At 35.4% G+C, this 144,179-nt stretch overlaps 1 protein-coding gene and 4 pseudogenes across 5 annotated transcripts in view; 1 reads left to right on the top strand and 4 right to left on the bottom strand.

The window, feature by feature from the left end:
* Positions 1–24,149: 24,149 nt before the first annotated feature.
* On the bottom strand, positions 24,150–108,961 carry Hycc1 (hyccin PI4KA lipid kinase complex subunit 1). Of its 4 annotated transcripts, XM_087206674.1 has the most exons (13): positions 108,736–108,961; positions 101,720–101,821; positions 74,242–74,320; positions 68,661–68,762; positions 62,227–62,406; positions 61,232–61,312; positions 60,614–60,729; positions 60,173–60,268; positions 51,442–51,558; positions 48,565–48,652; positions 47,347–47,506; positions 29,933–30,228; positions 24,150–29,146 (listed from the first exon to the last, which is right to left on the bottom strand). In XM_087206674.1, exons 3-12 carry the CDS (start codon positions 74,290–74,292, stop codon positions 29,960–29,962), a joined length of 1,260 nt encoding a protein of 419 aa, XP_087062800.1. In that variant the 5' UTR covers positions 74,293–74,320; positions 101,720–101,821; positions 108,736–108,961; the 3' UTR covers positions 24,150–29,146; positions 29,933–29,959. The 4 variants fall into 4 exon arrangements, with proteins under 4 accessions (XP_087062800.1, XP_004839623.1, XP_087062799.1 ...); XM_004839566.3 differs by lacking the exon at positions 101,720–101,821; XM_087206673.1 differs by lacking the exon at positions 29,933–30,228 and having other exon boundaries at positions 108,736–108,960.
* On the bottom strand, positions 51,568–55,444 carry LOC147829241 (protein SGT1 homolog pseudogene; annotated as a pseudogene).
* Positions 108,962–111,722: 2,761 nt separating the features above from the next.
* LOC101701570 (small ribosomal subunit protein eS21 pseudogene) lies at positions 111,723–113,588 on the bottom strand (annotated as a pseudogene).
* Positions 113,589–123,827: 10,239 nt separating this feature from the next.
* Positions 123,828–124,264, top strand: LOC101698800 (acyl-CoA-binding protein pseudogene; annotated as a pseudogene).
* A 17,177-nt stretch (positions 124,265–141,441) lies between these two features.
* LOC110347565 (PHD finger protein 20-like) overlaps positions 141,442–144,179 on the bottom strand; it is a 4,537-nt pseudogene continuing 1,799 nt past the window's right edge. Inside the window, exon 2 of the transcript XR_015449352.1 lies at positions 141,442–144,179. This exon is cut by the window's right edge and continues 643 nt beyond it. The product of XR_015449352.1 is annotated as a PHD finger protein 20-like (transcript).

Raw genomic sequence — 144,179 nt, 5'->3', positions numbered from 1 at the left:
GTGTGAGAAACTGAAAGTGTAAATAAGGACTAAATGTATAATAGGTAATGTGAAATAGGAAGAAAGGGGGCAAAGGGGAAGGAAGTGGGAGGGCTAGAGGAAAGGATAGAAGGGAATGGGATTAATATGAGAAAATGGAAAAATAGGAACAAAATCTTTGTAAATAGGGAGGAATGGAGGGGTTGAAGGGAAGGCTGGTCAAGGGTGAAAAATAAGAACCAAGAGAGACCATGTAAAGTAGCAAATTTCCAATGATGAATGTCATTATATTGTATACCTAAAATGTACCAATGATTAGAATGAATAATCGATAATGTAAATTAGGAAGAAAAGGTCCAAAGGGGTAGGGGTAGTGGGAGGGGCAGGGGAAAGGAAAGAAGGGAAAGGAAAAATGATGAGAAATGGAAAAAATGGAAATAATGTCTTTGTAAATAGGGAAGGGTGGAGGGCATGAAGGGAGGGCTAGGAATGGGGAAAAAATAAGAACCAAGATGCATTATGTAAAGCTACAATTCCCAATGAGAAATGTAATTGTGTTGTATACCTACAATGTACCAATAAAGAATTTAATAAAAAAAAAAATCAAAATAGTCAAGATCCCAGAAACGCAACAGAACAAAATTCTACAGGCAGGAACAAATCACATACAAAGGAAAGTCCATCAGAATCGCGGCAGATTTGTCCACACAAACCCTCAAATCAAGGAGAGCCTGGAGTGAAGTATTTCAAGCCCTAAAAGAAAATAACTTCCAACCTAGACTGTTGTATCCTGCAAATTATCTTTCAAAATCGATGGGGAAATTACATATTTCCATGACAAAGAACACCTGAGAAATTTCATAAACACCAAACCAGCACTCCAAACAATTCTAAGCAATATCCTAGAAAAAGACAATGAAGGTCACAACTCCATGAGGCCCAACAGAGGGAAGCCACCAGGCAAGGTAAGAAACTAAAGAGAAAGGGGGGGAAATAACAATTAGAAGAGCCAACAGCAGTAAAACATCATGACAAGGATGAGTCACTATCAATTATAACTATCAATGTTAATGGCCTCAATTCACCAATCAAAAGAAATAGACTGACAGATGGATTAAGCAGCAAAATCCAACAATATGCTGTATACAAGAAACACACCTAACTCAAAAGGAAATTCAGAGACTGAAAATAAATGGATGGAAAACAGTTCTCCACACAACAGGAACCCAGAAAAAAGCATGAGTAGCAATCTTATTTGCAGATAAAGTAGATTTCAAACCAAAACTAATTAAGAGAGACAAAGATGGTCACTACATCCTTGTGAAGGGAACAATCCAAGAGGAAGAGATGACAATCCTAAATATATATGCACCAAACACCAGTGCCCCCAACTATACAAAACAAATATTAATGGACATGAAAAACCAAATAAGCACTAATACAATTGTAGTGGTGGAACTCAACACCCCTCTATCACAAATAGACAGATCATCTAGAAAAAAATTAACAATTAAATTCTAGACCTGAACCAAGCTATTGAACAAATGGGCTTAATAGATGTTTACAGAGTGTTCCACCCCACAAAATCAGAATATACATTCTTTTCAGCTGCACACAGGTCATTCTCCAAAATAGATCTCATGCTAGCTGATAGGACATGTCTAACTGAATGTAAAAGAATTGAAGCTATCTCCTCTATATTATCAGACCATAGTGCAATAAAATTGGAGGTCAATAACATAACAAACAGCAAAACTCCCACAAACACATGGAAATTGAATAACACCCTCCTGAACAACCAATTGGTGACAGAGGAAATTAAAGAAGAAATTAGACAGTTTCTACAAATAAATGATAATGCCAGTACAACATACAGGAATCTATGGGACACAATGAAAGAAGTTCTATGTGGGAGATTCATAGCAGTGAATGCCCATATTAGGACAACAGAGAGAACTCAGTTAAATAACCTAATGCAGAACCTCAAGCTCCTAGAAAAAGAAGAGCATAACAAACCCAAAGCTCGTACACGAGGGAATTATAAAGATCCAAGCAGAAATCAATGCAATGGAGACTAAGAGAACGATACAGAAAATTAATGAATCAAAGAGTTGGTTTTTTGAAAGAATAAATAAAATTGATAAACCTTTAGCCAATCTTATCAAAAAAAAAGGAAAGAAAAGGCTCAAATCCATGCAATTAAGAATGAAAAAGGTAAAGCCACAACAGATCCAGCAGAAATCCAGAGGCTCATCAATACCTACTTCGAGAATCTGTACTCTAATAAAATGGAAAACAGAAGAAATGGACAGATTCCTAGATACATACAAATTGCCAAAGTTAAATGAAGAAGATATAGAAATTCTAAACACCCCAATAACAATGAGTGAAATTGAAAATTTAATAAAAAATTTACCAACAAAGAAAAGCCCAGGTCCTGATGGCTTCACTGCTGAATTCTACAAGACATTTAAAGAAGAACTATTGCCTTTACTTTTTAAACTCATCAAGGAAACTGAAAGAGAAACAAGGCTTCCAAATTCATTCCTGGAAGCAAGTGTTACTTTGATTCCAAAACCAGGGAAAGAGACAACCCAAAAAGAGAACTACAGACCAATCTCCCTAATGAACATAGATGCAAAAATCCTCAACAAGATACTGGGAAACAGAATACAGAGGGTCATCAAGAAGATCATACACCCTGACCAAGTCGGATTTATCCCAGGGATGCAAGGATGGTTCAACATCCATAAATCAATAAATGTAATACACTATATTAACAGAGTCAAGGACAAAAACTATATGATCATCTCAATAGATGCAGAAAAGGCATTTGACAAAAATCCAACACCCATTCATGATAAAAACCCTACAGAAAATTGGAATAGAAGGTCTTTATCTCCACCTGATTAAGGCTATCTATGAAAAACCAACAGCCAAAATCATATTAAATGGTCAAAAACTGAAAACTTTCATGCTAAAATCAGGAACAAGACAAGGATGCCCATTATCACCACTCCTGTTCAATATTGTTCTGGAAACATTAGCCACAGTAATTAGAAAAGAGAAAGAAATAAAAGGAATAAAGATAGGAAGGAAGAAGTGAAACTGTCATTATTTGCTGATGATATGATACTTTACATAGAAGACCCAAAAAACTCAGTCAAAAGTCTTCTAGACCTAATTGACAGATTCAGTAGAGTAGCTGCATATAAGGTCAACACTCAAAAAACAATAGCCTTCTTATATGCAAATAGCAGACTCATTGAGAGAGAAATTCGGGAAATAATTCCTTTTACAATAGCATCTAAAAAAAGGAAATATCTAGGAATCAACCTAACAAAGGAAGCAAAAGACCTCTACACTGAAAACTACAGCACTCTGAAAAAGGAGATTGAGGAGAATATAAGAAAATGGAAAGATATCTCTTGTTCCTGGGTAGGAAGAACCAATATAGTGAAAATGGCCATACTTCCAAAACTACTATATAGATTTAATGTAATGTCAATTGAAATTCCATCAATATACTTCACAGAACTAGAGAAAACAATCCAAAAATTCATTTGGAAGTAGAAGAAACCTAGAATAGCAAAAGCAACTCTAGGCAACAGAGACATGGCAGGGGGTATCACAATCCCCAACTTGAAACTATACTACAAAGCTACTGTGATAAAAACAGCATGGTACTGGCAAAGAAACAGACCCAAGGATCAGTGGAATAGATTAGCAGATGAAGAAACAACTCCAGACATACTGAGCCACCTCATCCTTGACAAAGGAGCCAACCACCCTCATTGGAGGAAAGATAGCCTCTTTAATAAATGGTGTTGGAAAAACTGGATTTCAACCTGCCAAAGATTAAAACTAGACCCATACCTATCACCGTGCACTAAACTAAGATCAAAGTGGATTAAAGATCTAAATATTAAGACAGAAACATTAAACTTGCTGGAAGATATGTTAGGTAGATCTCTTGAAGACATTGGCATAGGAAAAGACTTTATGAACAAATCTTCAGTAGCACAAGAGCTAGCACAAAGAATCAACAACTGGGATCTTATCATATTAAAAAGCTTCTGCACTGCAAGAGAAACCACCAACAGAGTTAACAGACAACCTGCAATGTGGCAAGAAATTTTTTGCAGCTGTACCTCAGACAAAGGTCTACTATCCAGACTATATAAAGAATTGAAAAAAATCAGATCCCCCAAATTCAAAGACCCAATTCAAAAATGGGCATCTGAAATGAACAGACATTTCTCAGACAAAGAAGTAAAAGCAACAAATAAGCATATGAAAAAATGTTCAATATCACTGGTCATTTGAGAGATGCAGATGAAAACAACACTGAGATTCCCCCTCGCCCCAGAACAATTGGTTGCTGTCAAACAATCAACCAATAACAAATGGTGGCAGGGTTGTGGGGAGAAAGGAACCCTTCTCCGTTGTTGGTGTGAGTGCAGACTGGTGCAACCACTATGGAAGTCAGTATGGAGATACCTCAAAGAACTAGGACTAGAGGTCCCATTTGACCCAGCTATTCCCCTGCTGGGTATCTTCCCAAAAGAGTTAAAAGAATCATACCACAGCGATGTTTATAGTGGCATAGTTCGTAATAGCTAAAGCTTGGAAACTGCCCAAGTGCCCATCAACTGGAAACTGGATAAAGAAAATGTGGGTTTTTAAAAAATAAAATGGAATACTACTTAACCATAAAGAATGAGAAACTAGAGACATTTATAGCTAAACGGATGCACATTGAGGTGATACTCTTAAGTGAAATAAATAGGACACACGTGTAAATACCGAATAGTTTCTCTAGTGTGAGAAACTGAAAGTGGAAATAACATTTTAATTAGAATGAATAATTGATAATTTGAAATAGGAAAAGGTCCAAAGGTATAGTGGTGTGAGGGGAAGGGGAAAGGGAAGAAGGGAAAGGAAAAATTATGAGAAAAGAAAAAAAAAATGGAAACAAAATCTATGTAAATAGGGAAGGGTGGAGGGGGTGAAGGGTGCACAGGTAATGGGGGGAAAAATAAGAACTAAGATACAACATGTTCAGGTACAAACACCCAATGATAAATGTAAACGTATTGTATACCTAAAATGTACCAATAAAAGAATTTTTTTAATAAAGAAATCAAAACAAGTTAGTATTGGCAAAAGATAGATATATGGACCAACAGAACAGAATAGAGTCCAGAAGTAACTTAATTTTTTGTGTGTAGGCCAGGGATTTAGCTCAGTGGTTCCGCCGCCTGTCTCAAAAGCACCAAGGACCCGAGTTCGATCCCCGGTTCCAAAAAAAAAAAAAATTTTGTGTGTAACTTGAAGAAAAAGTCAGTGACAATATATACCCAATTAATATTTTTAACATTCTCTTTTTTTTTTTGGTACAGGGGATCGAACTCGGATCCTTGTGCTTGCGAGGCAGGCGGTGGAACCACTGAGCTAAATCCCCAGCCCCTCAATTAATATTTTAAAGTAACAAAGTAGTTCCATAAGAGGAGGAGAATCTATGCTGGGGATTTAGCCCAGTGGCACTGCGCCTGCCTCACAAGTACAAGGTCCTGAGTTCGATCCCCAGTACCACAAAAAAAAAAAAGAAGAAAATCTTTTCAATAAATGGTGCTGGAACTACCGATTATAGGGAGGAAAAATGAACACTGACTCTTTTTTCAAATCACAATCAAAAGTTAAGCCTATCTGTAAAACCTGAAACTATAAAACCTAGACAAAACAGAAAATCCTTATGACCTTGGAGTAAACAAAATTTCTTAAATAAGAACACTAAAACATAGACTATGGGAAAAAAGGGATAAATTGGATTTTAATAGCCAGAGAAAATATATAAACAGCTGATAAGCATATAAAAAGATATTCAGTATCAGTCATTAGGGAAGTACAATTCAAAAATCTCAGTAAGATATCATTTCAAATACTAGGACAGCTAGAATTTTAAAAAGACATTGTTAGCAGGCAGGTTCAGGAATTGCAATTCTTCACTATATTCCTGGAGGAGTGTAAAATGATGCAGGTACTGTGGAAGTCACTTCAGTGATTCCTCAAAAGGTTCAACACAGTTACCATATAACGGAGCAATTCACTCCTACGCCTCTGCTGAAGATAAACAAAAGCATATGTCCACGTAAAAACTTGTACATAAAATGTTCATAGCAGCTTCATTTTTAATTATCAAAAACTGGAAACGACTCAAAATTAACAAACTTCTGGTAGGGGTGATCAGGAAAAAAAGTGAGAGAACCCAAATATTCTATGTGTAGAATAAAAAAGAGACAGGGATTATAGCTACACATACAACAGAAATTAAAGGGATTGGAAAATATTATAAAATACTTCATACCAACAAATTTGACAACTTAGGTAAAAGGAACAAGTTCCTAGAAATGTAAAACTTACCAAAAATGACTCAGGAAGAAACGAAATCTGAGAAGTTGTATATCTGTTGAAGGAATTGAATTTGTTAGCAACAAACTTCTCATAAAATTCAGGCCACCTGGTTTCACTGGTGAATTTTTTCAAACAAAATGGAAGAAATAATATTGATCTCATGCACAACTAAAAAAAGAAAACAAGCAGGAATAAACGCTAACCATTCATGTTATGACCACCATAACTTTAATATGAAACTCGCACAAACACATTACCAAAAAACCCCATACATAACAATATCCCCCATGAACAGTAGTTCCTGATTTTGTTTTCTCAGGGACTATCTGGCAACATAGAGACATTTTTTCATATTATTACTTTGGTGAAGGAAAGTCACTGGATAAAGTAACAAGCACTGGGAATCAACATTTCAGTAATGTTTGAAAATTTTTATTATAAGATACTGAAGGAAAAGTGAGGGTATTATAATTTTCTTATATTATAATAAATTTTATTTCTACCCAGAAGTAGACAGCTATAAAAATACTACAAACACAATATTAAAGTTGATAAAACAAAAGAAAATAGATAACATGGTAAGACCAATAATTTAGATAATATAAAGAAAACAATAATTAAAACCTTAAAAAATTTGTCTTTGGGGCCCCATAGAGGTTATTTCTGGAAAGCACAGTAGAAAGCATGATTTACCACACTTTTAAGAGAAAATGGTAAAAGTCACATCTTACAAGAAAGTATTTTCTGAAAGTCACCATCTTTTTAAGAATTTAATAATATAATTAAAGAAAATTTTCTAGAAAGAAAAAAAGTATTTCATTTCATGTTTTTATTTTTGTATAATTCTTTTCAACCTTTCCTGAGATGCAAACATATGCTTACACAGTATTAGGCATTCTGGTTTTTCATACAGGATATCAAATGTTTAATAAAAATAAAACATTACTTATAGAGGATTTCTTTAACAAGATTAATAATTTCACAGAAGGTATTTATTTATAAGAAAATATAAAACTCTAATAGAGAGGGGAAATAAACTTATTAAAACATATGCCTTGTTCTTGTGTAAGAAAACTAAATAAAATATCAAAATATTTGCTAAGTTAGAATACACTAAATACCAGTTGCATTCTCTGGGTCACTCTCTTGACGACTTTATAGTGCAATTTATCAGGAAATATCGGTAAGCAAGAACCACATACAGTATCATCATTGATGACAATGACGATGACAATGATGATGATGAGTAACAGTAGTACTAACAGCGCTGTCATCATCATTTTACAGCTGACCCCCTTCTCCCCCAGAATGGCCTTAATAATACCTCACATCAATTAATATTTCCACCACACTGACTCCTTATCTAAGAAGAAGAAAATTCATACACTGATGAAAACAAAGAAGTAATGTGAGGCAGGAACAATTCAAGAGGATAGATGAGAAATACTTCAGTATATCAAAATCTGATGGATTAAATCTGAAAGTAATTCCAAATAGGTAGCATTAAATATTAAAACATAAAAATGAACTGGTATATATTTATGACAAAATGGAGGCAATTTTCAGATATACATAAGATACAGTATTAAATATTCAGAGCAACCAAAGGGATAGAAATAGGTAATAAACTATTGATAAAAGAAGAATTTCAAATATATAAGGTCAATACCTGGTTCAGTTCAATTCATAGGCAATGTGGGCCAACTATACATGTAAGACTTAGAAATATCAAACTGACAAAATGAAAAATTGACAACTTTTTGGGTTTCTCTAATAAATGTACAATCTAAGAGAGCAATTATAAACCTATTAAAATTTGAAAATGAATTGAGGCTCAAGATTGGAAACACTAGTTGGTGGAAGTTGAAATTAGAGAGTGGAGAAAGTAACAGATGTTTACAGCAGTAAAAATGTATTTTACTTTTAGAAAATATATCTAGCAATGAAATATATAAGAACAAATGTCCTTTAATTTGATAATTGCATTTAGGGGATTCTGTTTTTTGAGGCAGAGTCTCATTATGTAGCTCAGGCTGGCCTTAAACTCACTATGTAGCCCAGGCTGGCCTCAAACTCATGGTAATCCTCTTGCCTCAGCCTCCCAAGTGCTGGCATTGCAGACATGAAGCACCACGCCCAACCTGCTCTTAGGGGATTTTACAAGTAGTATGTGAACCAATATGTCCAAAGTATTCATACAACCCCAGACAAGTTATTTAACTTCTCTTCGTTTTGCTGCTCCAACCTTACATGATAAGTTGGTCTAAAGGAGTGATGGAAAACCTTTTAGAGGCTTCACAGATACAAACAGCCCACTGCACATAGGTTTGCCACCCCTGGTCTAAAGCAATGATTCTCCTATTTAGTGTGCAAGTCAAACACCTGGCCCAGGCTAGTCTAGGATCCCACCAATGGGGTTATCTGGGAGAGGTATGGGAACTTCCCTTTTCTCCTTAGTGCAGGTAAGATACCTGGGTTTTAAAAAAATAACCATATTAAAAAACAATGGTAAAAATAAAGCAGAGAAAGTATTGGTACCTGGTAACATCTAGCCAGAGGCCAGTTGAGGTTGGCATATTGCCTTAGTTTCTCCAGGTGGCCTCAGTACAGAATTCCTCAGCTCCTCCACCTAGACCCTTGAATCTTGGAGAGCTGTAAGAACCGGAGAGTCAACAACTATTCAAAAACATTTATTGAGAGCCTTCTAGATGTCAGACATTTCACTGAACCAAATGTTTTCTTGGGACTGATAGGAAGAAATTACCATAAAGAAATAATCACAACTGTACAAAATGTTTTGAAGGAATGGTAGGTAGATCCTGACTTGCTTATTAAAATGAAGATCACTGGGCTCCACTTCCCTCTTCCTCCAATCTGCAAAACCACAATTTCTGTTCATGGGACTGAGAAATCTGCCCAGAAAGTTCTTATGCAGTCAGTCTGAGGGCTACTCTTACACAAAGAATGTATTTAAAGGAGCTGTAAGATCTCTCTTACCTCCAAATTTTCTGAGCAGATAATTTTCTTTCCAATAGCTTAACTCAGAAATAGCTTGTGTGATGAAAAACAGGGAAATACATAAAGCATAGTTCCAATGGAGTGGTAGAAGGTCAACTGGGCAAAGCCCTTTTGGAAAACGTCAATGCTCTTCTATTTTATTAGGTAATAAGAGTCCTGAAGCCCAGGGTTCCCTCTTTGCTGTCACTTCTGTTATTCACTCAATTTAAATTTTCATTGCTAAAAAATAAAAAAATAAATTTTCATCGCTTAGACTTTCTGCCACGGCACTGTTGTGAAACACTCACCCTAGCATTCCAGGACACAGAGACAATTTGGCTCTTCTTTTGCTTATGATTTGGGGTTTATTGTACCTCCATTCCACTCTTCCTGGCTCTCTGTGGTGGGAAATAATGACGAAGACCACATTCCTCAAATAGGGCTGTTAATTCCATGCATGTCTTTGATATATAATTTTTCTTGATAGCATTTACTCCTCTTCCATTTGTCATTCCATCACTGATTCCCTTCTGGCCTTGACCACTTTCCAAGCCTCTAACACACTGCACTCTTGTATAGGAAGACCTAATCTTAATCAGATAGGTCTGACCTTTGCCTTCAGCTCCTGGAAGATGCCTGTGGAATATCTTGGCCAATAACATGATTTATAGTAGGGGCTTCACCATGCAGTATCAGTTTAACCTCCAGAGGAGCTAAAACTCAACCATGTGGGCATTAGCCAAATCTTACATGACTGACCTAAAAAACTCTGTGCACTAAGGTTTAAGTCAACTTCTCTGGTTGACAGTAGTCCATGCATATTTTTTTCACGATTGCTGAAAGTCAGCACTGTCCATGGCTCCAGTGAGAGAGGACAAGTGGAAACTTCCCACGTGAATTCCACTTGGATTCTGTTCCATGCAGCTCTGCCATTGGCTTATTTTGATGTGTATCCTTTTGTTGTAATAAACCATAACTATGAGTAGAAGAGCTTCCAGTGAGTTCTGCTGAGTCCTAGTGAATTACTGAATTTGAAGATAGTCTTAGGGATTCCCTAACTTTACATATGTATAATTCTCTGAACACACAAAAGTCTTTCCTTCTGTAGTTCCCCTGCCTTAATATTCCTTTCTCCATGATCCTGCACTCCTCTATTCCCCTGGAAAATTCCTATTCTTATATTTAGGATTATTTCACAGCACCTCTTTTTTGAGTTTTCATCACATCTCTCTTTCAGACAAAATTCATCAACTCCATCTCCATCCTGTCGTGGTTCCATAGTTCTTTAAGGACCTAGCATAAATGAGTATATTCTTCTCATCTTTACATTCTCTGAATCCAGCTGAGGGCTTCCTACAGAGTAGGTTTTTAGTTCATGTGTATGAATTACATATGGATGTGAATATTTGAAATAAAGAGAGAAAAACCAGACCAGACAATAAGCACAAATGAAATACAACTTAGCGACAAATGTATAAGCATCAGCAAGGAATGGCAAACCAATACCTATCTAACATTTAATATTAATTATCTTTTTAAACCTGAAAAGGGTAGCTTTCTTTTAATATGAAAAATGAGAAGAGACAGCTACAATAAAAATTATTTACCAAAGAACCATATATATATATACAAATTTGTGTGTATATATATATATATATATATATACAAATTTGTATATATATATATACACACAAATATATAGTTGGAAAGTTAGGAATACTAAAAAACAATGTATAAAATATTACTAAAAAGGGTAAATTTTCATATTTTAACTCATAAGCAGATTTATTTTTAGCAATCCAATTACTTTTGATAATAAAATATATCATTATATTTTCTCTCTTTTTTCAGGCCAACTTTAACTTACAGTGAATTCATATAAGAAAATATTTCAATAATATGCTTACTTTTCTGAAGTATGTTCACTCAAAAAAAGAACATAGAAATCCATAGAAATTATGTTGCTGTCATTATTTCATGTTAATGTTTATGTTTTATTATGCTAAAGTGGCTGCTTATAAAGACTTATCTTTTTGAACTTCTACATCTTGCATTCTTGGGCTTTTGTCTAAATGAAGCCTGCAGCTGGTAACATTTCACAACAAGGCTAAAGTAGTAACCATATAAAGTGCTCATTTACAAGGGTTTTGGCTTCAGGAACAGAGAGGAAGACTTCCACTACCTTTTCCTTTTGCATGGCAGCATTGGGAAACAATGCTGAAATTGGATCCTAGTGACTGCCATCAACTGGTGGCTGCTCAGAGGTTCTTATCTTTAAAACGTATCAAGGAAACAAATTTGTCTCTCAAATCTTTCAGTTGAGTGGCAAGCAGTATGAACTTTAAAATCCAGTAACATGTAGCAGCTGAGTTGACTACCTGCTTTACACCTTCCAGCTTAGCTTGACAGAAGTCTACTCTAGGTGGATACAGCCATGAAGATAAAGCTTCCTCTCCCTTTAATATTTCTCATCCATCCCCTTCCAACTTTCCCCAAAGTAACTGACTTTATTTGAAAGTTTGGAAAGTTCAAGCCTAAGGATGCTCTTTTAAAAAATAGCTCCTCTTGGGCTGGGGATTTAGCTCAGTGGTTTTGCTGCCTGCTGTGCAAGCTCAAGGACCCAAGTTTGAACCCTGGTACCAAAAAAAAAAAAAAAAAAAAAAAAAAAATAGCTCCTCTTAATTAAGAGCAACAGCTAAACCATAGGCCAGATAGTTCACCAAAGAGAACCAAGGAACTTACGAAGTGCCCTCCTGCAGTCAGAACCAACTTCAAAGACTGGCCTCAAAACCTACTCTGGTGGAATATAATTGGATCAGAATGCAGAGCAATTTATGCCCCCAGGGGTTTGAGAACTGAGGAATCACCTGGTAATTTGGGGGAATCTAACAGTTGCATGCGATACCAAATGAGGCAGATAGTTAAATACATTCCCACTGGCTCGAACCAGTAGTGGAACAGGCATTACTTCCCCATGTGGCGGCTTGTTTCACTGGTGGAACAAATGGATCTAATCACTTTCATCAGTCTTTTTACTAATAAATTTAATAAAAAGTCTAAATGGGCCAATCTAATTAGTTGCTTGAATTTGAATACTATCCAAATATAAATATTAATTAATACTATTCCTACCTATTTAAATTATTACAATTAAAAATTCATTTCATTAAGTTAAAAGAAATTCATTTATATTCATGAATTTCTTTAAAACAGTTCATGCACAAAGGTAGCCGATTTTTGCAGTGTATAAAATGTCATAATGTGCTTGGCTTTTCTGTGGCCACAACACCACCTATTTTTTTAGACAATTTTTGATAACATTCTCTCCATCGCTTGCATGTGTTTCTTGCCATTTCTAAATAAGCTTCTACAAAGTGATTTTTTTTGGAGCAATTTGCACCTGTGGCATCAAAGGTGCAAAAGACTGCCACTTTTTCCAGCACAGACATGTAAATCACAGGTGTAACCACTAGACAAACATAATTTATACAATTTTATTTTGTATCTGTGCTGTTTTCCTTTGACGTATTGGGGAAAACACAAATGTCCTTGCCATAAAATCATATTTTCTTCTATTACTACATTTTTCCAGGTTTTACTGCATTCTTGAACGTGTTAATAATTTCTTCCATGATTTTTCTAAATTTATTCAAAGGATCCTCAGTTCTTCATGTGGTATTGTCAGAGAAATGTAAACAGTTCAAAATGGCCAAAAGAGAATCACATTGTATGGCGTTCTTTATATGCCCAATGACATACATATTATTTTCAAATCAATACAGTCTAATATCTGGTAATGGTACTATCCCCATAATTAATATACCTAAAATTTTTCATCTCCCATGGGGGAGGGGAAGGGAAAGAAGGGAAAAGGGATTTAAGGAAAAAAAGAGTTGAAGTAAAAAATGAAAATAGAACTTTTGTAAATAGGGAAAGAAGGATTGGGGGAGGGGCCAAAAAGTTAATATGTGTGATGTACATGTACAAATCCTCCATGATGAAAGTGGTCATTATGTATGAAAACATGTACTAATAAAAATAAATAAATGGAGATTGGCATAACCAAAAAAATTTTTTTCATCTTGTTAATTATAACAGATTCCCAGCACTGCTGATGTTTTCTTCTTTTTTTGCCACACTCTATGGCATATCTGTTTGTTTCTTCAACTATAATTTTAAGTATATTATCAGATACAAATAATTTAGGCAGTATAAAAGAATCAATGCAATTAATATTTCTTATCAGAAATTCTACATTTCAGTTTCATGTGCTCATGCTCTATCATGTTTCTATTATCAGCTGCCATTCTTCCTCTTGGTATTTTACATTCATATGCAAATCTGCACTATGTTCATATTGGCCACAATATTACATTTGTCTAACTCTAATGCAACTTCATCTGAAAAGCAATAGATAGATCATGACTTTTTCCTCTGAGATATAATTACAGACTCATCTGGTGAATCATCCATTTTCTTTGTTTGATACTCTCATGGGAAAAATTTTACAAAATTGAAATAATCTTAAAATTGAAAAAATGAATATGTGTGTATATTGTATACAAAATTATATATTACATGTGTACAAAAATTATATATGACTTATAAATGAAAATGAGAAAAACCACCAAAGAACAACAAAGGAATAAAAAAAGAAAAAAATTTACCACTGAGCTTGATAATAAGCAAGCCATGAAATAACAATGATTCTTTGTGTTTTAGCATCTTATACTATTAACCAAAGCTAATACAGGTTAGTTATTCAGCATCAGACAATCAAATTCAAATCAGAGCCACCCAGCAGTGAGACATATGAATTAAATCAGAGCCACCCAACAGCAAAACATATGAATTACAACCCCATTATTGAACATATAAACAGACAGAGATTAGGGGGAAAGACAGCCAAAGAAAACACTGCCAAAATCTCAAAAAAGCCCTGCTATCATCTCAATGTGACTGCATCCAATCCCAAGGTAGTGACATTCAAGGAACCACAACCCATATAGTGGTAGAAAAAAGAAAAAATAGGCTTTCTTAAAACAGTGTTTAGGGAAAAAACAAAGCAAATAACAAAAACAGGAGGAAGAAAGAAATCTGTACCCATAGTCACAACAATACATTGTCCAATTTTCAACAAAAATTACGTAATGCAAAGAAACAGGGAAGTATAAGCCATTTATGGGAACAAAATAAAGTACACGTGAGAGGGACCAGATTTTATGTTTAACAAATAATTCAAAGTAGTCATTATTTATATGTACAAAGAAAAGTTATAATAACAATGTCCCATCAAATAGAGAAAATAAACAGAGACTATAAAAAATGAATCAAATGGAAATTCTGAAGCTGAAAAAATAGAATAAATAAAATGAAAATTCACTAGACAGTCTTACTAAAGAGATCTGAAGTGGCAAAAGCAAAAATTTAGCAAATCTGAAGACAGAGAGAGAGAGAGAGAGAAATAGAATGAAGAAAAATGTAGAGTTTCAGAGAACTATGGAACATCTTCACGTGTACTAACACATAATGAGAGAGAGAAAGAGAAAGTTTAAAGAAATAATAGCATAATCTCAGATATGTTGAGAAAACACTAATCTACACATCCAAAAAGCTGAACAAACTCCAAGTAGGTTAGATGCAAACTGAGACATGTGATGGTAAAAATGTTGAAAGACAAGGGCTAGGCATGGTGGCACACACCTGTAATCCCAGCACTCAGAAGGTTGAGGCAGGAGGATCACCATGAGTTCAACGCCAGCCTGGGGTACATAGTGAGTTTAAGACCATCCTGAATTAGAGTGAGGAGACCCTGTCTCCAAACAAACAAACAAACAAACAAATAATGTTGAAAGACAAAGATAAAAAGAAGAAAATCTTCAAAGCAATCAGAGAAGGACATCTTGTCACAATCAAGAGATTCCTCAGTAAGATTAATAGTTGACTCCTCAGCCAAAACAATGAAGGCCAGAGGCAATGGGATGACATAGTAAAAATGCTGAAAGAAACTTAGCCAAGACCCTTATTTCAAAAGTTAAGGTGAAATAAAGACATTCCCAGGTAAACAAAGATTGAAAGAATTTATTGCTTGCAGAGACAACTTACAAAAAATACCAAAGGGAGTCAAGCATGGTGGAGCTCACTTGTAGACCTAGGTACTTGGGGAAACTGAAAGAGAAGGGTCACCAGAAGCATTTGAGGCCAACCTGGGCAACACAGTAAGACCCCTGTTTCTTAAAAAGAATAAAGAAAGGAAAAAGAAATACTAAAGGAGGCTCTTCAGACTAAAAGAAAATAAACTCAAATGGAAGACTGAATCCACATAAAAATATAAAAACTATGGAATAAGAGCCGGGGATTTAGCGCAGTGGTTTTGGTGCCTGCCTCGAAAGTGCAAGGTCACAAGTTCAATCCCCAGTACCAAAAAAACAAAAAACTATGGAGTAAAATAGAAATACATTACAGTATAAATGCATATTTTTCTTCTTTGTTTTTTTAGCTGATTTGCCAAGCAAATATATAAAACTATATATGTATATAGGTAGGCATTGTTGGGCCTATACCATATAGAAATGTAATAAGCTTGGCAATAACAGTACAAAGGAGGTAGCATGGAGCAAACTGTGAGAATAAGGACTTGACACCAGATGGCAATTCAAACCCACAAAAACAAATGAAAAATACCCAAATGGTTAATAAGCTACATGTAACAAACACAATCTTATTTTCCTTATCTTTCATCTTTAATAGAGAAAATTCCATAAATAACAATGTTTTTTTGGTTTGTAAAATATAAAAATTTAGAACAAAAATAGCACCAAAAAAACGGGAAAGAGGGAATGTAGTAACAGTTTTATTTTTCAATGGAATTAAATTAGCGTAAATCTAAAACTGAGAATGGGGATGGGGACCAAAATGGTACAGTAGCAATCAGTAGAAAAATTAAGCATCTCTGACACCCAGAATCCAGACACCTGGAAAATAACAACTTGGCAAAGAGAAAAAAAAATATCTCCAGATCAGGAAGGAATTGACAGAAAGATTAGAAGCTACAGAGAAGATGGAGAAAAGGACCAAACTGCATAGAAAAGAATGAAGCAGTCTAGAACCTCACTTTGGCTCCTAGGAGGGAAACATGTCTCCACAGATGCAAGGTAAGCCTCCAGGGTCAGGGCTCCAGGGAGAAACAGCAGACAGGAAGAGTACTGCTGGCCTCAAGAGGAACCCACAGCTATTGTGAACTGCAAAAGCTGTGTGGGGTTTTGCTCCAGGGTGACAACAACAGCTGGAGAGGGAATCCAGTGCAGCACCTACCATATAAACAGAATGTTTAATTGGGCCATTTCAAGAAGGGGTTAAGACCGAGACTCAATAACTAAAAAACAACTGCATGCCAGAATTCTGTGTTACCTTCCCACAGTGGCTGGGTGAGAGACAGCCATGCGAAACAGTCATAGACAATTATGAGCTTGATATAGACCCCCTGACAAGTTTAAGGTCAGGTCAAGAAGGACATGGGGCCCTGGACCCCATTATGAGAAGCCAGGATCAAGTGGTGGTGTAGTAAAAAACGGCTAGGCCTGAACATGCTGGCATTAACATGCTGCACTAACAGATTGCTTAAACCCTTTCTCTGCTGACAAATGCAGCACAGATCAGAAGTTTGATTGCTTTCCCTATCTACCATGAGCAAGAACATGCCTCAGCTTGGAGGGGAACTTCAGTAGCCCACTGTCACAAATAAATGAACTAGATCATCCCTCTAAAAAATATCAACAAATAAATGTCAGAGTTAACCAAAACTTTGAATGAATGGACTTAATGATATCTATAGATTGCTCCACCCAACAACAGAATATACATTCTTAGCAGCATGTGGGACTTTCTCCAAAATAGACAACTAGTACAACCATTATAAAAATCAGTATGGAGATTCTTCAAAAGACTAAAATGTAAATTCCATTTGGTCCAGCTATTCCGCTTCTAGGTATCTTCCCAAAAGAGTTAAAGTCATCATATTACAGTGACATGCACACTCATGTTTAGAGCAGCACAACTCATAATAGTGGAATCTTGGAAGTAGCCTATATGTCTATTAATGATGAATGAATAAAGAAAATGTGATATTTATATACAATGGAGCACTACTCTACCATAAAGAGAAATTTGAGTCATTTTTAGGAAAATAGATGCACCTTGAGATCATAATGTTAAATAAATCAGACACAGAAGCTTAAATATCACATGGTTTATCTTACATGAGTAGATATATATGTATATGTATATATGAGGGAGAAGAGCAAAATAGATAGATAACAGGAAAGATAAATAGATGATAGGAAATAGAAGTTCAAATAAATCCCTAAATTATCTAGAGTGGTGGTAATAGTGGACCTCTTTGAATTGTTCCTGATTTTAGAGGGAAAGTTTTCAGTTTCTCCCCATTTAAGGTGATGTTGGTAGTAGGGTAGTTGTATTAATTTACATTCCTATCAACAATGTAGCATTTGTTATTATTTGATTTCTTTTCTTTTTTTTTTTGGTACTGGAGATCAAACTCGGGAACTTGCTCTTGCGAGGCAGGTGGCAGGACCACTGAGCTAAATCCCCAGCCCATTATTTGATTTCTTGATGATAGTCATTCTTTCTTGGGTACAATGAAATCTCAGTGTTGTTTTAATTTGCATTTCTCTAGTGGCTAGAGATGATAAACATTTTTTCATGTATTTATTGGTCAACTGTACTTTTAAGAAGCATCTATTCATGTCAGTTGCCTATTTTTGATAGTCTTTCATTTTGGGGATCTAATTTTTTCAGTTCTTTGTATACTCTAGATATTAGTCCTCGGTTCAAGGAATACCTGAAAAACTTTGTTTTCTCATTCTGTAGGTTGTCTGTTCACTCTGTTGATTGTTTCCTTTGCTGTACAGAAACCTTTTGATTCAATTCCATTTATTGATTCTTGATTTGTAGAGTTCTGTTCAGAAAATCTTTATCTATGCCTATGTCTTCAAGAGTTTTTTCTATTTTAACTTTCAGCAAATTGTTTATATTTGAATATTTACATCTTTGATCCATTTTGATTTTAGTGTGTATGTGGTGAGATATGAGGCTAGACTCAATCTTCTGCATGTGTATAGCCAGTTTTCCCAACACTTCCAGCATATGTTTCTGGGAGGTTTCTGAATCCTCTATTCAGTTCCACTGGTTCACATGTCTATTTTGTGCCAGTATCATGCTGTTTTTATCACTGTAGCTTTGTAACATAACTTGAAATCTGGGATTATGATGCCTCTTGATTTCCTTTTGTTGAAGATTGCTTTTGCTGTTCTGGGTCTTGTCTGGTTCCATACAACTTTTAAGATTGGTTTTTCTACTACTTTGAGAAATGCTGATGGTATTTTGATTGGGATTGCATTAAATCTGTCTATCCGTTCTGGCAATATGGCCATTTTGGCAATATTGGTTCTGCCTATCTAGGAACAGGGAATAGCTTTCAATTTTCTGATGGTTTCTTTGATCTCCTTTTTCAGAATGCTGTAGTTTTTGTTGTAGAGCTCTTTCATTTCCTTGGTTAATTCCTAAGTATTAATTTTTTTCTGGAAGTTATTGTTAATGGTGTTATTTTCCTAATTTCTTTCTTGTGGGTTCATTATTGGTACAGAACTGTTATTGATTTGTATGTGCCGATTTTGTATTCTGCTATCTTGCTGAATTTACTAGTTCTAGGAGTCTTTTGGTTGTGTTTTTTTTGAGTCTTCTACATAAAGGATCATGTAATTTGTGAATAAGGATAGTTTGACTTTTCCTATAGTTATCCCTTTTCTTTCTCTTCTGAGTGCTCTGGCTAAAGTTTCTTTCTTTCTTTTTTTTTTTTTTTTTTTGGTACCTGGGATCAAACTCGGGTCCTTGTGCTTGCACAGCAGGCAGCGAAACCACTGAGCTAAATCCCCGGCCAAAAGTTTCAAGTACTATATTGAACAGGAGTGGTGATAGTGAACATCCTTGTCTTGTTCCTGATCTGAACCCATTTAAAGAAGTATAACCATATTTCTAGCTTCCAAAATTTATCACTAATCTTTTTGATCCTATTACTTCCATGTTCCCAGGCCCTTGGTTGCATGTAAATGGTAAAGATTTGTTTTTCTGATCGCTTCTCAGCCTTTTGGCTAAGATCAAGTGAAGATTTGTTTTGGGGGGATATCTTCCCTTCTATGCAAAGCTGGCAAGAAACACTGCTCAGATTTGTTCCCACTGGATAGAATTTCTTTATTTACTGTCCTTTAGAACCATCTTTGGTAAGGCTCTAATACCACACTCTACTTGTAGCTAGTAGTACCAGTATATTGTGTTATACTGCTTATAAAAGGTATAATTGAAAAATATAGTGAATGTTTTTTAAAAAATCTTTATTACAGTAAAAGACACATCATCATTAACCCCCCTCAAAATATCCTTCCTTGCTTCAAACACACTTATCTCATTCTTTCTACTTTCTAAAGGAGTTCTGGTAGTTCTCTTTCATGAGTATTTTCAATTGTGCTGTTGTGGCTGCCTCTGTGTCTCAAATCAAGTAAAAAAATTTATCTTTCATGGTCATTCTGGCTTTAGAAAGACCCAGAAGTCACACAATGACAGATCCAGTGAATAAAATGAATGAGGAAACACCATAATTTCTTTTTTTTGGTACTGGGAATCGAACTCGGGTCCTTGCACTGAGGCAGGCAGCAGAACCAGAGCTAAATCCCCAGCCCTCCATAATTTTTTTCCAAGCCTGCTTATCCAGTGGATGGCATGCCCCAGCAGTATTTACCATATTTTTTTATCATACCTCCTAAAGACACTCATAAAAATTGACTTCCAGAACTGCTTCAAGAAAGTGGCAAGAATGGTGGAATAAATGTGTTCAAGGTGAGAGGGGAGTATTTTGAGGAGGATTTATGACAATGTGTCTTACTTTAATAACTTAAAAATTTAAACACGCACCATATATTTTGATCACCCTTTGTATAAAAGGGCCAAATTTTTTCTTTTCAATTGAACTGGAAAGTGTATTATTTCCTATTGTAGGTATGGTTCATGGGTTTGCTTGCTTGCTTCTCTCAAACATAACCTGCCTTATCAAATACAACTTGATATAAACAAATTAAAAGCTTTACAGAAAGAATGTACATTGAAACAAGATTCTGAACCAGAGTGAAATTAGAAGAGTAAGTGGTGCTATGTTGTGGGGGTGGAGCCATTTCAAGTGAAATGAGAGAAAATGTTAGTGAAAAATTATGTAGCACAGGGCAAGACAGAAGTAGAAACATGTTGGCTAAAGAAAGTAAAAATTGTATCTTAAGTGCACTACTGGCTTTATTATGTGATAGTAGACCTAGAAAACAACCACTGAACATTCTTGTAGTTTCTATAAAAGGAAGTAAGCCAGGCAAGAAGTCAGAATTTGTAGTGCTGAAGTTAGGTCTTGCTTATTTTGTGGTCTGATGAGTCTAGATATCATTCAGACGAACCACAGATACACATGAGAAAATAATATGTAGAAACTAAGAAGAGACAACGTCAAACAGTAGTCTGGAAAAATTTTCATCCCATTTATTACTCTCAGTAGAAAGAAATATGATGTGTCATAATTTATTTCTCAAAAAAAAACCTTCTATGTAGGAACACTTAAAAGAATCAAAGTCAGGTTTTACAACCTTCCTTTTCATCTCCATGCAAATGTACATTAGAGAATCGAAAGTTTCAGACTTCTCTTGAACAAAAGAGAGTCAACAGTCTCCCCTATGTTACTACCAGTTTCTTTGATAGGAGTCATAGTTTATCTAGTGAAAGAATTTTTTATTTATATTAGGTACTACACTAAACTCCCACAGTGCTAAGGCTTAGTGAGGGAGACAGATGTGTGAAAAGATGATCACGGTACAATGTGATCAGGATTATACTACAGCACTTAACAAGTGTGAACTACATGCTGAAGGAGTCAAGAAGCTTGAGAAGAAATCTTGAGATCTTCAGTTAAACCCTAAGAAGTCACTAAAGACACATCAATGTGCTGTGTATATAGTATTGTCTTACAATCTTTGCATAGGGAAATGCAAAAGAGAGAACTGAATCCAACAGTGTGATAAGATAAGACTACAACTCACCTATGTCAATAGGACTTAGTTGTTTATTCCAGGAAATCTATGACCAGGAGAGATAAAATTGTAAATAAAATAAAACAAATAAAAATAGGAATGACTTTTTTGCTTGCATAAGGAAATCCTGACAGATTGGAAACAATATGATTGATTACCTGAGCAAACAGCTTGCTTCTCAAACAATTGTTGACTTATCAAGACTCTTTAAGACCCTTGTTTGCTGTGACTGCCAGTCCTATTAATTTTGCCAAGCCTAGTCAGTTTTCTTCCTTGACAGACATGCCTTAAACCATTTGAGGACAGATTTCCCACAAATACCTTATTTCCAGGTTCTGAGACATAGCTAAGCATATCAAAGTAGTACTTTCTTATTGCATACATTTTATTATTTAGTTTTGCTTTATTAACAGGTCACCTGTTACTTTGGGAAGGTCAATAATAGCAAAAAAAATTTTTAAGGACTGCTCATTTAACTGATGTATCCTCTTGCACTATAAAATCATTTTTTCTATGTCAGAACAATTCACTTTTCTCTCACAGGTCTATGTTGATATGTCTATATCACCTGGCTTTATGTTGAGGGAGGCCCCATTTAAAATACAAGATCTCTTCAAGAAGTCCTTTCTAACTACAATTCACTAACAAATAACCAACTCATTGCTGTCAGCTAGCATACCAAACCACATAAATATTGAACTGAGGAACTTGACAAGAAATAAAAGTCTCAAAGCTTTACTCACAGTGATTGATTCAGGGTATTAGCACAAGGCCCAGGCATCTCCATTTTAAAAAATACAGGTTTCTTATGCAAGCTGTCTTTAGACCACACTTTGAAATATAATGCTCTCCTCCTCCCATACCAGTAAACATATGTGTATTATACATATATATTATTAACCTATATTAACTATTCCACATATTATAATGAAAGTGGGATCATACTATATACATACATAAATTTGCATCCCTTTTAATGGCTATATGTTTGAACAATAATTTATCCATTTTGCTACTGAAGGACATTTAGATTACTGGCTTTTTTTCTAATGCCAGCAATGCTAGAATGAATACTTTGCATGTTTATATTTATATATTTGAGCTAAATTTTATGTAGAACATAGAAAGTGGAACACATGTAGAAACATAGGATTGCTAAGATCAGAGGATATATGGTATACTTTAAAGTTTGATATTACTGAATTCCCCACCAATTCATTTGTAGTCCTGCCAATCATCTTAGTGACTAATGATTTCTTCTATACCAGTGCCAATACTAGTACCAATTATTTTAAGCATCATCAATCTGACAGGTTAAAAAAAAAAACCCTCATTTTAATTTTGCATTTTACCATATTTGTAGTATTAGAATAACTAGCACTGTTTGTCAGTGAAACACAATTATCTCAAACTCTGCAAAATTTACCATGATTTAGTTTTAGCAAATTTTGACTTTATTTTAAAAACTTAACCTTATAGGAAAGATGGGATAAAAGTGAGAACTGTTAAGACTTGTGTTCAGGGTGTGGCTTTGCCACCCAGCACCTAGGTGACTTTGGGCAAGTCATCTATCCTCCTGAGAGCTTCAGTTTCCTCTTTTGCAAAATGGGGATTCTACTCATGTTATAAGATTGTTTTGAGTATTAAATGAAATAATAATTTAGTTATAAATATTAGCTATTACTACCACCATAATAGCAATGTAAGGTAAATTATTGTCATTAAACTTGCTTGTAGTCTTTTTATCATTATAAAATAATTATGCTGATATTAACAAAGTCAGATTGTATTGGCACATCAACTATTGGGATTATTGAAATCACTAGAAGAGTACACATTTCATAGAGCTAACAAAAGGTTTATGAAAGCTGGTTCTTATTCTGTTTTTCTACAAGTCTTCTTCTAAGAGAGATTTAGAAAATATTTTCTAAATCAGTTCCTTAGATGAAATGAAATTATTCAAATATATGATTAACCACACACAAGATTTTTTAGAGAGGGTTTTGTTCCTAAGTATAAACAATAGTGCAGTTCCATATAACACCAACTGATATTTCCTAGAGCCAATAAATGAAGTTCTAAATTTTTACTGTTAAATAATACATTAGAGACATTTCCTCAATTCTTTTCCAAAGCTAGCCTCAATTCAACTCAGGCACATAGTCCTATGCCAAGTACAAGCAGCATATTATCTCTGAACTCAAGAGATAAAGTCACATTAAAGTTAAAAGGCAAAAAAATGTTATCTCAATTTGCCTGTGCTTCTGGTATAGCAAATAATCAGCCTTGCTGCACGAGCCATGGAAGGTCTCTTCTTTGGATGAACACTAACAGACCTCTGGCTCCTCATCCCTAGGCTATGTAAAGCACAAAGCCAGGAATGAGATGTCATTGTCCCATGGCTTACCCCCAACAGCTCTCAAGGGCTCAACCAACGTAAGTCTTTTTCCTGTCTTTTCTCCCTGCATATCATGATATTTGTAAATTTCTATAACTTTTTAAATGAATAAATAATCTGGAAAATATTTTTTCATTTTTTATTTTAATAACACAAGAGGCAACACTTACTATATAAAGTACTGCATATGGAGAACATTTACACAAATATACAAAACTTCAAAAAGTAAACTCCAGTTTATTTCTATATCCTTAAAAGCATACAGAACACATAAAAATATTCAAAGTCATGTTCATTCTTTAGGAATGTGAACTCTAGGAATACAATTAGAAACAAGAATATTTACTAGGATAAGATTAATATCATTACATGATTAGAAGTAAAGGTAAGAAGTACACAATAAGCTTCATATGAGAGAATTTAACAGGATGTAAAATAGGATCTTGAGTTTTCTAATCAAAACTTTATATGAAGACACAGGTGCTCTTAGAACTCCACTATAAAAAACATAAAAATATCTTCAAAAATGTTTACTGCTAGACTCAGTAGATATACACAAGTTACAAATACAAAGACAACATATTTATATTTTCTAATGAATTTAAACGCTATTAAAATTTTTAATAACTCAATGTATTAAGTATAATTTCACTAAGTTACAAATCTAAAAATATAACTTCATGCTTATCAAAGGACTAGAGGGTTTTAACTTTCCATTCAAAGATTGGGAAGACATTATTATACATTAATTTCTACCTACAATGCTTAATTTAATTATGCATCAAATCATTTGCCTTTTTTTTTTGGTATCAGGGATCGAACTCGGGTCCTTGTGCTTGCACAGCAGGCGGTGAAACCACTGAGCTAAATCCCTGCCCCTCATTTGCCCTTTAAAATGCTTTTTTGTAATTTTTTTGTTACATCATTTAACATATATATTTCCTTGACGTGCTTTCCTTTAATACAGATGTTGTGCCTATAGACTTAAACATAAAACTGCCTTAAAAATTCTCAAAATACATTTTGTCCTCTATGATTTAATACCCTGAACAGTTTAGTTTTATTCTTCCAAAATAGGCAAAATCCCTTAAAACTGGGATCATTTTGATCCATTTTGGTTTTAAAATGTACTTCCCTTTAATTCAACTTTTAAAAAAATGAGTAAGATTTGCTGAGAAGTTGAAAAAGGCAATGAAATACCGCTTTTTCAAAACAAACTGTCATTTAAGGACTAAAAATTTCTATTCTTCAAGTTTACAGAGTTTGCCTTAACAAGTTCCACAGTGTGGGATAAGGGGCTCCAGGGTGCTTTCCTGTGGTTTTAGGGACAGAATGACACTTTCCCCTGGGTACTCTGGGAAACCTCAAAAAGTCTACTCTGTTTCTCTCCCCACTTGAATCCCAAGAGGTTAGTGTTGGGTCCAGCTTCACCAGGAAATCCAGCCAATTGGGGTTCAAGAGTAAGATTGGGTGATTTCAAGAATCCCTAGAGGCTTAAAACGTGGGAAAGAACTGCAATTTCTGCTCAGATCCTTTTAAGTATGAGGTGCATAAGCAGAATTTTGTGGAGTTCTCCTCTTGATAAAGGTATTATTCTGGATACACAGGAGGCCTGTGATCATTAGCAGCTTTATAGGAATATGACCTAAAAAAACCAACTTACCTTACAAAAAGTGAATGGAGAGAGTCTTAGGGACAATAATCATTGTTGCCATAGTTAATATTATCCAGTTTTCATGACTATAATAAAAGCTGTCAGTATATAATTCTTATTTGAAATAGTATCAAAGGTTCGGAATATGAAAGAATTTTGTTGTTAACTCCACACTACAAAAAAATCCATTGGTGCAAATCACCTGAAGCCAAAATTCAGAATCACCCCCACTGAGGAAGTCTTCAGAAATTTTTTTAGAAAAGAATACACATATGCAAATTTGTTATGCAGTGTATAAAAGTTTAAGTACAAAAGGCATAACCTCACATACTTAAACTTATAGGCATTTATACCTCTGATTTTATTTATGATAAACAATATAAAATTCACATTTTTACTGCAATAATAAATGAAGATCATTAGGAATTCAGAATTAGAAGACCTAAGTCATGAGTCCATGCTATTAAAAAGTTAATTTGCTTTCAAAAATAAATATTATAATGATATTTAATATTAAATATTTATTTGATCTAAGGTTCTGAGACCACTGAGAATCCTACATATTAGACAAGCAGTTTGTTTGTACTGATACTCTCTTCTCAAATATTAACATGCATAAAAATCACTTGAAAATCTTGTTAAAATGTCCATTTTGATTCACTAGGTCTGGTCTTTAAATTCTGGATTTTTACCAAAATGGCTGGTGATGCCAATTTACCTTACTGGTCCTCAGACCATATTAATAGCAAAAGTCTAGAATAATACCAAAATCGAGTTTCATTACAGTGGTAGAATATTAAAATCTGTTCTCTCGTCTGTGCCAGCTAAGGTTTCTTCAAACTTACTCTACATTTCTAAGCATCTTGACTTGCTTAAAATGCCAAACTTTTTAACTTACTTCTTAATACCATAATATCAATACTGTTAGTAACTCTGCATAGGGGAAATTTTGTTAAAGAATTAGGAAAAGACAATAGGAAATTCACAGTAATATTTTACACATATTTTAAACTGTACACAGGATTACTATTAAATTAATACAAAATCAACTCTATCTAATTGCCTTCCAGTTTTTGACTACTATTTATGCCAACAGATCTTATTCTGTTCTATTACTAGAACTAAAAATATCAGATTCATTCTTTGTAAAACCCACATTATATTCAAGGCTAATGAGTGAAAACTAGTCCATGATTTTTGAAGAATTGGGTTTAAACTGGTGGGCAAAGCAATTATGGTTTTTAAAACTATACTCACCATAAATGCTTGGCACTGTTCAACACATACGAGTTTTTACATATTGTATTTGAGCTGTGCATAAGCAAGTACAAGAGGGAAACACAAGCATGTTTTCTTTGTGACCATAACTAGGAACCATGAATAAGGAAACCACTGTGTACAAAAAGTGAAAGCAGCTTCCAAGTGTACAGTTTCCAAGTAAGTAGCTTCCCCAGCTATTTACTCTCATCCTCAGCCTTGCTTCCTCCTCTCAGTCTCTTTCCCTCTCTCTCTCTCTCTCTCTCTCCCTCTCTCTCTCTCTCTGAATTATTGCTTAAGTATATTTGCTTCACAGAAAACCTCCACCATAGCTGAACTGGCTACCACTAGCAAATACCAAAGACCAAACCTGTATGTCCATCTCGAGGTCACACCACCGCCGGTAGCTACATACAAGTTTATTTAGCTTCTGCTTGATTGCCTTTCTTATTTTTATTTTTGGTTGAGGGTAACTGATTATCCTTTCTGTATAATAAAAAAAACATTTAAAACAGGCCTGTTCACAATCAAGAAATACATTTAATTTTTTCATATTTATTTAAGAAGACAAACATAAACAACTCTAAATTAGTTAATATACAAATGTCCTTTGTCCATATTTCACTATATATTTTCTTTCATGACATCTTACAGATGAAAAACTTATCTAATTTCCTTCATTTGCAGATAAACAACTCAATATTACACAGTTGATACTGGAATCTTCAGGGCTGTGTTCCAAGATTTACAATGATTTCCAGGAAGTCTTCAGTGATATGTGCTCTGAATTATAGGAATCCAAACTAATTTGGATTTCCAAAGTCCAGCAGCAGGATCGATCAGCTTTATGGCCTATTATACCTTAGGAACTTAAAGGAATTTTCACCTGCTAAACCCAGATCAAACACTTCATAACAACATTATCTGCCAGCAATCTTAGTTTTGATATAAAAACATTCCAAAGATATCAACAGAAATGCCCCTGCCCATCTCCTGGAACCACATAATAATCACTTGCTAACTCCTCTGTGAGTTGTCAGGCATTTTCCAGTCCTTTGAATAAACTGTCATTATCTTAAAGATGACCTGGCTACAAGTATTTTTTATCAGCACTTTTCATAGTAATCATTTTTGTTTTTTCATGTGCCTGTTTTCCAGGGCAGCTGGCTAAAAGGCCGACTATGGAATTCCTTAACTCGCTTCTCTGCCCCATCTCTTATAAGCCAGTTCCCTTACGTGGAGATGCTCTTTGACTGAGAAGGGCAAACACACAGCTACCAAAGTAGAAAGTATTAAAAACAAACTCAAGGGCCAGGAATTTAGCTCAGTGGTTCCACTGCCTGCCTCCCAAGCGCAAGGTCCCGAGTTCAATCCCTGGTACCAAAAAAAAAAAAAACCCTCAAAATGTCACAGGACATGTAACCAACTTGATCAGACAATCTGCCAATATTTATTGTCATACCACAATCTTAGGATAACATAACTATAAGAAAAAAAAAGACTCAAACTGGAAGGGAGGCAAACCAAGAAATAACAAAACCATATTTCAACTTACTGCAACCTAGACATTTCCTTCATTAACCAAGACATTATTCCCTTCATCAAAGTCAAGGGAGCCTTCAGAATTTAAGGGCTCATGTTAGGAACAGGCATGAAAGAACTAGGGCACTTTCATTAAGAAGCAGTCATATTTCCAGATTTACTGGTTATAAGAAGAAAACTATGTTACAAATTAATCTGTGGACAAAGTAATGCTAATACTAGGAGGTCTTTGCTGACCTGCTTGATACTTCATTGGAAGTTCAGTCCTTTCTGAAACATAAATAAGCTTTTCTTCTTGGAGACTACAAGCAGAAAACCTATTGGCATCTGTCCCAGTGCCACAACCAATGGCAGATGATGGGTTATGTGGGACTGTGACACCACTGACTTGTTCAAAGGATTTACTAAATACAGTCGCTGCCGTCTTGGCCAAACCATGGCTACTAGGCTTAGGTAGGGACTGGCTGGTGGTTAAAGTTAGTCTCTTCAAAGAGAGAAGCTCAAGATTCTCACTTTGGGCTCTCTGTGTATGTTTTCGAGCAAAGTGATCTTTGCAAAATTCCCCTGTAGTTTCTTTTTCTTTTCCTCCAGTTTTGCTTCCTCCTGACCGTCTCTGGTTCTTTCCTACACTTGTCTTGTTACTACAATTGTGACTACTGTTTGATAAACCCGACTGGCTGGTACTAGAGGCAGCCCTGGAATAAAATCCCTCGTCAACTTCAGATATCTCCATCAGTTCTTCTTGACCTGTAAATTCTGTATTTCCTAAACAAAGAAATGACAAAGATCAATTAACATTAAGTTGCTTAAGCAACTTTAAAAAGATTAATCCCAAATCCATTATGTTTAAATCAATTAAACTGTAGCATAATTTCACAAAGCAACAGATTAGAGAACAAAATCAAAGGATAAACTGAGAATTTATTCTATAAATGTAAAAAATAGTTCACTGTAATTAAATGCAGTAATAGAGTATATTAAATAAAAAGCATGCCATAAACCACACCCTATTGTGTTTTTAGAAAGAGTTCCTCTATTATTCATGCAAAAGATCAGAGACAATTAGAAAAATTATCACACATTAAAACTAGAGGAAAACTTTCCCCAGTAGCAAAGTAGTAAAAATCAAAGATATAGCCAAAGAACTTTTTGAAAAACAGCATTAGAATATTTTAAAGTGTTTTCTTAGAAAGTTGCATTCTCCATTCTGGATTATCTTACTAAAGAAAAAAAATCTAGATTTATAAATACCACAGGTCAAAACATTAAAGTAATATATATATTAGCATTCATATAATAGATAGCAAAAATATAAAAATTAAAAAATTTTACATACCAAAACATAAAGCAGAAAATTGCTCCAGAAGCAATTTTATGCCTCAGTTTTCATAACAATTTACTGAGAGACAATATAGGTACGACCATTCCAAAGAGCACTGAGTCATTGAGAAATTGTGATGCATAATTCATGCACTTTATTAGAAGACATGCAAAATTTTGTGACTGCAACTGCTGCTACACATGCATCAGTGGCCCTTTGCCTTGAGATACCTTGGAGTGCAGCTATAAAGTGCTCTGCTAAAACTGCACTCTGCCAGGTGAGTTTATTCCATCCTCCATCATTTTTCTTATAGACTTTTGCCTCCTGATCTCTGGCAAGCCTTTGCTCTCAGCTCTAGGATCTGTGGCTGTTTCCTGCACACCCTGCATATGCTGAGCATCAATCTCTCCTAGTGTTCTGCCTTTTTCCCCATTCCCGGTTCTCTCTCCGGACACATTTGTGACACTAATCTCAGGAATGACAAGGATGCCCAATTCAGTAGTATCATTATTGTTGTCAGGTTGCTCTAGAATTGAAGATGATAAGACAAAATGATGGCTGAAAACAAAACAAAATAAAAATGCAAAACAAGAAAAACAAAAGTTCCAAAATAAAAAACTGGACAACAGAATGTTATGAATTAAGCCAAGTATTTACACCATAGAAATTTCTGTAATTTACAATACTCAGACAGCACTGGAGACAAGATGGTCATGTTATTTAATTTTAAATGAGAAAGAAAAAATTTACAGAGCATCAGTTCATGTTCTGCATTTTTTCACACATATTTCACATAGAAGATGAAACAAAATTTTTAAATAAATGATAATACAATTTTTATTATTTTTAAGATCATACTGTAACTATTTGAACTTATATCAACCTTTAGGCAAATGCTGAAGGGTGTACAGACAAAACTCTAGCTCTTGTCAACATTAGGAACAATACTACTTAGAAATTCCCCTTTGTATGCATAAAAATCTATTTTTTAAATCAGACTACATTGAGACTGATTTAACAAAGCCATCTGGGAAAATGCTTATTCACTTTTGACATGGTTAGCAATGCAAGAGGTATAGTTTTTGTATCATATACATATTGTCTTACATACTACAGTAAATATAACTGTGGCTGTGATAGAATAAAGCAATTAATTTCTTCAGATTCATACTAATTCCACAAATTTAGAACCTGTAGTAGTTACTATAATACAGAAAAAAAGACAGTTTTATTTAAAGCTGTCAAGTAAGTATCTATAGTAGATAGAGGAAAATAACATATCTAGAATGGGCCAGCAGTGAAACTTAAAAGTTCAAAATGACATAAGATTATTTATATAAGACAGTATATACTCTATAAAAATGTAGACTACAAATCTGCTAGAGGAAAATGACCCTCTAGTTTCAAATGTTTTTATTAATATGACTGTCAAACTCTCACCAATGGTGCTAAAGGTTGAGAAGCAACACAAGGTAGTAAAAGAATGGAAGCCAGAGACACATGCTCCTGACCCTGTGGCACAGTGGTAATCACCTGGACATCTTTAAAAGCTGCAGGCTCCCACCCATAGGCATACAGTTCACCTTTAGCACGAGGTACAACCTGGTCATTAGGAGTTTAAAAAGCTCCAGTTGACTAATGGACAACAAAGTTTGGAAACCTCTGCTCTATTCTGATTCTTTCACATTTTGAAAACTTTTAAGTTGCCATGGGTGCCCTAAACACTCCAACCCAGCAGCAGTATGCACTTGTGAAAGTCCTCTGCTCAAAGCTTCTGCTGCCCTGTGCTGGTGAACCAATGTGCACATATAATTATCTCCCCTTAACTTAGTGCTTCATATACTTTTAACTAAAGGTTTGCTAAGTGAAATTTTTAGTTTTAAGATAGGTCAAGCAGTGTTGGTGAGGTAGTAGTGCACTGCTGCTTGTGGATCCCAACAAAGGAAGGTTTAATGTGACTAAAAAGCTCCAACCAAGCCTATTCACAATTGCTAACAGCTCTCTTCAAAGTGAGGTCAGGGCCAGGGATTTAGCTGGGCCGGGGATTTAGCTCAGTGGTTCCAGTGCCTGCCTCGCAAGCACAAGGTACCGAGTTCGATGCCCGGTACACCAAAAGCAAAAAACAAGAAAAAACAAAGTGAGGTCAAATAAATTCTTACTGAGATACATGCCAGAGGTCAGTCACTGCAGCTTAAGAGCAAAATCACCATGGGGCTGTTGAGTGACAGCCAAGACTTGCTCATTTACATTGTAGAAGCCGTTTCAAAAAAGAGCATAAGGGGACCTTCAGTCCAAAAGGAAAAATTATAAATGTTGGAAATTATCCAGATAGAAAAAAGCCAATGAATTAAAACTTAACAAAGATTTAAGACATGCATAGACAGCCTAATAGAGAATACTAACACTAGTTTTTTTTTAGAATGTTCACATATATTATGCAATTACATCCTCAAAACAATATGTTAATAAACCGCTGAAGTAGGCCATTTGATTCCCATTTACAAGAAAGCAAACTGAAATTCACAAACAGCTATGCAATTATTCAATGAGGAAGCTAAACAGTGGAATCTTTTGACTTCAAATGTCCATTTTAATATATTATACATTCTAATTCCTCAATTCATTAAAGTCAATCTGAGTTCAAAATCCTCTGACATCTTCCAATTAGATTTAATTTATTTACTTAGGTTCCTGGTCATTTCATAGAAACCAAATAATTTACTTTGGCTGAAAAGAGAGCCAGAACAAATAAATTCTGGAAGAAAACCTAAGAAAAGTCATAACTCTCAATTTTAGTTTTTAAAAAAATTTTTAATTTGTTTTAAAGATGCTAATGAAAGTCATTAATTTAAAATAGTGCTTCTATGGTGGAAATTTGGGGGGGGAAACCTAGAAAATGACAAGAGGAATATTACATTTAGCAGCAGAAGGCAACTGGATTGTTAATCACATTTACAGGACAGTGAAAAAGATCTGCAGCCTGAGAATAAATTATATTAAATTTATTTCAATCATGAAATTAAATGGCATACAGAAAAATGAGATCATGTGTTTTCCCAAAAGAAGAAATCTTTGACTAATTAATATATATGCTATCACTAAGAAATGGTAACAGATTTTTTTAAACTGCTTATTAAATTCATAAAAGGAAAAGCATGTAATCTATAAAGAGCAAGAAAGAACAAAAACATTAATTCTCAGGAAAATTACAGACTAAGATAAAAAAGATAATTATGTAGGCCAAACAAATACTTATTACATGACCTTGCTCCTGAACACTGTATCTCTGACTTCTTCCCCTATGTAACGCCATGGCCCAGGCTCTCCACACATACTTTCTTACTAGCTTCCTGGCTGTCCTCTGGGCTTGGAATGCTTTCTGCCAGCTAGCTGAAGGGCTCATTTCCTTTGGGTCTTTTCTGAGAAGCTTTTCAGTGAAGCCCTCCAAGTCAAGCCATCAAAAGTTTCAATACCCCCTATATTTCATATACCCTCTTCCCCATTTTGTTTCTTCTTCTTAGTACTCTCTAGCCTACAAATATTTATTTATCTTAGTTACCAGAGGTAAGTTTCATGAGCACAGAGGTTTTTGTCTGGTCACTGCTGCATACCAAATACCTGGAAAAGTAGCTTGTATGCAGTAGGCACCCCGTAAATGTTTGATGAATTGAATGAATTTCCTGTTATGAGATGAAATTATTATTGGAATGAATACAGGTGAATAAACATCCAGGAGACATGAGAAATGTAAGCTAGGAATATGATTTTTCTTTTATCTAGTCAAGTAATATATAGCTTATGTTAATAAGAATTTTTAGGTGGCAAAGAAAAGCAAAGGTTCTTTGTTTTGAAAAGTAAAGTAAGGGCTGGGGATTTAGCTCAGTGGTGCCGCCACCTGCCTCTCAAGCACAAGGTTCCAAGTTTGATCCTCAGTACCAAAAAAAAAAAAATGTTAATGTTTGGGCCAGGGGTTTAGCTCAGTGGTTTCGCTGCCTGCTGCGCAAGCACAAGGACCCAAGTTCGATCCCCGGTACCAAAAAAAAGTAAAGTAGCTACCTCTAAATGTAGATTTAGTAAAATGCTTAGTAAGATCAAAAAGATCTTTTTTTAAATGTATACTTGTTTTATATAATTAAAAAAACAACACACATAAGGAGAGGTAATTAATCTTTCCTTTAAGAAAATTACACAGAAGATATTTTAAGGGTATATAAATGCGCAAAAAGAATCTGTTTTCCCTAGAACTTAAAACTTTATGCAAAAGGAGTTATAATTAATTCATACTTACAAAAAGACTATTTATATTTAACTTCAAATAATTTGTAAAAGATCCAAAGAACAATTTCTCAGAGAATATTTTATTTGTATAACCTCTATGTGCACAAATAGCTAAACATTTCTCCATATGAGGAAACAAAGAGTATTGAAGAATATTTTTAATAGACATTTCCAAATTGGTTTTTTAAAACACTCAAATAATTTCACCTTAAAAAACTTCCTCTGGTTTTAAGGGGGGGAAAATAAAGCAAATTTCAAATATCATTAAAACTTATCATGAAATTTGTGATTTTTCTCATGTAATTCTATAACTCAAAATATCTACTCCTTTCATGCAACAATCCCAGTTTTTGCCCTAATTTGTTTTATGGCTACCCTATTATTAAGAATGACAATTTTAATAAAGGAACAATTTACCCATAGAGTTTATAAATCTTTTGCTCTCAGATTACTTTATGAATCTAATGGAGTCTGACTACAACACAAGACACCTACAAACGTGAAAATACCAAGAGAAGCAGAAACTTTAAAAAACTGTACTTTTAATGTCAGCATCACACAATTTTAAACAGTAATTATAAAAAATACTAGTGTAAATTCAAAAGACATATTACATTCATTTATAATTCATGATATAAATGTTTTAAAAGGCATAAGATGCCTGGAGAAATTCATAATCTTTAATCCAGTTATTTTATGATTATAATCTATTCTAGTCAATGGAATAAAATTATTATATATATTCACTTGTTAGGTTGTAGCTTGCAATATTATTTATAATAGCAAAAACTTAGAAAAGATTATTTTACATATGAGGGACATGGGTAAATAAACATCAGTTCGATGTTGTATTTTGTAGCCATTAAAATATTAAAATGTAAGGGCCGGGGATTTAGGTCAGTGTTTCCACCGCCTTCCTCAAAATATTAAAATGTTAATTTTAACAAAAATAAAATGTAAAAATTTAACAAAAAACAAAATACTCAAAAAATTTAGATAGAATAAATTATAAAAAATACACATATATACGAAAATTCTAAGTACTGGAATAAGTGACTACTCCCCATTCAGTTTACTATCATGTTGTTGAACTGTATTTAAATAAAACAAAAAAAGAAGGAACAAATTGTTTACCTTATAATTTTTTTTAATCATTCATGTACTCAGCCATGTATTCATCTACATCCATCACTCAGCCATGTACTCAACTACAAGTTATGAGTCTGATGGCAGGGAAGAAAGGCTACTTTAAATGGGTGGTCTGGGGAACATTTTTGTAGTAAGAGAAATTTGTGCTGAGATTTGAATGAAGAAAAAATGCTGGCTACACAATCACCTGAAAGAACAGAGTTCAAAGTGGCACCCTTTCATCATTCAAATTATAGCTCAAACATCCTACATACCTCTAAAAAGCCCCAAAGGCAGAAATGACTTAGTATGTTAAAGTAACAGAAAGTCCAGTGAACCAAGGCAAAAATGGTTATAAAGTGAGACCAAAGCAATAGGTCATGTGTGCCACACTAGAGTCTGGATTTCATTCTGATTGCAATGGGTAGCCATTGAGGGATATGCAGATAAATATTTGCAAAGTTTTTATCATTTTTTTAATCAGTAGAAGTCACACTATATAACACAAATATTGAACATGAAGTGTGTCCCAAGTTGGAAAAGACAGCACTGTAGCAATGCTCAATCTCAGCCAGGAATTTGCAAAGCGGATGAGAGGAAATCAAAGTAGCTACAGAAATACAGAATAAGGACCAGGAAGTTAAAGGCGTGGGCTCTGAGCAAGGACAAAAACAATGACTGAGACATAGAAATCTAGGCTCCAAAGCCAGAAACAGACTTTCTAGGAAAGAAAAGAGCAGCCTGGGGCACACAGAAAAACAGTCTGGACCAAGATGATTTATTTAAATTCAATGGAATTATTACATGTTCTTAAGTAAAGAACAATCAGCCAAGTGTTTCACCTTTATTGTATACATAGCATATGACAGAATTTACCTTTTTGAGATGGATTCAGAAACCCTCAATAGCTTCTTTCCTCATCTTTATTAAGTCTAAAGTTTTAAAAACAACTTCAAGAATTGTAGCATATGGAGGCTGCTGGACGAAGTGAATCTTTATAATTACCCTCATGACCAAAGGGACCAAAAAACAGGTAAGCAACATGTATTATAAAACTATCTTAAAAAATGTATTTCTTGGGCCAGGGATTTAGCTCAGTGGTTCTGCCGCCTGCCTCAGAAGTGCAAGGTCCCGAGTTCAATCTCCAGTACCAAAAAAAAAAGTATTTCTTGGTCAGATGTGGTGGCTTACCCCTGTAATCCCAGCACTCAGAAGGCAGAGGCAGGAGGATCACTATGAGTTCAATGCCAGCCTGGGCTACATAGTGAATTCAAGGCCAGTCTGAACTACACAGTGAGACCCTGTCTCAAAAAATGAAAAAAAAAGAAATGAAAATATGTATCTTCCTTATTGTGCAATGTGCAGCAAATGTCCATGGAAGGGGTGAGGAGGGAGTGCTCAATAATAAATAACAACTTCTTTAACTACAGCAAGAATTATGAAGGAGCCACCATACCACCACCCCCAGCACCGAGGTAGTGAGTTGCTCCAGTGCCAGCGGCACACCCCCTCTCCCCCACTGAAATGAGGAGACCTGTAAACAAGTCTCAAAACCAGACTTCTAGATCAGCTAAAGCAACCCCAAAGGGAAACGAGATGGAACAATCTGATACTCAACCACCTAGAATCCCTAAATTGACAAGAAAAGAGGATCTGGAAATAATGAAATCAGAAATAATTTCTCAGATAACAGCAGAGATTGTGCCCATAGTGCAAGACATGATTAATAAATCTAGAGAGGACACAGATAAAAAAATTAGAGGAGCTGAGGAACATGATGGAATCCCAACATAGGAAACAAATGGAATCCATAAAATAGATGTAAACAGATTTCCAGGAGATTAAAAACTTCATTGAAAGTTTACACAGCAGAACGAACCAATGTGAGGTCAGAATTTCAGATATAGAAGAAAAGATTGTAATTAGTGAGCAAGAAAAGAAAAATTTCTTTAAAATTGTAAGGGACCAAGAGAAATCAATCCAGCAGCTGCTAGATGAAGCAAAGAAGAATAACATAAGACTGATCAGAGTCAATAAAGAAACAGGAGAGAGTGCAGACGACATAAAAAAAACTGTTCACAGAAGTGATGGCAGAAAACTTCCCAAGCAGGGGAAAAGGAATTGACATACAGATACGTGAGGCATATAGGACTCCAACCAGCCTTGATCAAAAAAAATCTACACATAAGCATATAATAGTTAAGATTGCAGAAACCCAACAGAAGAACAAAATTCAACAAGAAGTTAGAGAAAAGAAACATCACATACAAAGGAAAGCCCATCAGAATCACAGCAGACTTCTCAATGCAAACCCTCAAGGCAAGAAGAGCTTGGAGTGACATATTCCAAGCCCTAAAGGAAAACAGCCTCCAACTCAGATTGATGTACCCTGCAAAACTATCTTTCAAAATTGATGGAGAAATAAGATACTTTCATGATAAAGAGAACCCTAGAAACTTCATGAATATCAAACCAGCACTCCAAAAAATTTTAGACAATATCCTAGGAAAAGACAATGAGGACCACAACCCCAGGAAGCCCAGCAGAATGGATCCATCGGGTATGACAAGAAATTAAACGCAAAGGGGGAGAATCCAACAAAAAGAAAAAGTCATGGCAATGACAAGTCAATATGTTTCAGTTATAACCATCAATATTAACAGTTTCAATTCAGCAATCAAAAGAAGTAGACTGGCAGAATGGGTCAAAAAGCAAGATCCAACAATATGCTGCATACAAGAAACACACTTAATTCAAAAAGAAACTCATAGACTGAAAGTTAAAGGGTGGAAAACAATACTCCATGTGACAGGAACCTGAAAAAAAGCAGGAGCAGCTATCCTTTTTGCAGATCAGGTGGATTTCAAACCAACACTGATTAAGAGAGATGAAGAAGGACACTACATCCTTGGAAAGGGAACAATCCAAGAGGAAGAGATGACAATCAAAAATATATATGCACCAAACACGAGTGCACCCAACTATATAAAACAAGTACTAATGGACATGAAAAATCAAATAAGCACTAATACAACAGTAGTGGGGGACCTCAATACCCCACTGTCACAAATAGATAGATCAACTAGACAAAAAATAAGCAACAAAATACTAGAACTCAATCAAACTCTTGAACAAATGAACTTAACAGATGTTTACAGAGTGTTCCACCCCACAAAATCAGAATACACATTCTTTTCAGCTGCACACAGGTCGTTTTCCAAAACAGACAACATACTTGCTCATAGAACATGTTTAAGTAAGTGCAAAGGAACTGACGTTATTCCCTGTAAATTACCAGACCATAGGGGGATGACATTGGAGATCAACAGCAAAAGAAACTGCAAGAATTTGATAAACACATGGAAATTGAACAGCACACTTCTGAATAACCAATGGGTCACAGAGGAAATTAAAGAAGAAATCAGACAGTTCCTTCAATTAAATGACAATGACAATACAACATATCAGAATCTATGGGACTCAATGAAAGCAGTCTTATGAGGGAAATTCATAGCAGTGAATACTCATATTAGGAAAACAGAGCAAGCCCAATTAAACAAGCTTATGCTGAACCTCAAGCTTCTAGAAAAAGAAGAGCAGGACAACCCCAAAGCTCATATAAGGGAGGAAATTATAAAGATCAGAGCAGAAATCAATGCAATGAGACTAAGAGAATGATACAAAAAAATCAGTGAAGCCAAGAGTTGGTTCTTCGAAGGAATAAACAAAATTAAAAAACGCTTAGCCAACCTTATGAGAAAAAGGAAAGAAAAGGCCCAAATTCATGCAATTAGGAATGAAAAGGGTGAAATTACAATGGACCCAGCAGAAATCCAGAGGATCATGAATACCTAATTAGAGAACGTATACACCATTAAGATGGAAAACACAGAAGAAATGGACAGATTCAGAGATATGCATGAATTATGAAAGTTGAACAAAGAAGACCTAAAAATTTTAAACAACCCAATATTAATCAATGAAATTGAAAGCATAATTAAAAACTTATCAACTAGGAAAAGCCCGGGTCTTGATGGCTTCACTCCTGAATTCTACAAGACATTTAGAGAGGAACTACTGCCACTACTGTTGAAACTCTTCAATGAAATTGAAAGGCAAGCAATACTCCCAAATTCATTTCTGGAAGCAAGCATCACTGTGATCCCCAAAGCAGAGAAAGACCCCATCCCAAAAGAGAACTATAGGCCAATCTCACTAATGAATATAGATGCAAAAATCCTTAACAAGATACTGCCAAATAGAATGCAGATGATCATCAAGAAGATTATACACCCTGACCAAGTGGGATTCATCCCAGTGATGCAGGGATGGTTCAACATATGCAGATCAATAAATGTAATACACTATATCAATAGAGCCAAGGACAAAAAACATATGATTATCTCAATAGATGCAGAAAAAGCATTTGACAAAATCCAACACGCATTTATGATAAAAACCCTACAAAAAATTGGAATAGACGGTCTCTACCTGAATCTGATAAAAGCCATCTAAGAAAAACCAACAGCCAATATCATACTAAATGGTCAAAAAATGAAATCCTTCACACTAAAATCAGGAACAAGTCAAGGATGTCCACTATCACCACTCCTGTTCAATATAGTTTTGGAATCATCAGGCACAGCAATTAGACAAGATAAAGAAATAAAAGGAATAAAGATAAGAAATGAAGAAGTCAAATTGTCATTATTTGCAGATGACATGATACTCTATTTAGAAGACCCCAAGAATCCCACCAAAAGTCTTCTAGACTTAATAACCAAATTTAGTACAGTAGCTGGATGGATACAAATCAACACACAAAAATCAATAGCTTTCCTCTACATGAACAACAGACTCACTGACAGAGAAATAGGGCAAACAATTCCTTTCACAATAGCATCCAAAAAACTGAAATACCTAGGAATCAACCTAACGAAAGAAATCAAAGACCTCTTCTCTGAAAACTACAGCTCTCTAAAAAGAGATATTGAAGATGACATCAGAAAATGAAAAGACATCCCTTGCTCCTGGGTAGGAAGAATCAACATAGTGAAAATGGCCCTACCTCCAAAACTGCTATATACATTCAGTGCGATCACAGTTGAAATTCCAGCAGCATACTTCACAGATCTTGAGAAAACAATCCAAAAATTCATTTGGAACAAGAAGAGACCTAGAATAGCAAAAGCAATTCTAGGCAACAGAGACATGGCAGGGGGTATCACAACCCCCAACTTGAAACTATACTACAAAGCTACTGTGATAAAAACAACATGGTACTGGCAAAGATTAGAAGATGCAGAAACAACTCCAGACACACTCAGCCACCTCATCTTTGACAAAAGAGCCAAATACCCTCACTGGAGGAAAGATAACCTCTTTAATAAATGATGCTGGAAAAATTGGGTTTCAACTTGCCAAAAATTAAAACTAGACCTATATCTCTCACCATGCACTAAACTAAAATCAAAATGGATTAAAGATCTAAATATTAAAATAGAAATGCTGAACCAGAGGTTAGGTAGAACTGGAACAGGGGTTAAGTAGAACTCTTGAAGACATTGGTGTAGGAGAAGATTTTATGAACAAAACCTCAGTTACCCGTGAACTAACACAAACAATCACCAAGTGGGATCTCTTCTTATTAAAATGCTTCTGCACAGCAAGAGAAACCACCAACAGTATGAAGAGACAACCCACAATGTGGGAAAAAATTTTCACCTGCTGTTCCTCAAAGGTCTACTATCTAGAATGTATAAAGAACTTAAATCACACCTACCAAATTTAAAGTCCCAATCCAAAAACGGGCAAAATGTCTGAAATGAACAGACATTTCTCAGACAAAGAAGTAGAAATAGCAAATAAAAATATGAAAAAACATTCAACATCATTGGTCATTCGAGAGATGCAAATGAAAACAACACTGAGATTCCACTTCACCCCAGAAAGAATGGCTGCTATCATGAAATCAACCAATAATAAATGCTGGTGGGGCTGTGGGGAAAGAGGAACCCTGCTCCACTGCTGGTGGGAGTGTAGACTGGTGCAACCACTGTGGAAATCAGTATGGAGACACCTCAAAGAACTAGGACTGGAAGTCCCATTTGACCCAGCTATTCTCCTGCTGGGGATCTTCCTCAAAGAATTAAAAGAATCATGCTACAGTGATATATGTGCACCCATGTTCATAGCAGCACAATTTGTAATAGCTAAAACTTGGAAGCAGCCCAATTGACCATCAACTGGAGACTGGATAAAGAAAATGTCAAAAAAGAAAAAAGAAAATGTGGTTTTTTTATAAAATGGAGTACTACTCAGCCATAAAAAATGAGAAATTAGAGTCATCTATAGCCAAATGGATGTACATTGAGGCGATACTCTTAAGTGAAATAAATAGGACACAAATGTGTAAATACCGAATAGTTTCTCTTGTGTGAGAAACTGAAAGCATAAATAAGGACTAAAAGGTATAAAAGATAATGTGAAATAGGAAGAAAAGGGGCAAAGGGGAAGGGAAGGTTGGAGGGATAGGGGAAAGGAAAGAGGGGAATGGAATTAATATGAGAAAAAGAAAACATGGAAACAAAGTCTTTGTAAACAGGGAGGGATGGAGGGGTTGAAGGGAGGGCAGGGAATGGGGCAAAAATAAGAACCAAGGGAGATTATGTAAAGGTGCAAATTTCCAATGATGAACATCATTATATTGTATACCTAAAATATACCGATAAAATTCATTTAAAAAAAAAGATCTAAAAAAGTTAAGATCTCCTTAATAAAAATTTAAAACACAGTAATTTACAAACAAGTGGTTTTGCTTCATAAGATCAACAATTCTGAACTATCTTGCTTCTCTGTGTGGAAAATTTTACTTTATTATATCTGGAAATATAAAAAGATTTTTTATTTTCTTCAAAAGTGACTAAGCCATGACTGTATAATCTCTTTCCTCTCTTAAATCTAATGTTCACATGTGTCAAGCATATCGACATGGTATTTTAACTCTTTGGTTAATACGTCCTTTTTCTGTGAGTCATATGTATTTCCTCTTATTTTGCTCTCCATGAATATAAAGTTTCATATCAAACATGCCAGTTAAAATTCATTCAATGCTTGTTCAGAAGAAAATGCTTATTTTTGGCCCCAATGTTTCTTCGTCTATATTGGGAAAACAAAATGTATTCCTCAAATAGAATCTTAGAATCTGAAAGCAACAGAGCTTCTCGAGGTAATGCTAAAACATTTAAGTCTTTTTATAAAGATGTCAAATAACTTTTTAATTTTATGAATTTCCTTAATGAGTATAAATAACTTGTAAAAGAAAAACATGGGCATTATAAATTTCTAATTGGAGATGTAGGAGTGATTCCAATAGCCAATTCTTAAAGTTGGCTATTTTGAGTTTAAAATCATAATTTTTTTATTTTTTCAAATATTTCTGTAACTCTTACCAACTTTATTTTTCCTCAACTTAAGAATTTTTCTTAAAGTTATAACATCTGATGCACAAAATAAATATTCCATCTCCAGATTCATGACAGTCTACCTTCTGCAGTATCTAGAAAGATCTGAATTGTTGGAATATTTATAAACAATTATATTAAAAATATTTTACTGATATGTGCTTTTAATGTTTCACATTTGTTCAGTAGTTATAAAGATAGTACTTTCCTGCTTTATGAATATATTATGATAGAAATTTATTAATATTTTCCAAGCTGGGCACAGTGCTGCATACCTGTAATCTCAGCACTCTGGGAAGCTGAAGCAGGGAGGATCACAAGGTCAAGACTACTCTGGGAAACTTTAGCAAGACCCTGTCTTGATTAATAACATGAAAATCTAAAAAGGGCTGGGGTTGAAGTTCAGTGTGAAGGCCCTGGGTTCAATCCCCAGTATTGGAGAAGGAAAGAAAGGGAGGGAGGGAGGAAGGGAAATGTTAACATTTTCTAAATCACTAACCAGTTTTTTTACAAATTAGTTTTGAAAGTGAATTTCACCTTTTTATTTTTCTTATTTTTCCTCTCATCTAATAATTTAGTACTAAACCATTGACCAAATTATAACACAGATCACCTATTCAGTTGTTTTTCAGTAATGTAATCACTAACGACTCTGAATTTTGTTATAATCATTTAACTTTATTTAAATATCATGGCACTCATTAAATAGAAATAATTTTACAGAGAGACAATGCTATAATAACATGTAACTGTCCTTTCTTGGATCTGATAAATGTGAATTGTATTTAATTTGAATTTTTCACTTAAACATTCCATATACTTACATATCTAAAATTCTCAGGGTACTTATTTTGCATCACTAAATTAGAAGACTTAAAAATATAGTTTTTATTTTCAATTCTTTTTTGCTACTTAAAACTGGAACTCTTGGATGCCCTAAGTCAAAATAATTAGTGCAATGTTATTAAAATAAATTTTAACATATGCCAGAACCAAAAATAGGGCAAAATGCAAGGTATCTAGTTATAAATATTATTTTTTATTGATACCTAACTATTGCATATTGTTAGTGTACATAAATGAGCAATACAAGTCCAATCTAATTTCTATTTTGGTATTAACTTGAGATTAAGTGAAATAATAGGTATAAAAACAACATTTTAAAAATTCTGTCTGTAATAGTGATATAAGTGTCAAATAATAAAGTTAGAGTACTATTTCAGAGCTACAGCAATTAAAACAAAAATCATTAAACTGTTATTATATAACATGTATACTTTTGTGTTTGATTCTATTTTCAAACAAGTTTATCTAAAATTAAGAAATTACCAGTTTTATGAAAGAACTGATAAATCATAGGATCATTTGAAAAGTAGCCAATAGAAACTTACCAAGAATACAATTATTGTGTAGCTAACAAAACAAATAAATTCCTAATTAATAATCAGCCTGTATGTGGTGCTTTAAACTATACCAAGTGGTTTTCATTTACTTGTGTCTCATCACAAATACATAAGTGGAAAGAATGGTAGGGAATAATAAAGAATTGAGATTTCACTGGATAAGACTTTTATTAGATACTAGTCAACAAAAATCATAAGCACTCAATATTTGCAACCATAACTGAATTAGGGGACTTTTATAGAATGAAGGAGTGGTATTTCAATAACTATCCTAAAAGAAAGGTGGAAAATTGTTTATGTTGTAACAAGTATAGGTAACTGTTTTTAAATGGAAAAATAATGAGTCATAATAGTGGTGGTAGTCAGGGGAAACAGGCAAAAATTAGCAATTACTTGCACTGAAAGAGAGGTAGAAATGGAAAAGTACAGGGAAATAAGACTCTAGCCTGTATACTAGAATCTTGGTGTACTGTAGAATCATTCAGGGATTCAAGAAAAGGTACTCTTACAGCTACAGTTGTAGATGATGAAGATGGCTTTAGAAATATTTAGAAATGACTACAGAATTAAAGGATACTTATAAAGAAATATTTTGTTTTCCTTTTAACTATTATATTTATTTTTGAAGAAAGTACTTAAGCAAAATTGCCTTTTCACTATTAATTTAAAAATTAATGTATTATTTCCCTAAATTTCAGCTTATTTTTCTTATTAGAATTTTCATTTTGATTCTTGTTATGATCATAACCTATTCATAATTATTTAATTCTTTTTAAAGTTTATTGTATTACTATCCTCCTCTAATTGCATTTTACTTTAAAATAATGACTTCTAGATAGCCCTCAATTTGTAGGTGACTTAAAAATCTGTTCGAAAAATATACCTTTCCCTTGAATTATCCACCACGTATAGAGTAATAGAAAATTAATACTATAAAAATAAAACTAGTTATTTATAAAATTATGGTCCTTAAAAGTGAAAAGCAACAATTCTACATTGTAACTTTATTTTCTAAATGTATGCTTGGCATGGAATTGTACAGTCATTAAAATTATCTCAAATGTATTTAAACACAAAGTTTTAAAAGTTTGAAAAACATTAAGTTAGCTATGTCCATGCAACGCTAGAATAATCTACTGAAAATTAGGAAAAATTAGGAAAATATGAAATTGTCACATAGACTTCAAAATATTACCTGTGTCAAAATATTGAAACTAACCTTTAAAATAGATTTCAAAATATTACCTGTGTTGAAACGTTGAAACTAATCTCATTTAGTTGAAATGAGGATGAACTATGTGGTAAAAACCAAGACTACCCTAAACAGGGAGAATATAACCTATCTGTAGGAGCAGATAAGAGGGACCTTAGAGTAGAGATACTTGACAGTGCACCAGACAAAGGGAATTTATACTAAAGAATGTGGCAAACAAGGCTAATCTGTATTCTTTACTTGCTCATGCATGTGATTTGTTTTTATAGCTCATTCCCTTTTATATCTGTATCTACGACTTTTTTGTTATCATATTCAAGAGTTGCTGAAGTGTTACAGTTGTGAACTCTGAATAAACACAGGGGGAAAAGTAATAAGAAGGCTACTTTAATAGGCCATAGCCCTAAGACAGAGTACTGTATAAACCCCTCAAGTGGCAGCCAAAATGGAACCCAGAAGACAGGTGAGAATAGATAAAATAGATTCAACTAGTCTTTTCTCTTGCTTCGCTAATTATTTCCTATGAAATATTTCTGGAAAATAGCTTCCATTTTACCAGAGAGTTCATATTTCCCTCTACTAAAACACTCAAGATACACACACACACACAGACACACACACACACAGACACACTCACAACTACAAAGGACTATCAATGTGTTTCACATTAACTATAAGACCTACATCCCTCCTTGGCTCCCCCTTCCCAATATGTCCTCCCAAGCAAGAAAGGCAAGTGTAAAAGAAATTAAATTTTTATTCTTGTATGTCCTGTAGTACTACTAATGTGGGAACAATTATGGCCAGAGTCCCCAGCATGATCTGGATTGTTGCCTTTGGACCTATTTGCACATATGAATACCAAAGTAGAAAAGCTGATCTTTAGGGTACTATCACATCTAATTAAAATACTTTCTACCTGTGATCATCTAGCCTTATTCAGTAGCATTATTTTTATTGGACAAACTGAACTATGCTTAGGCTTTGTATATTTTAAGTAGCATAATTTGCCTTGATGATGGCAAACAACATCACCCTTTTTATTTCTTCCTATTAGACTTCTACAAATTCTCATGATAACTTAAAAAAGAAAAAATGACATGGGTTACACCTGGATAATTTCATCCTTATTCTTTTTTGACATACAATCTCCTAGATTCTCAGACAAAAAAAAAAGGCAACTGTTCTCATCATTAACTTTCCATTTTACCATACATAACCCTCATTTTTTTCACTTTCCCATTTTCCTCTATGTAGACTACAGAGACAGCTGGAACCAAATACTGTAAAATATACGAAAAGAAGCTACCATTTCCTCTCAGTTTATAGGAAGAAGAAAACAGGCTAGATTTTGCTTTACCCCTTCTGACCACATTTGCTTGTGACCAAGAAGTGGTTTTTTGAATCCCATCGAAAGGTCACCTTCTGAAGAAGTTAATATTAATTCTCTTTTAACACTGAGTCTTGCCACTGCAATAATTTATAGATAGGAGAGAAATTACAAAAAGAACAAGAAATTAAATAAGGAATAAAATAAAAGAGAAGGAAGAGAAACAGGAAAGCACTGAGAAGCCCACAGTGAATATTAACTTGCATTGAAATTTTAAAATAATAAAATGAAGCAGACAGGATGGAATGTTAACATAAACAAACAATCTGGAAAGAAGACTAACTTCAGAGAAATGGAAATGCCTAGTCTGCATCAACACAATGGCATTCTTTACCAGGAAGTCCAGATAAAATGTCTAAAGTTTCTATGAGTTCTTCTACTTCAGTATGTAAGTTTACCTGCTAAAGAGTCAATTGAGAAATAAGAAACATTCATTGAGGAATATTTGCAAATCCTTAAGAATAGAAACCAAAAATGTATCAATAATTTAAAAATGCATTTTTTTCTATTCTCCTACTCTAATCAAATAAAACTTAAAGGCCAATACAATTTTTAAATACATTTTCATTTCTATCTGTAACATAAGGGGCTCCGTTTTCCTTACTGTCTCTTGCTCCTGGATGATAAATTAGATTAAAGATATCTCACAGCTCTTTCTTCCAGGCTACTATAGTAGTATTCACCAGTTAGAAATTCTAGCACCATAAAAATAGAGAAAAACAAGACAGACCCACCAGTGCTCTAATTTGAAGAGTTACATGTTTCTTACCATGTCTTTTCCACCTGTGACCTCTTATTGACATGCTAGTTACTGCATTTCTTGATATTCTAGAGGAAGTTGGTGTGATTTCAACTTGAATACACTTTGTGCCTTCCTTATTAGATTTTATGGCACCATGAGGCAATGAAGCCTTTATAGCATTAGCAACCTAAGAAAGAAAAAATTGTTTTAAGATTGGCATTAATAGATGTATTATTTTACCCTGAGATAAAACACGAGGATAAATGTCAACAGGCTTACAAAAAGAATATTCTTTCCAAAATACTTCAAAAGATGATGCATAAATCCTTTAGATAAGGAGTAAAAGGCTTATAACCTAACCCTAACCCTAACTACCTATTCATTTAATGACTGTTCAGATTTAGGATGAGGCATGTTGTTCAGACTTACGACCTGTCTTTTTTTTTTTCTTTTGTACAGTTCTGTGCATCTTGCTTATAGAGACTCAATATCTTTTTTTGTACAGTATACCTTGTTTATACAGTACTATAATTTTCAATGATTGTACTGTATAGTACTGTAGTTTTATGTTCTGTTATACATTACAATCCTGCATGTAAGAGTTAGGCAAATAAAAGCAAAGTCATCAAGTTGGAGATTCCTTTGTTCTGAATACTGTAATGCACACACTATGTATAATTCCTCATTTAGCGACCAATGCATTTAACAACCCAGTCACAGGAATGGAACTCAGTCGCTAAACAAAGAATATCTGTAGATAAAAATAATATGTATGTCATAAAGTTTAAAATTTCAAAATATTAAATTAGGTTTTCCAATACCCAATGCTGATTCATAAATGCATCTAAAGTATGCTGAGAAGAACATTCTTGTATCTATCAAATATCTAAAAAGTTAGTCTAACCCAGGTATGGTGGCCCATGTCTGCAATCCCAGCACTTGGGAGGCTGAGGCAGGAGGATCCTTGTGAGTTCAAGGAGAACCTGGCCTATACACTAAGTTTAAGCCCACCTGAACTACAAAGCAAGTCCCTGTCTCAAACCGACCCCCCCCCCAAAAAAAAGAAGAAAAAGAAAGTTACTGTATAAAGTTTTCAAATTTTATATATACTCTTTAAGTGTAAAATTTCCAAACACGTCAAGAACACAAATCATTGAGAATTAAAGCACTATGAATAGCTCTTCTCAATTTGTAGCTCTAAACTGAAAAATCATATTCAAAATTTTATTTAAATAAGGCACCTACCAGCAATGGCTCTGGATATAATTCTAGCTGGGCTCGGTATATAATATCATCCAGTGCTTTTTGAGCTAGATCCCATTCTCCATTATATCTATAAAATTAAATAAAGTGTGTCTCTTAATTCTATATAATAGAACAAAATGTAATGAAGAATTATTTATTGTTACTGAAGAAAGTAACATCACATTAATACATTGTGTGTAACATTCTACTCCCCTTAAAAATGTATTTTTAAATCTTTGAATTCCTGTCAATTGTATCTGAAAGCTATTAATAGTAAAGAAAATTTTATAGATGTATATTTCTTCTCTAAAGAACACAACTATTTACAGAACAGAAATCAAAAAACAGATAAGGCAATTTCAAAGCAGTTACAATTTCAAGCAAGCCAGAGCCAGTAAATTATATACCTTAGGAGAATGTTCAGAACACTCAATGGTCAAATTATTCGGTAAATTCCATGGTTTTTAATGAGAATTCACCACCACTCAGTATCTTGAATAGTATTCTGATGGCCATTCAGCAATGTACATGATATATGTTGCAAATATGAAACACAAGGGAAAAAAGTGTATGTATGTGTGTAATATATACACATAATTTTCAAAGACGCCAAATCCTTTCCAAAAGTAATCTAAATGACAAAAGTAAACAGATATATAGGTTTGATCATTTGTCAATAAAATGAAGACGTGTGAGTTACATCATGAGGGAAAGTGAGGCCTTGAACACTGAAAAGAGCATTATTCTTATTCTAAAAATAAGATAAATCCATGTAATTGTCAAAATCATAACTTTTCATGAATCCAGAAAAGAGCTGAGGTCACAGGGTAACTGCATAGTCTGAACCATAAGGAGAATTGGGCCACAGAGCAAGTGGGTAAGAAGAATGCAGATAAACTTTTTAACAAACTCCTAAAAGCCAAATTGCTAAAAGCTGGTTCATGGGCTAGCAAGAAAAGATAAAATCTCTGGGAGAACATACAGAAGCTCACAGCCCTGAGCAGGCTGTTCTCCACAATCTCTCACAGACACTCACAAGCAAGCCTGGAAACAGGGCAGGGGACCAGAGAAAGCTGCCCTCAGGGGTGCAGGCCTGAAGAGGAGTGGCTACTCAGTTGGGAAAGCACAAGACCCAGCCAGGCCCTTTTCTCTCTATGGAACTGAAGTATTAAGGCTTTTGGGAAAGTAGCAGCAAACCTTTTTACCCTCATGGCTTAAAGTGAAAGCTCTGAGGGAAAGGAAAAAGTACCTCATTCTCTGCTAAGATCATTAGGGGGGGTCTGTTACCACTGGAGGAGCAGCAGGAACAGAGAAACTCTCAACCGTGATAAGCAGGAACAAAGGAACTGAGGCTGAATCAGGATGACAGAGAACACCACTTGCCGTCCCAATCCTATCATGACGCTGGTATACACCTAGAACCAAGCAATAGCACTCTACTGCTGGAGGAGGGGCAAGAACATGGAGAGAGACCCTCTCCACGGTGCAGGAATACAAAGAAAGCTTGAAGCTACTGACAGAGCAGAAATATTAAGGAAAATTCTCCAGTTCCCACCCTAAATACCAGGTAGCACTAGAGGAATTTGAAGTGATACTCTGAAGTAACCATAGCAAGAACAAAACCCAACCCCCACTAACTACCTGTAATAATTCCACTACCAGTTTAAAAGAAAAGAGCCATGCCAGGGATCTAGCTCAGTGGTTCCATTGCCTCCCTTGCAAGCACAAGGACCAGAGTTCAATCCCCGGTACCAAAAAAAAAAAGAAAGAAAAGAGCCATGCTCATTTTCAGACATAAATATTTACAACAGTCTCTACTTTCCTACCTTGGAACAAAATCATGAACAATCAAAATTTACAATGCATACCACAAGCAAAAGGGGGAAAAATTGTGAATGATAAAACATAGAAATAAATTCAGAGATGACCAAGATGTTGAAGTTATCAGGGAAATTATAAATAATATATTAAATGCTTACAAAAAGATAGGGTTCAAAGAAACAAACTAAACACCAGTATCAGAAATTAACGGTGGGCCAAGGATTTAGCTCAGTAGTTCCAGCGCCTGCCTGGCAAGCACAAGGTCCTGAGTTCGATCCCTGGTACCGAAAAAAAAAAAAAAGAAAGTTTAGAAATTAATGGTAATAACAATATACTATTTCTGACCAAAGAGGATTTAAAATACTTCTGAGAAGCTAAAGTTTCTGGATCCAAAAGGATTTTCACTGAAAGGGGAGAAAAAAATCTATTTGGAAACTAGCAAAAAAAAAAACTACAATGCTAAAGAAAAAGACCAGGAAAATATTTAAGTATTGAATTTAAGTTTTCATTCTGTCCTTAAAGAAAAATTAAGTATTTTAACAGGTTTCAAATTCTTCACAACTTTAAAAGGTAGGTTTTCAATAACAAAACTATTATCAAGATCTTGATTCCTATTCTTTCACTAAAATATGCTATTTACTTTTAATCCTTTAAAAATGCTACATTAGGGGCTGGGGATTTAGCTCAGTGGTTCCACCACCTGCCTCGAAAGCACAAGGACCTGAGTTTGATCCCCGGTACCCAAAAAAAAAAAAAAAAAAAAAAATGCTACATTGTCCACACCTGCCTGCCAAGCGCAAGGTTCTGAGTTTGATTCCGAGCACCAGAGAAAAAAAGTTACATTTTATATTCTGGTTGTTTTAATATCTGAAGATCTATTAGTATTTCTTCTGATTATTAGAGCTGTTTCTTTGTGTTTGACAATCTTTGATTAAAAGGTTTCCATTAAAAAAATATGCTATTTATCTACTGAGATTATAATATAGTAAAATTGATTAATAAACTATAGTATTCCAAAGAGATCAAAAGTTTGCTTTGTGTATGAGATAAACTTACAAGGCAAAATAAATTCCTGTTAACATTTGCACCATGAATCCTGAAGAAACCGGTATCCTGCTACTTACACCTTTGTATTTTCTTACATGCTGTCGAGGATATCCACAAACACAGATTCTAGAAAGACCAAAATAAATATATTTATAAAATGTGTAAATATTTAGGTAATTTATTTTTTAACATTTAACCCGATAATATACTAGGCATACTCTCATTGCAAACTTAGTTTTCTATGAAACAATCACTTCAAATAAGACATTTCTCTGCAACATTGTCCTGAATAAGTTAAGACTCAGAAAAAAATGTATAAAGCTAGAGTTATGTTGATATATTTTCACTTACTGGTTGGTTTACTAGGCTCACTAATTTTGGTCAATTCAATCATTAATAATTTTTAGCTACCATAGAACCTATTACATGAAACTTGCCATAAATAGATCTGTGGTTGTATGATCTTTGATTCTTGACAAAGTTCTTGATACAAACTACAGGATCAAAAAATTTACTGTAAGTTACACTTAACCACCTTGCAATACACTATAATAGTTTAAGATAGATTAAAATTTTAATGTTAAAAAATCATGAGAGAAATAAAATATAAGCAGTTATATACTCCGCATCCTGCCTAAACATGATGCTCCGGGTAGAACTCTAAAGAAAGATCGTTAGACTTTACTATTTTTCAAAGAAACTATCATAAACAAAAGTGAAATATAAAAAAAAGTGAGGAATAATTATGGAGTACAAAATATAAGAAGTATGTACTACAGTGAATAAGAAGCCACCTAAAAGTCCAATACAGGAGACTAATTCTTTGAATCACTCAAAGCATACTACGATATAAGTAAAGATGTTTTGAAAGTCTATTTAAATGATGTGGGAGGAGGCTGTATAAAATAACCCATACAGCATAGTCCCAGTTTATAATAAACAAATAGTCTGTCCTAAAACCAGCATATACAAAGTCATTGTTATCTCTGATCCTGGAGATTACAGACCTGTTTTCTCCATTACGTTTATATGTATTTCCTAAATGTTCCATGATAAACATGTACTTCTTTTAAAATAAACAATTAATTTCTATTTTTAAAAATTTACTAGAAAATAGCTGCTTTCTAATATATGTTATGGCAGATACAAACCACTTTCACTCAATACAATCCTAGCCAGGAGACTGTAATTATCCCTCCTGTAATAACTACCTAGAACTTTGTTTTATTTCCTCTATTTAATACATCTGAGCCTTCCCTTTAAAAGGCCCCAGCACCACAAACTATTTCAAAAATATCTTCTTGAGAATTTCATTAATTCAAAGAATTTTTTAAAGCCAAACTCACGGCCCAATTCAAAGAAATTTTAAAGAATAAAAATAAATTCATATACTATTGAGAGGACCTCAGAATTCTTTAGAACCAAGAAAAGCAGGGAAACAGAAAAAAAATAGCTGCATGTGAAGTAAAACCAAGTCTAATTTTATTTCACATTACAAAAAACCATGCCCAAACTTGAACAGGTACTCATCTTACTTTTATTATCTAGATAAGCAAATCTAAGGAATTTTAGTTTCTTTCATCTTTCACCTTTACGATAAGGATGGTAGTAAATAATAGAGAATCAATGTATAAAAATACAAGATTTTTTGGTTCATTTATTCAGTACATGTTTATTAGAAACTGGTATTATGTCAGATACTAGAGACCTAGATGAAAGATATAATTCCCAGGGGAATTTACAGTCTAATCATGGAGAATGTGTGGTAAGCAAATATTTGCACTGATCAAGTTCCAGAGGTGGCAGAGGACAGAATAGAACTTGGGAACAAGAACTGGAGAGTCAGACAGGGCTTCTCAGAAAGGTTCCTTCAAAACTAAGCCTAGAGGAAAAAGTGATATTTTTCACCTGGAAAACAAGAGAAAGGGCACAAGTAGAGGAGGGATGAAACAGCACAGTACTGAGGAGCCTGAGGAAATTTTAGGAGGACAAATGTGAGGAACTAGGAAATGACAGAAGCTAGCTAGAGTGTCTTATGACAGGCTAGGTTTCATCATTATAGAAAATGGGAAGCAACCAAAGGTTTTTTGCTTTAAGTAAGTCACTAACATGATCAAGTTTTTTGTTTTTTGAGGCAGGGTCTCACTACGTAGGGCAGGCTGGCCTTGAACTCACACTACAAGGCAGGCCTCCAATCTTTATGCCTCAGTCTCACAAGTGCTAGGATGACAGGCATGTGCACTATACCCAGCTAGATTTTTCTCTTTTTTTATATACTATTATCCTGGGGTGGGAAGAGTAGTACTTTAGAATATATGATCACAGAAGATCTTGGCAAGGAGGTAACATTTGAGCTGAGACCCAAAAGAGTCTAGTCCAGTGATAGCAAACCTTTTAGAGCTTTCATTGACATCAAACAGTCTGGTGCGGCATGCATGCCATAGGTTCAGCACCACTGGTCTAGTCTTATCCAGCTACACTTATCCAGCCAACCATTAGTTGGATCTCTTATCAATTCCTTTTAATAATTTAAGAATTCTCTGATTTATTCTTCAATTTTCTGATCTCTCTGTTGAAGAATATTCTTTTCTCAAATGGCTTTCACTAAATGTAAATAAAATGTAAAACAAACAAAACAAAATCAAGTGATAAAGCTATCTGCCACATGAATGCTTGACTCTTCTGTTCATCAGAGCTCTACTCTGAAGTTTTTTAATGTCCCTTTACAAATCCAAAAAATATAGATCAGACTTGTAAAAGAGCAGCTGAGTGGCATAACTTTTATTTCTGTATTTAAGCTTACTCTGAAGTCACAAATAGATATTTGCCAAGTTCTTAAGCTGTATTAAAATAAAATCCTTTTAAAGAGAATAAAAGAAAAAAATGGAAACGATGCTTTTATAAATGAAGAGGGGAAGAAGAGTTGAAGGGAGGGGAGTGGAATGGGGTAAAAAAGAAGAATCAAGATATATTATGTACAGATACAAATTCCCTATGATAAATGTGGTCATTATGTATATCAAAAGTGTACCAACAAAATTAATTTTTAAAAATAAAATTCTTTTGGAGGGTACATTTTGTCAATATATTCCTGGGAGAAGTTCTGAGTATTAATTTTTTTGTGTGATAGCAAATTAATTTATTTAGTATTTTCTCCACTCCATATCATCACATCAGGAGCATTGATTTCAACTTTGCTTTTACCTGTATCAGACCAGTTGGTACTCAAAACTGTACCACCAGAGTCTATAAATGATTTGTTCATGGCACGTTTGACTTCATCAGAGCCATGTGAATAGATCTGCTGAAATAACTTGTTTAAAGCTGCATCTCCCTCCAACTTCTCATTCTTTTCTTCTTCTTTGATCTCACCAACCAATTTATCCCAATTTGTTGTATGAGATGATGATGGATATAGGTTCTTTACATCTGCTATGAACTGTTTTGACGTAGGCACATCTCTTTGTCCCTCTAGCTTTTCCCATCTCACAGCCTCTGGCTTTTTCATTTTAATTTCAATCTTTGTTGAAAGTACTTTAAATGTGCTCTGTTCTGGTATTATAGGATGAAGCAGTCTCAGTTTCAAATTGTAATCCTCTCCAGAAGGAAGTTTCATCAAAGCAGACAACTCTTTTTCTGAAAATTCCACATTTATATCATTCTTCTGAACATTCTTAATCATAAGTGTTATGATTACTTGAGAGTCTATTTGATACCTGTCATACTTGATTTTTGATTGAGTCCTCACCTCAGATTCTAATCCATACTCACCATTCTGTGCTTTTGGGGATCTTTTAATCCAGACAATAAAATTAGCATCTGCACTATCTAATTTCTGTCCTTCTGTAAAAGTTTCTAGAGCAGCAGCATAGTTTTTTTCATGATATTCACATATCCCTTTTCTCAGCATAGCAGTGGAATTATTGGGGTTGAGTTTAAGAGAAGTTTTTGCATCAGCAACACCATCACAGTAATTCCCAAGGAGAATGTGATAGTAAGCTCTTTGACAATAATATCATTTTATTTTGTTTTGTTTTTTGTTTTTTTGTTTTGGTACTGGGGATCGAACTTGGGTCTTTCTGCTTGTGAGCTAAATCCTGGCCCTCCTGAGTATTAATTTTTAAATGAAGAAAAACTTGCTGTCATTCTCATTCTCTGTTGAGAGGCATTTGCCTCAGAGTGAAAGTAAACTTTTGAGATTGTTGATAATATATTCTGAGTCACAAACTAAAAGATAATTAGAAGTGCCATTCCAGTGAGGACATGTGGTGAGTTTATCTATTCATGAATATAAGACAATCTAAAGAAGAAAGGTTAACTACTATTATCAGATTTTCAGATCATCAGAATAGTAAGTGCCAATCTACTTTAAAAAGGGAAACAATTGTTTTTCTTATTTTTCATTTGAGAAATATTTAAAATTTGGTTCAGGTCTACTTCATAGCCATCTGGATAAAAGATATAGAATATGAAATAAAATTAAATAATTTCAAAACATCTCTTTCTGTTTTGTTTTTTAAGAAGTAGGTTGAGGGAGAGAAGGAAATTAAGGAGAAAAGAGGAAGTGGAAGAATTACTCAAACAGTAATGAGCATTTTTCTGCTGTTGGTCTTTTGCTCTTCAAAATTAGGAACTAATAAAGACTACATCTTCTGTCACTTTCCTCAAGTGTGTGTGTTTTCAAGGCCACATAATCAAATCATGTTCAAGTACATAGTTGAAGGAAACATTTTAATGGGATTATGAAAGATGGATAAAATTTAGATAGGTTAAAAAGAAGTTTGCAAATAAAATAACAAGCAATGAAAAAAACCAACCAAATGTTCTTTCAACAAGGAATGACCTAATATCAGATATGTACTGCAGCTTACGGCATGGTGATAGTAAGCAGATGAGACCCCCAAAAAAGGCCATTGTGTAACCACAGGTGATGTTTGTGTTCAACATTAGGGCACAATAACATGACAGGTGGCATTTACTGGATTACAACAAAGTGACTGACACTGTGTTAGATATATGTGTGCACGTATATATTTGATACCTAGGTCAAATTTTTCTAGTCAGGAATATTAATCCACAAAAGGGGCTTACTCGCAAAAGGTGCCCTTTATAGTCAGAATACAAGAAGAAATCTGTTCAGGTGGTCAAGAAGATTGGCATGGAAGTGAGGAGAGGAGCAGGTTTCATCATTGGTACAGAGGAATAAATGCACTGATCAGGAACTCAGAGCAGTTCATGTCCAGATTAGTCAGCTAGATGACCCACTAGCTAAACAAAATCAGGGGAATCCATTAGACAATGGGAGAGAAAAATAGATCAGTAGAGTTTTATTCTTAATACTTATACAACGCATCAAAAGGCAAGAAAGTCATCTGTTCAATAGCACTGTATTAACAGAGATGTCTGACAATAAAAAAAGAAAACTTATTTCCTCAAATTTAAAGGATTCTGGTATTCTGGATTCTGGTAGCAAAACATATTTGCAATATAAGTAAATATATACATTTTAATAATGCTATAATGTTCAATACTACCAGAGAATAAAAACTTTCTGGCTATACCTTATTCAATCTAATTCTTGTCCACTTTCCTATCTCTTTTTTAAGTGGTCCATGCACACTGCATAGGAAGAAAAGACAGGCTATCAATTTGGCCATCAGTGTAGGTAATAAATCAAAGCTCATAGTAGCTAAACTGATTTTTGCTTAGTAGAATGGCTTTGTGGGTTCATAGATGGAGGGTAGAAAAGTCCACAATTATTTTAATTATTACCCCAGATTATTACAATCAGAAGATTAAAAAAGAATGAAACACATTTTGTCACTGAATCTAGTTCAGATATTAATTTTTTTCTGATTGTATTTATGTATCCTTCCTCCTACATGACCCAGCAAATCATTTTGATATAGTCATGAAAAACCCAATTGAGTGGCAATCTGAAACAACTGTAACACAGCCAAAGGACTTGATTACCCATAAAGCCATGTGATCTCTTTTATCTTCAGGAAAACCTGAGATCATTAAGATCTTTCTTGTACTTTAATGTAATCATTTATAACTTACTTAATATCACAGTTCTACAGCCAACTTTTCTTTCCCTGGATATGACTAGGTCTTAGATTGTTAAATAGTAGTAAAATTTCTAATTCTTTCATCTTTAAAACATACAAATCTCCTAACTAGAATATTTGATAAAAGATTGGGGCTAGGGATTAAGAAAAATGAATAACTGGATTTTACTACTGAGCAGAGAGTACTAGGGAATTTAAAATAAAAAATGTAGAATGAAAAAAAGGGGACAGGAATGACAATCTGATAGGGTCTTTCTTATGTAACATTCTGTGGCTTAAGAGCTAATATTAAAAAGCTTAAGTGTTTTGAATTACTTACACCCCCCACACACACCTGCATTTTCTTACAGCTGGTAAACATTTACACAGGATGAATTTCTGTTGTGGTATCAATCTACTAAAATCTTCCTTGGACAAAATCCTACAGCTAGTTTTAGTATATGTGCTGCCGAAGTAAGCACAAAATCCTACAGCTAGTTTTTAAACAATCTATATTTCTCTTTGTTTTTAAAAGCAGCTTTTACTTGTGTTCTTTGTTGAAGGATTACTCAGTTCCTTAGCTAGGTAAAATCGGCACATTAGCAATTTTTCACTCATAATGTACAAGTAATTATATTTAAAGGCAGTGCAGTAGAGTTACACAGAACAAAAACCAGTGACATGTTCTTTCTTAACTTTCCCAGCAGTAGTTTCACGGAAACACCAACAATGAGGTTTTTTGGTTTTCTTATGTTTGTTTTTGTCTGTTTTTAAATCAGAGATTGAACCCAAGACCTCACATCTGATAGGCAAGTGCTTACCACTGAGCTACATCTCCAGCCCTTTTTATTTTATTTTGAGGAATGATCTAAGTTGCCCATGCTCTCCTCAAACTTGCAATCCTCTTGTCTCAGCCTCCTGGTTTTATAGACATGTGCCACTGTCACTGGAGACTAGTGGTTCTTATTAGAACATGGTATTAGAACATCAGTGGAGCTAAAAATATACATATATATATATATATATAGACATATATATGTACACACACACACATATATATATATGTATTCCTGCGTCCCACTACCTAAGACAGTGCTTCACTGCTCAGAGTAGGACCTGGACTTTCTAGTGTGTTTCAAGTTCTACAGGTGAAAACTGCTGCATCAAGTTACTCCTTAAACTGGTGCTTCTTACATATTGGTCCTTATACACATTTTAGTCTATAACGAAGTTTTCACTGAGCTGCATGAAAGGAGAAATGAGGAAGGCTAACCTTGTCCCATTTGTAATCCATAAATTTGTAAATCCATAAATATTGTCCTTCTCTTCCACCTTTACCCTCTTTTGATGTTACAGTCTCCCTTGGGGGCTGGGGATGGAGCTCGGAGGCAATGCATATGTTTGGTATACTTGAGGCTCTAGGTCCAATTCCTAGCACTGAAGAAGCAAAACAAAACCTCCCTTTTCTTAATATTGATGGTGGATATTTATAATATAACAACCTGCCAATGTAAAATTGAACAACACTATGTAGATAACCGACCCAGTCTGTTTTGGGGTTTTTTTGTTTGTTTGTTTTTAAAATTTTGTAGATCTGTGAAATTCATAACTGGATATCTCCTCTTCCTTTAGAAGGTTTGAAGCAAAGAATATATTAGAAAGGCTCAGTAAGTGAGAGAGATGGTACATTGGTGCTATCTTTCAAGAGCAGGAAATATAAGTTTGCTGTAATTCAAAAAATATCTCAAAAACTTTCCATTTCTCCACCTCTATCATCCCCCTTGTCCTGTTAACTCCTTTCTCCAGCTGGTCAGCATGATTCTATAATATTCAGCATCAAGTTCCGCTTTTTCATTTGTTTTGTTTTAGCTAATTGGATTTCTAAGTATTGTTCAATAGACTCTCCCTCTGGCTACGTTTTATTTCCTAAATAAGTTCCTCATATATAAATTATTCTATAACTTCTTTAATTCTATAGTTTTCTATTGAGTTATCAAAGGTAACCACCTCAGTCTTTTGCTTTTTTGTTATTTTAAAAGGCAATATGTTTATCACAGACAATTAAAAAATCAAAGAAAAACCACAAAAGAGAAAATTTAAAATAAATCATTAATTCTACCAATTAGAGATAATCACTGTTAATATTCTAGTCATATTCAGCAAATTCAAGAGTCATAATATATCACATGGTTTATATGGTTACCATCATATCATATACACTATTAAATATTTAAATACTATTAAATACTCTTTTAAAAAAGGAATTTTTAAATGTTTGCATAACAAACAATGATATAATTTACTTAACATTGTAGCTTAATCTTTTTAAGCAAGGAAAAGTTAAAAACATGATTTCTTATTTCTTGACATCAAATTAGAGCACAGTAAAAAGAAATAAAAAACAGATAACAAAATAAAATACACATTTCAAAAATCCAAAGGTCAGAACCATTCCATTCTTTCAAATACACAGTATACGTAATCCTTTTCTGATTAGATATTCTACGTAAGTGTTATTCAGCTTTATATCCTTCATCATGTTTTTTGTGGCTATTACTTGTAGGGCACTCTTGATGTGTTGGGTAGGCTGAACTTTACCTTATTTAATGTTTTAAACAAATTATTACATAAAACAAAACAACTTAGGTATGTAATATTTCAATACTGAAAGCATTTGAATTTTAATTTACCTTGAACAAATTTGACACAGTGATTGAAGAGAAACACTGGGCATATAGGTTAAGGCAGCATTGTAACACAACAAAAGGAATGTCAACACTTCAAACCTAGAGACAAACAAAAGGATTATTAACCAATCTTTACAATTCTAAGAAGCCAACCATAATGAGAGGGCAGTGTTAGTTTTATAGAACAGACTTTTACAATATGAGCATAACAATAACAGAAACTAAAAGGAACCAAGATTTTCCAAGTAACAGCCATATGAAACATCTTAAAATTTCAATGTTCCAAATGTTATCTGAAACAAAGTACAATGACAAACCTAGATGTGTTTCTCTTTTGTAAAATGACTTAATAAAATAGGTTGTTACATATAACTCACTAAACATTACTTATATGCCTACTAGAATCAGTGCAGCAGCATAAGAAGTTATAACTCCATAGCATACCTGTTCTGGGCTGTAAGCATCTCCCTTTGAGGATGAGGTCCACTGTACACGACTTTTGACAACCCATGCTGGGACAGTGCGCTCTCGGTCAGAGCCATGGACCCAATACTGGAAGGCTAAAGAAAAGACATTCAAATAAAGAAAAAACAGCTACTTGGCTGAAAGTGTGGCATTTAAAGTATATGTAGCGTCAAGAATGACTATCAGGAACATCAAATATTGTAAAAATATTCAGACACTCTACCAAATTGTCTATTCAGATATTTAAAATTCAAAACTAAGTGAGAAATAAATAATAGTTTTCAAAGTTTTCTACAATGGAAATACATAATTGCCACACACAAAAAACATTCAACCAGTCCTATCCATCAGAAAGAGAGAAAAGTATTTCAAGAAGAGTACTTTCAACAGGTCTCTAATTATCAGATTTTTATATCAAAGCTAGTAGTTCTGGTTTTTCATTTCATTTTTGAAATAGTAAATATTTTATATGGTGCTTTATACTCTTTAGGGTTCTAATAAGTTTATCAACTTCTTTTGACCAGGTTACTGCACCCTAATTTATGATAATATCAAAGCTTCAGACCAAGTAATTTACTTTAATAAAATGCCACTTACTTCATGATATACAGATGGTTTGGATAAAGATGGAATTGTAAAACTCAATACTTTGCTATGTCCCTGTTTATCAACTATTTCCTAGAAAAGTAAAAGAAAATATCTTAAAATATTTACTTCTTTACACATAAATATTAATACTAAATTTAAATTGTTAGGCTATTTTTTTAAAACAGACCTAAGTAGAAAGGAATTTAAAGACAATTAAAATCTTAAACAATGATAATACATTATCAATTATTCATAAACACTAGTAGTTAAAACATACATTCTTCTACTTTTTCAAGTAGGGGATGGGGTTGTAGCTCAGCAGTAAAGAGCTTGCCTCACATGCAGGAGGCCCTGTGTTTGATTCCCAATATTACAAAAAGAGAAACGAAAAATAAAAGAAAAAGTAACTCACTAAAACTCACACACAGTTTTCAAGATGGTTGAGATATATCTTAAGAGCCATTGATCTTCTACATATAACAAGTTATATTTTCTACATCAACTAATGATTTAAATATTAAGTACATCAAGAAAAGGACCTTAATTATTTTCTATCTTAAAAAAATACAAACTTTAAGTATCTAGAACATCATCACAATTAATATACAAACTATTAGTAATGCAAACTATGTTAAATCAATGGTGTGAACTCTGGAGATAGTCCAAATTTTAGGGAACTATGACTGGTGCATATTAGGGCTAAATCTTTTCTCCTAAAGTTTCTGTGAGGTGTATACTAAGTTTTAAAATTTTTAAATGCAATACTGTTATTTTTCAGATATACCTGTAAAAGAATTGAAATGGTCAGATTATTTAATTGAAGTCAATCAATCCCAAAGAGTATATTTATATAATTATATGTATGCCTGTATAGCTCCCTCCCCTACAAAGAGCTATTTTGGATGAGAATGTATAAAAAGACAAATTTTAGCTTTACTAAAATGAACAGTAGGTGTAGAAGTTATATGCTAGAAAGCATTTTGTTTAATACAATATATACAAACCAAATTGTAAACCCCTAGAAGAAGAGCTTCGATGCATCCACTGCTATGCACATTTCTGCTGGCTGAGACTGTAAGGTAGCACCAAATCAGTTCTGGGAGAAACTGCAACGTAAATCGAAGCAACTGTTCCTCTCCACTGCGATAGAATTCAAAGAGCTGGTGACAGACAGGTTCTAGCAACTGGGAGAAAGATAAAATGTTAATTTACAAACTGGGCTTTATTTGAATGACAATGTTATATGAAATATAAAAGGTTTTCTCAAATTGCTAACTACTGAAATATGTTTTCTTTTCTTTTTTTTTTGAAGCAAAACTATTCACTGCTAAGCTATTCAATAAACCTGAATTTTGGCAGAAGGACAAACAGTGCAATAAAGGAAACATGAAAGCATGTGTAAACTTTAAAATATAGTTCTAAGGTAGTATTTTTATTAAAATCATGTTTCTTTAACTTCTTACAACAGCTAAATTAGAGGAAGATTTTTCCTCACTGTCCTTTCTTCCTGGTAAATTACATGCCAATACATAAAAGGCTACTAGCAGGGGAGAAGAAATTGCAATGGGAAACCTGGGCAGTTACTACCACACCTCCTTCCTGAGCTTTCACTTAGGCAGCTCTTGACAGCAATGACTAGTGTGCAGGGTGGGTAAATAGTCACAGGGCCCTAGATCTAGATCCCTATTTAAACATGTGAACTGTCCATGGGTAATCTAAACATTCGCTATATTTTTTAGACATAATTTGGAGTCATCTATACCTTTTCTTCTCCCACCACAGCTGCAACTTTATCAAGTTATTAGAGCTGACTGTATATTATAGATTTCTTTTAAAAATCAGAAAGGCAAGATTTTAAAAAAACTTTCATAGGTAAGTGTTATCTTGATATAATAATGACCATATAAAACATAATCAAATATGTCAAGAGGTTCACAAAGTACTGAGTTCTCAAGGATACTATCAGGCTATTATATTTATTCAATGTACTATTCTTCACTAATAGCCAATAGATTTAAGTCAATTCATTAAACAGATTCTACTACAAGTAATCATAATGAACAGAAACCAATTTACAGTAGATATTTTGATATTAAGTAATTTAAATAGGTAATTAAACTGAGTATAAAGTCATTATTTATACAAGATTTAATAAAAGTTACATTCAATAAATATTGAGTAAGTCAAACCAGTCTCTCCTTTGAAAAAATTTATAACTTCCAATGGTTACTCTTCCATAAAAAAATAGCTGTTTCAATTTCAAAATGGTCTTTATAGGACAACAAGCATCAGATTTTTATATCAACAAGCATCCACTGTGGTCAAGTAACGATAACAGAAAAGCGGTGGTCAGGAGGGAAAATAACTCTATTCATAGATGGCATGAAAAGGTTTTGGGACGGGAATTGGAAGAAAGGAGTTAGAGGTGATGGGAAGAAAGAAAGACTGTCAGGGTAATATGTAGCTTCCAGGGTACAATTTTAAAAATTTCCTTGGAGATAAGCCTCAGTAATCTTGTGTTATAATAACTTTCATCTCTAAATCCCTGGCCAGGCTTTGATTAAATCAAGTTATAAAACTTGATAAGTCTACAAGTATTTGCAAATTATAAAACCTTATTAGAAAATTCCTTCAAGAACATCTGTATGAACACATAATCAATCTCAATCAAAATACTCAGAGGCTTTATAATCAGTTTCAAATCCCAAATTACAGGGTTTTTGCTTAATGAAAGGAGATCTAAATGAAGACAAATTCAAAGGGAGATAGAAATTCCATTGTAAAGAGATTAAATAAAATTACTCATTTAAACCCAATACAGATAAACATCAACACCTGTCTGCTCTTGTCCTCTTAAGTTCTTTATATACTCAAACTTGTTCAATTCCTACAGCATTATAAGTAGAATATGATTATCCACACTTTCCACTTAAGGAAGTCGAGACAAAAAGGCTATCCATCATAACCAATATCACACCATTCACAAGAAATAAGAAAGGAGCCAGATCTTTTAGCTCCTTTACAAACATACCTGAAAAATGTCAGAAAAGAATGAAATAATATACAGTGTGGGAAATACAAGAACAGTTTGATTTACCTAACTTGAATATATTTGAAGAAAGCAACGGAGCATTAGAACATGCTGTGTTCCTAGTGTCTAGGTTAAATTTTTGAAAATATTTTCTCATAAAAACATCCTCATATATGGTGATTAGATTTTAACAATTCTGTTAAAGAACTGCACCTAAACAGTATATTTTTATGCATTAAATGGGCTTTTTATGAGTCTAATGAAAATCTAATCACCATGTATCAACTTTCCATTTAAAAGTACATCCTGAAATCTAAAACAATTCAGTTATAAATGATATTTTGCAATAATCCACTCTTAAGAAGTCTGTATCCTAAGAGAGATTTCCAGGAGTGAAAATGTGACACAAAAATATTTTTTAATAACTAAGTAGGGAAAATGATCTTAACTAACCAAGGAAAGAATCATGTTTTATTTTTCTTTTTTATATTGAACAATTACTGATCAGCATGGGTAAAAAGATACAGGAAGGTTAGAGGAATACTACTCAAGGACCACCGTTCAGAGCTTGACCTCTGCTCACTCTGGGTTCCCTACTCCTAGAACCACAAAGAGATTCTATGTGGCTCTTTCAAAAAACAGCTGGTGTGAGGACTGTATAGTGGCACACACCTTTAATTCCAGCTACTTGGGAGGCTGAAGCAAAGGGATCACAATTTCAAGAACAGCTGGGCCACTTAACAAGACCCTATCTCGAAATAAAAAGGGCTGGGGATGTAGCTCAATGCAGTTTGTCTCGCATACACAAGCCTCTTGATTCAATCCCCAGTAAACACACACACACACAAACACACACACACACACATCCAGCTACTTTCATAACAGACTTGAAGATTATTAAACTCTAAATTATATACCATCTTAAAATTATAGCCAACTGAAAACACCATCTGAGCTAACTGCATAGTATCCATATATGCTGCTTCTTTATAAGCTTCCTAAACACACATACACACACACACATACACACACACACACACACACACACACTTGCCTGTTCCTACTGCTGGGAAGCTCTTGTCCTCTCTTCATTTTCCTTCTCTCTAATTCTTTCAGATCTCAATTCACTTCCTTAGTCCCAACACATACTTCACCTACTCCACTTTATTACATCACTGTTTTATCACTAACTTACATAGTAAAATAAAATAAAATCAAGAATAAAAAATCATAAAATAAAGAATTTATTTCTATTTTATTCTCTACTACAGTCCTAAGAGGCGTCTGATTCATTATGTGTGTTCAATAAATATTTACTAAGTAAATAAAACTTAATAATGGAAAAGTACTATTATAAATACCAAATTTACTAGACTTAAAATAACACTAGAAACAATGTCTCAAGTTTCAAAACTACCAAAAAACTCTTTAGGACATGTCCAAATTAAGACACAAAATATTCTAAAGACCAACATTAAAGTAAATTATATTTTGTATTTCAGAAGCACATTTAAATACCTTTTAAAGATTAAATTGTCTTTTAGGGATATAGAATACACATTGTCTTTACCATATTAATCAGCACAAAAACAAAACAAACTTATATGCAAAACCTTCCAAAACAGTTCTTCTCCAAGTGTGACCCACAGAGTGAGGACCAGCAACCATGACCAGTCTTCATCAATATAAACACAGAAATCAGGTGCAACATTTAAAAACTTCAAGCAACTTGATATTTTTGCACCAACCAAGTGGGTGATCAGTAGACATATTGAACAGGATATAGGTGAGCTAGGGATTATCAAACTTATGTGGTGCCATACATGCAGTGCAAGTTGTGTTATTATATATCAGTCTGTGACAGACTGGATTTCTAAACACTTGGTCCTTCACTACAAATAGTTTGAGAAATATTGCACTGAACCACTAGAGCTGTGTTCATTAAAGTTTTCTGAATATAAGGAATGCTATAAACTAAAGCAGCCAATCAGAAATTTATCCTATGAACTCTTTCCAAAGTAGCTTGGTTAAAATACATTTCAACAGAGAAATAATTTTAAGCCTTTCAAAATATTAAATAGTAAATGATAAACAAGATATACTTTATTTTTAAAAAGACAATATATAACTATACTTAATTTGGTGATATAATTCTGAACTAAACATAGAAATTTTAAAAGTTTCCACCCATTCCATATGTTTAAAAAAAAAAAATCTTTCACAAAAACAGGCTAACATAGTGTGGTGGCACATACCTGTAGCCCAGTTACTTAGGAGAACAAAGCAAGAGGACTGCTTGAGCCCAGGAATTTGGGACCAGTTGGGACAACATAGCAAGACCCCATTTCAAGATTATTTTTTTATTTTAAATAAAATAAAGAACACGGGCTACTTAGGCATTAAGAAGCTTTGTGGGCTGGGGAGTGCTGCACAAGCCAAATATGATTGTTCAATGCAGTTATTCCAGTTAAAGTTTGTTTGCTTGTCAATAAAATCCCTAATCCCTTTAGCATCTAAAATTTACAACATACTTCATAGTATAATAAGTCAAAGCAGGGCTATTCTATACCCTCTCCAAAAGAGATTAACTACTCAAGTAACAAAAGATCTTGGTTTGGGTAGTTTCCTTCCAAAGGTGCATGGATCTACTAAATAAAACTCAAGTATAAAAGAAATTATACACTTCAGCACATTCTTCTCTACCCTATCTCTCCCTATTCCCACTGATCCTACCCAACTTCAGGCTCTCAACAGTTCCCTCACAGGTTGTTGTTATAGATAGTCTTGCTTTCAATTTTTCCAGTTTCCATTCCATCCTCCACATAGCCATATCCCTAAAACAATAATCAGAATAAATCATCTCTACAGAACAAAAAAAAGTTTAAACTGCAGAAGATAGAATTTGAGGTCCACGCCAGGGGTAGCTGGTGCATGTCTGTAATCCCAGCTACTTGGGAGACTGAGGCAGGAGGATTACAAATTAGAGGCCATGTTGGACAACTTAGTGAGATTCTATCTCAAAAATAAAATTTGAAAAGCTGGGTAAATATCTTAGCAGCAGAACGCTTGCTTGGCATGCATAATGCCCTGGGTTCAATCCCAGTATTGCCCAAAGGGCCGTGGATACAGGTTGGTGGTAGAGCACTTCGTCTAGCAGACTCAAGGCCCTGGATTCAATCCTTAGTAATTCTCACACACACACACTCACACACACAGACACACACACACACAATTTGAAACCGAGTATATCTGCCCAGCTTCAGTTCCTACTAGTCTTACACTCTTGTTACCATCAGCTTAAGTGCCTTTTTCCAAATGCTATGCATTTTAATTTTCCATACTATTTCCAATCCTTTCTATTTCTACTATCAATAGTAGGATTTATAAGAACCAGGATCTAAAGTACTATAGATTATCATCTTCAAAATACATTGGCTGGGGGCCAGGGATTCAGCTCAGTGGCACTGTGCCTGCTTTGCAAGTCTAAGGTCCTAAGTTCGATTCCCAGTAAGGGGAATCCCCCCAGTGGATATTGGCTGTTTGGAGGAGGAAGGCAAAAGGCCCAAGCCAGATCACACTATTTGCCATTCCTTAAATGCCTTGCACTTTCTCAGGCTTCCAAAGAGTAGCCCAGCTGCTTAGAATTTGTTTTTAACCTTGCCTCCTGGAAAATCAGTGCTTATCGATGTTCTTAGCGTTGTTTCTTGCTGCTGTAATAGAACAACACGGACTGGGTAATTTACAAAGAGAAACTTATTCCCTCACAGATCTGCAGGCTAAGAAGTCTGAGATCAAGGAGCTTTTTGCAGAAGAGTAAGACAGAAAGAGGCTGATGAACTCAGCCTGTTGAACGGCATCAGTCTCAGCCATGGGGATGGGGTCCTCGTGGACTAACCACTCTCTGCAGGTCCAGAGTCTTCATACTTGTTACAATGGCAATTAAGTTCCAAATTATTTTTGTAGGGAACAAACATGCAAACCATAGCATTCATAAACTGAGTTAAGCATTTCTTTGAAGTTTATTTAATTTTTTCCCCTTTCCTTTTTCAAGATAAATATCATGTGCTATAAGATCTCTGCTTCTTTATTGCCCACCATAACAAATGGCTCATCCTGAGCACACAAATACTTGCTGAATGAATAAAATAAATGTACGACCTAGACTTTTCAAGGCTACTGAAACACAAAGAATGGGGCAAGAAGGGCCGGGGATTTAGGGCACTGTTCAGAGATGGCTTTTGGGATATGGTAATAATTCTATTTCTTGGCCTGGGAGATGGTACCCTGGAGTTCATTCTATATTGTTTTTAAATATATATATATTTTCTTACCCTTTTACAATAAATGAAATTAAAAATCAATCAACAGAATACTACCAGAAGCACAATAAACTATAAGAGTACTTACCTCACTTTGTGGCTCCTGGATAACTTTATAGAGAGATGAAACTAAAGAGCTCTTGTCTTTCAAATTTGTGGCATAATTTGGTAAAGATGTTTCTGGAAGGGTCTAAACAAATTTAAAAAGTAAATTTCATTTTTATGAAATTCCAAAATAGGCAGATCCATAGAAACAGAATATAGTTTAGTTATTGCCAGAGATTGGAGGTGGGAGGTGACAATAGGAGTGACTAACAGGCATGGAGTTTCTTTGGGAGAGATGAAAATGTCCTGGAATTAGATGCTGGTGTTGGCTGCAACACTGTCAATAAACCAATGTACTTTTCGCCTTAAAACAGTGACCTTCCTTTTTTTCACACTGGAGATTGAACTTGGGGCCTTTGCACTGAGCTACATCCTTGCCCTTTATTTTATTTTTTATTGTGAGTTAGGGTCTTACTAAGTTGCTCAGGTGGGACTCAAACATGCAAGCCTCCTGCCTTAGCTTCCCAAGTGCTGGGATTAGAGGCATGTGGAACCACATTTGGTTTCAAACAGTAAATTTTATGATATAAATTATATCTCAAAAAATATTCAAGGTAAAACAAAAAATACATTTTATCCTCTTATAACAGGAATGTAAAGTAATACCAAACTTTCATCTTTAATCACAGTTTGAGGTTAGAAATGAGAATGTGTAATGCTAAAGATATATTTTTAAAGTATTATATGTTATAAATCTCATTAGCTATATTGATACTGCTTTGTGTCCTAAAGAATCTGGTAACATTTCCAAGTAAAAGGCACAGGAGATCATCTGCTGCAAGTAATTCCTGAGCCACATGATCTGATTGTTGAGCTTGGTGATGTTCTACTTTACAAATTGGGTGGAAAATTTGGACTTCTCAGAACTGGAAAAAAAAGATATCCACATTACAATAAAAACTAGTTCTTCTAATACCATTTAAAATATGGATAATGAATCACAGCTTGCCAGTGACCCGTCCCCTCATTCAGACAAGACACCATGCCCAGAGAGGAATGGAGAGAGATGAAACTACAGTAGTAAGTCATATAGCTTTGCGTATAAAAGTCATATTGGAAACTGGGAAAAACAACACTATAACAATCATTAAGATCTATTCTTCTAAAGCATACCCCATGTAGAAATATTTACCTCCCATCTCATTATTCTTTTTCACCCAAATTCCTCCAATCAATCAATCAGTGCTAATCATACAGTAGATACCATGTGTCAAGAAATTTCTAACAGCCATTCTAAGATATATACTATTTCTTACATATCTATCCTATCACTTAATATTTCACGATTTAACATGTATTATGTTAGCACTTTATAGGTAGATGTACATGTGCATAAATAGGCATGGAAAAATTAAACCACATGAATTTTATATGAAAACTAAAGAATATTTGATTCATTTCCACCTTATGTTGAGTTGCTTGAAAAAAAAAACTGTCTCATCTCTTCAACCACATCACTCAAAGCTTCATACTCAAATCTTTGCTGAAGGAATGTATAGCAAAGAATAGAATAAAATATGAAAACTATCAGTGTTTAAACTTAAAAAGATTCTTTAAAAATAGGCATAGCCAGGCATAGTGGTGCACACCTGTAATTCAACCACTCTGGGAAGCTGAGGTTGGAGGATTACAAAATCAAGCCCAGTCTGGGGAATTTAGTAACTCAGTAAGACCTAGTCTCAAAATATAAAATAATAAGGGCTGGGGATATAGCTTAGTGTAAAGGCCCTGGATTCAATCCCCTGTATTGTAAAATAAAATTAAACAAATAAATAAAGTAAATCATATTTCACCTTAAGTAAATAGATTTTCAAAAATAAGAAACTTTTGTTTACCAGAAATGGTAAGTAAATGTGAACTACTGGAAACCTCCCATCATTCAGGGGGCAGGGTGGGGGAGTAGCTTCACTGCACTGCTTACATAAAGAAGGGATTAGGGCATTCTTCAATATTTCAAAACCAAGTAACAAAAGATCTCCAAGCGACATTCCTTTTCTGTTATTTGATCAAAAGTAAGCTAATACTGGGGAAAAAATTATATAAAGGGGAATAACATTCAAATAAACAAGATTTCTAATTCTCTGAATAGAAACAAGCCTAAATTTATGTATAAAATGTATTTTACATAATCTATATAAAAACACATTATATAAACATATAATATAAACATATATATGTATAGTACATTTATATATCTATAAAATTTAAGAAACATGAATTAAAATACAAATCTTTTAAAAACTATTAGTGAGCCAGGGATTTATCTCAGTGGTGCCACTACCTGCCCCACAAACACAAAAGTCCCAAGTTCGATCCCCAGTACCAAAAAAAAAAAAAAACTATTAGTGGTACAATAATATACTATCCAGGTTAACACTGAAACAGTCACTAAAACAACAAAATATAATCTTCAGTGTATGTGTTAATCAAACTTATTACACTTCACTCACAATTCTGTCATTTTTTTAAAATTCTGTCATTTTTTGATTTATAAATGTTGGGAAAGCTACTTTGGAGGGGCATAAAACCGCTGTTTACAAATGGTACCTGGAAAACTTGAGCTCTAAAAGAAATGGATGAATTGAAGAACGATTATAGAAAATATTTAAATATTCTTGTGTACTAGTTCAGAAGAATTGGCCTTCTTAAGTATCAGCCTAGGTTTCTCAAGTTTCAGAAGGAAGAAATGAAGATGAAAAGTAATAATGAGAATTTATGTTGAGATTATTCTTGGCAAAATTTGAAGAAGGCAGATGCTTCATACTAAAGTATCATTTGGCAGATGGTTTTTTTTTTTAATCTAAGGAGGTGACATGGGTTGGGTGGAAGAGAATTAATGAAGAAGGACAGATGGGTGAAGAACCAATAAATAAAACAATCCTGTTCAACAACATCATACATAATACTGACTCTGAGTCATATATTGAGATTCAGTGACTATTGGAAAATAAAAAAAATTAGAAGGCTGAAAATCTAGTAGATAAATATACACACAGCACAGAGAAAAACAAAAATCTCAAAGAAAATATTTTACAAATAAATCTTTGAAAAGAAAGATAAATTCTTCATAAAATCTTAAAGTGAAATCATAATCATTTTATTGGTATAAAGAAAATACTAATGAGAGACCATAGCTAAAGAGTGAACAGTTTTTTCAAAGATTTTTTTAAAATTTTAAATAAAAGATTTGCACAAAGCAAACTGTTGTCTCTGTGCATTTATGAGACTGTTGAGTAAGGTTAAAAGGTTAAGAATTTAAATTGTAGCCACAGAATAACATAGAAGCTAAAGTCATCTTAACAGACCATATACTTCAATTTTTCTGCAGATAGCAAGTCAGAGTGATATGATTCACCAAATATCCTAAAACCTCCTAGTAGGAAAATTAGGATTAGGTCAAAGGTTTGTGACTCTTTGTCCACTTAATCAGTCATGTGACTTTGGCCTTATTAGCACCATGGTTATTGTTAAACAACCAAATAGGATCATTGAAAAATATATACATACCTTAAAACTTCCTTTCATAAATTATTTAACTAAAACATCTAATTTAACATCACAAATAATTTCAAAAGACAATATCGTTGAGTTCTTTCTTGATGTTTCCCATTCCATGTTTGTAATTCCTCAAAGAGAAACCTAATTCCTGTTATTCTCAACATACTCATTTTTGCTTAATGTAACCTAACCACTCTACCAACACAGCCTCTTTGGCTGGCTTTTGTACAACTTTTCACAAAACCACCCACTTCCTCTGACATGAGGGCACACATACTATGCCAATACAGTTGCCCTGCTCCATAGTCCACCTTACTCTACTTCCTAAGTGCCTACATGCCAAGCCAAGCAGAGAAAAGAATAAACAGAGGGCAGGAAAGGGAAGCAGTCTTAATCTTCAGTTATTTGACTTAATAACTGATCGCTCCTCTATGACCCATCACTTACTGTGTCTTCTTTTCACATCTCTCATCTTAAAGAATGAGTAACTGGTTATATTTGCTTCTGCAAATTTACTTCATATTAAACATAAGAATGCCCTAGAAGAAATCGTACTCAACTATTAAACTTGACAATTTCCAGCAACCTTTTCCCCCAAATGATAATACATAGCAAACCATATGAAAGACTTGAAACAGAAAGAAAGCTTTAAAACATCTCAAATGCTTATTTACGAAGATAACAAGCAGGAAAAAAGCCACAAAACTTAAACTATTAAAATATGTAGAAAGCACTATATACATTGTATAGTGCACTTTTGTAACATTCTGCATTACTAAATGATGACTTAGAGAATCCATAGAAGAATAATTCATGACTAAAAAAGCTGAGAAAGTAAAAATCTACCAGCCATTCATCAGAATTGGACAACAGAGACAAATAAGGCTACCTGAAAAATTAATAGGAAACATTGCTTCTCCCAAGAATATACTGCAACTGAAAATGTAACAACGTCCTATTTTGAGTGACTACTGTATTCTTACTCACTGAGAAGTCTTGTTGTCTAAAGTCACAGATTATCAAATACTTTGTTATTTAAACTTACATAAGTACGAATGAAACATCTCCCTCTTGTCTGGAAGATCTAAGTCACTTTGACACAGAACCAGCTTTGATTTCCAACACAGGTACAGATCTTCAGAGAAAGGATTTCTGAATACAGTATGCCAAGTTTATGTTAACTTAGTAGTTTTCAAGACAATAGGATCCCAGGTCTACTTTGAGGTCCAGACCGGATGTTACATAGCCCTGCTTTGTTTTGATCCCATCAAAATACTGCTTTATTTAAATTTAATGTATCCTTCTTCCAAATTGTATACTAATTTCTTTGTTTGGTGAGATTACACCTGTTGTACAGGCTCCCTCCTTGCAACAAGCCAATAAGCCTAACATTGTTAGATTCTAAGTCTGTCCCTGAGATCTTGGGCTCATTGGGCTGAACAAAATCAAAGTGAAAATTGTAGCCCAAACTCTTCACTTCTCTGGTTTATGATCATAATACTCACATAATTATATGACACATAAGGGTAGGGGAAAGGAATTAGACGGTTTACGGAACACGATTTTAGTGATCACATAGAAGAGTTCCTGAGATAAGAAAATATGTTTCATTTTCTTTATCAAGCACTTAAAGGTTATATACTCATTATACAGCCATTGGATAAGCCAACTGGAAAAAGATCCACTAGTAGAAAGCTTGGTAATACCTTCCCATCCTTTCTTCATTGTCAATCCTGCCCAGTTCCACTGCCCACCAAATCTCCCATGGAAGAAAAATTTTGTCAATAAATCATATATAGTCATTGAAGAATGACATCGCCATTCATAACTATTCTTGGTAACACTGCTGTGAAAGACAGAAAATAAACAAATGAGTAAACTCTTTGAACTACTTGGAAGAAAGGAACTTCCTAGAAAAATTTATGTGTAAATAGATCCTTATTAAGATATGTTAGATCACACTTCTCCCACAGCCATTTAGCCTTTCAGTTATATAAAATTTTAAGTCATTGAAATTTAAACCCAGACATACCTTCTTTGTAATATACTAGAACAGTAACTATTACCTTAAATTCTGACAACCATTCTTCCACAACCCCTCTCTCTGAAGTGAACATCTTTCCACATCTGTTCCAACCCTTCAATCTGAAAATTAACATAGAAAACTGTTAAAAATTTGAATTCATTTTATTCAGATTATTATAGAGATAATCCTGTAAAGATGTTACTTTTTATTTGTAAAATTAAAGTACTTCACATACAACTTACTACATTCATTTCAAGACAAATGTGTACAAACAAGCTTTAAAATGCAAAAAATTTTGATAAAAGTATAAATATTATAACATGAGGAAATTGGCTCTGCAATTTTTATTCAGCTTTGAGGAATGCCAAATGTAAAACATACTGAAAAATTTTCCATAGTTTCAGCTCAATAACTTCAAAAAAGATCATTTATCTTAAAACTGCAGAAAATAGGGCTGGGAATTTAGCTCAGTGGTGCTACCGCCTGTCTCACAAGCACAAGGTCTTGAGTTCAATCCTCGGAACAAAAAAAAAAATTTCAATGTTTGAAAAGTGCAAAAGAGATGCACCCAAAACTGACTTTATAGAAGAATTAAAGTAACTTAATGTATTTATTTTTCAGTTCCTTATAATAGTAACTGCAAGCCATTTGGTTTCTTGATAGATTAATATTCATTTAAAAATGTAAAAGTGATTAATATTCAAGATACTGATCCTATATTTAATAAGTTTTTCAGAAGATTGTGCTTTACTTAAGTATAAATAAGAAAAAAGAAAGGTAAAGAAAATGTAAGACATTTTTATCTTAAGCAAAATGTTATTAAAGTATAATATATTCTTTTCATCCATCTATATGGGAGTAAACTGAAAAACTGTTTCCTGGAGGAAAACTTTTTCTCTATCTAAACTTCAATTCATAGGTTTGTTAACTTTTATCAGCATTATAATGTAGTAGAAACTGAGGCAGAACTGCCAAAGACTGAATCCTGATTCTACTGCTTACCTGTAGTATAATTTTGCCTTGCTTTTTTTTTTCATCAGTGAAAAAGTGATAACCACAGAATTTATTTCCGAAGGATGATTGTGAGGATTAAATTTTAAAAATCAAAAAAAGCACTTATAATAGTACCTGGAAATACTATTAAAGAATAATTCAAACTCATATAACCTCTGCTCTGCCATTTATCAGAGTAGATACTTAATGAACAACATAAGTTCTTGCCAAAGAATGGATTCTACTCATTCATTCATTCATGAAGGATGACCTGAATGATATGTATCTTATTTTTGAATAAAAATAGCCCATCTTATCCTTGAATCAAGTCACACTATCAAAATATCATATATTTGTGCTGTATTATTGGTTTTATGAAACTATTTGGAACCACTGAACTTTAGAATTATGTCCAACAGGTTAACAAAAGCACACTGGATCACATAAAAGCCCACAGGGAAAAAAAAAAAAAGCCAACAGAAGAGAAAACACATCCTCAATTTTCAGTACTAGGAAAAATTCTCCTTTAAAGTAACTGAACTGTTTTTATATTATGAGTATTATGAATCTCTTAACTTATTATCTTTGCTTTGATTCTAATAAAGGTGGGAGTCAAAGTTTCTGCCCTAACTCTGACCACAAAAAAGTAGACCTAGATTAATTTTATCTACTGCTTTATTTTATATTTTACCCTTATTTTCAGAAAGAGGGGAGGTTAAATTAGATTTCACTAGAAGAACCTCTATTTATAAAAAGATACCCCTAAAAGAATGAAAGGGCAAAGTCATAAAATGGGAAATATATATATATATATATATATATATATATATATATATATAGCATCCAGCACATTTAAAGTACATATAAATTATTAAAACAAAGGGAAACAACTCCATAGAAAAACCACCACCATCACTTAATCAAGTGGAAGTTAACACATGGAAGGTACTCAGCTTTGTTAGTCATCTGGGAAATGTCAATTAAAAGGCACAATGAGGTCCCTGCCCCTTTGGCACAGAGCAGTGGAGCCATGCAGGGGCCAACACAGCCCCCTCCCCCACCCTGGCCTTTGGGCCAAGCCAGCACTTGGATCCATACCACAGTGGGGCAGTGAGTCAGAAAGGACATTGATCCGAGCTCCAGAAGATAGAACAGAAGTGAACAAGAGAAAGAGGGCCTCTCTGTGGCTCCTAGATGAAAACTGAAGCCCACTGGAAAAGTAAAGGAAATCTCTGCAATAAAGGCACACCAGACCACCGTAGTTGGTAGGTTGGAGGGATCACCACCTCCCATTGGAACCTGGACTATCTTCAGGGGAAGAGCAGCTGGAACCTGCAGTAGAACCTTGCAGAGTTCAACCCAGCAGGAGGTCAGAGATTTCAACTTGGGTCCTGCAGGCAGAAATCAGCCTAAACCTCAAGGGACAGCTGCTGGCTTACTGAGACTAATTGTCTTACATCTCCACACTCCTGCCCATGCTGTCTATAGTGACAGCAGAGACATATTCTGAAGGAAGCCCTTTATTTTTATTTTTTATTTTCAAAGTAATTTTTTCTCTTACTTTTAATATTTTTTTCTAATTTTTATCTATTCTTTTCAAATTTTTTCCTTTTTTCCTCTTTTCTTTTTTTCTTTGTCTTTCTCTCTCACTCTCCCCTCCCACCTTGTTCTTCATTTCTCTTTTTTATTCCTGTTCCTAGCCTAATTCGAATTTTTTTCTTACCTTTTCTTTTCTTCTCTTTTTCCTACTCTTGATTGTCATTAGTTTTAAAAGTGAATACAGTTTCTAGCCTCCCTATTGCTGTTAGGTTGTTTTGTTCTGTTGGGGTTTTTTTGGTACTGAGGATCGAACTTGGGTCCTTGCACTTGCGTGGCAGGTGGCGAAATCACTGAGCTAAATGCCCGACTCTATTCTGTTCTTGTGTTTGTTCTTTTGTTCTGTCTTCTCTTCTCTTCAACAGCTTCCTAGAGTTTGTGTGATCTTCCTGTGTCCTCTGGCTTCACTTCTAACTTTTCCCTATCATACCTATCTATCCCTCCCTCCCCAACTCCTTCAAAGTCCCCATACTGAAAAGTAAAGTTGCTATATTGAAGAGTTTATTCACTATAGACATATTTTGGGCTGGTCCTTGGCTTTGATTTAATTCACAAGTTTAAAAGTGATAGATTAATCACTACCACCAATTGTCATTTTCTAAACTGTGCTTGATGTTATTGTTGTTACTGATTGTATCACTTGGCCTTAGGTGTTGTGATTGAGCTAATCAGTTGTCCTTCCTGGTATACTGAAAATGAGATAGCCTAAGAGTCATTAGAGACTTAAAACCTAAAGGCCAGATATATCTGGAAGACACTTCTGAGAAACAATCATTCCATAAAGGTTCTAAATACAACCACAAAGGTACTTACAATAGGCAATATTGAAGTATCAACCCAGGAATTAAACCAAAAATTACCAACACAAAAATAGAAATTAGAAGACACGTAAGAAAGGCACAAAATCAGGCTACCAGCTCACGAAAGGCAAATTCTGGGGGAACTGATGTGGAAAAGTCTAATAATTAATTACCTGGACACCCTGCACTGATAGCACAGGAAGTAATAAAACAGATGAATAAAGCTCTAGAAAAATTCAAAACAGAAATTATTTTCCAGATAACCACTGAGCAGAATGAAAGACATGATTAGAGACTCTAGAACAGAAACAGATAAAAACAAACAGATGAGCTCAGGACAATGATGGAAACCATGAATCCCCAGCATGGGAAAGAAATGGAAACTATGAACCAGATTCAAACAGATATCCAGGAGATTAAAAACTCTATTGAAAGCATTCACAGCACAATAAGCAAATGTGAAGACAGAATATCAGATATAGAAGATGGGACTGTGGTCAGTGACCATGAAAAGAGAGATCTCTTAAAAATAGTAAGGGACCATGAGAAATTGATCCAGCAGCTCCTAGATGATGCAAAGAAGAATAATATAAGACTGATAGGAATCCATGAAAAATCAGGAGAAAGTACAAATAATATTTAAAAACTTCACAGAATTAATGACAGAAAAATTCCCAAACAGAGCGAAAGAATTTGACATACAGATGAGTGAGGCACATAGTACTCCAACTAGCCATGATCAAAAAAAACTACACCTAGACATATAATAATCAAGATCCCTGAAACCCAACAGAAGAACAAAATACTACAACCAGTTAGAGAAAAGAAACAAATCACATACAAAGGGAAGCCCATCAGAATCACAGTAGACTTTTCAACACAAACCCTCAAGGCCAGAAGACCCTTGAGTAAGGTATTTCAAGCCCTAAAAGAAAACAACCTCCAACCTAGACTGATGTACCCTGCAAAACTATCTTTCAAAATTGATGGGGAAATAAGATACTTCCATGACAAAGAACACCTGAGAAATTTCATGAATACCAAACCAGCACTCCAAACAATTCTAAACAGTATCCTGGAAAAAGAAAATGAAAGTCACAACTCAATAAGGCCAAACAGAGATAATCCACCAGACAAGGCAAGAAATTAAAGAGACGGGGGGAAAATAAAAAATAAAAGAGCCAACAACAGGAAAATAACATGACAAGGATAAGCCAGTACATATCAGTTATAACCATCAATGTTAATGGCCTCAACTCAGCAATCAAAAGACATAGACTAGCAGAATGGATTAAGAAGCAAAATCCAACAATATGCTGTATACAAGAAACCCATTTAGTTCACAAAGAAATTCCTAAACTGAAAGAAAAAGGATGGAAAACAGTTCTCCATGCAACAGGAGCCTGGAAAAAAGCGGGAGTAGTTATCTTATTTGCAGACAAAATAGATTTCAAACCAAAACTAATTAAGAGAGACAAATAAGATCACTACGTCCTTGTAAAGGGAACAATCCAAGAGGAAGAGATGACAATCATAAACAAATATGCACCAAATACAAATGTCCCCAACTATACAAAACAAATATTAATGGACATGAAAAACCAAATAGGCACTAATACAATTATAGTGAGGGACCTCAATACCCAAGTGTCAAAAATAGATCATCTAGACAAAAAAATCAACAATGAAATAATAGAACTGAACCAAGCTTTAGAAGAAATGGACTTAATAGATGTCTACAGATTGTTCCACCCCACAAAATCAGAATATACATTCTTTTTGACTGCATCGGGGTCATTCTCCAAAATAGACCACAGGCTAGCTCATAGAACATGTTTAAGTAAATGCAAAGGAACTGAAGTTATCTCCTGTGTATTATCAGACCATAGTGGGATTAAACTGGAGATCAATAGCATAAGAAACTGTGAGAACTGCACAAACACATGGAAATTGAATAACACCCTCCTGAACAACCAGATCACAGAAGAAATTAGACAGTTTCTACAATTAAATGATAATGCCAATACAACATACAGGAATCTATGGGATACAATGAAAGCAGTTCCACGTGGGAAATTCACAGCAGTAAATGCCCATATTAGGAAAACAGAGCAAGCTAAAATAAAAAACCTAATGGTAAACCTCAAGCTTCTAGAAAAGGAAGAGCAGGACAAACCTAAAGGTCATACAAGGGAGGAAATTATAAAGATCAGAGCAGAAATCAATGCAATGGAGACTAAGAATGATACAAAAACTAAATCAGAGTTGGGTTTTTGAAAGAATACATAAAATCAATAAACCCTTAGCCAACCTTATCAAAAAAAGGAAAGAAAAGGCTCAAATTCATGCAATTAGGAATGAAAAAGGTGAAGTCACAACAGATCCAGCAGAAATTCAGAGGATCATCAATATCTACTTTGAGAGCCTATACTCTAATAAAATGGGAAACATGTATGTAAATGGAAACCCAAAGAGTTTTAAAATTCGAAGCCATAATGGAAATGAGTGCAATAAGAATTGTGTATATGTAATTGCTATATTAATGTAAATCTGAAGAGATCAAGATATGTTAACTTTTCACAAATCTGCCACTAGAGACTATGATTTAAGGAAATGTGTTTGGTTAACAAGGTGACCAGGGCTGGATTGTGGAGGATTGATTAATGGTCAACTTGTAATGCCCAGCTGAACAGAATCAGCATGGTCTGGGCAGGGAAGGTCCACCTGAAAACGGTTACCAAGAGCCATAAAAAGAGAACTGGAGGGGAAGATCTTGGCTTGTTGATTCGTAGGAGAAGCTTGCTGCTGATGGTTTTCCTGATGCAAACTAGGATGTTCTCATCAGAGGAGGAGCTCAGGGCCTTGCTGTTGTTGGGAATGGCTGCTATTTTCATCAGGGGAGCTCTGATCTTCACTGTGAACATCACTTCCTGGCTCCAATGTCAATCCCTCAGCTTGGTAGCAGAAATCCTTCATCTAAGCAGCGTAGATTTTCTAGCTTCTACCACTGACCTTTGGGCCTTTCAGGTGCAGATCCTCAATACGGACAAGCATGACACATTGCTGTGGGCTCTAGGCCTTCAGCTGGGTTTGTGCAGGAAAATGCTGGGATCTAGGCCCTCAGTTGAGTCCTTTGGGCTTCTAGTGTGTGGTTAATTTTTTGTACTCCTTTGCATTTGACTTTCTGGGTAATTATCATAAAATAACCTTGTAAGTTAAAAAAAAATGGACAGATTCCTAGATACATACGAATTACCAAAGTTAAATGAAGATATAAAATGTCTAAACACCCCAATTACAATCAGTGAAATTGAAAATGTAATTAAAACTTTACTAACAAAGAAAAGCCCAGGTCCTGATGGCTTCACTGCTGAATTCTACAAGACATTTAGAGCAGATCTATTACCACTACTCTTTAAACTCTTCAATGAAATTGAAAGGGAAGCAATACTTCCTAATTCATTCCTGGAAGCAAGTGTTACTTTGATTCCCAAACCAAGGAAAGACCCAACCCAAAAAGAGAACTACAGGCTAATCTCCCTAATGAACATAGATGCAAAAATCCTCAACAAGTTACTGGCAAACAGAATACAGAGGGTCATCAAGAAGATCATACACCCTGACCAAGTGGGATTTATCCCAGGGATTCAAGGAGGGTTCAACACACATAAATCAATAAATGTAATATACTATATTAACAGAGTCAAGGACAAAAACCATATGATCATCTCAATAGATGCAGAAAAAGCATTTGACAAAATCCAACACCCATTCACGATAAAAACCCTACAGAAAATTGGAATAGAAGGTCTTTATCTCCACCTGATTAAGCCTATCTATGAAAAACCAAAAGCCAACATCATACTAAATGGTCAAAAACTGAAAAATTTTATGCTAAAATCAGGAACAAGACAAGGATGCCCACTATCACCACTCCTGTTCAATATAGTTCTGGAATCATTAGCCACAGTGAAAGAAAGAAAGAAAGAAAGAAAGAAAGAAAGAAAGAAAGAAAGAAAGAAAGAAAGAAAGAAAGAAAGAAAGAAGGAAGGAAGGAAGGAAGGAAGGAGAGAGAGAGAGAGAGAGAAAGAAAGAAAAGAAAAGAAAGAAAAGGAATAAAGATAGGAAAGAAGATAAACTGTCATTATTTGCTGATGATATGATACTCTACATAGAAGACCCAAAAAATTCTGTCAAAAGACTTCTACACTTAATTGACAGATTCAGTAGAGTAGCCGGATATAAGGTCAACACTCAAAAATCAATAATCTTCTTGTACACAAATAACAGAGTCACTGAGACAGAAATTAAGAAAACAATTCCTTTCACAATAGCATCTGAAAAAATGAAATATCTAGGAATCAATCTAACGAAGAAGACAAAAGACCTCTACACTGAAAATGACAGCACTCTGAAAAAAGAGATCAAAGAGTATATAAGAAAATGGGAAGACATCCCTTGCTCCTGGGTAGGAAGAACCAACATAGTGAAAATGGCCATACTTCCAAAACTAATATACAGATTCAAGGCAATCCCAATTGAAATCCCAATAGTATCTTTCACAGAACTAGAGAAAACAATCTAAAAATTCATTCGGAACCAGAAGAGACCTAGAATAGCAAAAGCAATTCTAGGCAACAGAGACATGACAGAGGGTATCACAATCCCCAACTCGAAGCTCTGCTACAAAGCCAGTGTGATAAAAACAGCATGGTACTGGCAAAGAAACAGACCCAAGAACCAGTGGAATAGATTAGAAGATGCAGAAACACCAGACATACTCAGCTACCTCATCTTTGACAAAGGAGCCAAGCATCCTCACTGGAGGAAAGATAGCCTCTTTAATAAATGGTGTTGGAAAAACTGGATTTCAAACTGCCAAAGATTAAAACTAGACCCCTATCTTTCAGCAAGCACTAAACTAAAATTGAAGTGGATTAAACATCTAAATATTAAAACAGAAACACTAAACTTGAGGGCAGATAAGTTAGATAGAACTCTCGAAGACACTGGCATGGGAAAAGATTTTATGAACAAATCCTCAGTAGCACGAGAACTAGAACAAAGAATCAACAACTGGGGTCTCATCTTATTAAAAAGCTTCTGCACTGCAAGAGAAACCACAGAAGAGCTAAGAGACAACCTGCAATGGGGGAAAAAAATTTTACCACTTGTTTTTCAGACAAAGGTCTACTATCTAGAATATATAAAGAACTCAAAGAAATCAGACCCTCAAATATAAAGACCTGATTCAATCTGAAATGAACAGACATTTCTCAGACAAACAAGTAAAAGCAGCAAATAAATATATGAAAAAATATTCAACATCACTGGTCATTCGAGAGATGCAGATGAAAACAACACTGAGATTCCACCTCACCCCAGAAAGAATGGCTGCTATCAAGAAATCAACGAATAACAAATGTTAGCGGGGCTGTGGGGAGAAAGGAACCCTTCTCCATTGTTGGCGGGAGTGCAGACTGGTGCAACCACTGTGGAAATCAATATGGAGATACTTCAAAGAACTAGGACTAGAGGTCCCATTTGACCCAGCTATCCCTCTGCTGCGTTTCTTTCCAAAAGTCTTAGAAGAATCATACCACAGCTATACAAGCACACCCATGTTTATAGCGGCACAGTTTGTAATAGCTAAAACTTGGAAACAGCCCAAATGCCTGTCAGCTGGAGATTGGATAAAGAAGATGTGGGGTTTTTTTTATAAAATGTAGTATTATTCAGCCATAAAGAACGAGAACAGACATTTATAGCCAAGTGGATGCACAATGAGGCCCTACTCTTAAGAGAAATAAATAGGACACATATGTGTAAATACCACATAGTTTCTCTGGTGTGAAAAACTAAAAGTGTAAATAAGGATCAAATGGTATAACTGACAATATGAAATAGGAAGTAAAGGTCTAAAGGGGTAGGGGAAGTGGGGAGGGTAGGGGAAAAGAAAAAATTTGAGCAAAGGAAAAAAAATGGAAACAAAGTCTCTGTAAATTGGGAAGGGTGGAGGGGGTGAAGGGAGGGCAGGGAAATGGGGGAAAAATAAGAACTAAGATACACCATGTAAAGCTACAAGATCCCATTGAGGAATGTAACTGTATTTTTATCTAAAATGTACCAATAAACTTAATGACAAAAAAGGCATGATGAAATACACTACAAACACAAGTATATATACACCAAAGTATGGCTAGAATGAAAGATAATATCATGTGTTTAAAAAGATATGGAACAATCAGAATAGTCACACACAACTAATGTGAACATAAATTGATACAATATCTCGAAAAAGTCTAGAAATATGTATCCTCTAAGCTTGAATATATGTATGTTCTTTGCATCCAAAAATTTCATCCATAAAAATATACCCAATAGGAATATGCACATTATGTTCTCTGAAACATATGTTCAGGAATGTTCATCAGAATAGTAATATTTTATTTATTTCATTCCATTCCTTATTTATTTTATTTTATTTTATTTTATTTATTTATTTTTTTTGAGACAGGGCCTCGCTATGTAGCCTAGGCTGGCCTCAAACTCCTGGCAATCCTCCTGGCTTAGCCTAACAAATGCTGAGATTACAGGCATGTGCCACCAATACCCGGCCAGGACAGTAATTTTTAAATAGCCCAAAACTAGGAATAAACCAAATGTCCATCAAGAATAAAATAGATAAAATATGGTATAGTACACACTATATTGTATACAACAAATATATCTCTGAATGAACAAATTAAAATTAGGTCAGTGTCACAATGTTGGGTAAAAAAAGGTAGACAAAGTGTCTATACATTGTGTATAATTACACTTACATAAACTTCAAGAATAGGTAAAATTTATCAATTGTATTAGAATGGGATAGTAGCTGCTCTTGAGGGGTTTATCTATTGGGTTCTGATGATACTCTGCTTCTTGATCTAGGTACTAACTTACAGTGTACATTTGGTGCTAATTCACCAAACCTAACTGCTCATGATTTGAGCATTTTGCTGTGTATATGTTACACATTACTAACACCAGTCAAGCCCAGGCCTCTACTCTTCCGCTAGATAGAGATCAAGTGGGAGCTCTATTTGTATAGTTGAACTCACAGGAATATTCACTCGTTTAACACGCATACAAGTTCAGAGGGAAACTGTCCCTCCCCACAATTTCCACACAATTGTCCTTCCCCACAATTTGAGCTCCCTGCGGAGCTCAAAAAGGAATCAGAGAATGCCTTTCAACCCAGAAATTTCCACAGTCTCACCACAACTATCTGTCTTAGGCCCACCAGGATTAAAGTCATAATTCCCTTCATCCCTGTTGATATCAGGTACCATAAACAACTACAGACTCACATATGACACTCATCTTTCATACATAAATCTCCATAACTCTGCACATCCTCTATCTTGATCATATCTTCTGTCCCATCCAAATTCTGGAAGGCGGAAATCTCTCCATGGTGTCTTAAGGAACTAACAGTGTAGTATCGGCAAAATCTTCACCAGTTCTCTGAATGTTCCTTTCTTCTTTTCAGAAAACACTGCTTTCCTTGCATGCAACCTTCTTAAATAGTGGCTGCTTTTCCTCACATAGCCCTGAAAGAAACTAGTAGGCCTAGACGTAAAGTAGATCTCTTCTGTCCTCCATTTTACCACTGTACATCATTCTCCTTTCCCTCAAACTATCCACCCAACACTGCTTTCAAGTTCCTGTTATTAATCAATTTCACCTCAACTGCCCCTGCCCTGCTCTACTGATTCCCATTCTTAAATGATCTTAGCTCCTGGCTCATTGTCAGTCTTCCAAACTGCTTTTAAATTCTTGGTGATTTTAATCTTACACCCTGAACTTTTAATTCCTAGAATACTCCTCCAACACTACTGCTTTCCTCCCTACCTCAGCTACCCAATCTTATGATCATAATCTATACAAGCTGTTATGCCAGCTGTTCTCAAACATTTTGAGCATGGGTACCTCATACTCTTAAACATTGAGCCAACCTGAATGAATGCCTAATGGGCAAAGCTGGGACAACTTGAACAACAAAACAAATAATGTAGTATTGAAATATAAAGTATTAAAAAAACAGAAACAAGGCCATGCTAATCTAAACAAATAATTAAATAAATACAAATAATAGATATCTTCCTTACAGAAGAATTCCCAATATTAAATGTAGATTTGCTCTCCTGAAACACTTCTGGTCCCAAGAACTTCAGATAAGGAATAGTCAACTTGTAATAGTTTGTTTTGTTAAACAAATTTTTATCTATGTTCATACTTTTCTCTTCTATTATCTTTATCCAGTTTTAGTATTGGCACAATGTTGTTTTCCTAAAATGAAGAGAGAAGTGTTTCTTTTTTCTGCTTTAAATGTTTGATATAATTTATCAGTTAAAATGTATATGAGCCTGTTGTTGTCATATAAGTAGGTTTTCAAGCTAGTAACATACTTTCTTTAATAGGTGCTATTCAAATTTTTTATTTCCTCCAAAGTCAGTTTCATTAATTTGTCTTCTGAGGTACTTCTTAGAAGTTGTCAAATTTATTTCAAAAAAGATTTTTATAATATGCTTTCTATATCCTTTTAAATTCTGTAAAATCTGTGGTAATGTCCTCTAAATTTTGATATTGTAATTAAAACAATGTATAATTGATATTGTGTAATAGGAAGAACAGGTCTAAAGGAGTAGGGGAAGTGGGAGGGGTAGGGGAAAAGAAAAAAGGGAAAAGGAAAAATATGAGAAAAGGAAAAAGAAGGGAAACAAAGTCTTTGCAAATAAGGAAGGGTGGAGGGAGTGAAGGGAGGGCAGGGGAAGAGGAAAAAATAATAACCAAGATACATCATGTACAAGTACAAGCACCCAATGATAAACGTAAATACATTGTATACCTAAAATGTACCAATAAACTTAATGGGAAAAAAAAAAAAGATTTGCTGTCCTCCAGGAGGAAGAAATTAGTACCTGCCTCCTCACTTAGGGTGAGTGGGACATAGTGATTTACTTACAAAGAAAACAATATGAAAAGGGGAAAACTGTATAGTGGAGAAAACTGGCAAACACTCCCTTTATCAAGGTTGACATCAGCTGTAATGTCATGTGAATATCATGTATAATATTCTTTCCAAAAATCCATAAACCAAATATAATTATGTGAAGAATACTATAGGAAACTCAATGTCAGGGATGTCCTTCAAAATATCTGACCAATACTTTTGAAAATTGACAAGGCAATGAAAAGCAACAAGGATTGAGAAAATCTCAGAGAACAAAGGAGACTAAGATAAAATGACAACTAAGTGCAATATGGTACCTTGGACTGGATTCTGGAAGAGAAAAGGACAATAATGAAAACTTGGTGAGATTCTAATAAAGCCTGAAATTTAGTTAATAATCATGTGGTACTAATCACAATGTACAATGATAATGTAAGATGACAATATTAGGAATAAGAAACTAGGTATGGGATATGAAGATATTTTCTGTACTGCCTTTGCAACTATCCTATAAATAAAAACATAAAATCTTTGAAATAAAAAGCTATTTTAAAAAATTATTGACATCCCTAAAACAGCTTTTTATTTATGTAGGTTAATATATTAATATTTACTGTGCCATAAGATTATAGGTATTGAAATTTTCAAATGGCACCCATATAGTTTTAAATTATAAATTTAAGTTTTAAATTACAAAGTCAGGCCAGCTCCCAGAGAATACTATCCTAAGTGAAATAAGCCACGCACAGAAAGACAACTACTGCCTGATCTCATTTATATGTGGAATCTAAAAAAAGTCAAACTCATAGACACAGAAACAGAGTAGGATAATGTTTGCCAGGAGCTGTGGGTTCAAGAGAGATGGTGGCCAATAGGTACAACATTTTTGTTAGAAAGAATGAGTAAGTTTTGAAGATCTAATGTATGTGAAAATTGCCAAGGGAGTAAATCTTAAAAATTACACACACTGGGCCAGGGATTTAGCTCAGTGGTTCTGCGGCCTGCCTCACAGGCACGAGGTCCCGAGTTTGATCCCTGGTACCAAAAAAAAAGTTACACAAACACACAGAGATAAGTACTGAGGTAATGAATATGTTAATTAGCTTGATTTAATTATCTCATAATATATAAATACATTAAAACAATATGTTGTATACTATAAATATATACAATTTTTATTTGTTAATTATATCTTAATAAAGCTGAAAAAACAAATCTATACTTTGTAGAATTACCGTTTTTTCAGGTGGTTTCTTTCAACTTCATGAAAGGAAAATTATCTTAAGAAGAGAATGTACAGTACATAAATACTAAAAATGAGACCAGAAAACTTAATGAATGATATGGGAAAGAATACAATGTCATTCTATAAAGGACAGGATAACTATCTAAAGAAATAGAAGATGAAAAGTCACTAGTGTTTGCTTGCTGATTAAAGATTTTCTTAATTCTTATCACATATCATAACATTATATTTTTAAAAAGACTTCATTCCATTTGCCCTAGGCTCCAAGATGAGCAAGTTATGACTAAAGGTTATCACTTAAGACTAGGTAAGGCAGGAAGTAAAGTGACTGCAAAATAGATACAATGATTTAAAGATTGCTTCTCTCTACCAGTAAGCAGAAAATTCTCTACAGTTACTAACCCACCCTTACTAATATGTCACCTATTAACATATGGCAAAAACTTGATGATATAACTTTATAAATTTTAATAAATCTAATTAGTTATATCAAGTAATATTCAAAATATATTCTCTCATTTTAAAAAATCTTTATTCTTTTAAAAAATAAAAGGAACAAAATTAAAATAGAAATTTCCTGCTGTGTAACTAACTTCCTATTTTTCTCAGATATGTTCTGGAGTAGAGTATTTAAAATTATATCAGAAAGCTTGCTAAAATTACACATAGTATTTCATAAAGTCTGCAAAAAATAACTTTTTATATTTTCAATATATAACAAAATCTTTCTAAACCTAGTATCTTACTTTCAATTCCTACACTATATTATTATCTTAAACCCAATGATTACTAAATTTCATTTAAGTGTTGTCATCAGAGACATAACTGTGTTCTTTTAGTTTGTTTTTTTGGGTTTTATTGTTTTGTTTTGGTTTGTTTTTTTTTTTTGGTACCAGGGATCGAACTCGGGACCTTGCACTTTGTTTTGGTTTTTTGGTGGTGGTACTGCTGATTGAAGCCTACCTTCGCACTAAGCCATATCCCCAACCTTTTTTTATTTAAATCACTGAATTTCCCAAGCTGGGCTTGAATTTGCAAACTTCCTGCCTCAGCCCTCCACAAAATCCTAGGATTACAAGTGTATACCACCACACCCAGCTAGGCGCATATAAAATTATAATTGCATTATTATAACTCAGGGAAGAATATAAAAAGGACAACTTAAACTGTAAAACTGAAAATTTCTTTATTCCTACTATTTCACATCATCTCCATCATGAGGTACTAACTATATACAACAGTATATATACTATATACTATAGACTACAACTATATATATAACTATATACTATAACTTATACATGAGGTACTAACTATACACTATAAAAAATTTAGCCATTTGCCTTATATCATTTCTATAATTTTATAGAACAACCAAATTACTATACATGTCACATGCATTGTGACATATCATGAAGTTTTAAACTTTTGTCCTATGCAATGAGGCCACTCCAGTAGTTAAGTGCCATCACAAGATTATTAAAATTTCGGTGAATTTCAGGAAAACAAAGCAGAAGGAAATGCTCAAATTATGTTACAGAACAAACCTGATTTAATCTCAGGGATTTTACCATTTAGTGATTGACCAATCAATTAGCGAGTCCTGTGAAGGAATAGAGGATCTATGCTGTTCTTGGAAAGAAGTGCTGCTGATTGCCTCACTGCCTACCTATGTCTTCAAGTGAATAAATCAGCTTGAGGTAGAAAGAAAATAATTTACAGAGCCGGCAAAAGAGATGTGGGAAGTCTTTCTAAAAGCCCACTAGGCAGTCTTATTTTCTCCACAAACCATAAAACAAGTATCCAGTTATCAAGAATCAAGTGTAGATATTTATTCAAAGAAAGTTTTTTTTGACTAAGTAAGCATCTTTTGCCTAGCCCTTGGACAAATAAGAGCATACTGGATATCAGTGTGCTATGGCTACCAGCCCAGTGTGTTTCTGTTGAAAGAACTAAGACAGAAAAGGAAAGATACCAATTCCTCCTCTCATTTTTCATTTCCATCTTCCTATTCTCAAGTCCTCCAGAATGTCAGAATATTTTGTCCAGGAAAAGATATCTGATTTGAATTCTAACAAGAGAAGTTAAAAAAAAGTATTTTTCAACAGGCATGTTGACATCTGTACTAATCCTACTACCTGCTTTGACCAAAAGAACACACCAAACACAACACCAAAAAACTTCTAAGGCTAGGCCTTAAGAAATCCACAGCTTCAACATTCATACATATGTAGAATTCTCTCCCTTCTAGAATCCAGCTGCCACACTGTATGAAGCCCAAACCACCATGGAAGGCTCCATGAAAAATAACTGAAGCCCTTGGTGAGCTACCAGCTGAGAAGAATCAAGCAGCAGTCACATGACTGAAACATCTTAGACACCTCAGCCAAGTCAAGCCTTGAGATGACTGTAGCTTCTGCCACTAACATAAATCCACTCAACCTCTTACTTGTGAGCAATAATAAATAGCTGCTATTTGAAGCACTAAGTTTGAAGGTGGTTTGTTAAGCAGAAATAAATAACCAAAATATTATCTGAATGAAATATTTAGGACATACCACCTTTGCGCAAGGCATTACATCAACTCCTGTTGGAGAATATTAGGTTGATCAGAGATACGGTCCCTGCCATCGAGGAATTAGATTTTTCTCCAAAATTTGTAATAAAACATATTGTAACTAGGACTCAGTCTCTAAACTGTCCAGTAAAGGTGATTTCATTATTAATATTTTCGATATTAATATTTCATTATTAATATTCTCTTTTGCTTGACCCCTATTAATAATAATGTCAGAAATTGTGAAAGAGTTGGCTAGAATTCAGTTTAGTGAAGTCTATGGCCACGGAACAACACAAAACTCACTGACTATTAAACATGATCATCATAAATGCTATGCATAATCAATGGAGCAAACATAACACAATTGCCACTATATTATATAAAAGCTTTTACTCATTTAGTATAAACAGTTATATCCTGATGCCAGCTCCCAGAATTTTCCTGAACAGTCAAATGATTTTATTAAATTTTCAACTAATAAAAACTAAATTTCATTTTTATTTTTCTCCTTTATATTATTATATTTCTAAAACTTTTGATACACTTAATAACATGAAAACTCAATACAATAAAGAATTTATGTTTGATAGAATAATTAATAACTCTTCTTATTGGGAACATCAGTTTAAAATATGCTATGAGAGAAAATATTAAAATTTCAAAGTTCTTTTAATACTGTGATAGATTTTTCATCTGTCTAGGATTATTTAAGTAAAACTCATGAAAATCAGGGAATAAACTAGAAGATTCTTAATATCCCTGCTCATCCTACATCTATATAAAAAATAAATTATTTAAAAGCAAAATGAGTAAAATATGTAATATAAAATAAAACTTATTACACTGTTAAACATTTTCACAGAAAGGGATATATGTAGATGACCATAAAATCCTTATATCTAATACTCATACTGCCTCAAGGTATAATCTGAATACATAGGTTAATTTCATAATGTTGATGTTTTCCAAATGGATGATTTTTATCAATTTCATAGCAAAATCCATAGCATAATTCTATTTATAATACATGCTTTCAAATTAATTTCAAATTTGGGGGATTACAAACCCTTCATTCCACAAAAAGGAGGCTGAAGATAGTATCAACAAGATTGGTATCTGTGTAATAAAGCCACCAAGAAATACATTTTCAGTCTATCAGGAAATCACAAGTCATAAAACCCATCACAAACGAGAGTATGGAATAGAATGCTTTTTTAAAAATGCTAAACCACTGAGGTATGTGTTGTTCTAGTATCAAGTCCTCAACTCACCAACCTGGCTGCTCTTATCTAAATGTTATCTAATTTGTCAATATATTACATAGGATTTTATTCAAGGCTGTTAGAATACTAGCAGAGAGAGAGAGAGAGAGAATATTTGCAAATAATCCTGCAGAAATCCAAAGGCAGGAACAATAAGGGCTTCAGGAAATTGGACCTAAAAGCTAGAAACTAGAATGCAGATCTCTGTTTTCTAAAGACAGTGCATCTTACTATGACTTCTTTGCTTTGTTCAGTGCATGTGTGGCATTCTTTATTTGCTGAACAGTTTTCTAACATACCCTGTCTATGGCCTGTGATGGTTGTTAAAGCCTACCATGACCTTTCAGTTCCAGGCCTATACTCTCCTCTGCTCCAAGCCTGTATTTTTCAATTTCCCAACTCTAAATCCTTGAAATAAACCTCTGACTCTGCCAATTCCTTATTTTGAGCGTGACTACACACTGACTGGCCAGCACAGAAATTGGATGCCCTTGGGACATATTTCTCACCTTAGTCCAACATTTGAGACCAAGGGTATAGACTCATGTAGATAGAGGCTTTTTTTAGAAGTCACTTTCCATGGGCAGAAATGTTAAACATATCTAGTATCTACTGTAAATATAATAACCCAGAAGAAATCTAACAAGCTACCAGGATACAAGAGTTCTATCTGGGAAACCTAAAATTTTATACCTTTCCACAGCCATCCAGTCTCATAGAAACAGCCCACATTAGGCTTAAAATCAGCAAAAACCCAAGACCTTTTCATTAAAAACTGCTTCCAAATCAGGTCACTCTTTACTTATAATTACTCATTTGACTTTTTAACATCTAAGTTATAATGCAGCTTTATTAAATTGGCTCATACATAACAGAAACAGAAACATTTGTCCAATGAATAAATAAAAGAACAAACTTTAAAATGTTTACTAGTTTGGGCCTTGAATTTCATTCTCAGATTGTAATACAACATTTATCCCACCAACCATCCAAAGTAGTTGATATCACAGCAGGCAATAAAAGTCATCCTGAAACCAAGGAATTTTGTACTAGATAAAAGGTAAGGTATCAGAGCTGGAGACATGTTATAAAGCTTTCTATGTAGAAGTAATTGTTAGTGCTATAACAATAAATGACTTTTTCCAAAGTGGATATAATCTAAGTATGGGCTCCAAACTAAATAAATACCCATGATAAAAATGTTTACTATGGGAAAGGGCCTATGGTAAGGGAGGTTTCAAGGCAAGCAAAAAAATACAAATCTCTGGAACAGATAATAGAAGAAATGTCAAGGAGCAAATGTGTATAAGAATTAATTACTATGAAGAACCTGATTTTCTAGGAAGATGATGCAGAAAAGAAAATCATTTCAAAGGAATGAAATCATTGAAAGCCAAGTGTTTTGTTTTGTTTCTTCAGGTAGTGAGATTTGGAAAGCATGCAAGGAAAACACTTTACTACTGAGCTACATTCCCAGTACTTGTTCTTTTATTTTGAGACAGGGTGTCACTAAGATGCCCAGGATGACCTAAAACTTTCAATCGTCTTGCCTTAGCCTTTCTAGCAGGGAAGATTACAGGTATGCACCACTGTGCCCAGCTTGAAAGCCAGATTTTCACAGGGGTCTAACTAGTAGAGAGAAAAGTGAAAGCAATGATGTGGGCAATGTATTTACAATTATGAAGAGAAAAAGAAAAACAATTTTGTTCAATATAATAAAGACAATACCATTAGTGGTGCATTTTTTTATGTTTAATTTTCTCATAAGTAATCATACTATTTATAACATGATTTCTACCTCCATGGCCTCACTCTGTTCTTATGCTTATATTCTAACATGCAAACTTTATATATTAATCAACATTACTCAAGGAAAATATTCTTTTATAAGAATAGTTAATGTGGTCCTTTGAGTGGATTCATACATATTTTATGTCACTGGTTTTAACCAGAGAAAATGACTTTGAACTTAAAGTACTTTTCAATTTCTTTTAAACTGCCTAACAATCTACTTTAAGCGCTGCTTGATGTAGAAATCTCATTTACATGGTGCTAAATGATAGAGTGATAGTTGGCATTGCAAGACTGCACAGAAATGACTTTTTATGCACTAGAACATTCTTAAGCATTCAAGAATATAAATATAGACTTTTAAAAGAAAAAAATAGTACTAGGTATTACAGCCAGAGCCTCGTTCATGCTATGAAATGCTCTACAACTCCCCATCCCTCCTCCATTTAAAAAATGTGTTTGTTTATGAAATAGTGATCCTGTTTCATCAGTCCAGAGTATCTGGGATTACATGCGTGCACCACCACACCTGGCAAAATGTTAAGTTTTCTTGAAAAGTAAAGCCCTCTTGTCAAGTGACTTTTTGTGCGTGTGTGTGTGTTGTACTAGAGATTGAGTCCATGGCCTCACACTGAGCTACATCCCCAGCCTTTTTTATATTTTTTATTTTGAGACAGCATCTCACTAAATCACTAAATTGATCAGACCAGGCTCAAACTTCTGATTCTCCTGCCTCAGCCTCCCTACTGGGATTACAGATGTTTAAGCTCTCACACTTGGCTGCCAGAGGATTTCTTACATGTGTAAATAAGGAGCTGCTTTCAATTTGTTAATCAAATAAACTATAAAAATACATGGCAAGATGAAAGGTGTATAATAATTATTTTTAATAACACAAATCCCCAGAAAAAATTAAAAACTTCACCATCAGTATACATAATTTTATTCTTTTTTTTTTTTTGGTACCGGGGATCAAACTCGGGACCCTGCACTTGCGAGTCAGGCGCTGGAACCACTGAGCTAAATCCCTGGCCCAGTATACATAATTTTAAAGTTTACTGTTGAAGTCATATATTTTAAAATATAAATTATTTAAAATTGTGCTAGTAATTCCAAAGTTCAATTCAGATATTATTAACATAAATGCATACAGTATCTAATGAATAGTCGTTGAATAAAGGAGTAAATTTCACTCTTCATTATGCTTGTCAAATTTACCATCTGCTCTCCATCTCCACAGCAGCACTGAGTCTAGGCCTTTATTGCCTTGACATGGGCTGCTCACAAAGCCTTCCTGCTCCCTTCTGCAGTGCACCATGCATGTTACTGCCATATTCATTGTGCTGAAACACCCCTTTTCTCCTGAACATATCATAATCATAGATCTATCAGATCTTCCAACTCACATCCCACCCTAAATTATGACTATAATTTACCTGTCTAAATTTTACCTATATTCTCCAAAATACACCAGCCCACTCCAGCCTCCATTTTCCATGTTTTTCCTCTCTGTTATGTCATTTATTTCATTCCTCAGCTTTTTACAACCTACCAGGAAAACCTCAGGCTCATGCTGATGGGTTGCCAAGGCAAACTGTCAGAAGAGAACTATGATACAACTGTGAGCCACAATAGCATCCTTAGATGGTTTTAAAGAATGATTGATGAATGTAGATAAACTTGGCTTAGAAAATCTCACTGGCATTTTTAGGAATTCTAAAGAACACATTAATGTAAGTTATGTGTCTCATTAAATATAAGAATACCACAAATGAATGATTTAAAATGTAATAAGGAGTAGAAATCTATAAGAGCAATTATTGGTGTACCATGTTTTACAAAATATAATCACAGTATATGTTAAATGATTTAAGTATTGCCTCAGTAAATTAAAGTCTATTTCATCCTGATACCTAAGGTACAAACTGCAAAGCCTATGCGATAGATTTTTAAATATTGCTGTAAAAATTTTGAACCATAAAAGTTACGTCAGTAGCGTTCATTGATATGATTACAATTGCTTCGCACAGTGATTGGGAGAGCTTTTTACTTATTCACTAGACCAGGACCTTAAGTTGACAAATTTATCATTCATCCCTTCTCAAATTCATATAATTTGTTCACACTATAGCCTGCAAGAACCAGTGTAGGAACAAAGAAAGAGAAGATTAGGTAAAAAGAAGATACAGACTGGGAGGTCATGTTAGGGGATAATGAATTCAAATATTTTATATATGCAAAAAGTCAATATTACCATATAATCAAATTGCAACATTAATAATTCAAAAAAATCCTGAGTACTGAGTATAATGCAAAGTGTTTCTATTACTTTACACTATTGGCAAAAGAACAGTGAAATCTGGTCTGTGTTCACAAAGGGGATATAATCCAGATGGCAAAGGATAAGGGAGGATAAATGAGAAAAACAAATCAATGTAGTACCCTATATTCTTTTTGGGGGGTACCAGGGATCAAACTTGGGACCTTGTGCTTGTGAGGCAGGCAGCGGACCCACTGAGCCAAATCCTTGGCCCATACCCTACATTCTTGAGGGGAACAATTACAAGGACAAGTATCATGATAAAATTATAAGAAATGAACAAAATCAGTAATACATAGTTCAAACAAGAGTTCTGCTTACTGTGCAACTACAAAACAATTACCAAATGTTTATCAAGAAAAAAAAAAAAGCAAAAAGCTATGAATACTTTGGTAGAACATCTACTACTCCACTAATACTTTTGTTTATTGAAATTTTTAATTGCTACATTTAAATCTTTTCCACATAATTAAAAGCAATGTTCAACCTTCTAACTGCTGCTATCCCATTCTTCAAAAGAAAACAGTTAATTGAACATTATTTCAAACATTTTCTATACTATATAAATAGAAGTTCTCAAAATATTACTCTTAAAAATTATTGAAAATGCCAAAGACTGTTTATAGTGGTTATTAATACTGATTAATTTTATCACATGTGGAATTTTTTAATGGCAAAGTTTTAAATATGTATTCATTTAAAAATAATGATAAATTTATTATATGTCAACATAAATAACATTTTATTAAAAATAATTTTTCAAAACAAACAATTACCAATGATTGATGTTGTTTCACATTTTTTGCAAATTTTTTAAAGCCTTGGTTTAATAGAAAATTGATCCTCATAATTGTTTCTGAATTTAAATTGATACAATTATTTTGTTGTGGTTGAGCAGATATATATCTATGTATATAGCAGCAGTGACATAGAGAACTATACAATCATAAAGAACAAGGTAGGATGTGAAAGTTTTCAATTCACAGACCCAGCTCTGCCACTGGTTTGCATTTGATTTTGAGGAAATTGTTTCAGGATCTTCCTCAACTAGAATGAAGGGGATGGGGGATAAGAAATTATATCACTCCATCTAGGAGTGTAGCTCTGAGGTAGAGCACGAGCTTAGCATACCTGAGGCGCTGAATACTCATCACAAAAAGGGGAAGGGAGGAAAGGGGACCAAAGGAAGCAGAGGGGAAGGGAAGAGAGAAAGAGTTATCACTGATACCACAATGCCCACATAGCAGTTACAAAGGTACTCCAAAAATGTACAAGTATGACAGGAGTTTAAATGCCAAAATTTGATCAAAAGTCTTAGCTCCTTATAAGTCAGAGATTTTTGTTTTGCTTTGACTTATAATACAGACAATTTTGCACGCCCCTCCAGAACTCAAACTTGTATTTCATTCTCTAATTAACTTAGTTAATCCTACTTTCAAAACTCTAGTAAACTGCCTCTAAATGATGAAAGAACAAGTGTTTTATTTTTGTATGTATTCAAAATTTTCTTTCAGCAGAGTATCTCAAAATAATATTAAAAATCGACAAAACATTGCACTATTTGATATATTACTCAATTTTAAAATAAGAAGAAATAAATGGTTTAAAATGCACCTATTCAGCTTACAGATAAAGCATTTAATGAAAAAAATACTAAAAATGGCTGTGACAACTCAGTACAACTGGTTGATGACCAAAGAGTATGGCAACTACCAAAGCAATGGGCCTGAGCCAAAAGACAATGCTTACCCCTGTTGATAATAGCACAGGCTAAGTAATGTAGCTAATATTATACACAAGCAATTAGCTCAAATTAACACTGTATTTAAAAGCATTTTATTCAGTTTTCTTCTTCCATTTTCTGCTTTGAAAAAAGCAGCCAGGTCTATTAGCAGAAGCTTCTTCACACTTAAGAACACAAATGTCCCATAAACACTTTCTCCTTGACAAACCAAACAAATTCAATTGAACTAAAGAATTAGCCAGCTGCTTACTACTGGCTATATTTGGGAAATGGGACAGAAGGTGCTTAGTTATTGCTGTACTAAGCTATCAAAATTTCACTCTCCCATGTCTTGCTTAGGGCAAAGGTAAAAAGCTTTGAGGTTTTGGCATTAAAGCTTGGCAATCTATAACTTGGAAGTGGGAAAATTAAAAGTATTTGAGATTTTGTTGCATGCAACCTTACAAGCTATCTATCTATATTAATTTGCTATGGCTACAATAACAAAGTACCACAGACTGGACAGATTAATCACAGAAATTTATATTCTCAGAGTTTTCTAAACTACGAATCTTAGATCAAGATGCCAGCAGGCTTGTTTCTCTTTAAGAGGTATGAGAGAAGAATGTTTTGGGTCTTTCTCCTTGGTTTATACACAACTGTCTTCTCCCTATTTTTACATTGTCTTCCTTCTGTATGTAAATATTCTTTCAAGGGCATCAGTATTATTGGATTAGGACCCATCCTGATGACTTCATTTTAACTTAGTTAACCTCTGTAAAGATCTATTTCTAAATAGTTACATTCTGAGGTTCTACAGTTAAGACATATACATATATATATATATATATACATATATATATATATACACATATATATATATATGTATATATATATATATATATATGAGGGGACATAAGTCAATCCATACCAGCACCAATGCTGTAACCAACTGAATTCAGCAATTAATCTGGCTCTTCTTTTTTTGTACTAAACATGCTTAAATATCATCCATTTATTCATATACTATTGAATGTCTATGTCCTAGATGCTAAATTTACAAAAATAAATATAACATAGTAGCTGACTTAAGGGATTCACATCTATTAGGAGAAACAAGAAAACCTAAAACACAGCAGAAGCAAGCATCCCTTAATCCCTTTTGAAATAAATCAAGATGAATCAGGGTATAAGCAATAAAATAAAATAATAAAATTAAATGAGGAAAATGAGGAGTGTAAAAGAAAACACAAAGCAAATACTACGTCTCAGTCATTTTGCTATCATTCACCCCTCGCCCCTCTCTTTTTCCCAACATAATAGCATACAGAAATATACTTTTCCAAAGCACAGCTCTACTTTATTTCCTTAAAGCTTTTGCAATCTAAGTGGCAGTTTTCCCTGCTGCAATGCTAGGGACAAAAGAAAAGAGAAATGTCAAGAGAACCAAATTCCAATTAACTTGCGAGTGGATGTTTCAGAGTGAGTCACAGCCCTTTAGTAAGCTGGAATGAGACTCTCAATCATTAAAGAAGTCTGCCAATTGAGACCCAGATGTTCAACAGAAAATGAGGGGGTAAAAAGAGAGGAGCAGTGAGAATGTGCAAGTAAACATAGTTAACGGCAGTAATGCCTACTAATAGAGCACAATAATAAAAGCAACAGATCTCGACTGCACAAAATTCTACTTGATTTTTCCCAATCAGAACTTCAGTGGGCTTACTGATACACAGTAGTTGCTTTTCTTGGTTTTAAAAAATTTTAGTAATCAAAGCAGAAATAAATAATTCGGTACTACTATAGATTCATATTAACTGGGATAACAATTTCTTTCAGCAGAAGCTGAATTATAAAATTATTTTTAAAATAAAGTTTTTAATATAGTCTTATACTAATATAACAAAATGTACCCTAGACATTTCTTTATAGATGAATATGAAACTAAAATCAGCAGAGCAAAAATTTCTGGATTGGTTCCTCTCAAAGTACTTGAAACTCCCATAAAAATATTTAATGCCTAAAATATTTTAAGTATTTCTTTTTCAACTATTCATTGTTTCTAAAGAAAGGTTTAATTACAAAAATAAAACATCTGCTTGGACCTTTTGGCCAATAACTAATTAATAGAATTCAAATTCAATAAATCACATTACATTAACTCTTTAGAGCTTTATAACCTGGTGACATGAAGAATATCTGTTCTGATTTTCACTGTAATCAGCTTAATATGATTTCCATGAAGAGTCTAGCCTTTCTGAGGAGCTACCTAAAACTGTATAATATATCTGCAGTTCTCATAGTGAAACAAATATGCACTTATTTTTCTTGATATGTTCTTTCTTAGCCTATCCTTTCTTTCTTTTCAAACTATCATTTTCATGAGTAATACAGCATCTAATCAACAAATAAAAGTACTAAAAATTAGATATTAGGGCCAGGGATTTAGCTCAGTGGTGCCACCGCCTGCCTCGCAAGCGCAAGGTCCTGAGTTCGATCCCCGGTACCAGGAAAAAAAATTAGATAGTATATGTTTGAAAAGAAAACGTATTAAAGGATCCCTTCTATAAAAGTTTAAATAGATAACACAGTTAACACAAATTACTTCAAGCATAATTTAAATTTTTCTTCCATTCCTTTCTGTAAGAGGAGGAGTCATACCTTATATTCCTCTTATAGCCTCCTTCCTCGTGTTTTAATACAGTTCAGTAAACAGAGGAAGCAACATGGCATAATAAAAAGAATGCTAACTTTAGAGAACAAAAGACCTCATGACACTTTTCAGAATGCTAACTTTGGAAACCAAACATCTCATGCTACTTTCTATCCAGTTACTTAAACTTTCTAAATCTCAGCTATGAAAGTGGGTGTTAACATCTACAGTACAGGAATAATACAAATAAAACACAACACATAGTAGATGGTCAAAAACTATAGTTCTAAATATACTAACAAAATATCATTTGGACAACTGAGAATGTATTTCAGAATCTTACCACTCTCAAGTGTGTGGGGAAGGATTATAATACCCCTCTAGCTACTTTCATCCTCATTTATTCTTCATTGATCACTCTCTGATGTAACAGCTTCATTTACTGCTACAACCTCCAGCTCCTTAACTGCCTTTACAGAATAAACTCCTCAGGACCTTACAACCAGCAAATCTACCAGCTCTTTCTCAATGTTCATTCTTTAACTATGCAGCAAGTATCTTCTCTTCTCAAACTCTTATTTCTTGATTTCACTGACTTCATTATTCTGGTTCCGTAACCCTTTTCCAAATTTTCTACACTTCTCTAACAGTCTGTGTGATTTGTACGTTTTAGTTGATGCTTCTACTTCCACTCATTTCTAAACTATTATTGCCTTCCTCTTCATTCTCTTATTAGGACTCACTTGCAGCTTCATAATTTCCCAAAATAGTTTCTCCCTATTGAAGTGCACACTGCTTTGTGGACTATGTTGTCACTCAGTCTGCCACAGTAACATCTATCAAGTAACACATCAGCAGGAACCTTGAATTCGATGCCCGGTACCAAAAAAAAAAAAAAAGCATATATGCCTAGCAAATTCAAAGTGGTCATAATGGCAACTTTTTAATGCCCCAGTGAAGGGAGAGGGGATTGTGAGTCTGCATGTGTTGTTAGAATCAACACCCTAACTGAATTAACTAAATGTTAATTTATTCCCTGGTACCCCTCCCCCCCAAAAAGATATCCTAAATGTTAATTTATATTTTAAAGAGAAAAAACAAGAGTTCAAAAAGATAAAAATAGAGTTCATAATGACTTGCCTAATTTAGGCACTTTTAAGGCTTACATTATTCTCTAAAATTTCCAAGGCTATATGTCACACCATTAAAAAAGTAAATGTAAATCTTCCAATAGCTGAAACCTAAAAATAATCTTTACAGTACAATTTAAGAAATGATATAAAATGTTTCCATTAAGTCAAGTACAAATGGATGGATCTCTATGCATTTATGTAAGAAAGCCACTAATGTTCAACTGTCAAAAAACTCTTTGTTCAAGAAAACACACACCAAATAAACACCACTTAATGTCTATAACTAAAAGGCTACTCTGATGTAAGGCTCAAAAATGACAAATATTTGAGCTACAATAGAAAAGTATTGTTCCCAAAACTCTTTCATCTCTTATGTATGGTACACTTAGCATCCTTTATAACATATAAACAATATTGAGGAATGAAAATTAATCTTGAGAACTCACCAAATTAAAATGTGAATTATATTAAGTACATTATATGGGCCGGGGATTTAGCTCAGTGGTTTCGCCGCCTGCTGTGCAAGCACAAGGACCCAAGTTCGATCCCTGGTACCAAAAAAAAAAAAAATAGTACATTATATAAATATCAACTTTAAGTCTCTCCATCTCCTCCTACCCCATTCCAGGATCATCTACTATAACCATATAAAGCTATATCTGTTAAAACAGAAGATATGACATCAACACAGAACAGGCCAGTAATAATTGACAGGTTTACCAAAAGCTGGAAGCTAATTGTGTAAAGAGGAAAAATACTTCATAAGATCCTCGAATGATGAAATCTACTTCTCAATAATAGGAAGAGAGGGAAGTATCCTAATTAGGAAAAATTAGAGAACCAATTTTAAAATATGTGCTATGACATCAGATAGGAATTGAGTTTAAACTCTCTTGCTTGGCTAATGATGTGTTTTGTTTTGTTTTTTGGTACCGGGGAATCAAACTCGGGTCCTTGCGCTTGCGCAGCAGGCGGCGAAACCACTAAGATAAATCCCCGGCCCCAGTGACGTGTTTTGAATAAGACTTAACCTCTGCATCTCAGATTATCTGTAGAACAGGAATAAAAATCCTTCATAAAATGATACAATTAAATGAAATTAATTATGAAAAGCACTTAGAAAGTATTTGAGTATACTAAGTTCTCAATAAAGTATGCCAACGACCTAGATATTTTTATAGCGAAACTATTTCAAACCTTCCAAGAGATTAGTTGCCAGACCAAAAGAAAAAATGAAAAGCTCCCCCCTCTCTCTTTTCCCCCTTTCCTCCTCCCTCCCTCCCTCTCTTACACATCTATCATATTTTAAAAAACCAAAGTGTTAAAAAAAAGGTCATACAAAAGAACACTATGAGAGTACTCCATAGCAAATCAAATATAGCACTACTTTAAAGAGATAAGCTATTATCAAGTTGCCTTTACCCTCAAAAGAACAGTATTAAGTGAAATCTATTAGTGAATCTTCTAATACAATTCAACAAAGAGGTAAAAGAAGAAAAAATACTCAATGTGCTTTATGTGAACATGTGATCAAATTACTATCTACCACAGTTCAAAACTAAAAAAGGAATACAAGACTATTTTTTTTAACATTCCATAAAAAAATCTGAATATACAAATTGTATTCATTCAAGTAAGAAATGAGCCAAAGATGTCCACCACTGTTACTATAATTTAACATTATTCTAGAAGTTCTGACCAAGGCAATAAAAAAGAAACAAGAATTAAATGTTGCCTAGAAAAATAAATGATCATCATTTACAAATGGTATAGCTGAGTTATTATAAAATCCAATAAAAACTATTTGAATTAAGAATTTCATAAGATAACCAGTTAGAAAAGGGTATGAAAATAAATTTTCTATAGTCCATCAGACAGATATAATCCTTTTTATAAAATAATGAAAAAAGATCTTATTTATAATTGCATCAAGTTCTAAAATACCAGAGGGGCAGAACCCACATAAAAAAACTAGAAACTGAGTGAAAAAATTCAAAACTACATCTTGAGTCATAAAAGATAGCTTGAAGAAGTAATGATAATTTTGTAGGGACTGCACACCTATTTCTAGAAAGTTTAGATATTCCAATCAGGTTCTTTGGGGACCTTAATAAATTACATTTAGAAATATGAGAAATGCTGAAAATGTTTTGAAAAAGATAATGACAAGAATTGCTACAACCACAGTTTAGAATCACTGGAGCAAAAATAAACAGCTCGGGCCGGGCATTTAGCTCAGTGGTTTTGCCACCTGCTGCGCAAGCTCAAGGACCCGAGTTCAATCTCCAGTACCAAAAAATATTAAAAAATTAAAAATAAACAGCTCAATGAAATAAAACAAACATTAAAAAAATCAATTACTATAGGTAGATAGATTATATATACATGATTTGGTACTTAAAACTTCCAGGGAAATACAATTGTTCAATAAATAGCATTAAAAGAATTGATTTGTCACTCTATATTAGAATACACTGCAAATAAATGAAAAATGTAAATATTTTTTAAAACTGTGAAATTACCAAAAGTAAGTAGAAATGAATAGTTAGATAATTTGGGAATGGGAAAGGCCTTTCTAAGCAAGCAGATACCATAAAAAAAAATTTTTGACAGATTTAACCACATTAAAATGTTAAAAATCTGTTTAAAAAGAAAAACATACCAAAACCAAAATCAGAATGTAAATTTTAAAACAGAGAAATTATTTACAATGGAATTTGACAAAGGTGTAACAATTGAAGCTACAGAGCTCTCATAACTCAGTTTTTTAAAATCTCCAATATTATAATAGACAAAAGTAACATAATTCACAAAATAAATATAAATATTTGTTACTGATAATCCATAGAAATAACAATTACAGAAGATAACCCTACTGTCGAATGAGAATTAATTGTCCGTTCTGACTGCGGAGAAGGTGCGGACACTCTCAAGCACAACTAACACACATGAATTTATTCCATCTTTCTGAAAGGCCATCTATTCGTACCTATTAAAATCACTAAATGATGCATACTGTATGACTTCAGGGCTAACCTAAGGAAAGAAGGACATGGGCAGTACTTAACCTATCAAGAAGCTAACTGCTATTCATTCAAAATTATTGAAAAGAGCTTAAATTTTCAAAAATCAATTAGGTGGTTAAATAAACTTTGGTAAATCTATATACAAGAATATAAGATGCATACTTTAAATGATGTTTTGTTGTAAAGAATAATATTGTACTGACTTGGGTAAGCATTCATATTGGTGAAAATAAGTGAAATATTAAGTGAAAGCTAGCGACAAAATTTCATGGTCCAAAATTTTTTAATGACAAGAAATAGAATGGTTTCTTTGTGTTTAAGAATATGTAAACACCCACTTTAAAAGACCTATACAGATAGATATTCACCAAAATATTAATAATATGTATCTCTGGGTGAAGATATTAAAAATGCTATTTATTATCTATATAGTCCTGAATTTCCCAATTTCCTACAATAGCTATGTACTACACTAGTAATTAAGAAAATACACAATGTTTACAATGTTGTTGTGACTATAGTAATAACAGTATCCAAAATTATGTTAATACTGATATTCCTATTTTTTCAGGCTACATCAAAATTAGGGTTACCTTTCCTGTCTAGGTGAACTCATACTTTGATTTTTTTTATCACAATGAAGAAATTTTCAGAGCTATAAAAGACATTCAGACAAAACATTTCATCCCACCTTTTATGATCAAGTAAAATGTCAAATAATATTCAGATATTAGCTCTCCTTTCATCCCCCGCCCTCAACAAAGGTAAGACTCAAGGATGAGGAACAATCTCTGGCTCTCTACATTCAAATCCTGACCAGAAATTTTTAAAATAAAATAAAAGTGTAGGGGCAGAAAACATAGGTATTACCTTTCTCGGGATAAAAAGTAGTGTGCCTTTAACAACTTCTAATCACAACTCTTCTCTGTCTCCTTTTGGAGAGGAATGATTTTCCTCTCCCAATAATTTATAAGGTAATATCTAAAGGACAAGTAAGCAAGATTTCGTCTTGGGCAAATGCTTTAAACAGGAGATTTTCAAGTGTTAAACGTTCTGTTTCCCCAGTACAGCCTAACTAGGAGAGGGCCAAAAAGACTGGCAGTACTTGGCTCTTGACAATAAGCAATAGACAAACTGCTAATTCCATCTGCCCCCCTCCAAATAATGACAAAGCATTGCATGGTGGTGCTAGGGGTCTCAGGCTCCAGACAAGGGGTTTTTCTGAGGGGCATTCATTTTCACAGTACTGAGATTTTCTCTAAGTTCTCTGAATATATAAGAGGTACTCCAGAGAAACAATCTTGATACTACATGACAACATTGCTAATAACAAAGAAATATATTATCTTTCACATCATATTCTGTTAGAGATATTGCTTTCAAAATTCTTTTTTCTCACTGATCAAAATTCTGAATTCCTTCCATTTCTAGTCAAATAATTATTTCATCTTTCCTGAATTGCCTACCTCCTTGTCTTTACTCTCACCTTCCCTATGAATGTAAACAAACATAATATTTCTTCAAATATTCTTCTGCATTGGTTTTCAACAATTTCTGTACACTGAAATAATTTAGGGAACTGTGAAAAAACAAAACAAAAACAAAAAGCAGTACAAGTAATCTACACTGATAAAAAGTAGATGAGTGATCAGTGGTTTCCTGGGGATGAGAGGGAAAGATGACAAAGGGAGACAAGAAAACTTTAAGAGGTGTGGATATGTGCATTATTTTAATTGTACTTATGGTTTTTCATTGTAAACATGTCAGATGTTAAATTACACACTTTAAAAATGTGTAGTTTAGTATATGCTGATTATATTTTGAAAAACTGTGTAAATAAATAACCAATGTTTGGGCCCTAACCCACTGCCATTGGAATAAGGGTGAGGCTCCTTCTGGAAATCAAAATTCTTAAAAGCTCTCCAGAAGATTGTAAACGTGTAACCCAGATTGAGAGGCACTTCTCTACAGCTATCATTTTCTCTGTTCTTTACGTAGAGTTAGTTTTCTTGAAAAGCCTCAGTCATAGGCAACTAATTTATTAACTACCCTTACTTGCCCAATCATCTGAAGATTGTTTCTGAACCACCAGCCACCTAAAGCTGTACTTGTTAAAGTCAGTTAGGGACTACTAATAAAGTCACTGGTTACTGGGGTCCTCCTGACACATCTTTACAGCATTCAAGATTATTTATCCATTCCTCCTCCTTTTGAAAGTCTCTCTACCCTTAGCATCTTTCCTGATGTTTCTCCTACCTTTCTCTCTAATGACCACTCTTTCAGACTATTCTACCTATTTCTGCTATTGATCAGTTCTCTGGCTGCTGCTTTAATCATGCTAATGGACTTCCTTGTGGTAGTTCTACAAAACCAAATTGATACATCTTTAATTCAACCCCAAGCTTCTCTCTAATCCTGATTTCCTTTATAAGTTCCACATCCATAGATCCAAATACCTATCTACATCTTCAGCTGAATGTTCCACCACTTCCTCAAATTCAAAAATAGAATTTATCATCTTCTGTCACTCTATGTATTCCTCACTTCCAATTAGTGGTACCAAATCAAATCCTCAGAGTCTTGCTTGTTCCTCCTTTCTTACCATATAGACAATCTGGACCCACTGGATTCTATCTTATCTTAGTCAAAATCTAAAATACATACCCAATAAATGCCTTTTCATTCATCACCTTCAATCCAATCCCTTTAGCTAAGGATAGAATGCTGTGATCTGATCCTCTACCACCCTCAGAATTCTCATCTTCCACCATTTTCCTACTAACCCTGCATCAATCCATGTAAGTGTCAATGTTGTTGACTTATCAACTGTCAACATAGGCTAGTCATTGTCAGTGACTTCCCCAACTTCCACAGTTTCTCATCCTCCTTGCTTTCTCAGTTATTACATCCTCCTTCTAGAAAGCGCTTCATTAACCCTTGCACTTCAAAATCCTGTTACGTGCTCCCAATTCCAGCTATATTCAAGGTAAGTTGACCATTTTCTATTCTACGTTTCCTTACTACACTAGGCATATCTCTGCACTTATTACACGGTATTATAAATGTTGCTTTACTATAATGTTACTAATACATCATACATTACACAATAAATTTGAGGGCAAGAGTTACGACATTCATTTCTAAATCCCTAGTACCTACTAAGCCTAGGGCAATGCAATGTCAATTTGTTTGACATAATTTCAATTATTTACAAAGCAAACTTGATACTTCAAAAAAGTTCTTGAATAGTAAGACTTTAAAGATTTCTTAGGATTCATTATTTATATATATAAATTCATTATTTATATAGAAATTCACTATAAACAAACCTCCCAGGATTATCACATTGACACAAAGTTAAACTAATCCTTATGACTTTATGCAGCTAAGATTTTACAAATTGAAAATCTCAAACTGTAAAGTGTTACATGAACAAAAAAAAATGTGGCATACCTGCTCCAAAAACTACTGTGAAGCCCAAAGGACAAATGATTTGCACAAAGACAGGTGGACCCTACTGCCTGTAGTATTTAGTCTCAAGATAAGGAGTAGCTAGCTGCCAGTGGAACAAACTCCCCCTACCTGAAGAGCCCGGCAGCGGCCAGGCGTGCGATATTGTATTTCTCAGAGAACCGAGTCTGTGCAGTATTAAAACCACTAGGGCAAAATTAAAATCTTTCAGGAATGCCTAAACTCTGAGGGTACAAAGCACACGTGCACCCTGAAGGGCGGATACCCAGTTTTGCTGAAGCATGGAAACTTGGGCTCTTTAATGCAACAATTTTCAACTAAAAGCCCTAACGATTCTGGGGTAGGGTAAAATCAGCCTCGGAAGAGTAACTCGTGCAATGAAGGAGGCAAGGGCTGCAGAGATCTTCAGCGTAGTAAATAACCAAGAAATTGCAGCTGCTCTCTAACCCTGTCTGCCCCGCGCGGGACCAAAGAAGGAGGCAAAGGGTGTTTTCAAAAAGGAGCGGGGTCGACAGGGACCATCTTGGCCAGCAGACTGGACGGATGGCGGAGGTCTCCCCAGCGTGCAGACAGAGGGCAGGAGGTAGCGGCACCAGACCGGGGGCGGTGTGGGGATTCCCACCTGGAGCCAACTCCGCAGAGGGGCCGAGGCTGCAGCACCCGGTCACGCCCGGGGCTGGACCGCTGCTCGCCGAGAAGGAGGGAGACTGGGTCCGCGCCCTCACGGCTGCCGCCTTCCAGGCAGCGGGAGGGCTGAGCCCAACTTCGGGGTGAGCAGGCGCCGGCCGCAGCCCACCCGCGGAGCCTCGCGCAGGAGCCGTTACCCCCAACCAAGCCGCAGCCCCGGGCGCAAAGTCCCATCCCCTCCCCGCAGCCGCCTCCTCGCCCAGGCTCCTCCCTGACAAAAAAGTTCTCGATCTCCGGCCGCCCTGGGGGCCCCGCGCGAGTCGCTCCCCCGGACTCACCAGAGCGGCTATGGAAGCTCCACTGCAGAACCTCGAACTGCGCGGCTTGCAGCCACCACGAAGGCGGCGGCTGTGCTTTCTCCAGAGTAGCAGCACCACCTGCCCCCCTTCTTCCTAGCAGAACGGGTCCCGGAGAGCCATCTTCCCGCTCCTCTCACTGACAGACAACCCACACCCGAGAGCCGCCACTGCCCCCATCCACTCTGACAGGCACGAAGAGAGACCCGTCTGCAGGCAGCCAACCACGACCGCCCCACGACAGTTCAGCCTATCGCCGCCCTCCGGGGTGGGACTAAAACAACTTCTTCACCAATAACAATCTTCTGCTGCGGGACTTGGGGCGGAGCCATGAAAGGGGAGGGAGGGTAGATTTGAGTGGGCTAGGTCTAAGAAATGGGCGTGGTCGGGCTCCCGGAGGAAATGATTGACTCTAGGGTTCGCGGTGGCAGCTAAAGAAAGGGATCAGTAAAGATCTCTTAAACTCTGAGCCCTTAGGGCTTATGGCCTTCTCAGAGGAAAATAAGCTCCACCCAATGATGTTAACTGTGGTAAGATAAGAGAAAAAAATTGATATTTTAATTATTGGGCAGGAGGATTTACTTCCCAGCAGCTAATTCAAATGACAAGCATTTATCCAAATCTTTCAGATCCCCTGAAAAGGAGTACGTCTTTTGCAAAATGATAATAAAAATCCTTTCTTACTTAATCATTGCTTTTGGCCTTAGCCTAGAAAAATTCTAATATATTTTCCCGATTTTCTTTTCATGGGCTGTTTTTATTTTCTCCAACATGTGGCCAACACAATCCGATTTCTGTTAAAGGGTGAGAAGTCTAAGCAATGTGAGTGTCTACTTTCTTTGAGGGGAATCTGGAAAGATCAGGCCGGGTTACTGTTGGAGGATTGACATGATAATTTAGGTCCCTGGGGCCAGAGCCTGGTCAGTGGGAGTGTTTACCCAAAGGAATAGAGACAGGAAGCCCCAGACAGTATCTTGTACCCTGACATCCTAGAAAAATCTAAGAAGTTAAATTTTGCCATCAAGATCTGGGGAGTCGAGAGGGGCACAGTGGAGCACAACTGCAATCCCAGCACTCAGGAGGCTGAAGCAGGAGGATCTCCATGAGTCTGAGGCCAGCCTGGGCTACATAGTGAATTCAGGGCCAGCCTGAACTACAAAGGGAGACCCTGCCTCAAAAAAACGGGGGAACAAAAAAGATCTGGGGATTGGAGGGGGTAAGAGGGTAAAGAGGGAAGGACAGCCAAACGTTCAAATAGATCACAAACAGGAGAAAGTGAAGGAGTACACACACACAATCAGTTTCACTGTCTTTTGGCCATGTGGACCACTGATATGTTGGGATGAATTAAAGAGCCAAGGTGTCTGGAGGCAGGAAAGCCAATCAGGATCAGAGCAAGATTCCAGAAGAAGAACACCTGAACCACACCTGTGAAAGCTGAGATGGAAGGTCAGAGGAAATATTGGCTTCCTACTCTGTGCAAGACACCTGGTTTGTCAAGGATACAAATAAATGCTAGAAGCTGAGAGCATAAACAGCAAGATAAAAAACAGGTAAAGAGTTAAGCAAAGATTAATCATTTAATGCAACAATAGAAGAGATGACACTAAGAAGCCCACAATTCATTGTTCAGATGACTTGCTAGTGGAACAAGCAATCCCTCGAGTCAGGGGGAGTCAGGGAAGGATTCATGAAAGAAGTTTAAACTGAGCTGAGTCTTGAAAACTGAGGAGGAATTAAATCAGAAAAAAATGTGAGGAGGAAACTCCTCGAATGCTTGGAGAAAAACACCAAATGGGAAGCACAAGCAACGTTCAGAGGACATAGGAAGCAATTTGGGCCACCCAGAACCTGACAAGCTTGGTTGTGCAAAGATAATAGAGTGCCTTGAATACAGGCACAAAAGTTCAGGAGAAATGTATTCTCTCCTTTTGCCTTGTGGCTTTTTGTCTGCTCATTAAAATCACTTAGGATGCTTTCAAAAATATTAATGCCCAAACCATACCCCATACCAAGTAAATCAGAAATTGGAAGATGGGGCTTAAATATAGGAATATTTTAAAAGCTTCCCAACTGGTTCTAATATACACGCAGGGTTCAGATCAAGGGGAATGTTATGGCTTGTGTTTAGTTGTCCGCCAAAGCCTCATGTGGTCATAAGTGGTGCTTTTTCAGAGATGGCTAGATCTAGAATGTGTGATCCTAAAATTGATTTATGATATAATGTTGGGCTCAAGGGCACTGGGATTAAGGATGTGAGTGCTAACTACCCTAAGTAGTCTAGATAAGACAAAAGAGATAGAAGGACACTGTTAAAGGCCCTTGTTGCTCTGCTATCTTCTGTTCACCATGAACTGTTGCCTCTCTGCTATACACCACCCTGCCCTGGAGCCTGCCAATTATGGACTAAAACTTCTACAAACTGTGAACTAAATAAACCTTTCCTCCTTTAACTTTTGGTGCCAGGTATTTTGTCTCAACAAGGAGAAAAATAATTAAGACAGGGGATGACACTGTAATATTTTACTAATGCTAAATTGTTTATGTAAAATGGATTGAGGTGAGAGAAACTGAAATCTGCCCATGTATGTACAATTTGTTTTCTTTCTGCAAGAAGACAGGAAGCAGTTTACTGCCCAACTTCACTTCCCGTTTTATACTGGCGAGATAAAATACAAGTCAATCTAAGTTAAATCTTCCACTAAGTCAGAGTAAGACCAAAGTACAAATTAATGTTAGCAATTCACTCTCCAACACAATTTGTGCATATAAAAATAATTTCCAACAATAACAATCTGCGGCTAACTGTTACACATAATCACTTATATTTTAGTGGCAAAACACAAGAAAAATGCCTAAGGGAACATTCTGTTTCAAAAGAGAAATGCTTTTAACCTACTTTTTTTTTTTGGTGGTGGTTTCTAACCATTTATTTATGACAAATGTTCCACATCTACAACTGTCTCCACTCAGAAGTTCTTTGAGACAAAGCCATCAGCCTTAGCCGATGATAGAATAGAGTCATCTGATTCATCCATTTGCAAATGGCCCCACAGATAGTGTAGGTTTTAAACTGGCCATTACAGCTGTCCATGACCTTGTCAACTTCTGCCAGGTTCACTGGATGGATGCTTGGTCTTTGGTACCAATAATGTGGTTGCTGGCAGAGCATTTCTGAGGCACATACAGATCCACAAACTCGCCAGCGTCTTCTGCATATTGAGACCCCACCTGCTGCCTCCACAACTAGCATGAAAAGAGAAAGGCTTAACCTACTTTTTAAAAAGCAGCATATTCTAGACTTATCCTATCCTTCTTTGCTGTATCTGTGAGCACAATTCCACATTAAATATTAAAATGCATTTACCTTCTTAAAAATAAGTTTATAAAAAGGCCATGCAAGGGCCAGGGATTTAGCTAAGTGGCACTGCACCTGCCTCGAGAGCACAAGGTGCTGAGTTCGATCCCTGGTACCACAAAAAAAAAAAAAAAAAAAAAAAGGCCATGCGAACATTATAAAGCGTGAATATTTTCCCTGTGATTTAATTTTAGAAACGTTAAGGAAAAAAATAGCTCAAATAAATTTCTATTAAAGTCAGCTGGAAAACAACTAAGTAATATGACTATTTAAAATGTAACACAAGAATTTTGTCTTAAAAAAACAACATGAAATGTGTTTAAATGTTACTTTAGTGGCCAGGGATTCATCTGCCTCGCAAGTGCAAGGTTCTGAGTTCAATCTCTGGTACCAAAAAAAAAAAAATGTTACTTTAGTGATATGTTAGTTATTAAAAGGAAAATATATGTGCCTGAGAGGTCACTGAAGGGTTTGTTGTGTCAAATGCCTTTTCTAAGGGAACCTGTCCAGAGCCTCCCTCTGAGGTAGCAAGCAGCCTAAACCATGATCTATGCCATGCAACTCCCTTTGCAGAGCCATATAACCTGAAGAGGCAAACTTTAAAAATGACCAAATGTGAACACTCTACCCAAACTGAAATAACCAGTCACTACCTCACTATCTACACTACATGTATCCTCTCTCTCTCTTATTAATTTTATTGGTACATTTTAGATATATAGTGATAACGTTCATCATAGGAAATTTGTACCTGTACATGACATATCTTGCTGCTTCTGCTTTTCTCATTCCCCTCCCCTCCCTTCAACCTTTCTTCCCCTCCTTATTTACAAAAGCTTTATTTCCATTTTTTCTTTCTAGTCTTTTTTTTTCTTGTCCCTTCCTTCCTTTCCCCCTCCCCCCTCATTTGTTCCCCTTCCCATTTAAACATTTTCTTCTTTTGCAACAAAGTCTCGCTACCTAGTTTAAACTGGTCTTGAACTCACTGTGTAGCCCAGGCTAGCCTCAAAGTCTCAGCCATCCTCCTGCCCCAGCCTCAAGAGTGCTGGGATTACAGATGTGTGCCACCACACCCGGCTTGCTCATTCTCTGTTAAGAATTGAACTGGAAATAGAAAGAGAAAATCATTCCCATGGTGGAAGCAGAAGTTAAAAAGTCAGGAAATAGAAGATTGGAGAAGCCATAAGCAGGACAAGTTATGAGCCATCTGAGGCCATTGGGTAGAGAAGAGACCTCTACAGTAGAGGGTGAAGCGACTGATAACAAAAGCACAGTAGAAGCAGAGACAGAGTAGGACGAGTCACTATCATAAAGACTGGCAGTGAAGACCTGTTGCTGAACAGGGAACAATGAGACCACCCATTTCCTGCTGCTGCCTTAGATACCTCCAACCCCCAGTGTTTACGTCCCACATCTGTGACGTCCAGCTGTGGTTGTTTCCACTTCGTTGCCTGTGGTATTGCAAGGGAATGGTCATATCTTCCACCTCTGTGTAAACTAATAAATAGATCTCTGGGATTATGGGCCATGCCATGATGATACATATTGTGGTTTTCATTCATGTTCCTGGATCATAACACCCCTAGCCCTTGTTATCTTCTAAATAACTGGAACACAGGAAGAGAAACCACCAGCAGAGTGAAAAGACAACATAAAATATGGGAAAAAATTTTACCAGCTGTTCCTCAGACAAAGGTCTACTATCTAGAATCTATAAAGAACTTAAAAAAAATCAGACCCCCCCCCAAATTTAAAGACCCAATCCAAAAATGGATATCTGAAATTAACAGGCATTTCTCAATGAAGAAGTAAAAGCAGCAAATAAACATGAAAAAATGTTCAACATCACTGCTCATTTGAGAGATGCAAATGAAAACAACACTGAGATTCCACCTCACCCCAGAAAGAATGGCTGCTATCAAGAAATCAACCAATAACAAATGCTGGCAGGGCTGTGAGGAAAAAGGAAAGTTTCTCCACTGTTGGTGGGAGTGTACACTGGTGCAACCTCTGTGGAAATTCCTCAGAAAACTAGGATTAGAAGTCCTATTTGACCCAGATATTCCCCTGCTGGGTATCTTCCCGAAAGAATTAAAAGCATCATACTACAGTGATATATGTGCACCCATGTTTATAGCAGCACAGTTTGTAATAGCTAAAGCTTGGAAACAGCCCAAATGCCCGTCAACTGGTGACTGGATAAAGAAGATGTGGATTTTTTGTTTTAATGGAGCCATAAAGAATAATAAACTAGTGACATTTATAGCTAAATGGATGCATACTGAGGCCATACTCTTAAGTGAAATAAATAGGACATACACATGTAAATGCTGAATTGTCTCTCTGGTGTAAAACTGAAAGTATAAATGAGGACCAAAATGTACAACATATAATGTGAAATAGGAACAAAAGGTTCAAAGGGGAAGGGGAAATAGGGGGTAAAGGAAAGGAAAGAAGGGAAAGAAAAAATACAAGAAAAGAAGGAAAAAATTGAAACAAAGCTTTTGTAAATAGGGAGAGGTGGAGGTGTGGAAGGGAGGGAAGGGAAATGGGAAAAAACAAGAACTGAGATATATCATGTACAGGTATAAATTCCCAATGATGAGTGTGATCATAATGTATACCTAAAATGTACCAATAAACTTAATTAAAATAAATAACTGGAACAATAAGGTTAAAATATAAAGTATTTGGCCTTTTAGCATTGGTTTCTGAGAGATTCAGAGGGATAAAGGTGAAAGAGTCTTTTGCTATAAAATCTGAGCACTCTAGGTCTCAGATGCTGGCTTCAGAAAGTAAATCAATGAATCAGTCATTCAATCTCTCTCTCTCTCTCTCTCTCTCTCTCTCTCTCTCTCTCTCTCTCACACACACACACACACACACACACACACACACACACACACAATCATCCTTGTCTGACCTCCTTTCACCTGCTTCTTTTTCTCCCAAATGATGATCCATAGAAATATACTCTAGTCTTCCCCTGCCTTTGTGCCTTGGAGCTATTCATAAAGAAATTCTTTGAGCTGCCTTGTCCAAAAGTAGATTGTAACACTGCCATTTCACAAGGGGATCCTGCCCCATACCCTGGAGAAAGGAATGCTGCACAGAGAGGCCAAGAAGAATCTGAACAGACAAGCTTTGCTTGGTTTCCCTACTCAGTCTATTAGCATTAGGTCATACTCTTTCGTCCAGTTACATTTCAACGCCTCTATCCGTGCTTCAGTCATTCTTGTGCAATAAAACCCTTCTAAAAAACCAAAAAGGCAGAGCTCAGAGAGCTTCTGGACAGCTGAACCCAGGAAGCTTGCAGAAAGGTGAACCAGACTCACCCACATTCAGGAGGGTAGCGTGCGCCAACTACATGAGGACAGAAGCTCCTATGCTGGAGATCCTTGCAGACCTTTTCCTGTACAGCTCTTCGTCTGGCTGTTCTTTCGTATCTTCAGGAAACTGGTAAACATATGTAGAGTTTCCTTGAGTTCTGTGAGCCCTTTTAGCAGATTAATCAAGCCTAAAGAGAAGATGATAAGAGTCTCAATTTGTAGCCAGTCATTCAGATATTCTGGAGGCCCAGACTTTTTGAGGGTGTCTGAGCCCTAAACTTGTAGGATCTGACATTATTTCCAGGTAGAAGTTCAAAACGGGGTTGAAATAAGATATCTAGCTGATATTTACCGCAGAATTGATTGCTGACTTGCTAATGGGGAAAAATCCCCACACATTTTTGAAATCATAAAAGTGATCTGCATTATAAGTACATATGAGGAGAAACAGTTTGTTTTCTCTTTGTCCCCTCAGATGGATCAAGTGAAAGAAGCTGGACCAAATGCATTTTGTGAAGAGAATTTGACCTTTCAAATTGGTTGTGGGTTTTTCCAAGAATAGCATCCCTGGAAAAAAGAAAACATCTTTCACATCTTTTTAAAAAGACATATAAATTAAAACTTTACAACAGGTATTTTAAGGATATAAAAAGTCTTCTTTCTTTTATCTTTTAATAACTAAGCCAACCTGGCCTATATTTATAAGCCATACAGATGGGGTAGAGAAGCCAATAACTAACTGCTACCTTCAAGTGATTGGAAATGAAAAAAAAAATCCACATTTTATTAAACAATATCTTCTAGAAAAAATTATTGTTCAGAGGAAATTATCATGCATCTTTTATAAATCATACTTTAAAAAAATATTTTGTGATATGAGAAAAAGATTTTTCATTAGAAAAGAGGGATACAAAACTACATGTATATGCTATATTTGTATATCACAATTTCACAAATGTTTATATCATGGGTGAATTTTATTTTCTTCTTTGCATGTTTTTAATTTATAAAATGTTCTACGATAAATGTTAACCTCATAACCAAATGAAAAGAAGTGCATGTTATTTATAAGATGAAGAGAGAAATCTTTCCTTTCACTTCAGTCAATCCATTATTCAAAATTCTTTCAAACTTCTCATAAATACTACAGAGAAGCTCCTGTTATTGCTGACAAGCAAAAAACCTCACTAGAAAGTATTCAGTATAGAAGCATAAACTTGTATATCAATTTCCTCTGCCTGATGGGGACCCAGAAAACAGAAAATAACAGAAAATGTGTTGGTAAATGTAATAAACATTGACTCCCCAGAGGAAGTTAAACTGTGGTTTGTCATCTTTGGGTCCTCTGCAATAATAAAATGCTCGTCCCAGAGAGGAACTTCAGAATCACAAGTTAAAAGAGCACATGAAACATGGTAGTCTTCTTTCTGTGTCCCAGTTTGATTTATGACATTTTTTCAGGCTTACACGTCTATCCCCATGTGAATAGGCCAAGCATTGGAAAATGTGGTGTCTCACCTTTTGACCACTCACTGCATTCATCAGAGCAACATATTTTAATTTCATTTGGCTTAATACTCATTGTATTAAGCCTTGAATATCTCCAGAATCATTTCCCATGTGTTGATTCCTGCCCCAGACAGCAGAGGCAACAATCAGGACACAGAAACTTTCTCGCTTTCCTTGCTGAGTCATACCCAATTCCCAAAGCAATTCAAAAAGCACGAGCACTAGATGAAGTGTGGACATGAGACCATGAGGTCCAGCAGCAGGGAGAGGGATGAAAGGAATGACAAGAGGAAGCACGCCCTTAACCCGTCCTGCCAGCCCACTGTCCTCGGTCTATACTGGCTAACGGAGTTCAACACATGAATAACACTTTCCCTTTTCAATTTTGTTCTCATTTACTTAGTCATCATCGCCACACCCTTATATTAATGCCAAAAGAAAGTGTCAGTAAGAGAGCACAATATCATCAGATGTTCAGTAAGAACAAGCCTCCCTTTCATTTCTTCCACTGTCACGTGGAAGTGACCCAGCCCATCATTAAGTCAGTCTCTGCCTTACCATTATGTGGGCATAGCCCAAGCACATATTCCTTTATCTTCTCTGTTTGCCTTAATGCAGACTTGTTCAGGGCCAACTACCCTGTGTCATTTCAAGGATGTCATCCACTAGACCTCTCCCTACGGGCTGGGCCATGGTATTAAACATTAAAGTCACTCTTTTTTTTTTCTTTTTTCTTTTTTTGTACTGTGGATCGAACTCAGAACCTTGCGCTTACAGGGCAGGTGCAGTGTCCCTGAGCTAAATTCCCAGTCCTAAAGTCACTCTTGAGGAATTTTTTTTTTCCAGTTTAAAATCACCAAGCAGAGAAGAAGAAACATCAGCCATCAAAAACTTAGTAAAGATTAACTGACCAGTCCTTGAGAAAGCTGATGGCTTTAGAAAAGAAAATGGGGAGGGTGGAGAGCACAAATACAGATACCTGAGATCAGGACAGTATCTAGGAAGGACTTAAGCTCTGGAGACCATGGGCAGGAAGACACTACCTGGGGCTGAGAAGAATCAGGGTGATTGTTGAAGGAAATCAGATGAATTGAAAGGATTGGGAGAGGCAGGCTGTACGGACTTGGGTCAGTCCTGCCAATTGTAGCTTTTAAAAATGATAGAACAGTATCCCCACTTACTGGTGAAAGATAAGTTCCAAGACCAGCAGGAGAGGCCTAAAATTGAAACCAAACTCTATAGATACCATGTTTTGTTCCTACACATACATACATACTTGTGATAAAGTTTCATTTATAAATTAGACACAGTAAGAGATTAACAACAGTAACCAATAATAAAATAGAACAATTACAACAATATGCCGTAATAAAATTGCAAGCATCATGCTTGTACATCAGGGCCAATATTAAATAAAATAAGGGTTGTCTGGACACAAGCACTGCAATACTACAACAGTCCTGTGGGTAACTAAGACCTCTACTAAGTGACTAATAGGCAGGTAGCACATACCATGAGGAAATGCCAGGCAAAGGTATGAATCACATCCTGGGCAGGAAGGAGCAGTACAGGATGAGATTTCATCATGCTGTTCAGAATGGCTCACAATTTAAAACTTAATGATGTATTTATTTCTGGAATTTTTCTTTCATTTTCAGATGCTGTTGACTGCAAGTAACTGAAACAGTAGATTGGGTGGGGCAGGGGACAACTATTGCAGAACATATATACAGAAAAGTAAAGAAAACAAAAATACCAATGGCTCAGAATGGTGTCACAAGGCATACATTGCAACCAGATCAAGAAAAACAATATTGACTCAATCTAGAATCCTCCTCAGACCCACTTGCCATCGCTACCTCCGCCATTCTTTCTTCAAAAAGATACCTTATTTTGACTTCCAATGTTTTAGTCTATTTATGCCTATTAAATTTCATTTAGTGGAATCATAAGGAATAGATTATTCCATGGCTTTTTTTTTTCAATATTGGGTTTGCAGAGTCTATTCATGTTTCTTGTTGTAACTCTAGTTTGCTGGTTTTCATTGGTGCAGGATGTTTAAATGAATATGTCATGGTTTATTTGATGACTCTGTAAGCAGTGGACATTTAGGTTGTTTCCAGTCAGGGGAATGGGATCACAAAGAATATCTCTGAGAGCATTCTGTACATGCCTCTCCATATACATGTTCAAGCACTTTTAAGTGGTATATGTCTAGGAGTGGAATTGCTGGATATAAGCACATGCTCTCTTTTACATGATACTGCCAAATCATTTTCCAAAGTAGTTGTTCCTTTTACACACCCACCCACAGGATATGAGAATTCCAGTTGCTCCACATCTTTGCCAATATTTGAATTATCTGTCTTAAATTCTAGCTATTCTGGTGGGTGTGTAGTGCTATCTCATTGTGGTTTTAATTTGCATTTCCCTGATGACTAATGCAGACCTTTTGGTGCTCTGCTGTTTTAAAGCATCTTTGCATGTCTATTTCATTGCAAATCACTGCTCAGCCACATTTAGATTCAGAATCAACAGTCATTTATTAAGTCTTCACTGTGAGTCAGAGTCTACATGAGTTCAGTACCTCCATGAGCTGAATACCTCCATGTTCTTGGCCTAAACATGGAAGTAGGAGACTCTTTTCAGACTAAGTGGTCTATGACATATCCTGCTAATTTAACTTTAGGATATGTCATCACTGACACTCAGAGAGCATTTCTGAGTGAAGAATGTCCCAGCAGGGTGGGGACAGAAGGCAGGTATGGGATTGAGTGCAAAGAATAAAAACCATCTGGATTTTCAAACTTTACAGTGCGAAAAGAATTGGTGATGGTTTCTACAACTACATAAACTATCAGCCATAAAATAGGATGATGATTAATATTGATGCAGACAACTAGTCCTTATAAGTAACAAAAAGGTCAACTGATATTGGATGGCAATGTGAAATTAAAATCTTCCTCTGAGTGACTCATAGACAGAACAGGTTCTCTGAAAATGTGGGTGAACCTCTGGTAACATGATAAACTTTGAGGGCAAAGGCAGAGTTTTGTCCAGAGGCAGCAAGAGAGGCCAACAAGAGGTTCGTTCTGTTTTAGAAAAAGAGATTCTGAATTACTTTCCTGTGCTTCTCTGCCGAGAGGTGGTGCCAGATGGACCCTCCCTTGCTGCTTTGGTTACAGGTTGACTAGGGTATGTGAATATTCTCTCTTAGGGCTGGGGATTTAGCTCAGTTGCTCTGTGCCTGCCTCGAAAGTGCAAGGTCCTGAGTTCGATCTCCAGTACAGAAGGAAAAAAAGAATATTCCCTCATAGGGTCTGTTGGTCATATTGAGATATATATGTGAAGAGAGCAGCCAGGATTGAGAATAGGGGGAGAGAACTGGGAAGGGTAACATATTACATGCTAAGTAGCAGCACCGAGCATTCAGGCGCATCCTCATTTACCAGACTCCCTGCTGAAATCTCACTGAATGGGAACCTCTAAGGCAGAGGTGGCAAACCTATGGCATGTGTACCACAGTGGGCACACAGAGCCCTCTTGTTGGCATGAGAGCCAGGTTGCCTGTGTAGCAAAGGACTGGCTAGCAGTTGTTTTTTCTAAACTAAACCCTCAGTATTCAGGTTTAATTGCAGTGTTGACACTTTACAATAAATAAGTGGGTTTTGGGTTGCAGTTTGGGCACTCGTCTCTAAAGGTTCCTCATCACTGCTGTAAGGGATAGACAGAGCACAATCAAGGACACCCTTACATAAGCAGGGAGGTCACATTTAAGAAAGAATAAGAGTTGCTCCAGGCTAAGCCAGGGAAGGGCAGTAAGGAATCTTAACCATTTCCCAATTTTTCCTAAAGTCAGATTGCAACCTAAAGACCCTAAAATCCTTAAGCAGCCAAAGCCACCTCCTGGCCTATAAGAAGCAGCATGTTGACCTCCTTCATCACCCACTCAGACTGCCAAATAGCACACCTGGGGTGTACTTGGATGGATCAAGGTGACCTCTCATGATGAGCCAGTTCTTCAGATCCATCCAACTGGGTTTAAATATAGTCCCCATATTAATCAACTTTGCATCAATAGAATGAAATAACTCATGCAGGATAGTTAAGAAGAAGTTTACATAGCCCACAGTTTGGGAAGTTTGAATTTAAATGGTAAAGTGCAATGATAAGTTCTGCCCCTTGGCTGTGTCACCTCATAGCACAAATAACAATGGTGGGAGCAAATGCAGGAGTGAGCAATATTGTATTTTAAACCAAGAGCAAAGAGAATAGGAGGATCTCTACCAACTCTCTCACAAGAACTGCCAAGGGTAATATGAGAACCATCTTAAACCCCCAGTGACCCAAGGCCCCTCACTAGGCCCCACTTCTTAAAAATCACATCACTTCCCAATAGTATCACCCTGGGGAAGAAGCCTTTAACATATAACTTTTTGGGAGGGACAATTAGACCATACCCAAACCATAGCAGGCACCCTGTCATTTGTGTGCAGTTCACACCTTGTCATGTTTGCTGGAACTGAGAATGTCTTCCTTATTCAGACAAATGCAATTATCCAGTCTGCTTAGAGAGAAAAGCGTCATCTCTCTTTTTCCTTCCCTAGTCAACACAGGAGATCTGAGAAACTGAATTCTGTGACAGAAGTAAGATAATGAGTAGACTCAGAGGAAATATAGAAGATGCAAAATGGGAGAGTGGAATGAACTAAAAGTCAAGATTGAGCTGATATCTTAAAATTGCTCTTATACAAAAGATGATCAGAAATGTAGTATGTGTTCAAATTTTTAAAAATATATTATAGTAAAAGACACATTGCCATTAATCCTCTCCAAAATACTTCCCCTGGCTTCAAACACACTTATCGCATATTCCTATCACTTTCTAAAGCAGTTCTGGAAGTCTTTTTTTCATGAGTGTCTTTACAAAGGGTGAACAAAAATATGCTGAATGCTGCTGCCTAGTGCCATCCATCAGAAAGGCAGACTTGTAAAGTCATTACAGTGTTTCTTCACCCGCCTTCTTCACTGGATCTGGTTCCACATGACTTTTGGCTCTTCCTTAAAATCAAAATGATCACAAAAAGTGAATGTTTCGAGTGGATTCAGGAAATCGAGGCAGCCACGAAAGTACAACCAGAGACACTCATGAAAGAGGACTTCCAGAACTGCTTCAGAAAGTGACAATAAAGATAGGAGAAGTATGTTTGACGTGAGGGTAAGTATTTTGAGGAAAATTAATGGCTGTATGTCTTTTAGCCTAACAAATACATTTTTAATGCAAACATTTACTATGTCTTGTGATCACACGGTGTATGTGAACTTGAATGAATTACTTTTGTTTTATCTTAGTTCTCTCATATAAAAAATGAGGGAATTGTACTCTGTTCTGAAAGTAAAGTATTTCCCTAATTGACACATACAGTTTTGCTCAAAGGTTTTAGAGGAAGTTAGAAGTGTAGCAGAGGAAGCCTAGTGGTGTCTGTCCCTAAAAGGTTTTCCTCCTGGCTCTGCATCTTCTAGGTTCTCTTGAGGCAGGCAACGGCACCACTAAGCTAAATCCCTGGCCTTTCTTCTAGGTTCTCTTGCTTTGTGCTCCTGTCTGGGTTTGGCCAGTGGGAGACACCAGCAGGAGAATTGAGGACCAAAAGAGGATGAGAGAGAACAGATGCTGTGTTTTGAATGTTTGTGTTGCCTCCAAAATTCATTTGTTAAAACTTAATCCTTAATATGATAGCATTATATGGTAGGCCTCTAAGAGGTAATTAAGCCATGAGGTCTCTTTTTTGCCATTCTACCTCATGCCGTGTGAGGAGCCAGTATTCAGTCATCTTCCTGGAATTAAATCACCAAACTTGCAACACCTTGATATTGAACTTCCAGCTTCCAAAACTGACAGCCAATAAATTTCCGTTCATTGTAAATTACCCAATCTGTGATATTCCATTATAGTAGTACAAATGGACAAAGACAGCAGAGAATCTCTCTTCTGTTTCCTCCCTACTTTGGTGACCTGAATCTACAAGTTCAGCTTCTACAGGCCAGTCCCTCCTCCAGCTGGTAATATCTTTGCTCCTCTTGTCACTTTGGCCTACCAGCAGTAACAGCTTCCCATGGCTGATTATCCTTGGTACCTCAGCATCCTTGCTAGCTCCCTTAACCAGGTCCTGACTCTGTAAATAGTCCAGACATGGGATCAACTCAAGTGTCTATCAACAAAATGAATGGATAAAGAAAATGAGACACACACACACACACACACACACACACACACACACACACAGACTGGAATACTATCCAGCCTCTAAAAATCATGAAATCCTGTCATTTGCAATAATATAGGTGAACATAGAAGATAATGTGGAAATAAGTCCAGCACAGAAAGACAAATACTGCCTAATTTTACTTATACGTACATTCTTAAAAAGTTGATCTCATAGAAGCTGAGAGTAGACTAGTGGTTACCAGAGGCTAGGGAAGGGAAGGAAAAATACTGGTCACTGAGTATGATATGATAGTTAGATAGGAGTAGTAAGTTCTGGTGTTCTAGTACACAGTTGTGACTACACTTAATAATACGTTGTGTATTTGAAAAACAGGTGAAGAGAGGATTATTAATGTTTTTGTCCCAAAGAAATGATAAATATGATGTATATGCTAATTTTTCTGATTTGATCACATTATAAAAATGTATCAAATTAAAATATTATCTCATAAATATGTGCAATCACTATTCATCAATCAAAAATAAAATTTTAAAATCTTCAGCTGAACCATTTTGAAAGGGAGACTTGGTTTCCTACTAGTACTCTGGCTGATACAAAAAGCACTGTCTGCGCGCTCGCTTCCTGTTCCTCACCTCCTACTCAGACTCTGCAGAATTCTGGTAATCCTGCCGGCATGTCTCTGGCTGAGTTTGAGAAAGCTGCTGAGGAGGTTAACCACCTCAAGACCTAGCCAACGGACCAAGAGATGTTGTTCATTTACAGCCACTACAAACAAGCCACGGTGGAGGACATAAATACAGAGCGGCCTGGGATGTTGGACCTCAAAGGCAAAGCCAAGTGGGATGTCTGGAACCAGCTGAAAGGGACTTCCAAGGAAAGTGCCATGAAGGCTTACATTGTCAAAGTAGAAGAGCTAAAGAACAAACACGGAATATGACAGACTGGATTTGGTCACCAGCCACACGTTTAACCTAAAACTATGTAATGCCTTGTTTTTTCTAATACTGTGGGTGATGTGAAATTAGTCGGTTACTCTAGTTCCTCAGGGTGTACCAGGATGTTTCTCTAAGAATGGTCACTGACCTCTTCCTTCCCCCAATAGTTTTTATCTGGAATCAATTCAAATATATTTGTTACTTGGAACAAAAAAAAGCACTGTCTTTGAAAAGGGAGTTATGAATTACAGAGCTCCTTAACTGCCCCACAAACACATACACAGTACTTGATGTTATCATTCTTTTCTCATTTCCAGAAAGTACTGAGGTCTTGTGGATTATATTCACTTGGAAAAGAGAAAGATATACAGAATTAAAAACTTTCTTTTTAAAAAATTACTTATGCTATTGCTTTCCAAATGGACTTAATGCAGCAACTGACAACAATATGCAGCTGCACATTTTACACAAAAGAAATCCAGAGATGGAAATGGTTAACAGGAATGACTAACATGAATAGCCAAACTTCCAAAGAGCATTCTCACATCGCTTCCGACCAGAATTATTGTACTTGACTTTGAAATGTAACCAGATTAAGCAGGCAGTTTCCAAGTTTTCCCTTTCATTTTGCTTCCCAAGATAGATACAATCCATGACTTTAATTTGAATACATTTTGGTTTCACTCAGGAGTTGGCAGTTTTTCAGAAGGGTGTGCCAAGTTTTTATTTCTTTACTGAATTACATTTTCTAATTCTAGTTTTAACCTCCCTCCTTATGCCCTCTTAACTCCCCCTGCCTGCCCCACCCAACCTACCCAATCATCATAGATGGAAGCCACTGCATCCTTTAGGAATTAAGGAATTTGAGAAGCTAAATGTCTTTCACAGATATTCCAATTTGACTAGAAATGCCTATGAGGTCTGAAACTAGAAATCCTGAAGTCTCAGAAATTTGGTGGAAAGTTAGCAATTGTGGAAAATAAGGTGGAAAGTTAGTAATTGTGGAGAAAAAAAATTTGAATCTCTCAGAACATTAGAAAGCTTAGAAGTGGAGGGGGAATTAAAAATCTTTTAAAAATAAAAGTAGCTTGGATAAGCCTTTCCTGGTGTGTATGCCATGGAATCCTAACACTATAAGACCTTCCTGTGATGATAATGGAGACAGAGATTGGGAAGAGGTTGTGGTCAAACAAGTTTGGGAAATAGTGCAAAATGTGGCCCCTTCTTGTATAGACTCAGCATATTAAAAGCAGCAAGAACTTCTGCAGTAAAAAATCCTCTTTAGTGCTTGAATCCCCATGTTTACCCTTCAACTTGTTTAGCCATGAAATGTCTTAAAATAGCTCCTGTTATCACTATCTGGTTGAAATATCAAGGAAGATAGTTTGAAAAATATATCAGACTGGGAGTGAAAACTCAGGGAAAACATGACTTCTACATTTTTCATCTTTTATCTCTTGTGTTCTTACCCTGGAATCCAAAATTACACTGTTGTTTCTTTCCATCATGAACATGCTAGTAGAAAATGTTCTATTCTACTGTACTGAAAATGTTATGTGATCCTCAAATGTCCATTAAATGAACTAATGATTTAATAAAATGAAAAACACTGTGACGCACTTAGCACAATGCCTAGAACTGAGTAAAAAAAAACCAAAACAATAAATACTATTATTACTACTTAGTTTCTTTGGTTTAGTGGAAACAGAAAAACTCAAAGCTTGTTATTGGTCCCCTCCTAAATGACTAAAAGATTTAGATAGGCTCCGTCCACGGGCAACATACATTTTCTGAAAGAGAACCAAATGATTGTCACAATAAAATGATCTTTCACACAGAAAAGCCTGACATGAAAGTGTATGAGAATCACAGGCAAAAATGTTATTTGCTCACAGTCATAAACAACAAGAGGGAAGTTTCTACAAGAGAGAAACAATTCTGGGGCTGGGGATATAGTGCAGCGGTTCTGCTGCCTGCCTGGCAAACTCAAGGTCCCGAGTTCAATCCCCGGTACCCAAATTTAAAAAAAAGAGAGAGAGAAACAATTCTGTGATGTTAGAAGGCAGATTTAAGGTGTTGTTTGGGGGTTTTTCTTTTTTTTAAAATATCCTTACCATAGTTGCAGTTGTTTTAAGTAACAATATAAAAACCATGAAGGAGTTGAAGCAATTTATTTCACTTCTGTTCCTACCTGGAGTTATAAAACAGAATAGAACCTCTCACAAACTGGCACTAGTTAAGATTGTGTGGATCAACTTCCTTAGAAGGAGTGTATCTTGTCTGAGAATTTCAAGTGTTTCCTAATTTAGAAATGTACTGGGGTATGTTTCTTACTGACATCTACTAACTAATCACGCTGAATCTTTTTGAAAGAGAATTGTTTTTCCTGCCCACAGTATATCAAGAAAGCATTAAGAATGAGGTCCTGCTTTTAAATTACTTTCTGTGATTTAAAGCACAGAAATAGATTTGTATTTATAAATGTATTAACTCATTGATGAAAGATAAAGTTGCCAGTTATTCAGAAGGGGAAAAATCTAGCATCAAATTTAAATGTTACTTATTTCAAATACACTTAATTTCACTTTATGGAGTCTAATGACCGTATCTGGCTTTGGTTAAGTATGGCAAAAATAACAGAAGTTCTGGTTCAAACCAGTTAAATAACAGGGAAATTCGCATAGTATGGCAGACTCAGAGCACAGAGGAAGATCAAGCCTCCAACTGCGCTGATTCAGTGGCTCAGTGGTGGCATCAAAGGCGTGAGTGACATCTTAGCACTGGCAACTGAGGCTGTTTCTCTCACGGTGATAAGAGGTCCACCAGCAAATTCTAGAACGACATTGTTCATTATTCATCTAATATAAGCAAGAGTAAATCTTCCAACCAAGAGAATGAATCTGCATTTAGTTCGACTGGACCAATTTACTGCTCTTGCTCATCCCCAGAACAGGGGAATGACATTGAGCACCCTAAACCTATGGTCCTCAAAGTGTGTTCCCTAGATCAGCAGCTTAAGTGGCCAGAAACCTGGAAACCTGTTAGAAAAGCAAATCTGGGGGCCTCACCTCAGACCTACTAAATCAGAAATGCTGGGGACGGGGTCCAGCAATCTGAGTTTTCACAAATCCTCCATGTATTTTAAAGTTCAAGAACCACTGTTTTAGACTAAATAGAACCCCATCCCAGAGATAGGGAAGAGATTGACACAGGGACCAAACTATCTTCTCTTAGAAAGAAGGGGAAGCTCTGCCTATTGTGCTACAAACAATGTTCACATCCTGAATTTTTCCAGACAGTATGGGTTTCAAATGTTCTAGTCCAGGTTGTGGGGAGTGCAAAACATAATACACTGTGGTAACTATTTCCAAAACTCTCTTGAAATCTTCTGGTGAAATACAATTTCTTGGAAAGATGATGAGAATGTACCAAAAGAGCTGAGTTTTGGTTCCAGTTCTATCACTAATTAACCCTTTATCCTTCAGAAATTCATGTAAATTCTCTGGACCCCAGATCTTCCTTCTGTAAGAATATCAGTCTTTAAATCCCTAAAAATAAAAACAAGTATAGCCAGCCTTTATTATGCACTTACTGTGTGCCATAGACCACCATATATTTTATTTATTTATCACTATCTCTTAACACTTGGAGTAGTTCTGTGAAGTATGTAGCTTACCCAAACTCAGTGGGCTGCTGAGTGAAGAATCTGTGATTCAGGTCAACCTGATGCAACTGTCCATTTGCTTAGCTATTGGGTTAGTTCCTTTCTCATTCCTGAGACATAATACTAGACACCAACAACTTAAAGGAGGAGATATTTACCGTGGCTCACATTTCAGAAGTTTTAGTCCATGGTTGGCAGGCTCAAACACAAAAACAGCATGGTAGAAGGGCCTGCTGCAGAAGGAAGCTGTTCGTATCATGGTGGCCAGGAAGCAAAAAAAGAGAAGAAGCCAGGAAAGGAGACAGACCCTTCCAGGTCACACCTGTACTGACTCACCTCTTCAGGTCAGACCCCACATCCTAACAGCAAGTCAGTGATAGCACTCCCATCATTCAGTCACCTTCCAAAAGTCCCACATCTTCACCCATGAGGCTTTTGTAAGACATTCTAGATCTAAACCATAACAGCTACTCTACTATCTTGCCCCACTATTCCTCACCCCCTATCAAACTAACTCTTCATGATCCTGTTATTCACATGGTTTCATTGTACTTTAGCTCATTATACCTTTAGCATAGAAGCAGCATATTATCATACAAAGAATGTAATCTTTGAACTTAAACTGTAATTTAAATCTTGGCTTCACTCTCTTGATATATGGTTTTAGGAAAGTTGCTTAGCTTCTCTATAACTTTAATTTCCAATGTGTAAAATAATATTTCATATTTTATTTTTAAGAATTAAAAGAGACAATATGTATATAAAGTTTAAGAGAGATAACACATATAAAAGTGCTTACCACAAAGCCTAGACAATAATGAGTATTCAGTAAAGTTCATTTCCTCCCTTGCCTATTTCCCAGTGGGAAATTTTAACTGCTGAATGAAGGGGGAATATTTTGGAATATTTATTTATATCCCAAAATAAATATTTCCATTCATAAGTGACCCTATTAAGTACTACTGGGAATAGAAAAATTCTGCCTGTGATTGCTTGGCTAAAATTGTTCTAGACATAAACACCCAGGCAGAAGACGTTGTCCAGACAAGAGCAACTCTTGTACCTTGCATCCATCTTCCTGTGAGCATCACTCCCCAACCATCTCTTCTCACAGTTTTCTTCAAGCGAGATATGTGAGGTATATGTTTGAATCTGGAATACCATTTTCAAATTTTGGAAGTACACCTTCTTGATTTGTATTCATCTTACAATACCAGTCTCTATGAGTTAAGGAGTCTGTTCTTTCCTTTCAGAGGCTCCCTGCAATACAGCAGCAATAGCACCCACGGAGAATTTTGAGAAAGCTTTTTTGTTCATGACAACAAAGATCATGGCTCCCAAGAAAGAATGCTGCCTTTGAACAGCTACAGAAAGGAGAAAAGAATTTTATACTATAAGCTCAGAAGGATACAACCTGTAAATATTTCATGATTCATTTCCATGAGTCTTAAAAGATTGTTCAGGACATTTATTTTATGGCTCTATCATTGTACCATTTTTAATGGTGAGAAATGATAGAATTAAGAAACATCCATTTTGAATGCTTGGAAAGTAAAAGGCTCTTATGTTTGCTTTCAATTTGAATGTTAAAATTGGTTGTGGGCTCTTTATCATCCTGAAGAATAGAAACTTTGGAGTAAATTTACAACAAAGGCTCCTGGAGTTATTCAATGCTTATATTTTCTTGCAACAATATTGGAGAAGAGCAGAAATTTATGGTCTTCTACTTTCTAAGACCCCTTATAATCAGATTTTGAACCAAATGTTTACATCAGATAATTCATCTAAAGAATAAAGCTCTAAAATGTCCTTTATTGTAATCAAGAGGCAATAATAGATCATGGCAATGAATACATGATATTATCCTTCTGGCTGATATGGAAAACACAAAATTATAAAGGTTTATTTTATATCCCTCTTCAATTCCAGGAACGCTGATGGCCATTTATCTTGTATCTTCACAAGCAAAGAAGAATATAAAATTGAGAAAATATCCAAAAATGTCATTATTTGTTGATATTCTTAATCATTCATCTTTAAAACTGTGATGTTTTCTATAAATTATATATATACTGTATTTATTTTGTTTTTGAATAAAATATAATTCTTTAAATGATGTGTTAATATATGTTTTTAGCTAGTAGCAACCAAAGATGGCTCAGTACCAAGGATCTGGGGGCTCTGTAGCGTGAAGTCCAGGGCAACAGTATTTTTTTTCCAGTTCACCGAGTGACTGCAGTGGGCAGGCAGGCTTGAGAATCATTCATTCAGAAGATTTTACTAATCACACTTGATCACACGTATTCTTAACTTCACTGGGAAGCTGCTACTACATCTACAGAATACCATAGGATGAACAGAGGCCTGCCCCATGATTCTTTTTTAACTTCTCCTTGAGCAGAACATCTGAGACAGTCATTTGCTGGTGCATGCATGTGTGCATGTGTGGTGCTTAGTAGCAAAGCTCTTTGTTCTCTTTCCAAATGAAATTTCTTTCAGACTTAAGGATGCTGAACAAAGCGGAACTGTCAGAGAGCTTAGCTGAAAAGGAGTAAGAAGAGCTCAAGCCTGTCTTGCTCTCCTGCTCCTTCTCTGTTACCATGACCCCTGGCTTCCTACAGCACCATTTAAAAACCTGCCTCTTCAACGCTAGAGGACTTCATTGTCCCTCTGAGTGGCTGCCAAGGGAAGGCTTATTTCACACATGACAGGAAGGACTCCAGAACAATCTGCTAAATCATGCAACAAGCGTTCCACCCAGGCAGCCTTGGATCTATACTATGAAACGTATAAATCCACGTGTAGTTAGCTGTGGTTTTTGTTTGTTTAGAATATTTATTCTTTAAAGTCACATACAAACTATTTACAAATGAAATGATAAGATGTCTTGGATTTGCTACAAATAGTTCCATAGTAGGGAAAGGGTAAGGCTAAATAATACATGGGCAAAGATGAAACAGCATTGACTGAGTTAATAATTAAACTAAAAAAAAGATATATGGGAACTCATACTATTTTGTTCCCTTTGTATATGTTTACATTTTCCATTAAAGGTTTTTGGTTTAGCCAGACACTGTGGCCCACACCTATAATCTCAGCTACTCAGGAAGCTAAAACAGGAGATTCTCAAGTTTGAGGCCAGCCTGTGCAACTTTGCGAGATCCTATCTCAAAATAAAAAATAAAAAGGGCACCATAATGTTAAGTGAAATAAATCCAAGAAAGTTAAATATTACAGTTTCTTTTATGTGAGAAACCTAAAACATAAAGCGCAAAATGTAAGAAGGATGATAGGAAGCAAAAAGGCAGACTTGTTAGAGCTGAGGAAGAGGATCAGAGAGAACAGGAAGGTAAGGAGGGGGTAATGAGATCAAAAATTACCAAGATGTGCTATGTACATGGACCAGTTCCCCAAGAGGAATGTAACTACAATGTATTGCAAACATACACTGATTTTTTTTAAAAAGAAACAGAAAAAGAAAGGGAGAGATATAACTTAGTGTAAAGGCCCTGGATTTGATCACTAGTACAAAAACAAAACAAAAACAAAAACAAAAATAAACCCTTTTACTTTTCTATGTATGGCTTTAGTCAGTATGATGTATGGAAATTTCAAAGGCTTTGGAGTTAGATAAACCTAAGGACAAATACTAGCTCTTTTCACTACTAGTTAGTAAGAGTTTTGCCCAAGGCAAGATTCTTAGGCTTACCTAGCTCCTTCTTTGTCATCTTTAAAGTGGCGAGACTAAATAAAACCATATCTTAAAGCCCTGAGCATTGTGTCCGACGTAGACATTCAGTAGCTATTCTTTTAATTATTTTATTATTTTATGTTTATTATCTTATTTTAAGTTATTGAAGACATAGGCATTTCAAACAAACTTGGGACAACTTGTCTTAAGATTTCAATGGCAATCTGAAAGCAGAGTGAAATAAACCAACAAAGAGAAAGAGGTGGTACCCTTTCACTGAGAGCCCTTGAGGTTAGGATTTTTCTGCCTAGGCAACAAGACAATTATTCAAAACACAAAAGGAACCAACTCTCTATTTATCTCATTTCTAAGGTAACCATTGTATTACTAGTGAAACAGTTCAGGCATAAATTGGACACGGTCTGCAAGGTCTCTAATTTCATTTCATTTCTATATTTGAATGAGAAATAGCAAAGATAATGTCCTCGGCTGGGGAAGAGAAAAGGATCTAGCAATTCTTTTAACTGAGATTTTTCTCAAAATTTCTGCTGTTTTAGGTCTCATGAAAAACGAACTTCTATTAGGCACCTGGGTTTAGAATTTATTCTTTCTCTTAATAACTTGGCTAATGGCTTCACCATCCAGTTATCCAAACCAAAACTGTGGGAGATACAGTCAATCCCCATATCTCTCACTAGTCCTCTCCCTACAAACTTTCAATTAATTAACAAACCCTTTAGTATAAAAGAAATTATGGTTTACTTATCTTTATCTTCTTAAACCTTATCTAATACCTGGCCACAGTAGGTGCTCAAGAATATATAAAATGAATGAGAATTTAAAAAATTAACAAATATAATGAGTTAATTAAATCTTTCCAGAAAAGCTTATCTTTCCTCAATGCACTTTACTGTCTCAAGTCTTAGTATCTTAGATAATCCCTTCTTCTAGAAAGCTTTTCTCTTCCATTTTATCACTGGTTCATCCTCCAAGAAGCTACTCAATATCCTTATCTCCATGAGACCTGGCGTGAAACTCTAGGCTGAATTGCCTACCTCTTTTTTTGATTGCCAATAAATCTCTTGTGCAAAAATGAATTTTTATTAGACTTTTGCACTTTACTGCAATGCCACTGACTCTTGATATTCACAAGATATATATCCTGAGACTTCACAGTTCCAAAATTTTGAACACAAAAATATTGACAAGGGCTTCTGAATTTCTTGTAATTAAGTTTCTAGACTGAATCCTGGGTTTCCTCCCAGTACAAGTTAGGCAGTTTTTAATTTTTACTCAGAAAGTCAGGTTTATCAAACATAATTTACCATAGAATAAAAACCAGTCTGTCAACTGTCAGGAGCAATGTTACATAGTTTTAGGGAAAAATCATTTGGTTAGCCTAATTCTCCTGCCTACAACCTACAGCCCAAATTCCATAGCTGGGCTATAGGCAGGAGAATTAGGCTAACCAAATGATTTTTCCCTAAAACTATGTAGCATTGCTCATGACAGTCAACTATATAATTTTATGATTTCTGACAAATGTCACATAACCACCATCAAAATTAAGATTTAGAACATTTTATCACCCACCCCTCAAAATTTCCCATATGCCCCTGTTTTAAGCCCCCAACCCATAGTTCTTTCTCTAGTTTTAACTTTTCCACAATCATATAAATTAAAATATTTAGCATGCAGCCTTACAAGTTTAGCTGGTTTTTGTTAACGTAATGCATTCAAGATTTATCTTTTTGTTGATGAATAGTATTACAATGTATGGGATTCCATTATAAGGAATATTTATAGCATGGATGTACAATAGTTTGCTTATCCCTTCACAAGTTGATGAAAATTTGGGTTATTTGTATTATAAGTGATACCTTAGCTTATAAACTTAATTTGTTTTACAATTTGGGGGAAGATGCTGCATTTGTGTTTATGTGGGGAAGATGGCTGTGGTTGTGTCTGTCATACGATGCAGAGTTTGGGAAGGGAAGTAAAATTTTGTTGAACACTTTTGTTTACAAACAGAAGTGTTCGTGAACCAAGGTATTATTGTATTTTGGTGTTTATGAATAAAATTGCTGTAAATATTCATTATAGTGCTTTATATATTTCATTTCCTTGGAGTAAAAATCTAGAATGAGTTGGGTCTTACAATAAGTATATGTTTAACTTTGCAAGAAGCTATCATACTGTTTTTCAAAATGGTGGGACCTTTCCACACCACTGACAAAAATGTGAGTTTCAGTGGCACACCAGCTTCAGCAGCACTGACAGATATATAGGACCTCTCATTGTCTTTATTATGTTTTAATTTATGTTTCCCTAATGGCTAATGACTTTTTCATTGTTTATGTGTCATTTTTTATCTTTTGTGAAGTGTCTTTTAAAATATTTTATCCATTCTTTAATGGCCTTGTCTGGTTTCTTATTGTGTTCTCAGCGTTCTTCACACTTTAAAGACATTGCTCTTTTATTATGTAATGTTTGGTAAGTATTTTTCCAGTCTGTGGCTTCTCTTTCATCTTAATAGTGTTTCTTGAAGAGACGTTTTTCATTTTTAATAAGCCCAATTTGTCAACTTTTCTGAATTGTAATTTTTAGATGGTAAGAAATTTTTGCCTAACCCAAGGTCACAAAGATTTTCACTTATGTTTTCTTCTAGTTGTTTTAAACTTTTAGATTTTATACTTAGGTCTATGATCCATTTTGAGTTAAGCTTTTAGTACAACATGAGCCATGAATCATAATTCATATTTTTGTACACATATGCCCAATTGTTCCTGAAGTATTTTTTAGTCTACTCATTGACACCTGAATTATCTCAACATAGTTGTCAAAAATCAATTGGCCATATATGTACTGTTCTATGTCTGGATTCTGTTTTGGCATTTGGCCAACTTTTCCTGTAAAGGGACAAATATGAAAGATTTTAGGCTTTGTAGGCTATACACTCCCTGTCACAATCACTCAGCTTTACCATTGTAACACAACAATGATTATGGACAATATGTAAACAAGTGAGCATGGCTATATTTCAACCAAACTTCATTCACAAAAAAAGACAAGTCAGATTAGTCTTGCAAGCCATATTTTGACAACTCCTGCTCTAGTCTATTCCATTGATTTATATCTGTTAATTTGCCAATACTGTGCTATCTTGATTACTGTAACTTGAAATTGGGTAGTAGTGTGAGTCTTCCAACTTTTCCCTATTCGTTGCTTTAGCCATCCTTTTGCGGACAGTTTTGATTATCTTTTGCTAGTCCATATAAATTTAAGATAGGCTGCTGGTTTCTATAAAAGAAAATGTCTTCTGGGGTCTTTATTAGTTAGGATTGCACTGAATCTGTACTCAATTTGGAAGTAATTGGCATCCTAAAAACTTTAAGACTTCTAATCCATAGACACAAGTACTTCTTTCTTTAGAAACTTTTATTCTAACATCAATGTTTTATAATATTCAGCATATAAAACTTGCCCATGTTTTGCTAAACTTATACCTAAGAATTACATGGCTTTAGTACTATTACAAAATGATATGATTTTTTATTTCATTTTCAATTGTTCATTGGTAATATATGAAGATACAATTGATTTTTGTGTATTTTACTGCGAAACTCACTTGTTAGCTCCAGTGGCTTTTTTATAGATTCTTTGAGATTTTCTATGCAAAAACCCACGTCGTCTGTAAAAAGAGACACTAATTGTTTCTTCCTTTTAAGTTTCTTTGCCTTTTTTCTGCTTTTACTGCACTATGACCTTCAGGAAGTTGACAGCAGTTATGAGAGTGGACAATCTTTCCTTGTTCCTGACCTTAGGGAAAAACACTGAGTCTAGGTCCATTGTCTTAGTCATGTGAGAATACAATGAGAAGATAGCCACCTACCAACCAGCATGACCTCACCGGACCCCAATCTGTCAGCACCTTGATCTTGGATTTCCTTGACTCCCAAAATGGTGAGAAATAAATATCTTTTGTTTATTTGAAATAGGAAAAAAGGTCCAAAGACATAGGGGTGAAGGGAGGGGAAGGGGAAAGGAAAGAAGGGAAAGGAAAAATTATGAGAAAAGGGGAAAAAAAAGGAAATGATGTCTATGTAAATAGGGAAGGGAGGAGGGGGTGAAGGCCACACAGGTAATGGGGAAAAAATAAGAACCAAGATACATCATGTACAGGTACAAACACCCAATGATAAACGTAAGTGAATTGTATACGTAAAATGTACCAATAAAAAAACTTAAGAAAGAAAAAAAATAGAGAAATTTAGAGGCTGCTAATATAGTTCGGTGGTAGAGTATTTGCCTAATTTGCACAAGGCCCTGGATTCAATCCCCAGCACTGCTAAATAAATTAATAAATAAGGCAAGTTTCTGAAGCAATGATAGCATATATTAAGTGACAGTAAAGTGCTAAGGATTGTATATCTACCATCTCATTTAGTTTTTATATCAGTGATACAGGTATTCTTATTTTTTTTTTTTTTTTTTTTTTTGGTACCAGGGATCAAACTCGGGTCCTTGCGCTTGCGAGGCAGGCAGCGGAACCACTGAGCTAAATCCCTGGCCCCATATACAGGTATTCTTAACCACATTTTTATAATAAGAAATCCAGTGCTCAGAAGAGTTGGTCATTGTCTTACTTTCTCATTGCTGGGACAAAATACCCAACACCCACAAGTTAAAGGAGGAAATGTTATAAGCATGGGTGAGCATATGTCACCCATGTTTATAGTGGCACAGTTTGTAATAGCTAAAACTTGGAAACAGCCCAATTGCCCATCAATTGAAGACTGGATAAAGAAGATGTGAGTTGGTTTTTTTTTTTTGGTTTGGTTTGGTTTTTTTGGTACCGGGTATCGAACGCGGGTCCTTGCGCTTGCACGGCAGGCAAGATGTGGGTTTTTTTTTTATAAAGTGGAGTACTACTCAGCCATAAAGAATGAGAAACTAGAGACGTTTATAGCTAAGTGGATGCACACTAAGCCCATACTCTTAAGTGAAATAAATAGGACACACGTGTAAATACCAAATAGTTTCTCTGGTGTGAGAAACTAAAAGTGTAAATAAGGATTAAAATGTACAATTGATATTGTGAAATAGAAAGAAAAGGTCTAAAGGAGTAGGGGAAGTGGAAGGGGTAGGGGAAAGAAAAGAAGGGAAAAGAAAAAATAGAGGAAAAGGAAAAAATGGAAACAAAGAAGGTTGGAGGGGGTGAAGGGAGGGCAGGGGAATGGGGAAAAAATAAGAACCAAGATACATCATGTAAGGGTACAAGATCCCAATGATGACTGTAACTGTACTGTATACCTAAAATGTACCAATAAACTTAATTTTTAAAAAAATAAAAATAAAAATAAATAAAAGTAAATATCTTTTGTTTGAGCTGCATAATTTATGGTATTCTGTTATAGCACCCTGAACGAATAACATCAGCCATTAAGTATGAGGCTAGCTGTAGATTTTCATAGATGTCCTTTTTTAAGTTGAAGAAGTTTCTTTTTATGCCTAATCAGCTTAGAATTTTTAGCATGAATTTATATTAAATTTTGTCAAATTCTTAGTTTGAATCAATTGTGACAATGCTATTGTTTTTCTATCTTTAGTCTATTGATAGGGTGAATTACCTTGCCTTCCTGAAATGAACTCCACTTGTTCATGATACAGTATCCCTTTTTATATAATCTGGAATCTGATTTGATCATATTTTACTGGGAATCTGAAGGACTATGTTTATGATGATATTGGTCTGTCATGTTCTCTTCTTATAATGGTTTTGTCTGATTTCAATATTAGGATAATTCTAGCCTCATAAAATGAGTTTTCCATGCCAACCTTCCCAGTACAAATCAAATAGCTTTTTAATTTTCACTCACTTCATCATTTAAAAGCAAAAGACCTCTTCAGAGTGACTTCCTTTATGAAGAAGAGATGGCATTGGCAAAGACTCTGGAATGTGGATACCAAGCAGTGAGCTAGACATTTCCTTTGATTAGAAAACTGGATCTAGAACACCAGCTCTTTAGTATTAAAGAAACAATTCTAAACTTCAGCACGATGTATATTAATATATCTTGTTCACCTTTTCATGACTTTGGAATAGTAAAAAAAAAACCATGTTAAATCCAACTGAATCAGAGTTTATGTAACTGCCACTCTAATTTTTTGTTTCAAAAAATCACACTCACTAGAAAACAATCTCCTTATGCACAAGACATAATACATTTAACTTGGTACTCCAAATAGTAGTATAAAGCTCAGAAATTTGGGGCATTAGCATAAATTATTTATTGAATGAACACTAAAAATTAAGCAAACCTCTCAGCTTTAGTTCAGTCTTTTCTTGTACCAAATTCTTATTTCAGAATAGAATATTCTCTGAAACAACCTGTTATAAAATCTAAAATTTAAATCTTTTACTATAACTAGAGGCATTCAGTTGTCTTTGGGTTATATAGGAGAAAAGCCTACAAGTAATAGTTGTTGTGGGTTTTCTTTAATGTGGAGACTTCAATTAATTTCATATTATTTTGAAAGCTTTAAAGTCTCAAGTTGCCAGATAACATTATATATTAGATTGTAACATTATTAGTTGTACACATTCCTTTTACAGAAATATTCTTAGTTAGGTTTCAAAATCTCCTCTAATTTTCAAAATAACTACAATTTTATGCTCACAGCAGCTCTGAATCTTGTAAGAAAAAGTCCACATAATGCCTTTGTAATATGTATACGATAGACACATTACACACACACACACACACACACACACACACACACACACACACCACAGAAACAGATAACTGAATTCCATGCCTCGGGTCAGCTGATTAGGTTAGCTGCTTACACTGCAGTGACATCTACTGGCACAATCAAGACTGAGCACCCAGAGGTAATCAAAACACAGGACAGTCTTTGGGGTCTGCCTCTTTGATAATAGAAAATACACTGCCTGAATTTCAAGAGAACAGAGATCATGTATTCTTAGCTATGTATCCTCAGTGTCTAATACTATATCTGTCTCATTAAAAAGTCTGTTGGATGTTCATATATATAACTGCCTATAATCTAACCTTGAAAAAACATGGACTCTAAATTGGAACAACTGTGTTAGGAGTGATTTAAATTTTTTAAAATAAATGATTATCTGACACAGCATCTCTTCGTTTTTGTGTTGATAAAATTCTTTTATATTCTAATAATAAAAATAAGTTCCATCTTTTCTGGAAAATTGCTCATAATGTTTTCAGGAAGGCCCTAAATCCCATCTCTTAACTCAAGGTTAAAAACCCCAGACCCAGGATATAGATTCTTTAATGTTTTTCTTTGCTTGTTTTCTCCATACTGGGAATTGAACCCAGAGACTTTGCAATGAGCTACATTCCCAGACTTTTTTTTGGTTTTGGTTTTTTTGGGTTTTTTTGAGGGCTTCACTTTGAACTTGCAGTCCTCACCTCATCAGCCTCCCAGAGTGCTGGGACTGTAGTTGTGCACCACCACTTCTGCCTTAGAAGTATTTTAAGACACTTTACAATGCAAGTAAGCAAATTAAAATAACAATGAGAAATCACTGCATACCTATTATAATGGCTAAAATCCAAAACACTGACAACACCAAATACTGAGAAACATGTTGAGCAACAGAAACTCTCATTCACTGTTGGTGAGTATGCAAAACATTATGGCTACTTTGGAAGACAATTTTAAATTTCTTACAAATTCAAACACATCTTATCATAAGACCAAACAGTCATACTCCCTTGGTATTTACTCAAATGAGTGAAAAATGTCCACAAAAAAACCTGCATATAAATGTTTACATCCACTTTATTCATAATTACCAATACTTGGACAAAGCCAAGATGTCCTTCAGTAGGTGAATGAAGTCACAAACTGAGAGATAGATAGATAGATAGATAGATAATGAAATATTATACAGTAATAAAAAGTAATGAAGTATCATAGATGGAAGACATGGATGAACCCTAAATGCATACTGCTAAGTGGAAGAAGCTAGTCTGAAAAGAAGCTAGTCTGAATCTGTATGATTACAACTATATGACATTCTGGAAAACGTAGAGCTATGGAGACAGAAAAAAGTCAATAGCTGCCAGAGGTTAGAAGAGACAGAAATGAAACAGAAGTGGAACACAAGAGATATTTAGAGAAGTGAAACTATTCTGTATGATACTATAATGGTGGATGCATGTCATTATACATTTGTCAACATTTAAAACACATACAACACAAAGAGCAAACTTAAAGTAAACTATGGACTTTAATAATAATAATGTATTGATGTTATATGAAACTAATGAAAGGGGTTAATGTTATCAGATAGGATAGGAACCAGCAGTGTTTTCCAGGTTCTTATTTGTTCTGATCAATGAATTGGTGGATGTGAAAGCTTACCATTTATTTTAGAGCAGTAGTAAGAAAAAGGAGATGTTTAGGGTGCTTAACAAAAGGGTCCTGTAAGAACAGACCACTCCAAGAACAAGAGGGCAGTGGCCTCAAAGTCAATTGCTGCCATCTTTTGTTTCTTTGATAGTTGATCCAGGTGGTCCACTTGATTTCATGCTAGAAGACTGATATCAGGTCCCAGGTCTCGAGTGCTCTTGTTATCAGAAGATCGGTATTGGGTGCAGGAATCAGCTTGATCCTGTGTCAGACTGCACTGCTTCTTCTTCTTCTTTTTTTTTTTTTGAAACATAAAGAACCTGTTTTATTTTTTTCCAAATACAGATACAGAAGTGTGCGTGTTTTGCAAATATTGCTTCAAAGCAACATTTCTGTTCTAATAGCGCATAAACATAGATGTGTATCCACAGTGCAATGTTGGCTCATCAAGGATCCACCTTGCATACTTATCACTTAAGCAAAATGATTAGTCAAACCAAAACATTTTGTCAAGGCAATTTTTATAGGTGGATAGTTTTTCTCAGACAAAAAACTTAGGTAGTGCACATATTTCTAAATGGTATCAGCAATGTTTGCAAATAACAGTTTCCAGTGCTCCAACGTGGGGTTAATTCACTTTGACCCAGAAAGTGAGGATGGAGCCCCTCAACATGGCTTTAAATTAGGGAAACACACTGAGGTTATCAGAACTTGGGGAGTCTTCCTGCCTCCCTAAGAACAAAAGTCGTAATGAGTCAAAAAGGATGATTTCCTTTACAAAACCTAAATGATAAACTCAGTAAGAACCACCTGGCAAAATTAGAGTAATTCAGTTTCTGCTTTCCTCTTAGAACAAGATACGAAATTGACTACCTTAAAAGTTACAGCTTCCCCTAGTTGTGATACTCAAATGTAATTTCAGGAAAGAAAACAATAATACAACAGTCATCATACCTGACAGTTGTGGCTATAGAAAATCATACTGTTTCTTCCCTTTTCAGAAAAGCATCACACAATTCTGATGCAGCTGTCTGATAAATTATCTAGAGCACAGATAGATGCCATACATACTCCTTGAGTATTTCTTCCTATACCAGAAACACCAGTGTTAGCAATGGCAAACAGCCTCTTGTAATAGAATTGGGTCCATTTCATTATTAAATGTTACAGCTGCATGTATTCCCACTCATGGATAAGCTATACAGGTCAGCTTGTCCTATAATTCATTTTATATCAAATGGCAAACAAATTTCTCAACAGCATTCCCTCAAACATTAGTACGGAGGCCTGAATTCATGACCATAATGACCTGTGCCTTAAAGCCTAACCATTTTTTTTTTTCATACTGAGGATCAAACTCGGGACCTTGCACTTGTGAGGCAGGCCCCAGATCCACTGAGCTAAATCCCCAGCCCAAAGCCTAATCATTTTAAAGGTCTCTGGAGATACTGTCATTGAGATATTGGCTACTTCACATTTACATAGTAAATATTTGCAGCATATAATATTACAGATTCATAAGCCCATAATTAACGTGTTAATAGACAACTATGCTTTGACTTTTGCCTTTAGTGATAAGAAAACATGAAATGGTCACTCTTCAAAGCATGGGACATTTTCTTTAAATTTGTATAGTATGGAAAAACAAAATGCAGCAATTAGACACGGAACCATAACCTGCAAAAATAACACAAATGTCTCAAAAGGTACTAATAGGTTGTACCTGGACCTTAAGCAGCATAATCACCTTGATCTCACAAAGTAATACAAATAGGAACTTCAAAGTGTTATATTAACAATTCTGAAAATGCCAACTAGTGGACATACCCTTCAGGGAAAGAGAAAAGTGGCACACAAAGAATCTGAAGTTTGACAATATAAAATAAGGTAATTCCCCAAACCACATTCTTTGCAATAAATCTTTATAGTGAAAGAGCTCAAAATTTTGGGAAACATTTTTTTCATACTTTAAATAGAACTGGGTGCTGTCAACATTAAGATGTGGGTAGAAAATGCTGTCCTTTGGGTTCCAGACCCTCCCTGCTTTCATTTGGAATTCCTCCTACATGCTTATTACAGTAAGGTTCTAGTTCCTCCATTGGCTGTATGGTCTCTGTGACAAAAGCCACAACCCAGTCAACTCTGGGGTGAAAAGCATACAAAACTCGTCCCTGGTACCAAAGTCATGCAAGAGATGTGGTGAGAAAAGTGAAGAGTCCTAAAGAGAAGGCAGGACAGTTGAGGCCTCTGCTCCTTCCCAACATCCACAGCACGGTGAAGTCCCAACATTCCCATGAAGCTGGAAAATGAAAATGGTGCCTGCTGCCTAAACTCCAGGCCAGGCAAAACAAGAAAGGTCAGCATGTGTCCCCAACCTGACGTAAAGTCAATTAAATAAACTGAAGACTGAATTTACAACTGTTTCCAACTAAATTTTTTGGCTCTCATTCCATTTGTCATCATCAGTGGCACGATTTCAAGTGAAGTTTGGGCAAAAAGACCCTCTTCATTCAGTGAGGTGCACAGAAGAAGGGAATCCCAAGAGTCTACTTGCTACCTTCTTGGTAGGCTTCCAGATGAGAGTGCCCTGCCCTCCAAAAGCCAAAATGGCCTCTTTGTCCAATGTTCATCACACTCCTGGCCAGATCCCTGAAGTTAGTCGATATCACATGCATTCAGCATGCTAGGTTTATTTAAATATACGAAGCTCTTCCTGCAGGTACCCTAGGATTGTGGCCTCATTAGTCTTGAGTCCCTAATTTCATGTGGAACAGCAGAGAGCAATCTGCTGCACCTTGCCCAGGTCCATCAGCAACTGCTTGATGCAATGCTTGAGCTGTGGAAGCCTGGCCAGTGCCTCCGGGGGCTCCAGCTCCCCAGTGTAGTCCAGCCAGCTCTCCAGCATGTCCAGTTCTTTCTCAATGGAGTCCATCCTGTGTGTGACTTCATCCTGAAGAGATTCCACATGTGTCAGCAGGTTAAACTGCCACTGATGCTGAAAGCTCACCAACCCCTCTCCACCTCTGTCCAGCAGCTTCTGATCAGGGGCTTCCTCTGGTAGGACCTTTTTGGAGACATAGTCCCTCACTTTTGAGGGACTGGGTCTGGGGTCGCTGTCCCCTCTGTTCCTGTCTTGGTCCAGAGGCCAGCCCAGGTGAGGGGAAAAGGAATCATCACCATTCTCACGGAGTGAGTTGACTGCATTATCAAGAGCAGAGCTGCGTGTCTCCACCACCAACTTCTGTTCCACAGCAGGATAATAGGCACGGGGCTTCTGGTAGCAGTGCTCACTGGTGATATAGGACTCGTCCACAGACTGGGGTAGGGGTAGGGGCTTCTCCACTGCCCCGTTCAAAGTTCTATAGCTGGGGGCTTCTTGCTTGCTTCTGGTGTCCATCACATGGATGTGTCTGGAATGAGCTCTCCCTTCCCCTGAGTGTTGTTTCCAAGGCTGGCACCACAGTTGCAGATCAGGATGCTCCCTGCTTTGCAAGATGCTCATTTTGAGCTGGAGGCCGTACAGAACCTCGATCACTCTCTGCACATCCCCAAGAAGCTGATGGGTGGCCACAATCTTCTTAGCATTCTGATGGGAGTAGTTCTCTTCCAAAAATGCCAGGCCATGCGTATGTCCTCTGCTCAACCACTCCTTATCATACCAGTACTTAAAGCTAGGCCTTTGACCTGGAGGTTCTTGGCAAACATAACAGGTGTATTTCTCAGGTACATTTTCTTCCAGTAATCCCATGCAGACTCCATGCTGCCAGCACTGGCACTCTTCACACTGAATCATGAAATCATTTTCCTCCTGGACTTCACAGATGCAACGGACCACCTCAAAATCATAGCGGTCATCTCCATCAAATTCCTCATCTGGGTTGGTAATCACATCAACATCTTGGCCATACTCCTCATCACTCCAAAGAAAGCTCTCAGAAGAGGACTCACTCAAATTATCCTCCTCAGATGCTTTCAATTTCCCTTTGTGGTTGCCAGTTTCTGTGCCATGGAGCTGTGGGCTCATATGGACTACAGGATTGTGTGAGGACCCACACCTCGTCACACCAAACGCCTTGGGTGGCGATGGTTCCTGGGAAGTGTCACTGATCTCCTCACTGCAGGGGCATTCAGGTTTGGTTTTCTTTTTCTTTTTCTTCTTCTTCTTTGGTTTCACTCTCACAAACTCTTTGAATTTTTTCTCTTTATTCTTTTCCTTGTCTCTTGCAGTCGGAGAACTTGCAGAGACTCACTTCCTAGTCAAGCTCTCCTGGCTGGCCTTGTCAGAAGCTGAAGAGCCCCTTATTTGGACA

Source organism: Heterocephalus glaber, unplaced genomic scaffold (genome assembly GCF_053883595.1).
Source record: "Heterocephalus glaber isolate CG9 unplaced genomic scaffold, H.glaber_assembly_v1.0 deba00000676, whole genome shotgun sequence".
NCBI lineage: Eukaryota > Metazoa > Chordata > Mammalia > Rodentia > Bathyergidae > Heterocephalus > Heterocephalus glaber.
Note: the sequence above shows the minus strand (reverse complement) of the source record. Positions and strands in the feature narration are given on the sequence as shown.

What these genes read in the sequence shown, in the direction of transcription:
- Hycc1 (XM_087206673.1), bottom strand. Translation starts at nt 74,292, where the DNA reads ATGTTCACTTCAGAGAGAGGGGTTGTGGAAGAATGGTTGTCAGAATTT. An exon ending in TCCAGGAGCCACAAAGTGAG is followed by an intron (nt 62,407 to 68,660) that starts GTAAGTACTCTT and finishes TCTTTCTCCCAG; the next exon opens with TTGCTAGAACCTGTCTGTCA. An exon ending in CTGTGTCAAATTTGTTCAAG is followed by an intron (nt 51,559 to 60,172) that starts GTAAATTAAAAT and finishes TGGTCTTTCTAG; the next exon opens with AATCTGTGTTTGTGGATATC.